Source organism: Amblyomma mixtum, chromosome 5 (assembly GCF_055824585.1).
Source record: "Amblyomma mixtum isolate Tamu chromosome 5, ASM5582458v1, whole genome shotgun sequence".
NCBI classification, from domain to species: Eukaryota; Metazoa; Arthropoda; class Arachnida; order Ixodida; family Ixodidae; genus Amblyomma; species Amblyomma mixtum.
In genome coordinates, this window is record NC_143016.1 from 70,509,768 (window position 1) to 70,653,181 (window position 143,414).

Genomic DNA, 143,414 nt, shown 5'->3' on the forward strand with positions numbered 1-143,414 from the left:
AGCAATAAGTCTGTACAGGTGGTCTTGTGTGTATGAGGCAAAACGCAAAAGATACCCGCGTGCTATCCGGTTTTAGCGCACGTTAAGTACCCCAGGTGGTCTAAATTAAAACGGAGCTTTCCAGTACTGCGTCCCTCATACTCCATATATGTCACTTATGGAAGTTAAACCTCATAATTTCCGAAAGGAAATCAAACAACAGCACAGCCAATTGTACAAATATAAGAATGCATTGTAAACGGCTGTTGTAAACGGCACGGTCTTGCAAGATTTGCAGTGTGACGATGCATTGTTTTGTAGCGAAAGCTACACTGGCCACAAACTTAAGATTTCGCAGTGGCGGTGCTCCGAGGATTGGATTGGAAAACGTTTATTGTCAGCACTGAGTCCTAGTGGGCATTATACTAGGTGGCTTCGAACCCATGACTCTTGGCGACCTTGTGAGCCCACTCAGTGGCCCGGACTTGCGTCAACGGGTCTGAGCTGGCCAGTATAGCACAGAGACCGACCTTGAGCCGTTGCCTAGCAACCGCTGCAGCTGGCGGACGCCGCGCGCTCGCCGCGCCATCTGGCATGACGTCACACCTCTTGCCTCGTCGTTGTGCTCGCCTTAGCTTTCGCTACGTATATCCGGGCATAGCCGAGCTAAGCCATTGCCAATTTTTTTTTTTTTGGTACTATGAGCAGTTTATTCATGCTAGTCATTGCAACTGTAGCCCACACCAAACTGCAACTTGCCGGTTCTGGCAGCCTCAAAAGCACGAACACTGCTCACGCGCCTGTGGCCGCTTTCTCTTTATTGTAGCTCAGAGCGGAGGTCAAGAAGGGCGTGCAGATTCGGCGTGCTCGCCAGCGTGAGAAGTGTCAGCAACGGCAAAATACAGCCGTACGTGAGGCGTAACGCAAAGCCGCAGGACTTCGCGTTTCGCCTCTGGACTAGCCACCCAAACACGTACCTTGAAAATTATTTGCTTTTAGCCAGGGAAGCTGGGAACCAAATTGCTGTACTGCATGATTTTTGGAACCTATCCTTCGGGGAGTCAGAGTAATATATTTAAAGACGCAACACGTAAAGTAAGTACAACAGAGTAAGAAGCAAAGCTTACCGTACATCTGAAACCTCCTCAAAGATCAAAAGATTACAAGGTACACTTCAAATGCAGCAAGTGATGAATTTATTTACCGATAATGCGTCCGAGTTCTCTTCAATACATGGCCAGTCTTCAAATTTGGCGTTATGCACTCGAACCGATATTCAGTTTCATGTCAGTCTTTTAAATATCTCAAAAGAAATTGGTTTGGTTTGGTTTGGTTTGGTTTATGGGGTTTAACGTTCCAAAGCGACTAAGGCTATGAGAGACGCCGTAGTGGAGAGCTCCGGAAATTTCGACCACCTGGGGTTCCTTAACGTGCACTGACATTGCACAGTACACGGGCCTCTAGAATTTCTCCTCCAAAGAAATTCAACCGCCGCGGCCGGGATCGAACCCGCGTCTTTCGGGTCAGCAGCCGAGCACCATAACCACTGAGCCACCGCGGCGGCGTTCAAAAGTAATTGATCACGACTCGTTGACAGCGGGAAGGAAGAGTGCAAGGTAATGTCTTTCAGATGGCTCCCAGCCACAGCAAGTAGTAGTGAAATGCAGCATACTAGGATCCCTTTAGGAGTGAAACATAGCGCAAACCAATACATCAAACAAAAATTGCGCTGCTTACATACGCTATGGCATAGTGCGAAATAAGCTATACGCTTTTGTAATGTGACGCGGCATGCTAATCACGTGGGAAAATCATGGCAATGTAAAAATTGACAATTCACGATTATGCTTCCTGTGAGGCAAATATGTCGCGCAGGAGCTTTTCAGAATAAAAGCGTGGGCTTTACATAATGCAAAAAACGTCACTTAGGCGCGACCATGCAGCGGTTAAGCAGACGACACTTGCTATGATTTTTTATGAATAGTTTCTTTTTAGTTCTGAAAGTTCGCACTCATATGTTTGCTGCGGTTGTAATGACTTGCTGAATATTATCAAATGTGCTAACAAAAGGGCAGCGACCACCATATACAGTGAAGAATGTACAATTGTACCGAAATTTCGGCATTCATGGATTCACAGGCTTTCTTCAGTGCCGGTGCTGCTCATTGGTGCAGTACGCACCTCTTGAGTGGGTTCATAAACGAACCCGGCTTGCATCCGAAGGCCAGCGCAAACTCCGGCATGTTCCTGAGAGGCCCATTGACGCGGAACCAGGCGGGGCTGTGCGGGCCCTGGGCAGCCATCTTGCGCAGAAACCGACGGTTACTGTTCTCGCAGTAGTTGGCAGCGTAGTAGACAAAGAACAGTTGGCTGACGTCCCAGTGCTCGAGAAGCGCCACGCGGTAATCGGGAGCCAGGCGGCGTGCGAACAACAGAAACGCGTCCATCGCCGGTCCCAGCGCAAGGTTGTCCCAGAGATCAGACCACGAGGTACGCGTCGCGTCGAGCTGCACCCTCCGTTCAGCCCAGGCCAAAGCCGCGTACTGGCGCTCGAGGCAAACCCGCAGTTGGTCCAAACTCCACGCCAAGCTTTCACCACCGGACTCCTTGTTGTCATTGCTGCCGTGCTCGAAGTTGAAGGCCCAGTGATAGACAGCCCGAAGCAGTGACCGGTAGACCTTCGGCGCAGCGCGGGCCAGCTGCAATGGGCGCAACGAGGCATCCTCGTTGAGAAATAAATCGAACACGGGAAGTGGTATCTCAAGCCGGTCGTACGGTGGTGCCAGGCGGCTTTCGGCGCTCAGGAAACCCCCCGTCCAGCCCGGGTAGCCTACGGCGCCTCCACGTGGGTTCATGCGCGACATCAGCTTCTTCTCTAAGGTCTTTCGGAACCAGTTGTAAAAAAACTGCGGCGTGGAGACCTTCGGGTTACGTGTGTAGACGCCGTCTATGTACGCATCCCTCACGGCGTCCATATCCAAGGCTGGCGGCCTGAAAGGCTCCCACGAGACGGCGTTCAATCTGTCTCGTAGGTATGCCTCTAATATGCTACTCATAGGACCCAGCCGTGCCCGAAGCGACTCGAGCAGTGACGAACGGAGCGTCGACAACATGTCAGCCACGGCGCTCTCACCGCCCACCAGCGACATTGCGAAGAGACGAGACACGTAGAGCGGCAGATTCGGCTCGAAGCGCTCGACTAAACGTAAGCAGTACTGGGCTTGCGGCAACACCTGAGGGAACTCTGGGTGCCGCGCGTAGTTCACCGAGGCAAGATGGTCGCGCGCAGCTTGGTCATCGAGCAGTGGAGACAGCACGAGTGTAACGCGGAATAGGAGGTAGCCCAGGAGCTCGCTCGTGAAACGCAACAGGTCGCTGCGTGTCAATCGCACGAGGTAGTCTGGCGAGCTGAGCTTGACGTACGTTCTGGCTGTGACTGGCCGCAGACCTTTGCCGAACACACCCTGCAGAAGGCTCGTCCATTCGATATTAGGTAAGAATGGAAGCTCGCGAACTTTGACCATGCTGCCGTTAGTAAGCACTTCTGTGTCAAGCTGGGGGTGGGTGAGCATCAGGGCCAGGCGCTCCTCAAACAGCAGCACATCCGTGTCCGTGTAGTTCTTGAAGAAAGCCAGCAGGGAAGCAAAGGACCTTCGGACCACCTCGTACTCTTTCTTTTCCAATGGTCCCGACAGCAATACCGTGGACGGTTCTCCCAGCCCCACGAAACGTTTGGCTCCTGCGCTATCCGTGGCAACGAAGGGCCTGAAGAGTGCATCGACGCCCAGTTCACGGAACGCGACGGCCAGCTGACGGGACAGCTGTACGGCCGACGGTCTGCGGCGTGAGGTCGTCCGCGTCATCCAGGGCCGCAGCCGGATCGCTTCCAAGAACATGGCATGTAGTGTGGGGAAAAGAGTCGGCTGTGGATGCATGCAGTTGTCGAGAAGGAAGCGGAACGCCGGGAATCTGGTGGCGTTGTCACGCAGCACTGAGGCGAGCAGTTCGGCGTAGCCGTCCACGAGAATAGTGTCCATGGAGAGTCGCTCGGCTCCCGGAGGCAACGGTCGCGTCAGCGCCCAGTCCTCGCACACGTACGCGTAGAAGTCGTCGCAGGGGTCGCGGCTGTTGTTGATCTGACGAAGCAATAACCGCGCTTGATCCATGCACGCCGCCGAGTCGCAGCTGGTGCGGGCGCCCCGCTCGGGTACGGCTTTCAGGAAGCTGCTCCTGTTGGATTGGGACACAGCAGGCGCCGATCGGTTGACCATAGTGGATGGAGGAGGACTGTCGGCGAGTAGAGTGGTCGAAACAAATGCAGTGATCACCACCGACACCAGCAGTAACACCGCGGTGGTGATCGCGAGGCTCCAGACGGCTGCCGCCCAGGAAGCGCGGCGGGCCCGTGCGTTGCGCAGCAAGACCGGTGGGACTCTCGATGCTGCCGACGTCCCCGCAGAGATGATCTGGACGTCCGCTGTGAAGACTTCGGTCATCGCCTGGCCGACCACGCGCGAACGAGGCGCAGTCCGTGCCGATGTTTGAATGCGTTGGCAGCGCGTGCCTGTAGTTGCCCTCTTCTTTTTAATTAACATGTGGCACTTTCTTGAGGAATAGCCAAATTTGGCTTCAGAACAAACGTATCAACCCATGACATCCTCCTCCAGCTAAAAGAGGAAATAACAGATATGCCGAGAAGCAACCAAACCAAAGATATAGTAGCTAGACCACTGCACGAGCCGCATTCTGAGGCCCGAGCCCGGTCCGGGCTCAAGACTCCAAGCCCGTGCGCGGCCCGCGGTTTCTAGCCCTGACTCGGCACGGGCTCGCTACATTATCACTCGACTGAGCCCGGACCCGGCTCGGCAAGCTTGACGTGAGGCCCGACTCGGCCCGCGGGCCCGTTCTCGCAGCAGCTCAAGCGGTAAATTCCCGCGTGCAAGAAGTCTTCTCTTGCACAAGAAGTGGCTGGCGAAGATTCTCACATCGCAATAACATTTGGAAAAAACTGGTATGGTAAACACAAGAAGAAGACAAGATAAGGCGAATCGCGCGCTCGGCTCTTTGAACAGTGATCTTGTCTATGAATAGCCCCGAACAGCGCCTCCTTCAGATCAACTTCTTTTCTTTCTCGACACATTAAGAGCTTTTGCTGACCGCGCCCTGCAGGACGATCAGACCTTGAAAAAGCCTTCACTACATTAGTAGAGCACGCTGTTCCAGCCCTTTGTGCTTCAAAGTTGCTGAAGTGCAAGAGCGATGGCATATCGACGAGCTCATGAACCATATCGGTTCGTTTCCTGATACCGCTTCTCTGCAACTACGCATTCAATGTCAGTGACAAGCATGACGTAGTTAAACATTTCACAAAAAAGCCCCTTTCGCGAAAGTGCGCGAGGCTCTGAGGATGGCGTACGTGTTACTGTCGTGTGGAGGTTAGCCTCCACAATAAATATACTTATTTTTTCGAGTTTGAGTAAGTGTTGACTCACAACGCACTGATATTGAATATATGAACCTCTATATCTGCGCAGGGTTATGTGCAGGCAGATGATGCCGCGTCTCACGTTACATAGCTGGTGGCACTGACAGCAGGGCGCATTTTTCGCGCGTACCATACACGATCAAGTTGAGCGTCAACGATGCGACTCGAGACACCATGCAGTCTTGCAGGAAGTGCGCGGCAGATCAAATGATGAAACCAGTTGGCAAAACTCCACATTTTCTGGCGCCAACTCTGGCTTCGGTGGCGACAATGGTAACTCTCAAAAACTTTACGAAGGAAACGCGGGATCAGGTACCGCTTTACGTGCTACTTACATGAGTAAACAACAGCACGGGACGGAGCTCTTTCAGAGCCCAAGCTTTCAGTATTAGCTCCTGCCAAGCACTGCTTTCAAATAACGACCCTCAGACAAGCGAACTTAAAGGTGACAGAACAATTTTCCACGCAGTGGATTTAAGCAGGCGCGCGCTGTCATATCAGCGCAGCAGACGACGCGCGAGTGCATTGCACAGCAGTAGCAGCGAAAGACACGACTAAAATGGTCCGGTTACCCTTAGCGCAAGTGATTCTGAGCTCCCTTTTAAAAAAGTTTTGATTGTACTTGAAACAACATGAATGCACCCAAAAACTCAACGACAGAACAGCTGCGAACGGTCTGCGTTTCTATGAGCGACGGCGCGGCAGTGATCCTACTCCGGTGGCGGCGCGTGGCGGCGAAAGGCCGTACTAGCCTCGACGGCGGGCTCCCATTGTTCGCCTCTCGTTCTCCCAGGCACTGATCTGACAAGCGTTTGCGGGACGGCAGGCTGGAAACGCTGATTGGTCAAAAAAATATGACGTCATACGCGTGACGTCATAGGTCACGTGATATTTAATGACGTCATGTTTGGTTGGGGACAGGCATGTTTTCCCTAGATTTTCCCCCGCCACCGCTCGTCAGCGGACGGGGCTGCTCGCGAGGAGCCGAGAGGCGAGGAGGCAGCGTGCACTGCAGCGTTGCCTCCTCGGCGTGTCCCCGTCATGTCTTTCGACCCGCCGCGGTGGCTCAGTGGCTATGGCGCTCGGCCGCTGATCCGAAAGACGCGGGTTCGATCCCGGTCGGGGTGGTCGAATTTCGATGGAGGCTAAATTCTAGAGGCCTGTGTACTGTGCGATGTCAGTGCACGTTAAAGAACCCCAGGTGGTCGAAATTTCCGAACCCCTTTCACTACGGCGTCCCTCATAGCCTGACTCGTTTTGCGACGTTAAAACCCCAATAAACCATAAACCCATGTTCTTCAGTGCGCGCGCGAGATTAAAAAGCGCACCTGTCGCGCTGCGCTGTCACACTGCATGCCTGCTTCCGTGCATTTCTTGCGGACTCCTTTCAGTCATACTTAGCTATACTTTGACCAAAAGGCTTCTTAAACAGTTATTTCAAGTTTTATTGCTATGTATAAAGAATATGTTTGTAGCAGGTGCGTGAGCCCGAACAAAAGAAAACTTTTTATTCCCCTTCAGTATTCCTGCTTATCGAGACTTGAGTATTTATATGTTGCAGTACATCTTTTTTCAGGCATCACAACTGATGTTTCGATGTGTTTGGTAATTGACTTCATTGTAGCTTCATACTTGCACCATTTAAACTCTGCACATAGCTCTTTTTTCACAAAAGGAAATGTGATTAGGTTTCTGAATAGAGCTGTGCACGGGCCGCAATTTCGAACCCGCGCCCGGCCCGGGACTTAACCTACCGACAGGAAGCCCGGCCCGACACTGAAGGACCCTGAGCACGCTCGTGCTCGGCCCGACCTGCAAAGCGGCGACGACACAAAAAGAGAATTTCAGGAAAATGAGTTTATTTCAATGACATTCAAATTTTGACCTCGCATTCCAGATCACAGTTTGGGATTATACACAAGACACAACGCATAAAGGTATAGATTTGTCACTCTAAATATGCAAGTTGTTCATTGATGATGGCTTGATCGAAACAAGAGCGGCGCTCTTTCATTACGAATCCTGCGGCGCTGAAATTTTTCTCGCTGCTTGAATTGGTGGCCGCAACGGCTAATACTTCCATAGCAAGAGAAACGCTTGAAGTATGAAGGGGAATGACAGACGTGGTGTCGTAAGCCATGGATGGCGTGCCACAACAGGAAGACTTTTTGACTTGTTAGAGGATAAGCGAGCAAATAAGCGACAGGGCGGCGCTATACTGCGAATGCCGATGTGGCCGCGACGTCCCTGCTTGTACTATTCACGGGAAGGCACGGTGCTGTGTTCACTTTGCTGACAAGCGATTACGGCGAAACGCAGCACTGCGCCAGAATAGTACAAGCTGAGCCGTAGTGGAGGCGCCAGTGACATTCTTCTAATGCTTTTCATGTGGTGCCCCCCCCCCCCCCCCCCCTCCTTCGCTCTCGCCCGCGACTATTGTCCGTCTCCCCGGCCGGAACCTGCCGGGTAGGCGGACAAGAGAGAAGGCTGCCGGCTCTGCGGTGCGCTGCGAGTGGCGAGTGGAAGAATTTAACCTTTTCCCGATGTGCTGCTGCAGCGCTACTCCGTGACCCCGCGACCTCGCGTGCGCCGTACGCAGCCCTGCCTCCGCTTCCCAGAACCATCCTTTCTTCTTACAAGGCGCCCAAAACTGGTTGCTTTGCCCCAACGTTGGTACTTGCTAGAACGAAAAATGCGTTTCTAGCCCCAGCCAGCTTTTTTTTTTTTTTTTTTAGCGTTTGTACTATCTTCCCGTCCTTGTACATGCCCTCCTGGATGGTCTAGACACAAATCACTTCCTGCTGTGCATGCAAGACGCCCAGCGCACCACAGCCATATTCGCACTTCCACATATATGATACATGCTTTGCCCAACTTAGAGCCTTGGGCGTTTGGTTGTGAGTAACACCGTATGGCGCGTAATGCATTCCCATCAGGCAGAATTAAAATATGAGAAAATTCATCGCAAGATATATTTCCTTGTATTCTCCAAGTAAATTACTTCTATACTAACTCCTCCCTTCTGAAGTGACCAAAAGATAAAACAACTCAGCGTGTAAAAAAGGTGAATGCAAAAATACACTACTTTTGTGCAAAATTCACAGGAAGTGCACTTAAATTGCCACAAGTGCATGGCCAATTAAGGAAAAAAAAAACAAGGGCAAAGGACGGAGACGCACAACAGGAACACAGGACGACGCTGTGTTCTGTGTTCCTGTATTCTGTGTTCCGAGTTCTGTGTCCCCGTCTTTTGCGCTGGTTTTCTTTCTACAATCGTGAACCAATTAACTCGCCCAGCTCTCCACTCTACTGGACCAATAAGGCATCAAGCTTCACAGTGCATTAGTGTTATATCTTACGCTACATATTTTCGAATTGTTTTTGCTCGGCATACACGTCTTTCATTTGCTTAGGAAGAAAGCAGCGCAGTCAAGAAAGTTACTCCCTCCTGCCAGCGAAAATTAAAAAAATGCGGTTTTTTCAGCGCCAGTATAAAATCTTTGCATGCTGACGGCATGTTGAAATTTTCGTTAATGCACCGTAATAATTATCTCATGAAGCCCCAGCTCTTGTGGCCCAGGACGAAGAGTACGATGATTTATGGCAATATTTGAGGTGCATTTATGAGCCAAGTTCTTAATGCTCTAACGTTCTCCTAAGCAAATAAAACTGAAAATTGTGATAATTTTGATAATGCTTTATGGAGCTAACACTACCAGGACGTGGTAAACAAACAAAAAATAAATTCTTTGATAAAGGCCTGTACGCTGCACTTGTGCTGCTCATTTATTTCATGCTGTCCATTTTCTCAGTGCAGTGTCTTCTTTGATATGCATATTTCTGGCTCATTACATACTTTGCTTCGGTTCACAATTCTTCTTTTAGCTATATTTCATCCACTTTCCTGCCATAATCTCTATTCAAACGTAATTTGTGTAATTTTGCTTTGTCCGGGCTCCTGCAATGTTCTTTTTATTTTTATTTTATTTAGAACATACTGCAGGCCTACAGTAGGCCCAAGCAGGAGGGGCGAATACATAATATATGCAAAAAAGAACAGGTTTAGCAAAATTGAAAAATGTTAAATACAAGTTGTAACACAAAATACAGCAATAAATACAAGGCTCAGATGCAAAAGTATATATGAATGATGTGAAGACCTGTTTCAAGCTGTTGCACTATAATTCAGTCTAACCTCCTCGATCACGATCACCTAAGCCTTTCCTTATCTGTTGCCATACTTTTTTATGGAAACACTTAAAAACAAAGCACCATGATCTATTTCAGTATTGTTTTATTTGCCGATCTAATTTTTTCGAAGATAACATGGGATACCAACTCCCCTTTAATGTCCCCGTTCTCGTCTCGAAGTCGCGAATTTTTAGATGTGCGCTCAGTATTCTCGTTAGTGCATTTGTGCTCACAAGGGACTATAACAGCCAACGCGGCTAATACGCTAGATTTAATCCTGACAAATCGATCTGACATAGTCTCACCTATTACATACCTGCCAGGCATCAGCGACCACTTGCTAATGCACTATGACATTAATCTAGCCACTCCGAACACTAACAAAAAGAAAAAAAATAATAATACGAGACTACAATGGAGCAAATTTTCAGGCGATAAATAATGAACTATTTTTTTTTATCGATGCTTTCCCATAGCTTTGGTGTCCGCAGCATTCAAACCAACTGGAGCATGTTCACAGCTATAATCACCCAACTCACAGAACAATACACTCCTGAACGCACTGCTACCACCCACTCAATAGCTCCCTAGTGTAATAATCACATTAAACGTTTATCTAACAAAAAGAAAGCCTCTACCGCATCGCAAAGTTCTCGCCAACTAGTGAGCGATCGGACTTCGTATTCAGCGGCTTCCAACATGTATGTTCAGGCGCTCAAAAGCGCTAAAAGCACTTCCACTCACATGTAACCACCAATGTCAAAAATTCTGGCGGGTCATTAATCCTTCCACCGACGATAGTTTTGCGTTATCTGGCCCGTTAGGCGACCTCATCCCTTCCGACGTTCGCGTCACGATTCTTAACCGCGTAATCACTGACAACTTTACACCCATATCTGATGTATACATATGCCTACAACTCACCACTTCAACTATGTTTTCATGCCACCTATAACTGTTGCTCCTACTGGTGTGAATAAGCTTATTGATGGACTCAGTGTTCATTCCGCTCCGGGTTATGACTGCGTTACTTAAAAAGCACTGCAGCTTATTCGCCCATTATACTAACCAAACTTTTCCAGCATTGACCAGTCAACGCTGCTACTGAGTGGAAGATCGGAAAGGTGGTTACAGTCTACAAATCCGGCAGCAAAGCATCCCCTATTAATTATCGTCCCATATCCCTTACCAATACTTGACCCAAAATGTTCAAACATATAATATTCACCAACCTTGTTAACTTCCTTTCATTGAACAACTTTTTATGTCAGCGCAACATTGTTTTCGAAAACTTTACTCTTGCGAAACACAGTTAATATAGTTTACACATGCATTGCATTATATTCTAGACCTATCATCACTAACTGGCTGTATATTTCTGAATTTTTCAAAGGCTTTCGACGATGTATGTCACAACCTTTTGGCTCACAAACTAAAACATCTTAATATTGACTGTAACTTATTGAAATGGATTGAATGTCTACTTAATCGCTCACAATTAGTGGTGAGCGCTTACGGTTATAACACCTGTTTTACAGAGGTGTCTTCCGGAGTTCCACAAGGTTCAGTTCTTGGACCCTAGCTACTGTTCCTGATCTAACATTAATGATCCCCGCTCTCTTATGGATTCTCATATTCACCTATTCGCTGATGTTTGCGTCATTTTTAGAGAAATAACCAACACTAACAACCTTACATTACTTCAGTCAGTGGCGGTCACAGAGAGTGGTTTTAAGGGGAGCGGACAGACTGCTGTATATAAAAAAAGAAAAAATAGAAACAACGATTTTTCATTTTATTTGCATAAAAATTTTTTTGCGCTTTGTTATTGAAAAATAAATGGCGAAAGGTATAGACGTTATACCATTACTCAATCTTTGAATGTTAACGCTTACGCGAGCAATATTCATTTCGATACCAGGCGAAACGAGTCGACGTCTGAGATAATTGCCACGACATGTCCACTAAGGTCAAAGCACCTGCCCGGACATTTCACCAGTGGGGTTAGCGGCCTTCATTTATCAGTTCTGGGAAGTGGCTTAATTTGTTCTGCCCTCAGTCCCCAAGGCGGCTGGTCGGCGCTCCTTGTCAAGCCAGAAAGGGATGGTCCCCTCGCTTGTGTCGCTGTGTCCCTGGTGGGATAAAGACATGAATGGGTGGCTCCCCCCCCCCCCCCCCCCTCCCGCCGACGAGGTTGTTGGCCACCGCAACCGCAGGTAAATGGCACTGCCGTCGCCGCCGCGCCGGCGGCATGGCAAGACAACGGTGGCGGGAACTTGATTACTTTTGTATTTTGTAAATAGTGTACAAAGCTCTCCCCTGTCCTTTCTTGCTGTCGCTCCCCTCTATACTTCTCCTTACTATCCTCTCCCTTTCCCTGTCGTTTCCGCCGGCTGCAGCTCGGGTGCTTAAGATATTAGATAGCAATTGCCGCAGCCGGCAACACTCTTTTGCTTCCTTTTTTTTAAAAAAATAAACCACTACCACCAAGGCAGGAACACGATACCTATCAACGTGTAGAACGTGGAATTGTGTGAAATAAGACAGCCGCTAACAAGGTGAACGTACAAAGCAGGGGACTACTTGACGAGACCGCCACTGACTTCAGTGCGAAGAATGGTGAATGCAGCTATATATGAACAAATGCAAAGTCATGCGTGTATCTAGAAAAACTTCCGTCCCACCTCACTACTACATCGATAACATTTCGTTGGAATCAGCCTCATCATATAAGTGCATCGGCGTCCACATTACTTATTATCTTAACTGGTCTCTTCATACCGAGAACATAATTGAAAATGCTAATCGCATGCTTTGCTACTTACGTCGCAACTTCTTTAACGTTCCTTCCAATTTGAAACTACTGCTTTATCAAACACTAATACGATAAAAACTCGAGCATGCAACACGTGTATGGCACCCTGCTCATGACTTCATTAATGATCTTGAGCTGGTGCAAAATAACTCTGTGCGTTTAATCCTTGTTAACTACAACCGCACAGCTATGAAGTCTAATATCTGCCTCCCATAACTGACATCGCGTAGAAAAGTGTTTCGTATCACCCTGTTCCACAAGCTGTACCATCATCCCGCTCTTCGTGATCACCTCATCCCCCGTACAATTTCTGTATCCCGCCGCATTGATCATGATCACAAAGTTGGAAGTATGTCATGCAACAGAAAATGCTGCTCGCAGTCATTCCTGCCGCGAACCTCATGCGACTGGAACCACCTTACCGCAGAAGTTGCCGGCACTGAAAATTACGAGCAGTTCCGCGTAGCACTAGCTAACATTGTATATTCAGGCGCTGTTTAATGTTCATGTAATCAACTGTATTTTTCTCTCAGTTTTAGTATATTTACCATTCCCCCTGTGTAATGCCACTAGCCCGTTGTGCTCTAAGCGGTGCGGGCCGGGCTCTATTAATAATTTTACTTTCCTTTTAGACAAGCCCACCCTAACATCTGTGTAATGCCACTGGCCTTGAGGGGTAAATAAATAAATAAACAGAGTAATATGCAAGCCTCTCACACAACATTCACTAATATTTCTTTCTTTCTGTAATAACAATTTGTAGACAGCCTAAAGGCTCATATTTCACTGACGTGAAGGTTCATTTTTCAGTCACAGTTCCATACTGTAGAGCGCAGGATAGCGCTTGTGCTGCATAGTTATTCTTCTGTGTGTGTCATTGTAGGCGCTATTGTTTGTTTTCTCAAGTACTATGCACCGTGTATCCCAAACTGAAGTTCTTCTAAATCTTCTTTGATATTAGCAGTTGCAAATTCAAGCCTTCTGCAGGATTTGAAGGAGGCCCAAGGAGACGAGGACTAATATTATGCAAAGGAATAATATTAATGCAAATGTAAACAGCTAATCTATCTGTAATATTGTAACTTGCATTCTTTTTTGCTTTATGTGCTGTTCTTATATTTCGTGCCATAATGCTGAATGTCGTGAATTTTGTATGTATTATAGTGTAAATTGATACTGTATGTCTGCTGTCAAAGTGTTTTCTTTTTCTTTACTGTAAGGCGCGATTGTAATGTTTATCTCTTATATTGTTTGGTGTACTTTCCATGTTCTTTTAAAGTACCAACTTGTTTTTCCTACGTTCAAAACTGTCATCTAATGGTCCCCTGGGCCTTGTCAAGCTGTGTGCACAGCTTTTAGCCCAGGGTGACCAGCGAGATTTTTCTGGTAAATAAAGTGCATTGACTGATTTATTAATTCATTGATATGCAACTTACAAATGATTGGAAATGAGGGGAACATGTGCACAGGGCGGAAAGCGCGTGGTCTGCCAGGAAACACTGAGGTGGCCCCGAGAAGGGCCTTTAGTAAGGACGACATCCGTTTTGTGCCTCTTCACTAAGCAGCGACGACACGGCGTGCGCAGTCCTCGTTTTGCACGAGCTGTCGAAGCAATCCTTGGTAAAAAAAAACACGAGGGAACAAAGTCGTGCTGTGTATGCAGATGCGATCGCCTCGTGGTTCCATTCACGGCGAACAACCATCCGGCAAGCCTGGCTCTTTCGACGGATTCAGGAAACGACTGAAAAGAACAAAAGTAAGGAGCGAAGAAAGGTGCACTGCTTACAGGTTAGAACACAAAAACAAAGCTAGGCGCTGCACTCGGTTAACCCATTCAACGAGGCGTGGCGTGAGCTTTAAATCCGATTTCGACAAGGCGTGAGAAGTCGCTAAAGAAGCAAAGGCACACTGCACTGAATGAATGATATAGATAGACTAAGCGCAAGTCATAACTTCTCTAAAGCCACACTGCACTCGTTTAACCCTGCAACGAGGCCTAGCGCGGGTTCTGATGTCTGGCGCCGATTTCGACAAAGAGAGGGAACACGGCCGCGAGATTGATGCCCGCAATCTTCCAGGAAGCAATGAAGCGGCCCTGAAAAGGGCCGTTTGGAGCAGCTCTTCAACGTCAACCTACAGCGGCGTGGCGGCGAGCAGTAGGCCCAGCGTCCGCGGCGAACAATGACATCGGCTTCCGAGAAGCATATCCAGGGAACGACGCTGCAAAAAAAAAAAAAAAAAAAAGTTTCGTTACAAGCACCGCAATTTGGTGAGTCCTCAATGCACGAGAAAACTTGCGACAATGTAGTTCAGTCCTTACCTCAGGGTTGAGAATGCGCACCCCCGACAAGCGCGTCAGCGTAGCTGTCAAACGGCGGTCCTCAAAGCGCGCCTGATGCGGATCCTTGTAGTGCCGCGGCAAAAACTTTAAATACGAGCACGACACTAGCCACGTGCTCATGGGGAAACGGCGAAAGCCGCAAGCAAAAACTGCACAGAAATTTCAGCTGGCTGTCGCCGCCGAGCGCACCACGCACGAACGCCATAGCTGCACACGCCTCGAAACGAGCGCGCCGAGGATCACGAAACGAATGCCCGCTCACCACGCACGCGCGGCGCGGCGGGTGCACCTAGCGATTCCCCAGGCGCTCTAGGGAGAGGTCGAGAAAGGCGCGCTGACGCCACGTCCGGTTGAGAACGAGGGCGAAGTCAAAAAACGTCACGGAGAAGCGCATCCCATCGACCAATCAGCGTTTCCAGCCTGCCGTCCCGCAAACGCTTCTATCGAGACACCCGCCTCGCGCGACGTATTCTACTCACACAGCGCCTCCTTGCGGCAGCCGCGAGCGGCGGCGGAGCCAGCGCCCGACGGCCTCAGGAGAGCGTTCGCCCAGGCACAGAAAGTATAAAGGAGGCGCTGCTCCGAGAGTAAAATAGAAAGGTTTGCATACACGCACAATAAACTTATACCTAACATAGAAAGGAGTAAAAATGGAGTAAGCTGTCCTCTTGTGCGCTGACTTTCTTTTTACTCCTAACAGGCACATTCGTGTTCAGAGTGCTGCAGTATTAGCTCTGGATCTTCAATCAGTAGCCTTTTAATGTTCTCGAAGCCATAGCAATTTTTTCTTCATCACAATTTCACTTTTTTAATTCACACCCAAAGTGGCCGCGTTTCTATGAATGAGAAGAATAAAGCCTTCATTAAAGCAAGAGGGGGGTGGCTCCGAGACGAAAAGCAAACGTGCCTGTTTATTGCGTAGATTGTGTTTGAAGATCCGAAGAGTCATAAATCAATACACTCTTCTCCAATGGTGTTTCTCGTAGCATATAGATGTGTTTTTGGGAGGAAAAGGCAGACAGTCAAATACCATCTTGGAACATACCACTACTCATCGAGCGATCAAATGAAGGTCCTTCTCTATCAGAATTCAAATCTTATCTTCAAATCTCTTATCTTATCTTGAAATCTTATCAATTCAAATGTCCAGTCTTGAGCAGCAACACAAAACTGAGCAGATGTGGAGTATCTTCTCGTAGATCCAACATAGGCATTACAACACACCACTAAGAATGGCGCTGTAGTGCATCCCGCTGCTAGATTTTGTGCTTCACGCTTCTCTTGCATCGTTCAACACAGCAAGGTACCTGGACATAGCACTATGAGCAAACGCTGATTAAACTCGGTCCATAAATTAGCCTTCTTTCAGTCTGCTTCAACAAAAAGTAGTACTAGTCGTTTATAATACACTACTTGAAATATTTTACGCTGGGATTCCTTCAATTCCAAGATGTTCCAAGCAACAGTAAAAAAGAAAAAAAATGTACTGCTTTTGATTTTTTCGAATGACGAAACCGCAACTACAGCAGATACCAAAAATAAGAAAATTAGCGTTGAGTAGTTTTTTCCTCAGCCAGCGCCATGGCTCTGCTTTGTACATTTCACTGTGAGAATGCCACATGTGTACTTCACCCCGCAATTATGAATCAAAAACCCTACACAGCACCTCTAATGTACGGGTCCAAGCCCGTGCAGTTCTCTCATACTAGCATTAGATCTCAAGAGGGCATGTGATGCTGTTAAGCACAAGACCATACTAAACAACCTACAGAACATGAACTGTACAATTTTAAAAATAGGCTTTTTGAGTTAGAAGAGCATTTTTTTCGGCACAGCATTGTCAGTGGTGCAGCACATCAGAATACAGCTGTGGTGTAGTGCAACAGAATACAGCTAAGAGGTGCTAACTAACAGGATGGTTAACTAATACTGAATAATTATCCTTTTAATTATTACTGTTTGGCTCCTTCATTACTGAGGCGTGTACAGACTGTAATTAATATCCATATCAGTTTCCAGAATTTCGAAAACATGGTTACCTTCAGTGCTGTGGACCAACAAATTTTGGCTATTTCGACGAGTTACATGCGCCAGAGAGGTTGCTTTGCCAGCACGCTTCCCGAAAGCGTATGTATTTTGGCAAGATGTAACCAAAATTTGTTGGGCCACAGCGCCGTTTGCACAGCGTTTTCCACAGCGCTGTTGGTACCACAGCGTTTTCACAATTCTAAAAACTTATACGGATGCTACCTACAGTGGGCTACATGCCTCTCAATAATTAAGGAGCTTAACAGTAATACTTAACAGGTCAACTATACAATATTAGTTAACCAGCCTGCTAGTTAGCATGTCTTAGCTATAGCCACAGCTGGCAAAGGTCAGGATTAATTGCAGAGACATAGGAGAGGCCTTTGCCCTGCAGTGGGCATAGTCAGGCTGATGATGATGATGATGAAAATGAAACACCACTGACAATGTTATTCGAAAACCGCACTCTTCTAACACAAAAAGCCTATTTTTAAGAAGCATGTAAAGTCTTAGGTGAAACACTCTGTATAAAAAACTCCCAGGCCAAACGCACGGCCAATCTTAACATAGGCAAGACCAAAGCAGAATCCGTTAGAACGGATGACAGGGGGACCCCATAAGATGCAGTATTATCCCCAATTCTATTTAAGATAACCATGCTGGGGCACGTCCGAAATGAAGAGTGCGCACAAAAAGCGCACCCGCGTGCCGCTCTCCAGTACGGCCGTGGCAGGGGCTCCCAGAGAAACTCCAAGCCATAGAGGGCATCAAGCATGCCCTCTAGGCTGACACTGCAGTATGAACGAACAATGACAACGAAGGAGAAATACAACACCGACTGCAGGAAGCTGCAAACACACTACGAGCTTATGCAGAAAAATGCGGCCTGAAAGACGCCCCGAACAAATCAGAATTCCTAATATTCAGGAATGGGAAAAACGGCCACCCCATGGAGGTGGGGCTTAACGAAACCAGAATTCAGGCAGTCCCACGGGCCAAAATCCTTGGGCTTTATAATGTTTTCATCATCATCAGATGGATTCGGTGCAATATAAAAAAGGGGGAAAAATATAGCGGCGCACAAAAAGTACACTACCGGAACAGCAGAGCATGAGGCTGGTGTCAAGAACTAATATTATCCAGTTTAAGAACATGAAAAACAGATTAGCAGAAAAGGAACAGGCTAGCAACTCCTGCCAGATGAGGCACAGAACATGCCTGATCTATGTTAACTCTGCTTCCAAAGGGGAAGGGTAAGAGCATAAAAAAAGAGAAAAAAGAAAGACGTGACGCACTGCGCACCTTATCAAGGAAGAACATGTTTCTTTTACATGTTTCGGCCAAAGACACGCGGTATAATCTTCCCTTGAAAACTGTACTACTAAGTGAAAATTAAACCAAATGGTGTTATAGCAGCCAGACCACAAAATGAGATCTCTGCAAAATTTTAGTGCGAACCATGGGTCTAGAATGAAATGAAATTCAGTCAGTGGCAGTACAAATGCGCATATTACCATCTCTCTTAAGGTCACAAGAATGGGGAAATTACTTTGTCCTTAGCAACGTTCGCCTCCCCACAGTTTTATGTTTCTATGTTTGTCCACAGGAATTGACATCATGCATAAAATGGGTTTTGTTTTGCTCAACGGCATTTCAGTGCATGATCAGAGCACATTTCAACAGCCACCCTCCTCAGCCTGCACATGTAATGTCCAAAAAACAGTCCAGTGGCAATGAAAAGCCAGGGAGGGTAATGCGGGTCGAATTCAATTTTGGTTTCTTCAACACCCAATAATGCACAAACGTACAACTCCTGAGGTATCCCTTCGTTTAATGTCACAGAGAAATAGCTAATAAGTGCAGGAACAAGCCAAAAACTACCCAGATAATTACTGGAAAAGGCTCTAGCTGTGTGCCTTTACTATGCACTATCTCAGACATATAAAATCCTAACCCAAGAATTCTGACACAGGTAAAAGGCGGAGGCACTACACCCTTTAGAATTTAAGAAAGATAGCATAACAAAGCATTTCCAGACACATTTCATTTATTACAATTATTACAAAGACATTGTTAAATACAGCTCTCGTACAGTACGGTTAGTCAGAACCCTCTCTCTAGATATATACACACATTTGCACGAGTATACTAAAAGCATCACCTCAGACTTTTGCATGCCAAGGAAGCGCAAACATTAAATGCACTCTCTAGATTGCTCAAAAACAGGCAAAATACCTTTGGCCTTTAGGACTTGAGCGTTCAACCAACCAAACATTGCAGCACCCTGAACCGACTGTAGTACATGTTCTGAGGAACGTTAAACACACCTACCTGCCTGTAAATACATGCCAAGGAAGAGTAGCTCATTGCAAAAAAAAAACAATGTGGCACATCTATCTTTGTTTCACCACCCCTGTGGTGCCAACTGTATTTGCACTTTGCTTTACTTTGGTGTGGTCGCTAAAGCTAGGCAAGGCCACCTTTTTGTATATACAGCGGTTGGCAGATATCATAGATGAAATTGTGCAAGAGGTGCAAGAAAAAACTGAAAAACGGTGCAATACCAACAGCCTTGTCTTCAAAGAGACGCTGAATCACAGTGCTTCTTTGTAAGTGCAACAGAAATGCTTTCACAGGAACATGGCATTGCTCACACAGTACCTCACAGCCCACAAGAGGCAACCCTGCCATAGATTTCAACGGCTCTACTACCGAGCATGCAAAAACCTGTCCCATTAACTGGATTTGTACGCAACATGTGTTCTGCAACAGCTGAGCAAACAGTGCAGGTTACAAAGGAAAGCAGGTGTGAAGCATATATGAGAAACAGTTTTCAAATTATCGAGCTGTTAGATCGGAAAAATTGGAACGCTCCATCACTGAGCTGTACATTTCAATGTCGTGACCACTCCATAGTCATAGCCCGGCAAGCCATTACTTGAAACATCTGCCATGCACTGCCAAAGCTAAGTGGCCACAATATTGACACCTATCAACGCAGAGACGAGAACATAAAAGAGATGCATAAAATGCATCTTGGAGGCTGACAGCAATGCTTCAGATGTGCCACACTCAAGGGAAGGGAATCTTAACTTTAATAATACTGATGAGCAGTTATAACAACTAAGCTTGCATGCTGTACGTATAAGCTTTCATCACTTGCACCTGTTTCCCCAGCTGCAACAGAACATAAACAGACAAAACACAACCACACCTTATTTTGCAACCCTAGTCAGCTTTGCAACCACAATAAGCAACATCCATGACTGGCTCTATGAAAGCATTGCATTGTCGTGTTGCTGCTTTTGCATCATCCACTGGTGTATCACAAATGCATTGCAAGACAACACACTATCAAACTAGCATTCAACGCCTCTGCAGCTATAAAGCCACGAGGTGCAATGGGCTGCAGCTGAAAAAGCTTAATGCGAACATTGTCAAAAGCTTCACAATCAAGCCCTGCATTCTCAAATGAGCTGAACAATGTAGAATAGTGTAACAAGTCCACTGGAAATTTCTACCAGTATTATAACTGCAATGCACGAAAGGAGTACTACCAGGGGCAAATGTTTAGAGTCTACACGAACTGTGCAAAGAATTCACTGTTTTAGAGTGCAGCTCTTAGGCACTCGTTCGTCAATTCCACGTCGTAGTCGTCGTCGGTGTAACATGCCAACTGACAACCATGGTAGGTAGTAGCAGAGCGAAAGGCTCCATGCCATGGCAAGAGTGGAGGAATGGACAACCGGAAACTGGCTGCCACAGGAAGATTTCAGAGGATGGCTGGCAGCATAAAACGCTACCTGGTGGCAGTTAGCATGCGAAGAGCTGTGCTCAAATTTCTCATTACCAACTACCGTAATCGTCTCATTTTTTTCACAGCCCAGGAAACAGCTAGAAGTTGAGGGGGCAAATCGCAGTTTGTACCACGCAAGTGAAGACTATGCCTTTCAACTTCAGACTGTAAGCCAATGATGCAAGACAACACCGTAAAGCCTCAGCCCTGTAATTGGTAAAATTTTATCCCACTGTTAGCAATGAAGCAGTTCAGTTATTGGCATTAAGTACCTTTCTGAATGGCGACAGAAGTCTTGGCAAAGGCTGCATGCATTCTTTCATTTGTCCCGGGACTCATTTCTACACAAACCACAGCAATGACCACCAGAGCCAAATGTAAGCCATTATTACTGCTTTTATCAATACTATATTGAATTCGCGAATACAGATACATTCATGGATACTGCATCGTAAAAATTTTTCACTTTCTTTGAAGATCAGGAAATATGTTTTTGACCATTAGAGCAGAGCAGTACAGTAGAATTCTGTTCGGGAGGTCTAAACCACACTATGCTGCCCCATCCAGGGTGTTGCCAATGTCCGCGATGAGCATAAATAACCGCTCAGTGATGTCTGGTTTGCCCCAGATGTTCCTCCAACCAGCAGTCCTTTGCACGGCCACAAGATGGTCTGCAATGAACCGTGCAATGCTTCGCGAGAGCTCAGCGTCACTGTACATATTAGAGAGAACGAAAGCGTCGGCTGCCCTTTCCACGGTCAGGTTTGACCCCAGGTAGTCTCCACAGAGTGTCTTCAATTCACCCATAGAGTACTTGTCTGCCGCCACATAGAGGTCTTCAGCAACTTTGTCCAGGTTAGGAACCTCTCCCGTGTAAATAAAGAGCAGCATCTCACGCATGGCATCAAAGGACTGGTCTGGCAGATGGATTACCTGTTGAGAGAAAATTTTTTCTTATCCTCACAAAACAAGACAAAGCACACAAAACATCTATAATATGGCCATAAGTAGAGTAAAGGCACTTTTACATCACAAATTAACTTGAAATCAAAAGTCGTTCTCAGCTTAAAATGGCACAAAACAGGAATAAAAGCACCATGTTAAAACTGTTTCTAATCAGCCCCTCTCTTCCAAGTACATACTTCCCACCTAGGCAAATCAAGAAACACACGAACGACATACTCATATGAAATGCACATACTTCATTTTGAGCATGACACTGTAGATCTGCCATGTTATAATTATTTTACTTGTTCTTTTTTCCCTCCTTCGAACTACTGCACACTTACCTTTCGCAAGCTGAATATTTCGTGAACAAAGCTAAAGTTGCAGCTTCAGGATATTTCGAGAGCACTCAACTTCACAAAACGGAGCTGGTGGGCCCGTTAAAGACCCCCCTTTTTCCTGCACGTATGCAAGCTTTCAGACACTGCAAAGGCACGAACACGTCTGAACACTAAATTGTGCCTCTCTCACAGCAGTGACGACAGCAGGAACTAAGTACACATACAGAAAAAGCATATTACAGGCTCTCCTTCACTAAAAGGGAGCATTTTCTGAAGCGATTCAAACATCTGGTGATCTTTGCTGCCTCAACCAAGACCTACTGCATCCATTTTTAATTAACATGGTTCACATGGTGAATACAAAATTTAACTCACAAGAGCCATCAAATGCCCTGGTAGCTTCTGTGCTCATCACTGGCTCCAAATATTTCATGCAGAGAGGGGCTCAATACACAGAGAGAGAAATGAACAAAAAGGAACCTCTACAGTGGGTCAGGAAGATTAACCTTTAAGCACTTCTTCTCAAGCTCTCACTGAATGAATTAGCGAGAAGGAGTGAAGAGAGCCATTTCTAGAAATGAAGGCACACTCTCTCTGGGAAGAGAGCCTACCCGTGGGAGTTACCACCACGGTCCCTGCTTTTAGTGGCAAACAGGAACAAAGTGCTAATTTTAGAGCATCTTCGGTAAACAACACCGGCGTGCACTGGGGCGCCATGTTATGTACGTTAATTGTACTGGTGAGCACAGGGCTCCACTATACTGTGGGCCCCTGCGCATCACATTGGTTTTGGGGCAACTCTGGTGCAAGTTTACTGAAGATGCCATAAGAGACATGTTCTGCGAAATTCAACACCAACATTTTGCCCAATTTATTCACAGGTTGTGTGCAATTCCTGAAAAAAATGCGATACGTAGGTACTTGCAAAAATTGAGTCATTACAGTATGTGCCCTACTATGGTTGTATAGTATGTATGCACCTATGAAAAACACACAAAATATTGTGTACTCGAAGTATTTAAGTGTATGCATTTTGTGCTTTGTTCATCATTTAGTACTTCATTGTGGTGTGATGCCTTAATGTATTCTTACTTATGTAACAATTTTTCAGTAACTGTGCTACCTACTCGCCCTCCCCGCATAACGACGAAATGGGCCCTGAGGGAACCTAAATAAACGTGCACATACATACAAATTTAGCATCAATATATGTCATTATGGCCAGTTAGACTACCTCAAGAGTATTTCACTCACAAATATGTTGCCACTTCACAAATTCTTGATTTTCAAGAGACTTACCTGCTCTTGGGACTCCTTCGTAGGGTGTGAGAACATGGCACCAAACACAGGGGACGACAGCATCAAGACATCGCGATGGGCATACAGGTTTCGCTGCTGCACCGTCAGCTGCACGTTGCCGAAACTCTTGTCCTCCAGTAAGCCCGACAGGTTCTTAAGCAGTGGGCTGACAGGAATGTCACTGCGCTTGATTGGCGTATTGGTGCTGTCCGCCAAGAACTCAACCTCAAAGAGAATGCTGAGAGCGTCGCCATGGATGCAGTGGTTCTCAGGGTTGTAGAGAAATGCTTTGCACAGCTCAATCCCCAAGTAGTTTGTGCTGCCACGGTAGAGCGTATGGAAACCATTGTGCTTGTACCGCTGCACAGGTCGCCCCGCATCTCCCAAGAGAGTCAGTGTGTACACACAGTTGCGACCCTGCATCCCTTGCACAGGCACCACACAGATGGAGGCATAGTCCTTGGTCAGGTCCAGCCGAAGCTTGAGGCGCACCTGCAGACAAGCCATAGTGGTCCAACCGATGATGCCATCAGAAGGAAGTACATGCAGTACGAGAGTGTGTTCCCAAAGGGCATCCATCACAGGCTTCTCATGTATTAACTGCATGCACTTGGGGCTCAGGCAAAACAGAGGCCAAACCTAACTCGATAGCATATGACCAACAAGTTTGTTTGCTAAGAGGACAGACAAATGACAACTAAAAGCAGTGGGGCATCACAGGTTTGCCACAGACGTTTGCAGAATAAGAAGCAGCACGATTTCACAGAATCTGCTGGAATCAAACCTTTAAAAGTATTTATCCTTCACAAAACAAAGGATCCAGGAGATACTGTTATGGAACCAACAAAATTTAATTCCTGTGCAAAAATCAGGGTACTAGGATATGTGAAAAAGCTTCCAATCATGTAGAACAGACACGACAGAGTTGTATTCTCTTTACACTCTAAGCAGCGGTGAAACAAAGTGACATAAACAACCTGCATTCTTCATAAAATGGCATTATCCAGATGTTAGAAGCCTTGTAAGTGCATTCTTTTTCAGAATACATACTGTGACAACAATAACTTTGGCATTTTCTGGTTCAATAGCCATGGCTACATTTTGCCAAGCACAGGGCTCATTTAGAGGACAGAAGAGTCTGAAAATTTAAAATGTGCACAGAAGAATTAAAAAATAATCCAAAAGTCCACTAAGTCACAAAGACTGCAGGCATAAAAAAAAAAATCTGTCAATAAGCATGACTGAGAAACATATCAGTTGAACAGGCTAAATCAATGAAATGCCTAGATGTCAGTCTAAACTGCTTACATTAAAGGAAAGTTTTGAAAATTTGATAGAAAAGCACAGGTTCTCTCCTCATAGAAAAAATGCTCGACAAGGAGACTGATGCTTGAATAATCTGCATAAGTGTGTGTCTTTTAAGTTCACAACTACTTACAAACAATCAAAGTGGCAAATTCATACCCTTATGCACATAAAAGTTACTGTGCCACACATCAATTGCGCTGCAAACAAAGTGCAATATCGCAGCCACTTTTCTGTACCTGAGTAAAGAGGAGTCTGGAATTTTCTCAACCTGAAAACCAAAATACTAAACTCCTTTTCAACCCCTGAAGACATTTAAAAGTTGGAGGGGACACTCCAGCTCCCTCCGCCTTAAGGGTATGATGCAATAGTGTTAGTGCTCATATAGTATGCGGAATCAGCCATTTTCTACTTTAGATTCATAGTTCACTGGAAGTCCTCCTACCACTCCTGGCGCAGTGGTGCAGCGGTTAAGCGATGCGCCACTCACTGAGCCAGCAGGTGGCTGTCTCAAACACACCCATTAGAGGTGTTGTGTGTGGGACGATGACACCGACGCCCGATTTTGTGCAGAACAGGAACCTTAACGCGATGTAATGATCCAGTGTGCTACCCCCCCCCCCCCTCCCCTTTTTCTATGGCTGCTACTGATCAAGAGTTGCGTGTTCTGTTTCAGAACTGCAGGCAACTATGCATGCATCTCATGAGAAGAGGAGACGACAGAGACACCGTGGCGCTGAGGGAGAGTTGGACCACTGGTGCTGTGGTAGCCACCTTCTCTGCAGGTGTGGAAGGGCTTGGTTGTCCTCATCCAGGAGGAGAGGACGTTGTGCTAAGGCGTGTCATTCCCTATGAAAGTGCATTGAGACTTACTCGCATCCACACCACACTGGCCAAAGGGTACCAGATTTAGCAGGCTGCAAGATCGAAAACTGGGCTTGGCCTGCGATGGGAGCAGCGGGGTTTATAGAACTTCCGCCAAGCGCACGCCCCTACAGTAAGCCAGATACTGGGCTGGGGGATACTAGTCAGAGTGTTATAGAATGCCAAAAGCAACTTTTAAGGCATGATCTTTGTAATAGTATCTCTATAGTGGAAGCATTTTTACAACAGCGCTGCCATTACAAAAGGCGTTATGCTGTTACCTTTTTTCCTGCGGACCTGAAAATTTAATATTCAGTTCCACGTGCTGCTTCGACAAGGCCTGTATTGACAAACAAAGGCTTACATCTTCCAGAATTCTGGACGTGACAGTGTAGAACTTTCTACACTCGTTTAATATTTAACTCAGTTCACCACTTAATGCGTTTGTCAAGCAGTGTTTACTGCAGTAAACAAGGATTTACAGCGAATATTTCCTCCCTTCAATTTTTAACACAACCGCATTAAGGACCTCGTATCGCAGAAAATCTGGCGACATCGGCATTGTTGACCGTGAGCGAAAAATCCATGAAAAATCCTTAGAGAAGCAACCTAGGAGACAGGTGGATCACTTAGGTCACGTGACCTTGCAGCGCCATCACAACCTGCCCAACGGATGTGAGCAAACTACCCATCATGGCAGGTGGCAGTCAAGTTAATGGTTGGTCGCTCGGAAAAGCAATCTGGGTCACACAAGGCCCACCGATGGTTAGCACCTGCCATCGCAGGACAGTGGCTTATTGCTTAACCGCTGCACCACTGCGCCAGGAGTGGTATGAGGGCTCCCAGGGATCTATGAATGCAAAGTAGAGAATGACCAATTCTGCATACCTATATGGGAATTAAAACATTAAGCTATTATAGAATACCCTTAAGGCAGAGCTTAAGTGTCCACTCCAAATATTTTTTGACATTTATCTTACTTGGGTAAATCAGGCTTTGGAGCAGGTTTCTAACATGAAAAGAGTTTTTAGGGCAACATAGCCATACATGAGGCCACAGCCATACAGCCATAAAGTGCACCATAGCGGAGGGCTTCGGATTAATTTACACCACCTAGGGGTTCGCCTCCATTGCAATGTAGCTGCCATAACTGGGGTTCAAACCCGCATCCTTGGACTCAGCAGCGAAATGCCATAGACACTAAGGTTTTGCACAACAAATGCAAGTTATAAACTTTTATAACTTTTATAAACTTTTATAACTCGATGAGCTGTATCCTTCATTATAATCTCACAATGGTAGCTGTTCTTTCTTAGACCAGCAGACTGCATTAGCAGCAATGGCAATCCATCTGGCCAGTGCAATTGCTTGCACCTTTTTAGAGAGAATGTGCAACATTTTTGGGACAGTCCATTCTCGTCCACTACAATATTATTACAAAGCAAGCACACTGTCACTGGCTTGTGTCTTTTCAGTCCTCACTGCTGTTGCAACTGCCTTTATCCAATGAACGATGCCTATGTAAAGTTTTCACTGAGCACATGCAGCCTAGGTCATCATCGCTGCTGTCGCTGAGAAAGTATATTTTCTGGCAAAGATGTGCTCATGTCTGTCTGGACTAGTAACAGCTTACAGTACCCATCACTGAAGGAAAACATGATAATTTGCCACCACTGGAAGTTTCAACATACATGATACAACAGAAACTACCTAGGCACTTGAGACTGAGTCGAACCCACAAAGAAGGTTGGTGCTTGAGTTCTGGCACATTCAACAAATGGAAGGAAATGTTAATCGCCCCCTGAAAATTCTTCCTATTGCATATGCACATGGTTTGAGTTCAGTGACCCAAGAATCGCAGAAGTATCGTCGTGTGTGTTTGAAAAATCTAGCTGAACCATGCGTGCAGACACACCTTGATGAAGAACCAAGTAGGCTTTAAAATGTTGGCTTTTCTCATAAGAACTTTGTTGGCATTCTTTAAGTGGCCCAAATACCCATTGTTCTATTGACAAACCAAAATTCAATGAAGTATTTCGCAAAAACAAGAACTATGATGAGAACATAATAGCAACACAGCCTTCTTCAAGGGCACACAAAGTTTTAGCAATTCTTTAAGCCTAAAGTTATACTTAATATGTACAGCGTGTTCCGTATTTATCTGTCCGTGTTAGAAAAAATTCTCCTGCGCAAACTATTGGACTTATATGGGCTGAAACGCCGACTACAAGGTAGCTTATGATAGTCTTCGTCTTTCGATAAGTAATTTAACATCTAAACTTGCCTGCATTTTCTGGAATCGGCGAAAAACTGCATTCGGCTGCGGCAGAACTTTTCGTCCAGGCGAGCAAAGAAGCCACTCTGACAGGCTGCGCCATCTGCCGAGCGGTGAGGCAACCAATGTCACGGCTTGGGGCGGGAATGTTCGAAAGTGTGTGTCGCCAGCTCGTTGAAATTATTACGATCTTGCGCAGCAGCGGGGTTCCCTGAATGTTTCACGCGTCAGCGCACCGTGCTCAGACCTCAAAGTGTCCCCCAGAAGCATCAATGCATTTCTGCAGCCTTTTTTCGTATGCTTTGAAAACTGCAGCCCTCATGCGGTTCGAAATAGCTAGGCAGGCATCTTCAATCCGCTGCCTTAATTGGCTGCAGCTGGGCACACGGCCCCGGCTGTACACTTGCGCCTTTAAAAAGCCCCAGAGGAAGTAGTCACACGGCGTAAGGTCCGGCGAACGTGGCGGCCACGGCATGTTGGGAGAACCTCGTCCCATCCACCGGTTGGGGAAAGTTTGCTCCAGCCAAATTCGGACGCTCGCTGCGTAGTGAGCAGGAGCCCCGTCCTGCTGGAATGTCACATTTTCTTTCTGCATGTGAAGCCCTTCGAGTTCGGGTAAAATCTTGTTTTTCAACATGTCCAGGTAGGAATCGGCCGTCACTGTGTCGTCGAAAAAAAAAGGCCCCACGATACCTTCCCGCCAAATGCCGCACCAAACGACGACGCGTGTGGACTGCACGTTTCTAGTGGTAAAATATTTAGGGTTTTCCTGCGCCCAATACCTTGAATTTTGGCTGCTGACTTGACCGTCCAGGTGGAAAACTGCCTCATCCGTGAAGAGCAAAAACTGCAGATGGCCACGATCCTGCGTAATTCGTTGTTTTTCTTCTCGACAGAATGCGAGCCGGCGCTCCATGTCCTGCTCCGAAAGCTCCTGTGCGGTTTGCAGTTTGTATGGGTAGTATCCCTTACTTGTAAGTGCACGGCTGATCGTTGACGCAGACACCCCGAACAAAAGCGCAGCGCGCCTGCAGGACAAGTGAGGGTCCGATGCAAATGCTCCTTCAACAGCGTTTGCTATGCTGCTGTGCGCCTTGCCTTTGTCGCTCCTCTCCTTCCTTTGCACCGTTCCCTTTTCCTCGAACCTTTTCCGCCACCTTTGCACTGATTTCTCCGAGGGCGGACGACGACAGAACTTCTTCTTGAATTCATGACGGACGAAGTGAATTGACTTAGATTCTGAAAGCCACATTACAGCAGCAGCCTTCTCGTCCGCGGAGTATGACGGCATATCGCTATTTTCCGCACAGCACGAACTCAAACAACAGGGCTAAAACGAAGCTTCCGTAACGTCCGGACCGAACCATCGAAAACAGACGGCATTGAAAGCAAATGGAAAACAGAAGTGACCAGCTATCGTTTATTAGTGTCTTGGGTGTTATTTTAAACATTGTTCTGGGTTATTTTTAGAAAGAAGAATGATATCTCTTTCCGATCGTATTAATTTCAAGGAGCAGACGACACGCACATTCGAAGAAACCGCGCGAGGCGCATTTCGCCCCAAGCCGTGACATTGGTTGCCTCACCGCTCGGCAGATGGCGCAGCCTGTCAGAGTGGCTTCTTTGCTCGCCTGGACGAAAAGTTCTGCCGCAGCCGAATGCAGTTTTTCGCCGATTCCAGAAAATGCAGGCAAGTTTAGATGTTAAATTACTTATCGAAAGACGAAGACTATCATAAGCTACCTTGTAGTCGGCGTTTGAGCCCATATAAGTCCAGTAGTTTGCGCAGGAGAATTTTTTCTAACACGGACAGATAAATACGGAACACGCTGTACAGCAAGAATTTTTTCAAGACAAGTAGTCAAGACGCTCCAGATCTGGTTAGCAGTCACACATGTGCATCCCCTTTCGCTTTACATAGCCTCCTCACAGTGGTTCCATGCATTTTTTTATTAGAAAACACTGCTTGCTAAGAACCTATTGGCATCAAACTTTATGGACAAGTTTGGCACATCACGAATTCACAGCATTTGGTGTTAAAGGTTAAAGGTCATGTGTGCTGGAGTTATCCTCCCCGTGCCAGAATACAACTGTTACTGTCCGGTATAGCACACTGCAAGATCATAACGAGTAATCAATCAGCCTGTAGCCATGCTCTTTAAAGAACGCCTCTGAAGATGTTTTATAAAGTTCACATGCCCCAAAGACACTTTTATGGCAGGTTCTTTCTGTTCTAAGTGAACCGGTCTGAGAGCCAATGACATAAGTGAACATCTTTTCCATGGCACGAGTTCTGGGGCAGATGTACTAGAAGCCAGCGGTCCTTTTACCATAACAAATATCTGCCCAAGCCAACACTATCGGGCATCGAAATAAAAAAAATTCATTTTGCTTCACGCAACATATATTTCAAGATTTAGGAATATAAAGCAACCCTACGCATCAAGCCACCTTAAATATAACTGACTGACAGCAGCAAGCCTGAGGCTGATTTCTAAGTTATTTTTCTTTACCAGTGACGAGTCCTTTGGGAACTCCTCGCTGAAGCAGGTGCCGCTTTGGAAGAACTGGCACTTGCTAAAGTTCTCGATAGTCCAGTGATGCGAAATGCACTCGGTGTTGATGCGGCTGGTCGACGACGTCCGGCAGCTCAGCGACGTTTTTGGGATCACCGCCGCAGCACGATCCTGAGCAGAGCCCTGTCCTGAAATATGCAATGCGAAGACACTGTCAAAACAATGCAAACAAGAATGAGAACACGGCATCGCTTAGGCGTTGCTCAGTGCACTTCTTTCCCGTCGGGTGAGGGCACCCAACGACCCAGTACTTTACGAGCACGTTCGCTACACCGTAATACGCGATTCTTCTTAGCAAAGGCAAGTTTGTTTTGGAACGAGTTCAGATACGCACAGATGCTGCAGTAGCTGCTAGCCGTGCGTATGGCTTGCATGTGTCACATACCTGGTTCCATCGGTTCCAGCAACGTATCAGGCGACAAATACGACGAGTTTTGCAGTCCAATAGTCCACAGTTAGGAATAATATTCACAAGCTGAACAAGAGTCCGATGAGGCCGAGGACCTCCATCGCGCACATCGATAGGATAGAAGAGGCCTCTTGCCAGTAAAAACAGTTCTGGAGAGGATTCTGTGGAGGCAGAGAAGCTCTGAAGCTACACGTGCATAACTCACACGATCGATAAGAACAAGCGAAAAGCTCCGCCGTAAGTGCACAGCAAAAGCAGAGAATATCAACAAAGCAAAGAGAGACAACACAGCGACGAACGACGCCTCACAGCTACTGTCAGATGGATAGCGCTACTAGCGCCACCTCGACGGTGGTGGTCCATTGTGATTCGTTCGTTTCTGGCGCAGCGGCGTAAAAGGTGGTGGAGGAAACGGAGCAACGAGTGTCGGCGCGTGTTCGCGGTGCTGTTGTACCGTGTTGCACACGGACGTAACGAGTGTTCTAAACATGACAATCCAAGTGAACATAAATTTGGATATGCATCCAACATGCGTGGACCTTGTGTTTCCGGATGGCGTTCCTAAAGGGGGAAGCGTGCAGCTTAATTTACTGCGCGCTTCTTCCAGGTTTGCTTTCGTAAACGAACGTGAGTGTGTTCCCGTCGTCAGGCAGAGGGCGAGTGTTCTCGACCAGCGGTACCTCGAAGAAAACATCACGTTGCGTGCGTTTCACGAGGTTGATGGGCATCCGCTGTGTTTTCTGAAAGCAGCGACCCGCGATGCGGGAACTGCGTGTGGGGAGAGCGCTGCCAGTGCTGCTGCGACAGTCGTCGCGCGGGACGGCAAGCCGGCGGTGTCACACCCAACACTACCAGTGATTGTTGAAACGCATCATGTTTCTGACGACGACTCCGCGGACGTCGCTGACGAGGCGGTCCACGCTGATGATGTCGTCCAAGAGGACGTCGTGCTGGAAACTGTTGCGGACACTGAGCCTGAAAAGAGTGAGCCGCGATCTCTGTTACCACCACCGACTACATACGTCTGTGGTGTCTGTACCTTTCAGACAAAAAACGAGGAAGAAGCCCTGCAGCATGTCAGGCGCCACGAAGTCGCTCCCGTCCCTCCCCGTACTCCCGGGAGGGCTCCGCCCGCAAGGAAGAGTGCGGCTACCCGGGACAAAATTGACATACCCAAAGGACCTCGTTCAAAGAAGAAGGCTATGTACAAGTGCACAGAGTGCAGTAAGCAGTTTCCGGCTGACGGTCTTCTTCGGATTCACATACGCATATACCACGGGGGCCCGCTGCAATGCAAGTACTGCTCGTCCAAATTCCGCAGCGAGCAAGATATGGACAAACACATGCAGAGCGACCACCTCGACCGCGCGCCTTACCGGTGCTCGTACTGCGCGAGCGCCTTTTTCAGCGCCGACCTGATGGCAGTGCACGAGATAAAGTGTCCCGTCGCCAGGCAACAGAGGCAGACAGTTGCGTGCCAGCTGTGTGACTTCACCACGTCCGAGGCCAGTAACCTCTGCCAGCACATACAGGAGGCGCACACGGAGAAGGTTATCTACACATGCGAGCCGTGCGGACACCTCTCGCTCGACTTCACTGTGCACCAAGAGCATGTCAAGAGCCATGGACCAGGAGGGAAGGTGGCACCACGAAAACCAGAGCCAGCATCCCGGTCTGGGGAGCCCGTGCAGTGTCCCCTGTGCAAGAAAGACTTCAAGAGCAACCGCACACTCAAGGAGCACATAAAGCGTCACCCAAGGGCTGTGCGGCATGTCTGTGAGCTCTGCGGCGAGGGGATCACTACAAATGTGGCACTTATCAAGCACCTTAACCGGCACAACAGAGAGTCAGCGCGCAAGTATCGCTGCCTGTTTTGCAGCAAGTGCTTCCAAACAACCTTCAGTGTGAGCCGCCACATGAAGAACATTCACTTGTTCGACCATGAGCATGGCTGCGAGCTCTGCCCACACAAATTTGCTACCGTGAAGGAAAAAGCTGACCATATGACCAAGGCTCACGTGGTGACAACACCAAAGGGCAGACGTGTCCACAAGTGCGCGGATTGCAGTTTCGAGACTGAAAGCTTGGGCCGATTTGAGAGGCACCGGGCTTCCCACACGGGTGTTTACCCTTACGAGTGCACAGATTGCCCACGTCGTTTTGCAGCCAAAGAAGAGCTCAGCCGACACATGCACATCATCCACCCTAAGGGCCAGCAGAACTGTCCGCAGTGTCCAAGATTATTCCAGGCAGGGTACCTTTGTGCTTCAGGGTACCTCGGCTTGTTTTGTAGGGCATTTTGGTTTCACATGAGTGGCTTTCTGCTTTGCACCTCTTGTTTGTGTGTAATCGGTGCGGGCCGGGCGCTATTATTTTCCTTTCCTTTTTGACACGCCCACCCTAATTTTTGTTTGTGTGTAATGGGTTATGGAATAGACTATCTTGGCTTAGCACTCACATGTAAAGCATGTTTTGACCGTAAAACCAAATAGCTTGTGAATAGTAGGCCATGTGATATAGCCTAAGTGCATAGATTTATACTATTTTTGCATTTTTTGGGCTTGAACATCCTGCCTATTAAATGTGACATTGTAGGGGCAGTATCAGACTTCATATTTGTATAAAAAGTGCACGTCCATCATGTGCACTTTAGTGAGAAGGTTGTAAAATGGATAGAGAGTAAAGTAGTGAAGGCAAATAGATCGCCTATGACTACAGCGTTACCCGCTTTGCTTCCGGCAATGAAAGAAAAGCCAGTTTTTTCAGTTACATCAAGAGGTAAAACGGCTTGGACACATGGGCTTAACTTTATTGGCTCAGTGATAGAATGATGCCCGACTCTAGTGCCTAAGCTTTTCTTTTTTTTACTTCATATGGAGGGGAAAACATGAGACACTGTGCTCCTTCACTGGTCACAAACAACTGTGGTCTGACACTAACTTGCTCTTTCCTTTCCTCCTTTATCGCATTTCGGACAGCACAATTTCCTCCCGGCATGAATTAGAACCAATATAAATCGAACCAAGGACAGCCATTGTCATCCTGGGGAAATTAAATCTTGTTGAAATATTCACTCCAGATTGAGACCTCAGGGCCACCAGTCTTGTTACCTCTCCTACTTTTTGCAAAGTTTGTGCCTCTTTCATAAAAGACCATGAGGTGAGCTGACAAAAACATGACAGCCTTGACAGCCTATGCTTAATAGTTAATGACGAGCAGACCGGGATATGAAGGATACGTTGCACATTGTCAAGCCATTTGGATGAATGGAGCAGTGCATGGATCCTAAAACGTTTTCTTAATGTGGTAGATATTAAAGCGTGGTGCTGTGTCTGAGAAAACACAGGCATGTTTGGCATTGTTGAATCTCCATTACCTACATGTTCATCATGTGTGAAGACTTCCTGCTATCTGACAGAAAATATAAATCAATGTCTGAGTAATCATTTCCCACACACAAGGCTTTGATTTCTGCTTCCACCAAAACTTTGGGCCACTTACAAGCTTCCATGCAACCCAAACATTTCCTGTCCATAATAGCTGATTTTCCTGCCACTTAATGGAAATAAATTTAGTTTGTGTTAATTTAGATAGGTTACAGAAGTTAGCTGAATTGGTTGCAGGCCTGAAAAATGCAAGAAAACTGTCAGGTGATAATACAGTGTGATGCAACAAATCTGTGTTAGCAGTTTTGAATATACATTTCGCTTTTAGTTTGATCGCTTTCCCATTGCTTCTTTGAATGCCTTCTCCTGGAGAATGGTGGCTAGAGGTATACTATAATGTGTTGAGATGTCTTGGTCGGGGAGGGGGGTGTAGGGCGGGGGAGGCATTGGCGGCAAAACCACAGCTCGTTTCTTTGTTTCCGAAAGGCAGAGTAGTATGTGAAGACAGGACAGGCACGGTAACTCCGCCACACTTAGTAGAAATCTGGGCTGCACCTTGAGGAAAGGGTTGAAAGAGTGGAGAAAAGAGGAAGGTATGTGCTGCCACTTAGTGTAAAGGTGTAGGTGGGTAGATGCTGCTAACTTGTGATCAGAACCATGGTGTCTTAACTCTCCATGCCCTTGCAAGATACAGCAAGTTAGCAGCACTAAGTTTGTGTGTTTTAGGGGCAACTTCAAAACATGCAGTGAGGGGAGAGAATCACTGAAGGATTATTAGAAAGCTTACGAAAGCTTGCGGGCATAAAGCAAGATGTGCATTAGTTCAAGGCATTTGTCACTCTCTTTCAAGGTGCCGTTCTAATCCTGTCACCATAATACATCTCTAGGGTTTCTGGGTACTCGCCAGACGTTCACTGCCCATCTTCAGTTTGTCTCTGCCTGTGTATCATTAGAATGGGTATAACCTACATGGATGTTATAGATATACTTGTTCTCCATTGTTTTGTCCATGTGATGCTGCAGCTTTAGAGGCCTGATGGCACTCAGTGATGCAGAAAGGCATCTGTTGGCTGCAGATGGTGTAGTCTTGCAAAGAATCTGTTCCTTTTGAGAACATTATTTTGTCTGCAGAAAAAGGGTATTTATATCTTGCTAGTTCTGTGGCAGGACTCTTGTCACACACCCATGCTTTCAGTATGCTTGTGAACAAAACAAGTGCTTTCACATCACACTCGACTTATCGTCATCACTACCATCAGCCTGACTATGCCCACTGTAGGACACAGGCCTCACCCATATCTCTCCAGTTAACCCAATCCTGTGCCAGCTGTAGCCACCTCATTCCCGCAGACTTTTTAATCTCATCTGCCCACCTAACTTTCTGCTGCCCCCTGCTATGCTTGCCTTCTCTTGGAATCCAATCTGTTACCCTTAATAACCATTGGTCATCTTGCCTTTGCATTGCATGCTGTGCCCAAACCCATTTCTTCTTGATTTCGTCTAGGATGTCATTAACTGGCATTTGTTCCCCGACGGACTTTCTTTGCCCTTTTCCTGTCTGTTAACATCACTTATAATTTTCCTTTCGTTAGCTATCGGTGTTGTCCTCAATTTAAGTTGAACCTTTTTCATTAGCCCTCCATGTTTCTGCTACACTCCACTGCTCCACACTCGACAATGCGGTTCCAATTCCTTGGATTCCTAGAAGGCCTCTATGAAATGTAAATGTTCTTGATTGGCACTAGCTTCAGATATAATTATATGCTTTTTTTTATTAGAGTACACATTCCACTAATGGGGAATTAGATAAACATGCTTGACGTTGGGCAGTGGATAAGTTTATGCCTACGAATTGCGGATGCAGTTGGCAACAAGTGCACAGAAACATCCGCCCTGTCCCCCTCCTCTCCCACGCAGGACCAGCTGGAGTTTGACACGCATCTGCAGCTGCACCGTACTGGCCAGTCTCATCCGTGCACCGAGTGTGGCCACCACTTTGAGAGTGCCGAGGCCCTGCTCGAGCACAGCAAGAAGAGGCATGCCCCGGAGCTTGCGTACGAGTGCCGCCTCTGCCACCAGCGCTTCTGCAATATTGGCCAGCGGGTGACACATGTTCGCAAGTGAGCACACTGCCACTTCTTGCACCACATCTGTGTTAAGGAAGCGGGATTACGCACCATGGTACAGCCTTTATCAAAGTGGCCAGGCCATATAAGTGGAACTCTTGAGGCATCCTTAAAGGGGCTGTGAAACACTGCTTGGGGGGATACCGGCTATACTTCAGGTGGGTTCTTTATGTCACACAGATGCTGACTTAAAAACAATTATAGGAATCGATGCACAGGAACGGGAGTTATCCAGTGAAGAAATTTTAATATACAAGCAAACAAAACGCTGCCCTCAAATCGATTTTGGCGGGGCTTCCCACTCCTATTTCGCTCTCCCAATGACGGCACCTGGCGCAACCAATCAAAACAGCCAGCCAGAGCACGTCGCGGAAGTTTGTACTCCATGGTTGCCTGCTCTCTGTAACTCGTTCTTGCTGAGACTGGCAGCGTCGTTTCCATGCCAGAGCGCCCCTGGTGGTGTATTTTTATTTCACTTGCTTTGCAGGGCTTTTATCTAAGACAAACAAGTTGTTTTTGTTGATCTAATATAAAACGCAGACAGGTGTCAAAATGTGTCTCTGTTTACTCACACAATTTGCTGTATATTTACTGTTTGTCCGATCATCAAGCTCGCGCCAGGTGATGTCATATCCGCTGCTTAAAACCCGCCACTGTGTGGCGACACCATCAGAGCCATGAAGTTGTTTTTTGGGAGGACATTAAAATATTAAAAAACGGAATATACGCGGTATTACCGACGCTAATAGCACCATTATAACTCACTGTATGCAATCAACAGGCAACACAGTTAACTAAGATTATGTTTCTGGGCCCCTTTAACTTGTGGAACGATGAGGACGAGAGTTCCCCTCACCTTCATGAGATTTGAATCTCTGAGGATGCATAATTAGCCACATAGCTTAAAGCCCAAGCAAACACCTTGGGCTGTCTACTTTTGTCAAAAGCTACACATTCTTCATTTTGAAGGACACTCATTGGGAGAGGGCGACGATCATCGGAGCAGTGTGATGGGACAGGAAGGGAACAGTGTGGGCTAGAGAGCAAGTGCGAATTTATTATATATCCTAGCCAAAGTCAGTGAGGGAAATGGACATGGACACACGTCGCTTAGCCTTTGTAGGACACAGGACGCATATTGTCCCTCTTGCTTCAAGTGCCAGTGAACAGACACCAGTACACCTAGGTACGGTATTTTTATGTGTTGAATACTACTGACCTATCAGACAAACCATTCAGTATGTTTTTATCTTTCTCTAATAGGCCTTCTTGGTGTTCTGCACTTTTACGAGCGCAGGTGTACAGGTATACGCAGCCTATTTTAGCAGAAAAGAAAATCAGTCAACTGTTTCATAATACTTCTTAAAGCATTTTTCAATTCTAATTCAAGTTCTCTTAATACGTCGAATAGACTGTGGTATGGATACGTAACACATTTGACATCTTTTTCAGAGTCATTGTACAAAGTCATTGGTACAAATGTGTATGTCTTTTTTTTGCGAAACGAGGGGTGATATGAAAGTGATGTCATTGAATTCCTAGAGTCATCCTTAGCGTAATTTCACAATTTGTATGCTAGTGAGACATGCATTTACCTTGCACCTTTTAAAGGGTTAAGATGGAGAACAGATTACTAATTGTCTGTCAGAGTAACTTGAGTGGATCTTAAGGGGACATAGCCGAAGGCAGCAGAGACTCAGATGGGGAGCTGATGGGAAATTTGCAATGATGCAGTGGCCACAGCTGGCCCTGTACATGGCTAAGTTGGAGATCAGAGGAGGAGGCCTTTGCATATCATATGAACACAACTGGGCTGGCGATGGTGTCAGGAAAGGTGCATGTCATTCTGCCAGTGTGCTGACACTCCTCCAATTGGGCACTGTTCGCACAGGGCTCCATATCATTCCTCGCCCATTTCTTGCCCTTCCTGGATGGGTGTTGAGACATTTTCTCCGCACATTGAACGAGAACAATTGAAGACATGATCATCTTGACCTCCTCAACTTGTTAGCGAGCGCATCCTGTTATATATCTCTCTGTTTCTGTCAGTATCGACATTAGTTAGCAAGTGCTCTTTTTATTCCTGTATGCTTATTTGCATGATGCCTCCCCACCGTTTTACAACTAGAGAGGCGGGAGTCCTTTTTATTTGAAACGCATGGCGAAGCGCGGACCCGGAAACTGTTCGGTATTTCTTGGAAAGCAAGCCTGTGCACATGTGTACGTCTCTGTGTGTGTTTGTGCATTTCTTCTGTGCAGTTGTCTTTGCTCTCTTTCTATGTTCGGGCTTTCAACAGAGCTGAGAAAAACCAGGACAGTGTAGACCAGATGGAAGAGCTAGAAGCAGCGTGTGTGTGGAGTGGGAAGGCTGTACAATGCGGCACAGCCCACAGAACACGCTGAAGCTTACATGGGACAAGCATGGGGAGCATGAAACGAACTTAAAATTCTTGTGTTTTTTTTTGGGGGGGGGGCTTGTATGTTTGTGTGAAAACGAAAGGCATGGTGGAAAAGTGCACGCACAGTGAGCAGATGACATGACGTATCGGCTGCACCCGCCCTTCATTCGTCAGAACAGCGGACCAGTGCAATGCCTTTCACGAAGATAACATCATCTTCAAGGCTCGAACAATAGCTCAGATGCCAGATGCTTTTCACGCTCCCTGGATGGGAGCAGAGGTTATCTTCAGTGCCTCATGTAAGCACTGAGCTTGTGTGTTTAAAATGTCCAGACCTGATCTGTGGCCCTTAATGGTGTGCTAGTTTTAGCACTGCTGCACACTTTGCTTCTTCCCAGGCATGGTCATCTATGTGTAATTGCGGAAGTCTCAAGAAGCACAGGGTTTTGGCTGGCCAGTATGAAATCTAACCACATGCAGTTTACTAACTGGACTTTCATCCTGTGTACAGGTACCACCCACGAGTGCTGCTCAAGTCTCACGTGTGTGACATATGTGGCTCCGCATTCCGTTACCAAAGCGGCCTGTCAGTGCACAAGCTGGAGAAGCACACTGGACGCACTGAAGGACGCCTTTTTGAGTGTGACTACTGTGGGAAGGTGAGAAGCCGTGGCATGCAGCATTCATTCTCTTCACCAGTCATCATCATCAGCCTGACTAGGTACGCCCACTGCAGGGCAAAGGCCTCTCCCATGTCTCTTCAATTAACCCTGTCCTTCACCAGCCGCGGCCACCGTATTCCCTCAAATTTCTTAATCTCATCCGCCCACCTAATCTTCTGCCACCCCCTGCTACGTTTGCCTTCTCTTGGAATCCACTCCGTTACCCTTAAGGACCAGCGGTTATCTTGCTTCGCATTACATGCCTTGATTTCAACTAGGATATCATTAACCCGCGTTTGTTCTCTCATCCACTCCGCCCGCTTCCGATCTCTTAACGTTACACCTATCATTTTACTTTCCATAGCTAGCTGCGTTGTCCTTAACTTAAGCTGAACCCTCTTTGTTAGCCTCCACATTTCTGCCCCATAGGTGAGTACCGGTAAGATACACCTGTTGTATACTTTTCTCTTCAGGGATATTGGTAAGCTACCATTCGTGATCTGAGAGAACCTGCCATATGTGCTCCACCCCATTCTTATTCTTCTAGTTATTTCCCTCTCATGATCCGGATCTGCGGTCACTACCTGCCCTAAGTAGACATATTCTCTTACTACTTCCAGCACGTCGCTACCAATTGCGAACTGCTGTTCCCTTGCTAGGCTGTTGAACATTACTTTGGTTTTCTGCATGTTAATTCTTAGCCCCACCGTTCTGCTCTGCCTGTCTAACTGATTGATCATGCTTTGCAGTTCTTGTCCTGAGTGGCTTAGCAAAGCAATGTCATCAGCGAATCGCAAATTACTCAGGTATTCTTCATTAACTCTTATCCCCAACTGTTCCCAATCCAGTCCCCAGAATACCTCCTGTAAGCAGGCAGTGAAGAGCTTTGGCGAGATCGTGTCTCCCTGCCTTGCACCCTTCCGTATTGGAATTTTATTGCTGAATTTATGGAGAACTATAGTAGCTGTGCAATCGTTATAAATATCTTCCAATATTTTCACATAACACTCTTCCACACCCTGATTCCGCAATGCCTGCATGACAGCTGAGGTTTCCACCGAGTCAAATGCTTTCTCGTAATCAATGAAGGCAATATATAGGGGTTGGTTATATTCTGCGCATTTCTCTATCACCAGTACCTTGGGAGAACGGCTCTGGCTTAGTGCATTGCATGGAGAATGAGACAGTCAGTGCACAAGCCGGAAATTGTTGCAGTCATTGGGGACACAACAGGTTGCTTAATTTTACAGCTCACTTTTCAGCCATCAGCTGTGATGACCACTCTGCTACTATTGCCTAAATGTGCTGGCACATTTAGGCAGTAGTAGACGAGGGCAAGTGACTGCTGGGCTGACTGGTGATCAATAACAGAACTGAGAACGAAAGAAACGATGGCGGCATTTAGCAGCATTTACCATCCAATTAGGAACATGTTCCTTTAAAAGTACCGTATTTTCCGGTGTATAAGACGCACCTGCCATATATGCAGGCTGTTTTTGAAAAAGTTGGCATATAAGACGCATCCGTGTATAAGACGCACCCCAATTTACCCAGTTAGGCTAGTGAGGCTTAATTAAACATGCTTGTGTGACCATCGTGAAATGCACCGTACCTGTGAGTTCTTAAAGGCCTACTTGACCGAAATTTTTCAAACCGTAAAAAGGTTGTTTTTTCATAGTACACCCCCGTATTATGCTACCCACAAAACATTACGCTCCAGTTTCAAGCAGTTACGGTGAAAAAGGCACGCAAAAATCGGAGTTTTTAATACCGAAACTGGAAAAACGGGCGCCATTGCCGCCCGCCGGAAGTGACGCATGTTTGAGACAGGAGTCCGGACAGGTTCGGAGCGTCTGCTCGTTACGGCCCAAGCAAAGCGCTGGTACCGGTAGCGCGTGCAGCACTTTGTGCGATAAATACTGGTTATATGTGAAAACACACATCTTAAAACGTATGAAAGACCCTAGAAAAAGTTTTAAACGTGTTTTATTTGCTGTAGTATACTTGAAAACTCCTCGCTCAACCTCAGTGAAGATGATCGCGCCGCAATGCTTGTGAGCGCTGTTTGCCTGGCAGTATTCGATTACAGCTTGCGCAAAGTTCGGACATAGCGGAGGAAGGAAGCGTATTCAAATGGAGGCCAAGTAGAAGTGCTTGTATTATAAAGTCGGCTTTTTTGAGCGGGCACGCGCGTGCCAACAGCACATGTGCGCTCTGCTGTGCGTGCAATACGGTTGTTGTCTTGATAAAAAAAAATGACCTGCCTTCTCCTTTTCCTTCTCATTTTTCTCCCCTGTCGAAAGGTATTCCTGCCTGTGCACAAAAATTTGAAACAGGTGCTGTGAACGCCAGTTAAATCAATAAAAACAGATGGATGTGTAAAAAGAGAGCTGAAGAGAATTAAGTGCTGCGTTAAGCGAAAGAATATGCCAGAAGCAAAATTTGTATTGCAAAATAAATATATATTTTTCTCTTCGAGGACCGTGGCATCAGTGCGGTGCCGATGGTGGGCTGGTTCATCTTTGCGCGCCTCGGTCGGGCAAGCCACTGCGCGTTGCGAAATACATGTCGATTCAAATGAACAAAAACTTATGCGTTGCGTTCATTACAGTATTTACCTAGAACCACTTAAAGCCCGTGTACTGCAGGGACGGAAAGGTTTTTCTAATCTTTTCAAACCACACAGCTGGGCAGAACGACGTGGTTGCCGAACCCGAGTCGACCGTATACGCCCACCGCGCAAATTACCGTAGGTGTCTCTAACCACGTATAAATTTGATATTTATATGTTATGGTATTTATATGTTATGGATCACCAACTAGCCTGCACCCTTACCCTACTGAATAAAATCAAAATTCTTTGAAAAGATTATCATTCAACATGCGTGCAGTTCTCTGGGGTCTTGGAGACTCGTCTCGAATGGTAACGCTGAAGCTTCCTGTAATCGACCTCAAGTGTGAATGGCGTGAGGCAGTAAGAAAGTCGACGTTTTCAGTAACGCTTGTGTGGCGTTCCAGGATTCTCAGCCCGGCCTGCTAATCTTCGAGGCAGCAGATACACTCGGCTCACGACGGCATTATTGCGCATTGGCCAGAGCTGTACCTGCAATAAACGGGTGTGCTTATATTGATTCCTTTTCGGACGAAGCAGACCTCTCCTAGACTTCTGCCTGGTGTAAATAACCTGCCGTCAAAAGGCCGTTGCTCGATGAGCAAAGCCGTCCACTTTAACTTTTGGACCGGCTTAGCTAGCTTGTGACAAGCGGTTCCCCCTTCCTCTTTATTCTCCCGATTAGAGACGCCTCGAAGCCTTCGGTTCGTGGCATGCTTTGCCGATCGGGCCAGAAAGACGTAGGTGCTCTGATGCATGATGTAGAACGGGACAGGTCTATTGACAAAGCCCAACCCACAAAAGGGGTTAGCGCGAGGCAGAAGCGTCAGTCACCCACCATTATCTTTTTTGTAGACGAGAGGGGAATTCACGTTAAAACCTGAGCTCCAGACAGCTGACACCAGCTTTCGAGATCGGGGGTGAAGGGCAGTGGCCGAGAGGTATACATGGTGCTTTCCGCATTCCTCGTATTCCCTTCCGCGGCCACGCACTTCGTCTACATGATGCCAGCAGTTTATTTTTCTCGGATACCATCGAGCTTTGCGGTAAAAACAGCCAGAAACGCGCCAGAAGAAGAGCTTAAAGGGGCGCGCACTCACTTCAGAACGCCTGAAACTGGCGAGCAGGCGATGCCGGTGTCTCAAATGTGCGTCATTTCCGGTCAGGTTTGTTAGTTGTTCAGCACACCGCTAGGGGCCTACGTCGTCTGCTACAGAGGTTTTTGAACGCTTCTAACTAAAATTCTAGACGCTTCACAGCCCTAATATTAAATATAAATATTGTTAATAACATGCACACTATATCGAGCGCAAAATTAGCCGAAGTAAAGTTTCGGTCAAGTAGGCCTTTAAGCAACGCTAAGTGATCGATATGGCAACACTCATGCCATACCCGCCCACGTTTTAGCAAAAAAAACGTGAAAGAACTCTCCTTATGTCCATAACATTTTATTTTCACTTAAAACCTTTGAAGTCTTCATCTTCGGATGCGCTATCAAAAAGTTTGCCCCCTTTCTGGAGGCAATGCAGCTGAAACATTCTCTTCGCACAATGCACGTACTACTTACACAGAGCAAACAAAGTTGCAAAGGGAGACTAAAAAAAAATGCCGGCTTGTCTTGACAATGGCGAAAAGCGCGATTGTCGCCATCTTTTTGGCATTTCATATTACTTTTGCTTGGGACCTCCGAAACGGCCGTGTGTTTATGATCCCGGAAGTCATCATCCCCGCCGTTTCATGATAAAGTTCACCTAAAAAAGTTGCGCATGGCGGTCCCCGTATTATAGTCGTGTTACAACCGCGTTATTGGTAGCGATATTTTTCCAGTGAAAAAGGCTTCAACGTGAACCAGAGTAATTTCTGAACTCACAAAAAAAAGCCGAAAAATTCGCATATAAGACGCACCCTTGTAGAGGACGCACCAGCAAGATTTTTGAAAAAAAGCCGCGTCTTATACACCAGAAAATACGGTAGGCATAAATGAAGAAAAATGGAAGAGTGAGCTTGTATGGGCTGCTTGCCTGCTGTGAAATTAAGGGAATACTCTCACGCAGTTAATGTTAGGCACTGTGCTCATCCTCGTCCTCCTTCTCATCATCAGCGTTCAAATTATGTCTGCAGTAAGACAGAGGGCACTGTACTCATGCCTGTCAAATAATTATACACATTGCCAGCCATTATGGCCAGAAGCAATGTTGGCGGATTTGTTGGTTGGTTTATTGGTTTATTTGGGTTTAACGTCCCAAAGCGACTGAGGCTATGAGGGACGCCGTAGTGAAGGGCTCCGGAAATTTCGACCACTTGGGGTTCTTTAAGGGGGGACACTGGTCTTGAAAAGAAAATTTTATTAATTTAGTCATAGTTATTAAATTTTCAGGGCACATGTATTTTTCTTTGCTGATTCTAGATATGGCATTTAATTTCATGTAAAACAATTCCTTGAGCACTTGTGCACTTTTTATGCAAGTATTTTGCGGAGAGTTTTGAGGAAAATTTGCTGCGGGAAACTCTCTGAAATGTATGCCATTGGTTTCTCTTGACACCAAGGAATGCAATAAGGGTAAAATTATCATCCTGGCTCTCATAGAACTTGAGTAATAGGGTACCGAAGCTGCCACTTCAGAAGCAGGAATACACACCTTCCTTCTCATTTCTGAAGTGACAACTTCAAAACTCTATAACTTAAGTTTTATGATAGGCAGGAAGACAATTTCACCCTTATTGTATTCCTTGGTGTCAAGAGAACCCAATGGCATACATTTCAGCGAGTTTCCTACAGCAAATTTTCTTCAAAACTCTCTGCAATATACTAGCATAAAAATTGCATAAGTGCTCAAGGAATTGTTTTACATGAAATTAAATGACATATTTAGAATCAGCACACAAAAATACATATTCCCTGAAGATTTCGTAACTGTGACTTCATTAATAAAAATTTTTTTTTCAAGACCAGTGTCCCCCCTTAACGTGCACTGACATCGCACAGTACACGGATTTGTGTTCAACTAGCAAACGGCACAGCTGAAACAGTTTTGTGTAAGCTCTGTGACCAGCAGAATTAAATGAATAAATTTATTAGGTCCGGACTCATGTGGACAGAATTTTCACACCTGGCACCTCAGGTACCTTACATTACAGGCATTACGATAAATGATACATTCCCGGTTCGTACGGTTAAAATCGCGGACATTGAAATGGGAACCAGATTTTGCACAAGATGCTGCGATTCAAGCAAGCACATTTCAACAGAGACAAAATACGAAACTGCCCATTCACTGAAATTTCAGTGCTTAATAAAGAATGCAGGTAATTGTATTCAATGCAGACTTCTTCATTACAGTATCAATTAAAGTTGCAGTGTAGCTGCTAGATGTACAGATAGGAAACACACTATGTGTTCTTGTTACTTTATGGATGTCTAAATTCATTTTTTAATGAATTGGCAACTTTTCAGTTTCCCTGACGTCCTCTCTTGCCAGTCTGTTTCTTTCATTCTGTTTCTTATTGTCCAAACAATACAAGGAACTCTTTCGATGTCTGTTTTTTATTCCATGAGCTCCAGACCCATCCCGATTTTTCAACACTGCGGCGCACACGTTTGCAGGTGTTCGGGCGGAGCAATGTGCTGGCCATGCATCTGCGCCTGCACACAAATGAGCGCCCTTACCTGTGCCAGCACTGCGGCCTGACCTTCCGCAATCCTACCAACCTCAAGTACCACACCGTCAACATGCACACCAAGAACTATGCCGTCTCCTGTCCCATCTGTTCTCGGGGCTTCGTCGTGCGGAGAAAGCTTGCCAAGCATCTCATGCAGGTTGGTCATGACCTCAGAGTATACCTTTTGTTCTCGTTGCCCTGCATTGTAAGCATTTTATGGTTGCTGGTTGTGAAACAAAATTGATCAAAACTGATGTTAGTGCAGCAAGAGAATTCAAAATCTGTGTCACTAAGGCTGGCAGTGTTGTGCTATAAAGGTGTTCTGAATGGCATTTTGTCTGCCTGCGAACTGTAAACTTACTGTGCATAGTACTAGATGGTCGAGGTATGAACAAAATCAGCCACGGTTGTTCCTAAACAAATATAGAAATTATATTTTTTGCAAAACATTAGGTGGCTCTGAGGTAGCCTTTGAGATCATTTCAAATGCTTTCATTTAGTTCTGTGATAATGGGCTGACAGTTGTTTTTCTGCTCATCGCAGAATTTTCATTTATTGGATTTAAAGTGGTCTCTGAAATGAAATTTTGCTCAACAACAGTCGAATAACGTAAGTCTCAAAAATTAAATTTTGTTAAACAACAGTCAAATAACATTAGCCGGTTACAGTGATGGGGATAAGGCGGCTGCAGCTGGCAGAGAGCAGGGCAAATGAGAGAGATATTGGAGAGGTTTTGTCCTGCAGTGGGCATAGTCAGGCGGATGATGACGACGATGAATTACAGTGATGAAAAGACACCTGGCAGTTGTATGCACTGAATCAGTTAGCAGTACCAATTCCAAACCTTGGTTGGAGCATGTTAAAAAAAGTTACGTTAGCTTTGCTGTCTGTGCATAGTCTCATTTCTGTTCAAGCCACAGTTGAACCCAACCACTGCAGCAAGTTTGTGGAAGTCAAGCTGATTGCTAGTGCTTGTGCTTGCATCTTCTGCAGAAAGTTTTATATCATGGAAGGGCTGCTTTACTGCTCATTTAAAACCTGCTTGCCCAAATTTGCAGCCTGTGCACTGGTGCATAACACAGCTGTCCAGTTGTTCGTGTCGCATGCCCACTGATTTGGCCTAGTACTTGTATGTTTGCACAAGTGCAGTTGTTTGCTAAATAAATTATACGACCAGAATTTGTCAAAATTTTGAATGTAGTAGCCAGGAAATTGTGTTGTTCGGAAATGTATTAACCGGATGAAAAAATGGTGCAATTTTTTGGGATGTTTTACAGTGCTAGCCATTAAAGCAAAGATTCCCGGCAAACGCGATCTACTGTTCATTGCCAAAAAGCGTCTGTGATCAGGTGACCACCATGTGCACATAGCTGGCGTCGTGCGCCTTGCGCTAACTTTTTCGTTGTCAGGTAGCATGCCTGGTTGCCAAAAGACAGTGCTAAACGTCTTGATATGCCACTCAAAGTGACATTCCGCAATCACTACTTGGCATGGCATTCTGCACGCCTGAACTTTAGCAGCCACAGCTGTTATAAAGCCGCCAGTGGTGATGTGGCATATCAGTTGTGTTACGGGAGGGTCGTGGATGAAGCCGAACTAGAGCATCGTGCTCTGAACACCGCATGTATGCGGGAGGCAAGAGCCAGAGACATGCAGTGGATCTAACCATGGACGAATCACGATGCTCAAGTCTGTGCAAACACATTTCTCTCAACATAAGGCACTGGTTGTAACCCTGCCAAAACAAAGACACAGACTTCACCCATTCAAGCATGGCAGCATAATTCAAAGCAAATACAACAATCACAAAAGCACATGGTGGACTAAGAAGGAATGCTACTCCTCATTACCACAGGCATAGACACTATTTAGCCTTTTATTGCCTGTAATTTTGAACATATGAACCAGGAACCTATCAACGATGTTCTTCTGTAGTCATTGATGAGACAGGCTGACAGCTTTACTGACCTTAGCCAGTTGCTGCAGTATGCAGCGAAGTTGCAACTGCTTGTTCTGGTGGTTTGTCAACATTTTTATGTGATAAATACGTGTGTTCAAGCTCTACCTGTTGTTGCATCTCAGTTCAGTGTTTTTATCATATACAGTAGAACCCCGTTCATACGTTTTTCACCGGACCGGGAAAAAAAAACGTAACAGCCGGGAAAACGCAACAGTGAGGAAAGCACCGAAAATTAATGAAAACAGTGTAGCTTTGACTTGAAACAATTTATTTCTGCAAATTGGACTTTAAAATATCGAGAACAGTGGATTGCAGTTTCTTTCGCTCGCTGGAAAGAACAACGCGTTTCTCAATAGCAAAGGCCACATTGCTGTCAGCGTCGCTTTGCGGTGCGGCCACACCGCACGCAGAAGTGCTGTGCAGTTCACGCGCTCACTGCAGTCCACGCTGATGCGTCGTTGTGCACAGCGTCAAGCACTAAAATGTTCGTAGGCTGCTCGCCGCGCTGCTCCGCGTAGGCCGCCCTGACTGCCTGTCAACTGCGTTTAGTACGTCCAGCTTTTCCTCAAGGGGAAGCGCCTTCCGCTTACTCAACGCTATCACGCCATCAAAGCACGATAAAGATGTTGTTGCGACTGAGAGAAGGATGAAAAGGAAATTGCACGGGCCTGCCTACTGGCTCCAGCCGAGCCACCACCGCTGTCACTTGCAGATAGAGGAGAGGTGAAAGATGAGGAAAAGAAAAGAAAAGACGCGCGTCGCAACAACTGCGCCGAAGCGGACGCTGGCTGAGAAAAACAGATAAGCGACCGCAGCCGCGCGCCTCCTCGTCACCACCTCCCACGATAAAGATCGCGGCATTCGGTGTTCGCGAGGCAGATAGCCATCTAGTGGCGGCCTCTCCAACTCGCGTGCGGCTTCCTGCAGCCAGTTCCGTAGCCAAGCCTGGCCAAGACTCGTCAAAAATCAAAATGCCGGTTGGCGCGCATTGCCCCGGCGGGTTCGGGGAGCCCGGTTGCGACGTATCATGCGGGATCGTTTCCTCGGCTACCACGTAACAGCGGGGTTCCCAATACATTGGATCCTATGGAAGCTATGCCGGGACCCGAAGAAAACGACGTAACAGCCGGGAAAACGCAGCAGTGAGGAACGTAACAGCGGGGTTCTACTTAGTTGTCGACAACATTACCTTGAATATATATGTCAGCTTAAGGATCATAAAAGGTTTTGGATTTGTTTGTGTTGCTAAAGTTTACTTTGCTACGACTACTTGCCTCCAGGAATCCCTGTCAGCTGACACCTACACGATGGGATCAGCTGCAGCTCTTTATCTCATTGAAATCCAAACTAGTTTCACTTACCCTGCATCACAGGTTCACTGTTCTGCATGTCTGAAATTGTGCAGGTATACAAAATGGGGCTTGACTTTTGCATTTGTTGCATGAAACTGAATTCTTGTGAACTGAAAATCATTTTCAGGATGTCGGAATTCTCTTTCGCATTTCATATGCTTCACTCCTTGTGAATGACAGCTTTGCAAATAAGATGTGTTTACCGTGCCTTGTACACCTTGTTTAAAGGATTGCCACATCGCTGCAAGTGGGTCTACTTAGCTCACAAGCTGCAGTGGGGTCATTAATAGCAGAGATATGGAATAAGGGGTAATGCAAAGATCTTATTCCGGATTTCCTTTTATTTCATTCCTTTACTGAAAAATAGTTACCTCTAAGCCGTGTTATATAAACTTTCACATTGTGTAACAAGCTATGTTTACTACATTGTCTTGCAGGTGCACAAAGTGGTTGGCATGGTGAATACATCATCACGCAAGGGACGTGCCAAGCCAGTCTACATTGAAAACACCACTGTGCCTGTGGTTTCGGCAGAGACTGGTGATGACATGGTGCTGAATGTGATGCAGATTGTGGACACTGCCGTTCAGGAAATGCCTGCCAGCGAACAAAACCAAGCAGTCGCGAGTCTTGACAGTGCCACCGTGATGACCGATGACGATGCGCATGCCACAATTATGGAAGATTCGTTAGTGGGGAACATTGTGGAGGAGACTGTAGAAATGGTGGACATATCGAATGTTGAGTTTGTTAGCGGGGCAACAGTTGAATGTTATACCATCAGTTGACCTGCCTCAAGACATCCCTCAGCTTGACCTTTGTCCAGAAGGCTCTTGGACAAATGCTTACGGACTCATGTACTTGTTCTCGGTATATGTCTTTTGTTTGAAGCTTACTATTTTCACTTTTTTTTTTTTGCTTGTCCCTAGAAAATGGCATCTCCTTAAAATCGCATAATGGAATAAGCGGCAAACATGCCCTTAGCAAGGGACAATCTTGCACACGCTGTTTAACAGTCTCGTAATGTATATGCTGATATGCAGTAAAAGACACTGCAGTATGCGTAGTTTTTACACTCTTACCTGAACTTTGCGTCATGCCAAAGGTTATTTACACATGCAGTGAACCGCAGCTTCTTGTCTTGCGATGCATATTCGTGACTATCGTTGTCATCATCTGTTGGTTTAAGTTCAGTGTGGGATAAAGGTCTGTTCCAATGATTTTTAATTGCCGCTTGCTTGCAACAAATGCAGCCACCCAATCTCAACATCCTTCAGACCTTATCACTCCACATAAGCCTCTGCCACTCTAAAGAGACCACCATTTATTTGTTGTGTGCACATCACACCTTTCTCAATTCTATTCCCTCTTCCCATTTCCGTGATAATATCATAAACTCACATTTATTCTCTAATCCCTGCTTCTCTGTAGAGCTGCTAACATTGTACCTGTCCTTCTTTCCATTAGCTTCTGCATTGTCCTTAGTCTTATTCTAAGTATCTTCGTTGGCCTCCAAGTTTCAGCTACATAGGTGGATAATGGAGTAGTATATCAGTTACTTCCCTTCTGAGATAATTCCCATTCTTATCCATTAAATCCTTTCTCATGGTAAGGGGCTGCTGTACTTACTCATTATTTGTAGTACATCACTACTTAGGCACTATAAAACTTGTTCCTTTGTCATGTTCTTGAACAATACTTTTTAACCATTTTTCTTTGCCTTTTGAGGCCTGCAATCATGCCGTAATTCATCCCTCGAGTTGCTTAGTTGGAAAACATTATGAGCGAACCAAAGGTAACTGAGGGTTTCCATGTAACTGTTGTTCCTATTTCTTCCAAATGCAATGCCCTAAACAGTTGCCAGCATTATTGTCTCCTTACCTTGCACATCTTGTGATTGGTAGTATGATTGTTTCCTTACCGGGCACTTCTTGTGATTGGTATTTTGGCACTTCTCCTTTTAATGGCTACACTTGCTATTATTTCGTGCTCCCTCAGTACCCTATTTATGTAAGGTCTACAGGACTGCTGGAGTCGCCGTCGAAGCACTTGTTGACACTGGCGCAGCCGTTTCTGTTCTCAGTCACACCCTCTGTCGCAGACTCAAAAAAGTGACGATGCCTCTTCCTGTCGTTTCTCTCCGCACCGCCAGCGCTCAGGACATTTGACCATTAGCCGCCTGCACCGCCCGCCTGCTTATCGAGAACGTCCCCTACACAATAGAGTTCATCGTCCTCGCCAGCTCATCTCACGACGTCATCCTTGGTTGGCACTTCCTTTCCACACATCACGCTGTTATTGACTGCGCCCGTGCTCAGCTTGAGCTATCGCCCTTCAGTGACGCTCCCTTGGACGTACCCGACGCTGCTGCCGCTAGTGTGATCGTCTCAGAGGACACCGACGTTCCGCCTTTTTCTTCAGTGCTGGCGCCTCTTTCTTGTGCTGCTCTCTCCGACGCAACTGTCACATATACGCCCTCTTTACGATACGCTGACCAGAAATCTGTTTTGCTGCCTCATGCCGTGCTGACAATTATTCGTGGCTCCAGCGCTATTTATGTGTCCAGCCCGTTCTCCTGCCTTACCACATTGCTCCGTGGCCAATCGCTTGGTAGTGTTGCCGTGCTCTATCACCCCCTCGCCGATAGCTCGGCCGACCTTCACGTCAGCGCCATTACACCTGTTCCCATCGCCAATCCGTCTCCCATCGATGTTTTTCACCAATCTGTCGACGCCGCCCTGACGCCTACCCAACGGGCCCAACTAGTCGCCGTCCTGCACCGTTTTGAAGCTTCGTTTGACTACCAGCAAACTTCACTGGGCCGCGCAACCACCGTTACCCACTGTATTGATACTGGAACACATGCCCCTTTGCGCCAACGTCCGTACCGCGTGTCAGTCGCTGAGTGCCGCATTATTGACGAACAGGTGACCGACATGCTCAAGCGCCACATGATACAGTCGTCGCAGAGCCCCTGGGCATCGCCGGTGGTTCTTGTTAAGAAAAAAGACTGTTCCATCCGGTTCTGCGTTGACTACCGTCGTCTGAAGATTACACGCAAGGACGTTTACCCTCTCCCTCGTATCGACGACGCTGTCGACTGCCTGCAGGGCGCTGAGTACTTCTCTTCCTTGGACTTGCGCTCTGGTTACTGGCAGGTGCCGATGGCAGAGGCCGATCGCCCAAAAACTGCATTCGTCACACCCGACGGGCTCTATGAATTTAATGTCATGCCCTTCGGCCTCTGCAATGCCCCCGCCACATTCGAGCGCATGATGGACAACCTACTTCGCGGACTTAAATGGCACATATGCCTTTGTTACCTAGATGACGTTATGTTTTCACTGGATTTTTCGTCTCACCTCCAGCACCTTGAGACTGTTCTTCGCTGCCTGGCCGACGCTGGCCTCCAACTCAATTTAAAAAAGTGCCGCTTCGGAGCTCGGCAGCTCACCATTCTCGGACATGTCGTGTCTAAGGATGGCGTTCTCCCGGACCCGGCAAAGTTGCGAGCTGTAGCAGAATTCCCGAAACCCACTTCTGTAAAAGACCTCCGCAGCTTCGTCGGTCTCTGCTTCCACTTCCGCCGCTTTGTCCGCAACTTCGCCACTATCATCGACCGTCTGACCAAGCTCCTTCCCGGCCACGACCTTTCAGCCTGGTCGCCAGCCTGTGATGAAGCCTTTACGACACTCCGTCGCCTCCTGACCACTCCACCAATTCTGCATCATTTCGACCCTTATTCTCTGACGGAACCCCACACCGATGCCAGCGGCGTTGGCCTCGGCGCAGTCCTCGCGCAGCGCAAGCCTGGCTTTAACGAATACGTAGTCGCTTACGCCAGCCGGACATTCACAAAAGTTGAAGCCAACTATTCGGTCACCGAGAAGGAGTGTTTAGCCATACTGTGGCCGATCGCCAAATTCCGCCCTTACTTGTACGGGCGCCCTTTTGACGTTGTCACCAATCACCATGCCCTCTGCTGGTTGTCGTCTTTGAAAGATCCCTCTGGTCGACTGGTGCGCTGGGCTCTGCGGCTTCAAGAGTACGACATCCGTGTGGTCTATCATTCCGACCCTAAACATGCCAATGCTGATGCCCTCTCATGTTCCCCTCTGCCATCTAGGGCAGCGCCTTCTATATCCTCCCTGCATTTTTTGACTCTTGATTCCGCTGATATGGCTTCCGAGCAATGCAGAGACCCATGGATCGCTTGCCTCTTGGATTTCTTATCTGGCCAATTGCCTCGACCTCCTTCCCGTGCTCTGCGTCGTAAGTCCGACCATTTCGCCATCAAAGACGAGCTCCTTTACCGCCGAAACTACCTTCCGGATGGTCGCAAGTGGCTGCTTGTCATTCTGACTCATCTGCGCTCCTTCATTTGCTCTTCCTACCACGATGATCCCCAGTGTGCCCATGCCGGCTTGTTGAAGATCTTCACCCGCCTACGACATCGGTACTACTGGCGTGGCGTGGGATGTACCGTTATGTGCGCAAGTTCATTCAGTCGTGCCCCGCATGCCAGCGCCGAAAAAACCCACCTCACCGACCCGCCGCTCCTTTGCAACCGCTGCCTTGCCTAGCGTAGCCCTTCGAGCGTGTTGGCATCGACCTCTACGGCCCTTTTCCCGGCAGCGTGTTCGCCAAATGCAGCCGGTACAGCCAGCGATGACAGCGCCGCCCACCGGCAGGTAGCAGCCACATTAAGGCTGGTTATAAATATTCATTCAGAACGACGGCTTGACATCGCCGCTATGGCGCAATGGATTAGAGGCACGTGTTGCGTATGGAAGGTCGGCCGTTCGACTCCGCTCTCTGTACTGTAATTTTATTGTTTTTTTTAATTTCATTTTTTTCAATTTTTTCCCTTTTAGGTCGCAAATCGTGATGCTTAGTGGCATATAACGCCGTTTAAGAGGATTTATTATCCCTTTTAGGTAAGCCGTTGTGACAATCTTCAGTCACCGTGATCAATTCACCGTGGTTTCAAGCCTTGTGGCTGTACAGGCTGCAGTTGGCGAATACGCTTCCCGGCACATCAGCCGGCAACCACTGGATCATCGTCGCCATCGATCATCTTACCCGCTACGCCGAAACGTCGCCTTTACTATCTGGTACAGCCCACGACATTGCATCCTTCATCCTCCATTGCATCATTCTTCGCCGTGGTGCTCCCAAAGAGTTGCTCAGTGATAGAGATCCGGCCTTTCTATCTGAAGTTGTAGAAGCTCTCCTTCAGGAATGCAACATCGTCCACCGCACCACCTCCGCCTACCATCCGCAGACAAATGGCCTGGTTGAGCATTTTAACCGCACTCTTGGTGACATGCTGGCCATGTATGTAGCTTCCGATCACTGCAACTGGGACCGCGTTCTACCTTTCGTCACCTATGCTTATAACTCCGCTGCTCAAGCCACCACCGGATTCTCTCCATACTTTCCCGTCTACGGCCATGAGCCTTCTTGCACAATGGACACCATTCTCCCATACCGCCCTGACGCTTCTGAATTTACTACTCTTTCTCAAGCCGCCACTTATGCCAAAGAATGCCGCCAGCTTGCCCGCTCTTTCGCTTCACACGCCCAGCAGCGGCAGAAAAGCACCCGTAATCCCTCTGCACTTCTTCCCACTTATCTTCCTGACTCTTTGGTCTGGCTCTGGGTTCCTTCCTCCAGTCCCGGCCTTTCCTCCAAACTTCTCAGCAAGTACCAGGGCCCCTACCACATTCTTAAGCAGACATCCCCCGTCAACTACCTCATCGAACCCCTTACACCGTCTACTGATCATCGTCCCCAAGGCCGTGAAATTGTCCACATCAACCGCCTCAAACCCTACTATGACCCCGCCGTCGTCACATCACCCTAGGCCGCCAGGATGGCGCCTTTTCGCCTGGGGGGCAGTTGTAAGACAGGCCTTTGGCTCCCAAACTCTCGGCAGCTGGCTTAAGGAAGAAGATGATGAAGACAACGGTGCCGATGCTCGTGCGTGTGCGCTGATCGCTGCCTCTGGACTGAACTGAGCCGGTACAGCTAGCCGTTCGCGACACAGCGCCTTCGAAGACGTCCTACACTACAGTTTGTTTTCTAGCACTTCATGTGCAGCAGTTTTCATGCTTTGATTCACATGCGGCTTTTTCACCATTTGTCACTATTTGGTTTGTATTCAGTCCAAACTGAAGTTCCACATTCTCATATTCATGGTAATAAGTATGGAGCTTATTTTCCTGTTTTGCTGCTGCCAAGCCGTGAAAGTCAAGTGTTGACATACATTTCACATTATTTTTCATTACGCTGCAACGTGCATCACAGTATGAGTGCAAAAATATTGTGTGTGGTTCTTCATTAATGTTCTAAGGCATTTGATAGTTCTCTTTTTGTGTGTGTCTGCGTTTTTTTTTTCATCTTTGTGAATGATGGGCACGGCTAATAAAAAGGGCGAATTTACTCATGAATCATCCTTTCCTAGCACTGCTTCTATGTGCGATTTTGCCTCTGAAATGCTTTAGCCTAAAGATTTACTCCTGTTAAATTTTAACTGTCCACAGCATTAAGAACTTGGCTCGTCCTATGGGACTGCACACAATGGCATGCATTCACTTTGAATACGCTTGTTCCTATGTAATCCTTTGTATGTATCATATCGTAAAAAAAAGGCAATGCGTGTTCATTCTTTAAAAGAGGAATTTGAGCATCAAATTGTACTTTTCATCTACACAAGCAGGTGTGATGCATCCTCCCGTTGTATCATTTAAAGCTGTTTTGCTGTCTCACTGACTTGTGTACATTAGTGCACGACTGCTTCAGAAAGGCTACACGCTCAACTTCCAACACTGTTAGTAGGTGATCTCACAGTGGTTCTGTAGTTTTCTGCCATTGCTTGTGCTGTGCTTGTATTATAATTGCATGGTTCACTTGGCTCGTCTGCGGCCTCACCTTTGTGGACCGTCTGGTATACAGATGAGTAAAAAGTGTTTATTCTGCAATAAAATACACCTTGCTAGGCAAAGAATCGTCCTTCCGATGCAATCGCTGCCCATAGGCAATCTGATGTGGGCTGTCGGATACTCATGGTCTGGTTACAGCCACAGTAGTGGTTCCACAAGCCATGAGTCCGTTGTTGCCGTATACCCGCCAAATTGTCACAGCCGTGACCTGCAGATGACGACAGTGGAGATGTTAATTCTGCTTGCAATGCTCACAACCTGGTGCTTTTTCCTAAGCTGTAGCTGCTACTGCTAGGGCAGCTTGGCCATAACCTATCTGCCTATGTCAGACTGCAGTTGTACGCATCTATTTATTTTATTGCTTAATCATCATTCCAATGAGGCAGCTAAGAATTGCATTGTCATCAGAAGATTTGTTTGCTGCAAGTGCATGCATATAGTACAACAAACACAGGCTTCACAGTTCTTGCGTAACTTTGGCAGCAGCCAGCCTTTAGAGAGGCTGCTAAAATTATATTTGTGCAACCTAAACATAGGCACTCGTTTCAATTTGCAAGTGTGGCTGTAAAGTCACTCAAAAGGAGTAACTGTTTTTTTGCTTTAAGAACGAGCTGACACCATGCGTGTCACCATACAAGCTGTCACCGTATAGACATGCAAGTGAGTCCTGCTTCTATCGTGTTAGCTGCTTTGTTTCTAAGTAAGCTACACCACCTGACCTAATTTAGTGCGCTTGTGCCTGCTAGGAGCCTTGTCATCCCTAACAAGATTTAGTGGGAAAAGGAGAGCGCCCAGGCATTGAGTCTGGCCCGTTCATTCAGTGCGCCTGCGGTTCATTGTGCCGGGGTGTCTGATTAGCTAGTGGTAACATGGTTCACTCTGTCTGTGTGGCACGGTCGTGGTCGTACCGGTGGCACGAAGTTGTACACGTGCACAGGCACGGTGCCGCGAACAAGCTGTTTCTCGGAAATCGGGCAGGTGATGTTGGTGGCCATGAGCTTGCAGGCGTCCCTCTCGACACCTGGGATTGGCAACTCAAGGCCAAGCAGACGCACACGGGGGTCCAGGCGCACGAAAGAGCTGTTCTGGTCTGAAATATATGTGAAACATACAAACGTTTGTTACGTAGCAGCTGATTTTATAATATTAACTGGTGGTTATCTTTAAGAGCAGCAATGACTTTTCATGTTCTTCAGGTTCCACCAATAAAAACCTGATGAAATTTCATCATAACTAGTTTACAATTGATTAATCTCACAGTTAACTCGACGTTAATGTAACTAATCCAGTGACTAGGAATGTTGTTCGATCAGCCGGCGCTCGGCAGACGTGTACGTGTAAGAATTGTCAACGAGCAATAGTGCAGCTGGGTGTATGCTGAGGAACTCAAAGTGGCCAACCAACTCACTGGAGAGTAGCTCAAAGGAAATGTTGATGCTGGAACCGGCCGGCACGACGCACGGGTTGCTGTTGCACGGGCTCACCACAAGGGACCGGATGGCTTCGCCGCCCTCTTTCGATCCGTGGTTGCCCGCCATGCATAGGCGCATGCCAGATTCAGTATCCACGCACTGTGTATCCACGCTCTGCTAAAACTACGCGTGTATATTTCTTCACGTGAGAACCTCCCTCTATTGCATACATGCGTATAAGTCTTAGGACAACACCTTTCTGTGTCCGTTCCTCCCAGTATCGCACGATTTGTCGCGCACACATCATAAACTTGTAAAATTAATATATGCATGTAGCCAGCCCCGCAGTTCGCGCTGATATAAACGATGCAGCGGCAATAATGAGTTTGCGCACATTTCACGAACCTGCGTGGAAAATGTTCCATGCCGATATAGCTATCTTTAGGAAAGATTGATACAAAAGCACTCTTCTGAACGCATACTATTTGTATACGCAGCCGCACCTGTACAGTTGCTGAAGCGGATGTGTTGCTGGGCCACGGTCGGCATGATGCAGATACTCGTGAACAAGAATAAAGCCACTACGCGGCACATTCTGGAACATAAACGCGGACATATAAGCGAACCGATTAAAGCGAAATTAGGTTAAAGCGACCGATACTGTGCGTCTGGCGTAACTAGCAAAACTTCGAACTGTTCCATGCACAGCGCGTGCTTGTGAACGCGCTCGGGTAGGCTGACGATGCGCTCGCGTGTCGCCGAATGTCGAATCGACAGCAGGAAGCGTTCTTAGAAATATTGTGTGGATCACCGGTGAGGCGAATGTGATTTTACTGCCAACTGAGCATTTTCATGTAGTTTGAAGCTGTCCGTTGCCAAATAGTTACCCAAACACACAATGCGCGGTTTTGCACATTCAAATATTCCGGTTTTAAATGTTGACATCGATAGGCTCATGTTCTTATGTCAGCGGTGTTAAAAGTTTTGAAAACAAAAATTATAAATAAATATATATGTTAAACCCAGAAAATCATGTGGTAAAAGAGAATTTACATCGATATTTGAGGATGCTGTTCGTTTCTTTGAGCCAAGACCCGATTGGGCCGTTTGGTCAAGCTAGAGAACCCCGTCGAGCCAAACGCTATATAAAGCGGCACACAGCCGGCTGGAGCAGGCGCTGAAACGCTCCAAAATGGCGGAGCAAAGTGCAAATGTGTGACGCATCGCATTATTTGCCTGTGTTGGTGAAATAATCGTAGTTTGTTGTCGGAATTAGCGGACTACGATGTCGCAGATCGTGACCTCCGACTCGAAGGCTCCCTTGCGGGAGGTGAAAAGGGTGCAGTTCGGCATCCTCAGCCCTGATGAAATAGTACGTAGTTGTGACTTTTCTTTTTAGGAAGTGCCAAGCTTGCTCGCGCGTGTCACACTTACAAAGCGATGGTTGTCTGTCACACTGTGGTCGCGCTTCGATCGAACAATAACAAAACGTAAAGTTGTCAGTGCGCGGAGCGTGCTCAAATGCTGTATGGTATTACAAAGTTGCCTAATCAGGGCTTTGTAGGACGCATTCCAAAGCGTCTTAACAGTTGTCACATGAGACGCTGATCATTGGTTGCACGTTCGGCACCGAAAACTGCCGAATTGACTAATTACTGGAGAAAACAGGCTCAGTGTTGTCACATTACGGGCTAAATGCGCACAATGTGCTCTACCTGCAACAGCTGCTGACGGCACACTTTGGCGAATGCATGAACGCAAGTTCAGCGCTTGCTGTGCGTTGAGACCTTAAAGAACGCATGGTGCTGGCTGTGTTCTATTTTTCATCTAGCGAAGGCAGGACGTTCATTTTACATCTGTGGAGTTATTGACACTACGATACGGTATGCCCGGCCTTGAGGTAATATCCGGTAGCCAACGTCCTTGAACTGGGGAATCAAGTTAAAGCCTCATTTATAACCTGTCGTGAGCTAGTAAACTTTTTTTACTAAAGTTCTAATTAGACTGCTGCGTGTGTTCAGGGCGATCAACACGTAGTTAGGTTTGATAATGTTCAATAAAACAAGTAGGCCTGTTCAGCAAGCGATGTTCGAGAAGTGCTGGCAATATTAATTGATCGTTCGGGTGCATAGTGCTTGTTATCAGGATTTTTAATGGCTTGAACGGGTGTAGTTATGCTTGTTGCAATAAATTCTGCTATGCAACCGTCAAACTACTACATGATGGTTGTGATAAATGGCAAGTCGGTGTTACACATTTACCTGTTGTATACATTAAAATGAATATTGGTGTATAATCATTGTATGGCTCATTCCTGCTTTATGCTTCTGCTTCTGCTTTATGTGTTGTTGTCATTGGTCTATTGACAGTCTATTATAGTTGAGTGGTTATATATAGTTAATGTGAACAAACTTTGCAATTTCGCTTTATTAACGTTTTTTCAGTATCACCAGTATGCCATTGTGATAACTCTTTAAAGCAAATCTGACTGTTGTTAGTCTGCAGTTATTACACACCATAGGACCAAGACTGTTGTGCAAAAAATGCGCTTTGTTCACAGCAATGCACTCCAACGAAAATTGAATAAGACAGGGCTGCGGGGGCGTTACACAAAAATTGAATAAGACAGGGCCGCGGTGGCGTTACACACTCCCCTCTAAAATGCTATGCATTCTAGAGGCTTCCTCGTACATGAGCCAGTGCACCAGGGTAGGTCCACTGCTGGAGGTAGGGTTCCATTGGCATGATTCGACAGGTCAGGGATACCTGGTGTACAGTTGTACTGGCATTGCTCATCAATGTTCCTGGAGGCTCACTCAAAGAGGCCTGAACTGGGGTAGACGCCTCCCGATTCCAAATCTGGTTGATATATCAACGCTGCTGCGCTACAGAAAATTCCTCTGTGACAAAATGGCTACCCGAAGTTGCTGTCATGGTGCTAAGTAACCACCATTTGCCAGATGGGTTGTACTGCATGACCAGGCAAGCATTCCCATCGAGAAAGGCTGTTTAGCAGGGGTCAGGGGTGGTGACTCGATCTCCGCTCTTTGTCCCTTCATCGGAAAGTCGGCCCATAACCTGGTTCAAGGGTTGAAACTGACCTGGGTATAACTCTGTACCACAGCAGGAACATATTGATGCTACCGTGCAGGGTACCAACTTGGATTTTTTTTTTTTCAGCCCTTTGGACTTTGGGTGTTAAGGGGTTGTCCTGAGATGGCGCATGTGGTTCTGCTGTAAGAACCGTGCCATGACTGCACTCCAAAGCTGCGGGCTGTTGTTGGACAGTAGCATAGGGCAAGCCAAATTCCACGAAAATTCCTTGCAGGACTTCAGTTATTTCATCAGTCGCAGACTTCAAATGCACTACCTCAATCTATTTCATTTGTGCATTTGCAAGAAAAAAGATGATGTGTCCTTGAAGAATTAGTTTTGTATTGGTTTATCCTGTGAGTGAATTATTGACACATATAACAGTCTTGGTATCATATTTATGATTGTTGCTGCAGTAACCTTTGCATGAAGGAAGATTGCCGTGTACATGTCAGGCTGGAGTCCTCAACCTCATAACCCCTTGAATTTGTATGAATTAGTATGAAATAGAGCGCTGTTAGCTAAAGGCTTCTGCTAGCTCTTCTAAATTTTGTGTGAATAAACAGTAAGTTTATGATTTAGTTAACATAGGTTGCACAGGGTATCACAGGCATCATGATTGAGCGTAGGACATAGCTTCCACGATTAGGTCAGAGCAGGTGGTGATGTGCAGATGAGAAAAACTCGCAGGTTTTTACAGCACCTCTGGTGTTAAACAGGGCGGCCACTGTGAGATCAGTGCAAGCCAGGTGTATGAAGAGGGATGAAATAACCTGGCATTTAGAGGTCTTGCATGGGAGTTGTGTACATGAGGCAGCTCAGCTCGAAACAGTTTAACAGTTGCTTCATGCTGCTGAATCAGCATCAATATTTTTACACGTGCTATTGTTTTTCACTCATGTGGTCACGTGTTTTCTTCCATCTCCTTGCAGCGGCGTATGTCAGTGACTGAGGGGGGCATCAGGTACCCCGAGATCTATGAGGGCGGCCGTCCCAAGCTGGGGGGACTCATGGATCCCCGGCAGGGGGTCATTGACCGCACCTCCCGCTGCCAGACATGTGCCGGCAACATGACCGAGTGTCCTGGTCACTTTGGACACATCGACCTGGCCAAGCCAGTCTTTCACTGTGGCTTTCTCACCAAGGCCATCAAGATCCTGCGATGTGTCTGCTTCTACTGCTCCAAGCTACTCGTCAGCCCCGTGCGTGCCAATTATTTGCTGTAGCTGTATAGGCAGTATGGTGCATGCAGCTTAGGGCTGTATAAAGTAGAGTTGGAGGTGTTGTAAGGGGCATTAATTCTTGAATATAACTTGGTCTTGCTTGGCCATCTGTTGTGACTGGTTACTAATAATCCCTTGTGAGTAATAGGTGTTGACTTTTTTTCACTGTGCACCATCTCGTGTGTTTCAAAAACTGTCTTCCTCTTTGCTCGATTTAATTGTGGTGGCATATCTGTAAAAAAAAAAAAAATGAGCTGAAGAGAAAAATAGGGCCAGATTTGAGTGTTGTTACAGTCACTGCAAAGTTGAGTAGAAAAATGCCTTCTGTATTTTTGCCAAATTGTTAAGCAGGTTAAACAGTAGCGACTTCTTTCTAAGACTGCGGTTATTATACCTGAAAGTGTTTTTTGTATATAGGTTCATTATTGCCCCATTATTCAGTAGGCATAATTGGGTGAACTTTTTGCTCTATGGAGTTTACTAATTGCTGTTTTCTTTCGAAGATGCACAGATATTTTTTTTCAAGTTCACTTTAGTTTTGTCTGAGAACCAGCATTCCATATTTTTTGTAAGGGTTCTCTCAAATGTCCTTTCCTTTCCTGGGTATGCGTGTTGCTATTCATTAAAAACCATCCAATAATAACTCTTTAAAATCAAGTTATTTTTTGTAATAAGACAGGGCTAAGCTGAAACTTGCCATGGTGCCTATTGCTGGAAAAGTTTCATGTCTAAATTAGACCTTGTCTGCAAGTTCGTTTACTGATTTCTAATCTTAACTTCAATTTCTGGCTCATGTTCTGAAATGGTTTGAAAATAAGGCGTTTTATGTGGGAGGAACTGGAGGAAATAGGGCCTAGCTAAAGCAGGCGTTAAACTGCCTTTTTTCGTTCGGTACTTTATGTTAATTGTTGGTCTCTGTGGTGTTGAAGTGTGGCTACTTTGCGGAAGTTTTTCATCATTCTGCCTCCTGTTCTCACTGCCTGCAGAACAACCCCAAAATCAAGGAGATTATAGGCAAGACAAAGGGGCAGCCGCGGAAGCGTCTGGCGTTTGTCTACGACCTTTGCAAGGGCAAGAACATCTGCGAGGGAGGCGACGAGATCGACACCAAGCTGGGGCCTGACAGTCAGGTCCAGGAGGACACCAACAAAAAGCAGGTTTGTCCCGCTGTCCCCTTTTTCAGGCATTTCCTTTTGGAGCAGCAGAGCTGATACAGTTGCCGACCGCTTTTTCAGACTTGGCGGGACTCAAAAATGGTCCCGACTAATTGGACAGCTCGAAAAATCCATGAAGTTCGGAAGAATCACTTTGTCGAGAAAAATACTGGTTTGAAAAATCTGCAATCTCGCCATTTCTCATGTTACGCTTGCAAGCAGTAAAAAATGACGGAGTTTTTGCCTAAATTCTATCAGCGTGCGAACGCAAAATTACATGAACGTTGGCCTGTCGTGTTGCTTTTTTGTTGGCTTTCTAATTTTGGCTTATCGTGCTGTTTTTCATGTCGTAAATGGTAGGGTTTTAATGTAGTTGAACCGAGTGGGAAGAGTGAAAGCAATTGAGGGAACACTGTTTCAAAGGCAGCCACATGAAAACACACTGCACGAGCAGCTCTTTTTATTGAATAAAATGTTTTTCATCGTCTTCATTATCAGCATGAGCACCAGTGCATCATCCAGCATGTGACACACTTCACCCTGTCACTCACTTAGCTTTTGTTATGTAAGTCACCAGAAGTTTCAGTGGGAATGGGCAGCCACAAATAAAGTCATGGCACAACAGTGAACATGCTGAAATAAAAAAAGTGTCTTTGTAGAGGTCTCTTATGCATCGTCCGGTTTTGATCAGCAACTAAACCAGCTGTACGACGCATCAGTCCTGTTTAACTGAAAAAGTAACACAATAATACTTGCATAAGCTGTGCTGGATATTAAAGTTTGCGAGGTATCAGTTTATCATTAGTTTTCCTCACGGTGTTAATGGGGTCTGACCTGTGTGCATTCCATTCAGGGCCACGGAGGCTGTGGCCGGTATCAGCCAAGCATCCGGCGGAGTGGACTTGACCTGACTGCAGAGTGGAAGCACATCAACGAAGACTCGCAGGAGAAGAAAATTGTGCTCACAGCAGAGCGAGTCTGGGAGATCTTCAAGCACGTGTCCGAGGAGGAGTGCGTGATTCTGGGCATGGACCCTCGCTATGCCAAGCCCGACTGGATGGTGGTCACAGTGCTGCCTGTGCCCCCACTTGCTGTGCGACCCGCCGTCGTCATGTTTGGCTCTGCTCGCAACCAGGTGCATTCCTTTTCTGCTTTGCTGTCACTTTTAAAGGAGGACCCTGGTCTCGAAAAAAAAAATTTTATTAATGAAGTCACAGTTATGAAATTTTCAGGCCACATGTATTTTTCTGTGCTGATTCTAGATATGTCATTTAATTTCGTGTAAAGCAATTCCTTGAGCACTTGTGCAATTTTTATGCCACTATTTTGCGGAAAGTTTTGCAGAAAATTTGCTGCAGGAAACTCACTGAAATGCATGTCATTGGGTTCTCTTGACAACAAGGAATGCAATAAGGGTAAAATTATCATCCTGGCTATCATAGAACCTGAGTTATAGGGTTTTGAAGTTGTCGCTTCAGAAATGAGAAGAAAAGTATGTATTCCTGTTTCTGAATTGGCAGCTTCAGTACCCTATAACTCAAGTTCTATGATAGCCAAGATGATAATTTTACCCTTATTGCATTCCTTGGTGTCAAGAGAATCCAATGGCATGCATTTCAGTGAGTTTCCTGCAGCAAATTTTCTTCAGAACTTTCCGCGAAATACTTGCATAAAAATTGCACAAGTGCTCAAGGAATTGTTTTACATGAAATTAAATGGCATATCTAAAATCAGTGCGCAAAAATACATGTGGCCTGAAAATTTTATAACTATAACTAGATTAATAAAATTTTCTTTTAAAGACCAGGGTCCCCCCTTAATGCAGTGCTGTTTTGCAAAGTACTTTTTTGCTACAGGGCTTCTGCGGTGGAAATTAAGCAAGGAAAGGAGTGGGGGACTGAAATATTGGATTGTTCAGGAAAAGAGGCCACGTTTCCTCCCACTATATTCTGAGTGGGTTTATGAAACTGTGACATTCTTACTTCTCATTTTCAGCATGACATGCATATCAAGCCACACATCTGATGTGAGCACTGTCCATGTTCTCACTAGCCTTATTACAAACTATGCTTATCTTGCACGTGTTACTGAGATCATTGCGCTGAATTCACAGCAGAAACTAAAGGATAACTTTGCAGATCAGCAGTTAAGGCTGGTAGTTAGAGTTGATGTAAGGCTAATATTGTCGTGGAAAACGGGAATTCGAGAAGAGCTGGTGGATATTGAAGGTCTCTAGACAAAATTAGATAATAGTTTGTAAATGTGAGCCTAGTCAAATCTTTCCATTCCATGCCTGCTATTGTTGACCCTTGGTTTGTCAAGACTATGACACTTTTCTTAAAACTCTTAGATAGGAATATGCACGGTTCCGGTCAAAAGTATTTATCGCTACTGGTGGTTCCTGGCTCTGCTCGTCAGGAACTCGTAGTCTGCATTTGTGCGTGCTCTTTAAGAACTTGTGCATTATATATGTATTGCTTCTTTTATTCTTTTAAAACTATGCTCCTGTGTTGTGTTTGAAAACTCAGTCTTTTTGGTATCGGCATGCAGGATGACTTGACACACAAACTTGCTGACATTGTCAAGGCCAACAATGAGCTGATACGCAACGAGCAAAGTGGAGCAGCTGCACACATCATTGCTGAGAACATCAAGATGCTTCAGTTCCATGTTGCGACACTGGTCGACAATGAAATGCCCGGTCTGCCCAGGGTAGGTCTACCTATGGGATCCAACATGACCCTGCTGTTCCTTTCCCCATGGTTGCTTGTTTTCTTGATGTTTTTATGAAGCAGGTACGTTGTTCTTTAAGTGCGAACAGAAGCATCTGTGAAATAATTATGACAAGCTATAGAAAACTGCAGCTGCGGAACAAAAATGGGGCTGTGAAGAGATCCATAAGATGCATAAATGACCAGATGATGCTTTGCTGACTTAAACATTGTGCCGAACAGTGAAGCTTCAGGCGTCTTCATTATTCTTTCAGTGAAGATTGCTTTAGCAAATAAAACTGCTGCCACAAGAGTTGCTTACAAACATACAAAGTCATGGGCATGGGAAAGCATAAAATAGGGCCCTGTAGGTAGATCGGTGTGAATTATTGTTGGGGCACGAAGCTTTGATATTTGCTTCCTTTCGTGCCATCGTTCTTGAAGATCTTGCTGTTGTCTATGATCAACATCTGTGTAGCTTCTCTCGCAGAGGCTTTTTTAGTGATGAGTGCATGCATGTCTGTCTTTCAGGCCATGCAAAAATCTGGCCGTCCACTGAAATCCATCAAGCAGCGACTCAAGAGCAAAGAAGGGCGCATTCGAGGCAACCTTATGGGCAAACGAGTGGACTTCTCGGCCCGTACTGTCATCACGCCGGATCCAAACTTGCGGATCAACGAAGTCGGCGTTCCCCGCTCCATTGCTCAGAATCTTACCTTTCCTGAAATCGTCACACCATTCAACATTGACAAGTAAGTGTAAAAAGTCTAAGCGTGCAGCCCCCCAAAGAAGAAAGAAAGTACCGTATTTACTCAAATATAACGTGATTTTTTTTTTATCGCTGATAAGATAGCTGCAGCAAGGTTCATTACCAGACTCCTGAGCTGCTAGGAGAAGCTGACTTTGCAACAGCCTCAGGGTTACGCAGCGCGCATGGGCAAAGACAGGGGTGGCTAGGAACGTGGAAAGTGAGCGGTGCAAGGCCGTTGAGAAAAAGAAGGCAATAGAAAAGGTGTAGCGTGTAGCGAAAGAAAGAATTGGCGAATGAAAACTGTACCGGGCAGCGTGAAGGTGCGGCACAGCAATGGCAAGGAGTCTGAATGAACCAACGCATCTGAGGCTTCGCTGTGCCTGATGTCGCGTGCATTTCTGAAGTTTTCCTCTCAGATGATACAGGTGTATCCATTGCTTCCATATTTCTGAGCGCTGCCCTCGTTTTTCTTAGTCTTTGGTTGCGGTTCACATGAACAGACTGTGATCGCATTTTATGTATATACCTATACATATATTTTTCATTTTCTCCAGGTCATGAACCCCCCCCCCCCCCCCCCCTTGCATTATATTCATAGTCGTGTTATTTGCGTGTAAATGCGGTAGTTTATAATGCATGGAAGGTCTGAAAACGTGTTTGTTGGACTTGTACAATGCAGCATTCTTCTCGGTTCTTTGCGCATTTGAGTCACATTGTCTTCCTCGCAGCATTGTTTTAGTTCCAGAACACACTTCCATCTTGAACCTGCTCCAATACCGTTCGCATCCAACTTGCGAGGAGAAAAAAACATGAAGTATGAGTTCTGTATTTTACACTGATTTGAAATGGAACTACCAGGCGTGCTTCGTAATTGTCGCAATTGTGTTCGCTGCTCTAGCGCAATGTATTGACAGTGCATAAACCTTGGCTATGCCAAGTGTACTTGAATCTATGGTTAATACTGGTGCCCAAGTCTGCAAAATCTTTTAATAGTCTGCAAATAGGGCTCATGTCAAGCCAAAGTTATCGCAAGTTTGGGTCAAGCTGTGTTGTTTGTATCTCATTGGAAGGAAAATGCAGTAAACCTCAACGTGCTTAGTACCATGCCTGACGAGGTCTAAATTGCTATAGAGCTCCTGCTGTACTGTGCCTGTGTAGTGCGGGCATTGCTTTGGGATGGTCAGAGCCAAATATTTGACAGTTTCTATTCTTGCTGAGGTGTTGTAGGTTTGGGCCTATCTCCTCTTAACCTGGAACATTTGATTTTGCTGTGGCTATTACACATTGTGCAGGACAGGTTTTCTTCCCGATTCCTTATAGCTAAGCTATTTTTGCACGGCTCAGTTATGTGTAAGAAAGGTCAGACATACCAGGCGACTCAAAGCACTGCGTGAATCGCACCGACTCTTTGCAGGATGCATGACTTGGTGAGACGAGGCAACAACCAGTACCCCGGTGCCAAGTACATCATCCGGGACAATGGTGAAAGAATCGACCTCCGGTTTCACCCCAAAGCCAGCGACCTGCATCTCCAGTGCGGCTACCGGGTGAGTCCGACCTCTGATTCTTCCATCTCTTAAAACATTCCATTGCATTGCACTCTTGTGCCTTTGTCTCATCTTCGCTTTGGCCACTTTGCTTTTGCTTGAACCAGGTGGAGCGACATGTTCGAGACGGGGACATCATTGTGTTCAATCGTCAACCAACGCTACACAAAATGTCCATGATGGGGCACAAAATCAAGGTGCTGCCTTGGTCCACGTTTCGAATGAACCTCAGGTGGGTCTCTTGGGCTGGCTCTTTGTTTGGGCTTTGGGCATTTTATGGGTTTCTTCGTGCATGGTATGTTTTTCTTTGTTTTAACTTAGCCGGGTGCTTCGACTGGCAGGGATGAGAAGTGGGGTCCTCAAGTCAACTCCGTTGGCAAACAGACACTGAAATCATTGCAGTGTACATGAGGAAGGGATGCTAGAATGGACCTCGTTGTTAACCATTAGTGTTACTCAAAGTAATGGTGTTGCAAGAGTAGCCACAGGATGGCACGTGCAATCAGAAGCCTATGTATGGTAAATTTTCTTTGGGATAGTGTGGTGTACATGGCAAGCTATGAACCTGCAGTACTAGTGGCAGGCTGATTCTGATTGTAGCCTTGTAGCAAAACTGACGGCCATGGGGGAGAGCTGCAGCTAGATCATGGTGCCATGGCACACAGCTGGAGCGTCTTGAAAATGCCATGAATTTCGGAAACCAAGCAAAACTTATTTCTTTAATATTAGCTAACTTTTGGGGCCATAACTGTGTTGAAATGTTTTTCTTGAAAATTCTACTCTTAATTTTGAGAAATGATAGGATTCTTTGCTCACTTATTCCTTGGTATGTTGACCAAAATTGCGTTTTATTCAGTTTTGGAGGGGTAATGATTCCAGCTCTGTTTGTGCTGTTTTTTTTTTTTTACTATAAAGGTGTACTCATAATTGTTGCAGTAAAACTGATTTCAGTTCAATAATGATGTGATAAAATTTTTAAAATATGTTACTTTTTGTTATGTCAACAGCGGCTTTTTCTCTAGCAAGTTTGGCTAGCTGTAAGTGTGGCAGTATAATTCGCCTGCGAGTTGTTTTGTATGAACTCTTTGTACATTCTAGATCATTTCTGTATGGCCTTATGTTTCGTAATATCGTTTCTTAAAATAATATCTTAAAAGTTTTTTTCCCTGGGAGAAAACCCTGCGGATATTTGGAATGGTATTTTGAAATACATAAGTGGTGCTGGTCTAGTGCAAATATCTACATTAAAAAAATGTTTCAAAGGATGGTTGGTTCTTGATTCTGTTAAGTGAATGTTTTGCATTAAACGATAGACTAACTACAGGTGCTTAGGGTCTCTCCAGCCATGGGATGTTTTCATTGTGCTGCTGACTTCAAGCTGCATTGCCAACAAGTGCATTGAAGCAGAGAGTGTTGTCTTCTGTGGTCTGTCCTTTGTATTAATAGTACTTTGGCTGGACACCTTCCAATCAGGTACCTGCCTGTAGCCGAAGGTAATGCCTCAACATCATCACCATCAGCATATAAAGTCTAATCTTCGTTAAAGCTTCTGTGTGGGCTTGTTGGTACAGTCTTTGTCAAAAGTTTAGAGCCCAAGTGGTTTGCTTCTAAGCCTTGTAGTGGGACTCCTGAAGCACTCGCGGCAGCCCATTGGAGGAGGCAGGACTTACCTTCAGGAAATTTGGAGCACTGGAGATGCATTACGAACCACACAGTGAGGCTCAGAAGCAAACCCCCCTGGGCTCCAAACTTTTGACGAAGGCTGTACATCTCTCAACGCATAAATGTATTAGTACATAACTCTTTCATAGCCCCGCCGAGGTGGCTCAGTGGTTACGGCGCTCGGCTGCTGACCCGAAAGATGCGGGTTCGATCCCGACCGCGGCGGCTGAATTTCGATGAAGGCGAAATTCTAGAGGCCCGTGTGCTGTGCGATGTCAGTGCACGTTAAAGAACCCCAGGTGGTCGAAATTTCCGGAGCCCTCCACTACGGCGTCTCTCATAGCCTGAGTCGCTTTGGGACGTTAAACCCCAATAAACCAAACCAAGCCATAACTCTTTCATAAAAGAAATTTACCTGTGGCCTCAGATAAGGTCGAGAAAGTGCGCCTTATGTAACAGTGAGCCATTAGTTTGCTCACAGGTGTACAACATTTTCTCTTTTCCACCTTCGCGCAGTGTGACAACACCGTACAATGCTGACTTTGATGGGGATGAAATGAACCTGCACGTGCCACAGTCTCTGGAGACGCGTGCCGAGGTGGAGCAGCTGGCCATGGTGCCACGGCAGATCATCACTCCCCAGTCGAACAAGCCTGTCATGGGTATTGTGCAGGACACACTCACTGCTGTCCGGAAGATGACCAAGCGGGACGTCTTTCTCGAAAAGGTTTTTTCTTCCTCTTCTTTTTATCACTGAACACTTCTTTAAAACAAAAAACTGCAATTTCAGAACTGGCAATGTAGAAAATCAGTACTAGCAGTCACACGATAACACAGACATGCCTTTGTCAGGATGAAAGTAAGCCCAAGGTCACCACGTGCACAGGGTTGTCACATGATTCCCCCCCCCCCCCCACGGCAGTGGCACCCTATGTGGGCATTCCCTGCACCCTGGATAGCACACTGCCATTGCTTTTGGACATTGAACATTTGACCTGCCGTAGCCAGCTAGAAAAACTACTGTTTATGACATAGTTATAACAATGTTAAATATTATGTGGCTGAAAGCTTGTCAAGTTGAAATATATTGCAACACACCTCTTGTAGATTACACGCACACGTATACTCTTTAGGATGCATCTTTTTTTCGTTTTATTTTTTTGGGGGGGGGGGGTCACTTCAGTAGCCTGTTGACTTGACTATTGGAGTCAGCAGTGTGACAACACTAGCTTAATACCTTGAAATGCGGCTGTGTTGGGGTCTGCTGCTTAAAAGTTCACTACCATACTGAACAGGTTTATAAGATTTTCCCATGTAGCCTGGCAACCTCTACCAGTATCCTGCTCGCATACCTGCTATTTGTGAGAGTGGAGCGCATTAGTTCAGTAGGTTTAACGTATAGCTGCGTGTCTGTTGATATGACTTCCGGTGTTCGTCTCCTGCCAACACCTGACACACTTGCCTTGCTTTGTCATTTCCTGCGACGTGCAGGACCAGACGATGACAATCCTCATGTTCCTGCCCATCTGGGATGGCAAGATGCCCATGCCGGCCATCCTCAAGCCCAAGCCCCTGTGGACGGGCAAGCAGATATTCTCACTGATCATCCCCGGCAATGTGAACCTCATCCGAACACACAGCACCCACCCGGACGAGGAAGATGATGGGCCCTACAAGTGGATCTCCCCTGGCGACACCAAGGTGAGCTCTGGTTTTTTTCATGAAGCCTACATCAGGGGCTGAATATGTTGCCGCAGTACTGATTGGTAGTGCACTTTCCTCAGTCAGTGATGTGCTTGATGCTTTTTTACTGCTGAGACGTGGAGTATGTTCCATGCTGTCATGAGCTTGTCTTTCAAAAATTGTTGGAGTAGGGCCAACTATTGATGCTGGAGTTTTGTGCCATAGCTAGAGTGGTTTGTAGATCTTGTCTTGAATGGCATTTTATCTATGTGATCCTTTCTGAATCCCAAGCTTACACATTTCTATGGTGAACTTAGAATTCTATCAGCCTGTGTCTTGAAGTGGAAGTCTGCTTAGTGTGCTCAGTGCGTATGCTGTTGCTGTTGCACATCGAAATGGGTGTAGCACCCAGCAAGACAGACAATGCCTAGAGGAGCCACAAGAGCAGCAACATGTCTTATTCCAGTGGTTTACTCACGCAGTTATCCCTCTCCTTTTCTTCTGTTTCTTCACTGTAATGGTTCATGACTTTGTGTTGTGGAATGGGAAACCGGGCGGAATGATGAGTGGGGCTTGCTGGAAGAAGGCACTGTGACACTCTGGAATGACAGCCCTGCCCCGTGTTGAATGTGTGCTGCAGGTGCTGATTGAGCACGGCGAACTGATCAGCGGCATAGTGTGCAAAAAGACAGTGGGTGCCTCGTCGGGCTCCCTGATGCACGTGGTGTTTGCCGAGCTGGGCCACGAGGTGGCGGGCGCCTTCTACGGCCACATTCAGACGGTGGTCAATGCGTGGCTGCTGCTGGAGGGCCACACCATTGGTATTGGTGACACCATCGCCGACAAGCAGACTTTCATTGACATCAAGAACACCATTGAGAAGGCCAAGCATGACGTGATAGACGTCATTGAGAAGGCCCACAACGATGAGCTGGAGCCTTCCCCTGGCAACACTCTCCGACAGACCTTCGAAAACCAGGTGAGGGGCATTGCCCTCATGAGCAAGCGGCATATTCGACTGTTGTGGAATTTCATATCGGCGACTCATTATAATTTGAACTTGAAGGGACTGAGGATTTGTTTGAATAATGCACAGTTCATGTTAAGGGTAGCCTCCTCAATGCACTTGATGTTGAAGGAACTGAAACGTCAGGTTGAATATGCTGAAGTTTGAATTGATGACAGTTCGCTATCATGCTGTATGATGTAGACCTCGCTCACTATAACGGGTGCAGTTTCTTCATTCTTCGATCCCTGTTTTCCTTTGTTTTATTTTAACCTTAGTAATATTGCTGTGCCAAGTTGTGTTTTCGACATCAGAAGTTGAGTGTTTCTATGCAACGCCTTGTAAATGTGACAACAGTTGTCTGTTGATAGAGGCCCCATTCTGTTGCCCTGTGCTTGTTTCGTGCCTTATTTCTGGTTGAATCTTTTCTTCTGTTGTTAATTTCAGAGAGAGTTGATTATAATACAATAGAACCTCGTTGATGCATTCCCAGTTCATAAGATTTTCTGGTTCATACGCTGAAAATCGCTAGTAATAAAAATATCCTCTTGAGGTACGTTATTTTTTCCTCCAGTTAACCCGAATAATTCGATTTCCTAGCTACCGCGTGCAAAATTTTGACAAATTGTATTCATGTACTAAGTTTAGCGATCAAGCATCTATGTGCAAATATACGAGTGGGCTGAACCTGGAGGCACGCAACATGAAAAGCTTGAGTGTAGCTGCACTCACCCGCCCTGGTGGCTTTTCTGCAGTGTCTGGGTGCAAAAGGGAGAAGTATAAAAAAAAATAACATCAGTGCAATTACTTATGAGAGGGCCGTTGCCGTGGAGGTGCAACAAGAGTAAGAACGAAGTGCCTCTCAGTGCCTATGGGCAAGAGAGTGAAGCATCTAGGAACTCCTACGATGCACTTGCATATGAGCGGGCCAGGTCTCGTAAACATAGCACGGAGTGCAAGAACACTCTGTTCTGTGAGCACTAAAACAAAAAAAAAGCACTGTTCTTACCTGGTATACTAAGAAATGCTAGTTGACATTGTTACGAAATGAAATTGTCAATAACTGCATTTTTACCTCATTCGACAGTTTCTCGAAATCAGGTAGTTTGGATCGTACGTTTTCGCGGATAGTACTTCCTTCATTTTTCCCGCATATTTTTTAACAAACAATAACAAGGTTTTACTGTGTACCAACAGTGGTCTGCAGAAAAGATTTGTGCCATAACGACGGTTGTGTTTGTCCAGGTCAACCGCATCTTGAACGATGCTCGTGACAAGACAGGTGCCAGTGCCCAGAAATCCCTGTCTGAATTCAACAACTTCAAGGCTATGGTGGTCTCCGGAGCCAAGGGTTCCAAAATTAACATTTCTCAGGTAAACCCCATTGGTCAAACAAGCTTCTTCTCTTTCTACATTGCTGTGAGAGCCCTCTTGTTGTTCAGGCCACTTCTGTTCAGCCTTTGTCATTGGCTGTTATCGTGGCAAGTGCAAGTCTAGCAGGCTAGATAAGATATGAAGATATATGCATCTCCCAAGGAAGTGTACAGCACCTTTGTGAAGCTAAGCCATCAATTTGTTTGGGTCTAGAGGTTGTAACCACGATAAATCTCAAAAGCCGTGCATGCATAACAATTTCATATATTCATGCAGTAATGTTGTTGAGCAGGATAAGAATTGTGTTTTTACTAGAGTGGCAAACTTAAGCCTGGTTTGTTCTATACTGTTTCTGCCTTTTTCTTTACCATGTCACTGATCAGTCACTACTCGTTCATATTTGTTATTTAGGAGTATTCCTCTCTATTCAGATTACATGTATATAAATAAAATATATTTCTAGCAGACAATTTGCCGCGGGCCTCAGTAACGTATTAAGCCACTCTAGTGCCGTTGTTCCTCTTTCATTACTCACTGTCCTTCATCACGGAATGTTTGGTACTGCAGGTTATTGCTTGTGTGGGTCAGCAAAACGTTGAAGGCAAGCGGATCCCATTCGGCTTCCGCAAACGTACGCTGCCTCACTTCATAAAGGATGACTACGGTCCCGAGAGTCGTGGCTTCGTTGAGAACTCCTACCTGGCCGGCTTGACCCCCTCAGAGTTTTTCTTCCACGCCATGGGAGGAAGAGAGGGTCTCATTGATACAGCTGTCAAGACAGCTGAAACAGGTTAGTTTTCACTGCGGGGTGTGAGAGTGCAAGAGGGGAAATTTTTTTGTGTGGGCTACAAAGAGTTGTTAGCGTGACTCTCTCAGTGATCAGGGACTTGTATGATCTGTGCTCTGCTTTGGGTTCTTTGCCACATAAATTGGAATAACTGTTCAGTTAGAATGTGACCTGGTTCTCTATTTTCGAAAAAGGCAGAAAGCTTGATAAAGACTTAGAGCTATGACTGGTAAATGCGAGGATGGTGGTTTCTGCAATTTTTATTTGGCTGAAGTTTCTGGCTTCCGTGTATGGGCGCGTGTTTAGGTAATAGCGCTTTCGTGGTGCTGTGTCAGCTTCTTAATTCTTGTAAAGAATGGCTTGCTCAAACTGCTTCAATTCACTGTGAACAGTCGGCTGGTCATTTCGAGCTCAGCAACCAAAAGTTCTTCACGTTCAGGCTTAGCTCAATCAGTAACAGAGGTTGAGGTACATCTTCATTTCCATGCGTGTCTTGTTTGCAGGTTACATCCAGCGTCGTCTGATCAAAGCTATGGAGAGTGTGATGATCGCCTATGACGGCACGGTGCGTAACAGCAATGGCCAGGTGATCCAGCTGCGTTACGGAGAGGATGGCCTTGATGGAGGCACTGTCGAGTTCCAGAGCATGCCCACTCTAAAGCCGTCCAACAAGTCCTTCGAGAAGAAGTTCCGCTTTGACACTTGCAATGAGCGGTGAGTTCCCTCGCTTTGCTCATAAATGGTTCAAATCTGGCGTCATTGCCCGTTACCCTTGGAAACATAGCTAGCTGTTGCGCAGTATCATGGCACATCCATCTTAACGTTATGCATATATGTACAGTCGCCGACCGTTTATTCGGACCTCACGGGGACCACGGAAATGTCCGAATAAACAGGTGTCCGAAAAAACAAATTCAGAAAAAAAAAGAGAAAGAAATCGTTTATTTACATGCACTGGCTGATCCCGGGCTGGCGTTGCATATGTCTCCTCGCCCAACGCTGCCTCTCCTCCTCCTCTTCTCCGTTCCTTCTTTCACCACCTCCTCTACTTGCCTCCTCCCCGACATCGTTTCGAGAGCCGTCGGGCCTCATCGCATCTGCACCGCTGCGTGCTACCACGGCGCTCTCGCGGGCTTGCTGCCGCCGGCCTGGCGTTGCATAAGTCAATGCTCACGCGCGCTTCAACGAAACATCTTGATACTGCTACTCGGGGTTCAACAGACCCCTTTCGATGACAAAACGCCGGCTGTAAGCCGCCCTAGGCTAATATCGCATCTCCAGTGCTGCGTGCTACGACGGCGCTCTCGCGGGCTTGCTGCCGGATAAACAAACAAAGCGGCTCCTGGATTGCCTTGAGATGGCTTACTAAGCTGCGGCCGGAACTGGTGTGGCGCGCCACCATGCGGCGCGCTACCGAACCACGCGGAAACGATGATGATGAGCGGGAATTTGCAGTAGCGCCACCTCGCGGGGCAGCAAGGAGGCTCAGTTCAAAACAAAAATGGCGTTGAGCGAAGTGAACCGCGCGTCGGTGAGCGTCGGTGCGGCAAGTGCTGCCGGTCGAGTTGGCTCAAGGAGTGTCCCAAAAATCAAACGAGAGGCTGCAAGATGTCCGAACTTTCGGCAGTTGTTATACATTACGGTCTATGGGGAGAGTGGCGGTGCCACGAAGCAGTCTGAATAATCGAGCATGTCCGAATTTTTGGAGTCCGAAAAATCAGTCGGCGACTGTATTACAGTGCAGCCAGTCTGTGGCATAGATGCCATAATGTTCGGTTTTACTGGGGAAAAAAAAAAACTTAAAAATTATTCTGTCATTGCTCATATCCATGTAATGGTGCTTTAGTGCATCTTTAGAGGCCTGAAGCTATCATTTGTTCATGGCAGCCAGCACAAATGAGCTTTTGGTTTTTCCTTTGGTGCATTGTTGCTCCAAGCCTGACAAATTGTGCTACACGCTGCATTTTGAAAGATACAGTCGACGACCGATTTTTCGGACTCTCTAGGGGCCGCGAAAACGACCGAAAAATCGGGCAGTCCGGAAAATCAAATTTCACCGAAAAAATCACGAACTTATTACCACTATGCCGGAGAAAGCGGCCAATTGTATTGCACACATTCTAAAGCTCCTCATGACTATATTTCGCCGCGCGAAATACCGTATAAACGCGTATAAGGGCCGCACTTTTTTTTTCCAGATTCGAGGGCCAATTTTCGGGGTGCGGCCCATACACGCGATATGCGAAAAAAAAAAAAAATTTGTAAGTAAAAACGCACCAACTAGGGAATGAGCGACATTTATTCTACGTTCAATCGTCACTCGCGAAGTATTTAGACTCCTGAGCTGGTGCTGCGCTCTGGTGCACGCTCATGCCAAAAGAAGCCGCGCAGCATGTCCGCTGTCAACGCGTAGCCGTTGTTCCGAAATTCCATCACACAGAGGAGCAGCTCTTCTTCCAGTTCAGGAAACTCGCACGGCTTGACTCGGAAAGCGCGCTTTTTGCAGCTTGTGTTTCTCTTTTGGTTGCACCATCATCGGACGCACTTCTCGGCCACGTCGAATTTCCCGCCCTTCGCACGCTTACCGACCGCGTTCGAGAGCTAACTCCCAGCCGTGTAGCTTAAGGTGCTTGCCCATCGCGCTAAAACTGTGAAGCTCGGCGGCAGCACGTGCGCAAAAGCCACTATCACGGCGGACGCGCTAACACGCATGCTGACACGCCACGAAAGGCTGGAGCTGGCGATACTGATGCCGATGTGAACAGCGGAAAATCGCGACCGAGAAAAATGTTGATAATTATCATGGCGCCATCCATAGACGGCACTTGGAAGCTCCGGTGCGCGCGCGTGGCCTGTGAACAGCGGAAAATCGCGACCGAGAAAAATGTTGATAATTATCATGGCGCCATCCATAGACGGCACTTGGAAGCTCCGGTGCGCGCGCGTGGCCTCCGCGAACGGCGCGGCGGCGCCGGAGCAGATCGCGGCCGCGATAAGATCCGGCGGCGTGATAAGATCCGGCCGCGCGCCGCGCGCTTCGATCGTGGAGGCCACGGCGTGCGCGTAGCCTCCGCGATCAAGCGCTCCGCGATCGTATTCGCGTTCCGTGTTCGGGACTAAAGACTCGGCACAGATGAGTTCCGTAAACTCAGACTACGGTTCAAGTTCGTGCGGCGGAAGGCATTCAAGGACAGTACGAATTCGAAAACACGCGAGCGCAATGTGCCGACTCGCACAGAATTTCAGCGTCGCAAGTTAAGAGGCTCCCTTTTAGCTTGAATTTCATTTTGTTTGATCAAGTTTTCGATATCTCCTGCAGTCTGAATTAATGAGGTTCCACTGTACACATTATATGGCGGCTTGGGTACTGGCGGCGAGTGCGAACGAGGTCCGAAAAATCGAGTGGTCAGTTGCGGTGCGTCCGAAATTTCAAGCGCTCTTACACATTGGCTCTATGGGCCATGTCGCGGTGCCGCGAAAAAGTCCGAATAATCAAGCATGTCCGAAAAATCAGGCGTCCGAATTTTCGGTCGTCGACTGTAGTCAATATTCTTTGTTACGAACTCCAGCATTGCTTTGTTATATTTTCATAATTGGTCACATGACTGTAGCCTGCTGGTAGCTGTGACCTCATGTTGAAAGGGCATTTGACTGCTGTCTTTTAGGTACCTTCGCAAGGTGTTCACTGAGGACGTGGTGCGTGAGCTGATGGGCAGTGCCACAGCCGTGTCTGAGCTTGAAAAAGAGTGGGAGCGGCTTAGAAAAGACCGTGAGATACTGCGAACCATCTTCCCAACTGGTGACAGCAAGGTGAGCACCTCTTGCATAACTGAAAGGTTGATCAGGGACAAAAAAAGGTGTAGGGGACGCATAGTATGAATTTATGCCTTTACTAGTGCTAAAAGTGCAGCACCTGACACGAGGATGAGTTCTGTCATCATTTTTTTCAGTCTCAAATGCGTTTGTGTTTGGCGATCTTCAGTGCGAGTCAGACTATTGAACTGGAGCATAATAGGCACACTCACATAATAAGCGCACTCGCATAATACGCACACCCCCAGTTTGGTTGCGAAAAAACCAGTTTTTTTATTTCCGCGCATAATAGGCGCACACCGAAATCACACTGTGATCAATACTGTATTCACACGATTGCTAGCAGACGCCTATTATGCGCCTATTATGCGAGTAAATACGGTAAGTAACAGAATGGGGCAATTTCTCTGAGGCAGTCACGTCAGTCCATTGCTGCCTTTCTTCTGTGTTCTCTTGCAAGCGTTGTGGTGTTGCCATTGCAGGTAGTGCTGCCGTGCAACCTTCAGAGAATGCTCTGGAATGCCCAGAAGATTTTCAGGGTGAACCTGCGTGCGCCCACAGACTTGTCACCTCTCAGGGTGGTGCAAGGTGGGGCCCACCTTCACATTCCACTTTTTTTTTCTTCTTTATTTCTTATCCTTTCTTTCTTTGTTATGTTTTTTACACTCTATTTTATTTCACTTCTTTTTTTGTACTTGGTCCTTTATCGTTGTTTTCTTTTTTCTTTGCAATTCAAGAACCGGTCGCCTAGCCACAAACAAGCATGTACATTAGCATTTCTTGGCATGGGCTTCTATGACTGTCCACGTTTTTGTCTAAAATGCAGCCATGCTTGAAAATCCAGCACTTTTAGAGTGCATTGAAACAAAAAGATTGCGCAAAAGAGGCGGGGCGAAAGAGAAAATGCAGACGAAGCACTAACTTACAACTAACTGAATGAAAGCGGATTCCACAAAACTAAAAATTATTAATAGGCAGCAGGTTCTACGACACTGATGGAAACATCGATGGTTGACCAACTGGCCCAACAATGTACACTAATTAGAGTGCATGGTTGTCTTCACATAACAGCAGTAGTGAGTACTACCCCACTGCACCGATCCCAGAGATCATGCAAGAGAAGTGCAGGGTTGCCCTTTCTTCCCTGTTCTACATCGTTGTGTGCCAACATCTCTGCACCAATGCATTGCAGGTGTGGAGGAGCTTGTCAAGAAGCTAGTCATTGTGCCAGGTGAGGACCACCTGAGCATCCAGGCGAATGAGAACGCCACATTCTTGTTCCGTGCTTTACTGCGGGCCACCCTGTGCTCCAAGCGGGTGGCTGAAGAGTTCCGCCTCTCCACCGAGTCCTTCGAGTGGTTGCTGGGCGAGATCGAGACACGTTTCCACCAGTCACAGGTGGGTTGGTGTCACTGCCTTGCCTTTTTTCTTGTGCTTTTCAAGCTATGGCAGGCGCAGTCCAAATGTAACTGTGTTTTACCTCTGGGTCCCATACCCCAGGTGCAGCTTTGCCTTACTCATGTGAATTATAGCATTTCCAAGCTTTAATGATTGCCAATTATATGCAGCCTAAAAAATGTGTATAAACATTTTAGTCTGTGTTTCAGTCAAGCAGAGTGCACTGTTAATACAAAAATTTACGTTGTGCATGCAGAAAATTCACATCATTACTGCTGACTGAAGAATTTTGTCTTTTGCTGAGAGCTCTTGGTGCACTTTGTTGCAGAAAGTGTTAACATAATAGTGATATTAGCACTGATTGTTTACGTTACTCATTCATTTTCAGGTTATTTACATATAGATAGTTAAAGGGAACCTTCTGCACCTGTTTTCGGAAATGAAATTCAGTACACGCATGAGGTGCCATGAAAAGTGTACAAAACCTAGTAGAAATGGAAGGATGTGCCGAAAGCATTAAGCCTTGGGCTGTCCGTGTCCTTCACTGTTTGCAGGGCCAGCCTGGCGAGATGGTGGGTGCCCTGGCTGCGCAGTCTCTGGGTGAGCCAGCCACCCAGATGACCCTGAACACTTTCCACTACGCCGGTGTGTCAGCCAAGAACGTCACACTTGGTGTGCCTCGTCTGAAAGAGATCATCAACATCTCCAAGAAGCCCAAGACACCCTCGCTCACCGTGTTCCTCACAGGTGCTGCTGCACGAGATGCCGAGAAGGCCAAGGTACATTTTCCACCTCCCTGCCTCTTGCTTGAGTGAAATGCTCACAGCTGGGTATTGTGTTTGCATTTTTTTTTGTCACTCTTTCTGGATAGTGTTGATGCACCATGGTGGGTGCATTGGAGTGGTGGCTTGGAGTATAGCTGGTTTCCTCTTTGATGCCACACCCTTCATGTACCACCTAGAGAGCTCAGGCTGTTAGAAGAGTGGTGTTTATTTCTGAAACTCCACAGAAAGAGAGTAGGCACCCCACTGCGCAGCTCTGCCCTTATTTCAGTTGCACATGAAGCAGGCTGGTAACCTTTGAAAACCACTGTATATTGCTTTAAACCTTGTAAATAATGCTACAGGAATGGCAGTAGTTTCCCCACATTGTATTTGTTTGCCAATAGCGCCTTGGCTGTACTTAGTGGCAGTTTCTTGTTAGACTTTCAGTTTTATTTGATTTTTCTCTTGTTCATGAAGCTTTGTCACTGCTGTGTAGCTGAAAAGCTTCTGGAGGCGTTAAATGGAAATGTTTGGCCTTAGAATGCCCTGTTAACAACATGAGTCACTGCAAAGTGCATTTAAGCTTCCGATTGACCTGCATTTTTTGTTGGGCTAACGTGATCTGACCTTGTCTAGGTTTTTGAGAAGGTTGGAGATTTTTAGCTATCGTAAGCCTGTGTTCTTGCCCTCTTCTATGAAAAGCCAGAAGGTGCCTTTAACGTGAAATTCTTGCCCTCCCGTATGTGTGCAGGATGTGCTGTGTCGGTTGGAGCACACGACACTTCGCAAGGTGACCGCCAACACAGCCATCTACTACGACCCTGACCCGCAGAACACGGTCATTGCGGAGGACCAGGAGTTTGTCAACGTCTACTACGAGATGCCTGACTTCGACCCCACTCGCATATCGCCCTGGCTGCTCCGTGTGGAGCTGGACCGGAAGCGTATGACAGACAAGAAACTCACCATGGAGCAGATTGCCGAAAAGATAAATGCAGGGTTTGGCGATGATCTCAACTGCATCTTCAACGATGACAATGCAGAGAAGCTGGTCCTCCGCATACGAATCATGAACAGTGACGATGGCAAGTTCCAAGATGTGAGTTGCCATTTTTTTTTTTTTTCATGCTTCATTGTCACGCACTTTTGTGTGTTGGAATAAAACCTTCATTTGCCCATCATGATTTCAATAATAGCGGATCACGAACTGAGGAATGGGAGCACTACTTGGATATTTCGTATTGATTAGGACTGGCAATGAGTTACAGGTCCAAAGATGTTCTTATTGTCAATAAATACACAATTAGGCGTGACTTAACTTTTTAGGGCCAAATTGAATGCATTCGTCAAATAGCAGTTGGGGTTTTGAGCCTGTGGAGTATAACCACGTGGGGGCATCTCAAGGTGATGGGTTTGTTAGTGTCTGATGATACCTTTAGTAAAGTGTTGATTGTTTAATGGTCACTAGAAGAGCTCAACTACCTGAAACCAGCTGCAAAGCTTGCGTGAAAGGTCAGACCTATCTAGATGCCGAGGGCACCATTGCGTCATTGTAGCAAACAGATTGCCGCTACTGCTGTGCTGATGCCTCTGCTTCTTGCATCTACACTTGTCAGGAGGAAGAGCAGGTGGACAAGATGGAGGATGACGTCTTCCTTCGCTGCATTGAGGCCAACATGCTGAGTGACATGACTCTGCAAGGCATTGAGGCCATTACAAAGGTTAGTCTTCAGGCTGTGCACTTTCACAGTCCTTCATTGCAAGCAGTGGTGCTGCACTCTGCCTTTCTTATTCAGAATTGGCAGCTGCAGTGTGATGTTGAGTTGTCTTGTAACTTGTCACTCTGTACAGGATTCAGATTCATTATTATTTTATTTTTGGATGCTCTGCGAACAGCTACACATGCATGCGAGCACATGCCATGATATGTGGGCTGCACACATTGCCAGAGCTGTGATATGCCAGTCATGTAGTAAGCAGCATCCTTGGTGGTGCATGGCCCGCACATTGCTAACATCGCAATCGCCAGCCATGCAGTGTGCATTGGGCAGTGGCATGTAACCATGAATAAATCTCCATTGGTTGCAAGCAGATTTTTGTGAATGCATTTTTCATGTAGAATTTTTTGTTCTTTTTTACTATTATTGTTCATAAATTTTTTTGCAAGCCCACGAGATTGTTCACTTTTTCTTTGAGGACAGAGCTTGATGCTGGTAGCACTAGCTAGCCTCATGGGTGTGTAGGCAGCTTCCCTGGCCGTTTTTGTTTCCTTTTTAAGAACTGGAGTCTGTGCATTTTTTTAGCTGCCATTTATGTAATGTCCTTTCCTTTGGTTGCAGGTGTACATGCACCTGCCTACCACAGACAACAAGAAGCGAATTGTGCTCACAGAGACTGGAGAGTTCAAGGCCATTGCGGAGTGGCTGCTGGAAACGGACGGTACCAGCCTGATGCGCGTGCTGAGTGAGCGGGACGTAGATCCTGTCCGGACGTATTCCAACGACATTTGTGAGATCTTCGCAGTAAGTTGGTCCAGCTTTGTATGCCTGCTTTTCTTGCAGCAGCCACTACAGTGGTACATATCCAAGAGACGGTAAACATAGCAGTAGGGGAGCGGAGAGTCAGTTGGGCAGATGAGATTAGGAAGTCTGCGATTAAATGTATCAATAGGAGATCAGTTGGAAGGGCCTCTGTCCTGCAGCGGATGCAGCTTGGCTGATAGTGACAGATGGTGACAATAATGGTTGTGATGATGCTGAATGATCCCAGAATTATCAAATGTCAGAGCTCTCTAGTTGTCATTGTCATGATATTGCCATTGCCAGTGCAACTGAGCAGACAGAGTATACCGTTTTCATGGAAGAAGTTTGCGTTCTTGGTGTGTGTCTAAGACGTGACTGATTCTGCGCAGGTGCTGGGTATAGAAGCTGTCCGTAAGGCCGTAGAGAAAGAGATGAACCACGTCATCTCGTTTGACGGTTCATACGTGAACTACCGCCACTTGGCCTTGCTGTGTGACGTGATGACAGCCAAGGGACATCTGATGGCCATCACTCGTCACGGCATCAACCGACAAGACACAGGGGCCCTTATGCGCTGCTCCTTTGAAGAGACCGTAAGTTCAAAAAGCCACTAAGGGCATCTCTGGGGGTTTTTAAGTTACCATATCCTAATTAAACTTGTACTTAAGGTTTTTCTCTCATTCCTGATTAGTTTCACCAAGTTTGGCAGCCATGCCCCATTTCATTCTAGCGCAGATCGATTTTAAAGTTTGCCTGTTCCGTGGCCTCGGTTCAGATGATTTCTGTGGGTAACACTGTAATTTTCAACAGCACAAACATTTTCCACTTGTTGATACCCACTCGATATTTTGAAAAACGGCTTGCTGTGGTGGGGAGAGGGGACTCTAAGGAATGTGATGCCACTGTCAGCTCGGAATGTTCGCAAAACCTCCAGAGTTTCCCTTCAGTGCCAAATATATTCCTTCTAAAGCTTTGGCTAAAGTGTTCATGCTGCAAAGTTCAGTAAGCGTGGCATATTGCAGTAAATTGAAGCAAGCCACTGCAGTGTATGTTTTGAATTGTGCTGCTAGAAACTTAACTGCTTTGGCTGCATTAGCTACACTGCTATTGAACTGTGAAGACAAGTTCTTGCTCATTCAAGGTGATATTGAAGCATTTTTTATGGCAGTTAATGTGTCTGGGCCCAAAAGTGGTATTATACTGCTTATTGTAAAGTATGTGTGTATTTATCTAGCAAGAAAAAGAAAAGTTACATCATTCTTCGATCTGTGATTTTTTCCATTGGGTTTAAATATAGGAAGTAGCTGGATACAAATAAAAGAATCCTGAGTTTCATTTATTAGTTGTAGCATCAAATCTTGTCTGATCAACAGCACTTTGCTTCAGTTCGTGCAATTTTCATTTCCTTAAATGCCTATTTTCAGGGGTTTTACTTAGCGGGCAGTCACAAAGAATGTGTTTACTTGGTAGTCTTGACTGTTCATGTTGTAATAAGTGTTAGTGTTCATCGAAGATACTGACATAATAGGCACTTTCAGTGACCTAGTGCAGCTTCGCATGAAAAATACTCAGCCAGTTTTCTTTGCTTCCTTCATTTAGCATTTAGCAATGGTTTTAGCAACCACATTGCACTTACGGGTTCTCTTACTTCTGAGGCCTATTTGCAGCTACTTGAAATTGCGAAATCAAAAAGTGCCCCACCCTATTTGCTGAGCGCTGTTCTGATGCACAATAATTTATTCTCCAGAATGTCCATTTTTAATTAACGTGGAGCAGATGAACAGTGTATGCATTTAGTACTGTCGGCTAATCTGCTGCTGGCGGAATGGTATCTTGATACACACACAGTGTTCATCCAGAGCAGCGGTGTCTTTGGATGGAAGCTCTGCAAGTTAGCATGTGCTTGTATGCTTGACATGATAATAGGATTGTAACTGTCGGATTGCATTGTATTGGAAGGCCTCCAGCAATGGAAGCCGTATCCACCAGTGCTGTTCTGACATTGTCGCGTGCGTTACCTGTTGTGCAGGTTGATGTGCTCCTGGATGCGGCTTCACATGCTGAGGTTGACTACCTGAAGGGTGTCTCTGAAAACATCATCATGGGACAGCTGGCACGGATGGGCACAGGGGCATTTGACCTGATGCTCGATGCCGAGAAGTGCAAGTACGGCATTGAGATTCCCATGAACCTGCCAGGAATGATGGGATCCCTTTGTGAGTATAGCCCTGCCTGGATCAGTTATCTCTGCTTTTCTGTTCTCAGTTGCAGTTCTAATTCTGTCTGGTCTGATACAGCTATTGCTGTCACTCCTTGCCCAGGTGGATAGTGAAAAATATGGGAGTAGTGAATGCTTTGCATTTGTTAGGCCATCGGCAGTTTCCTACCCTCTCCAGTACCTGTTAAGATGAGTACTGCAAACAAAGCAAGCATGCAACTGAAGAAAAAAGGGTGAAAATAAATGCAGTGCAAGCTGTATGTTTACAAAAGTTCTAAGCTCTTCACTTTTTGCAGTTCTCTTTATGATGTAATTGCAGACTTAATGGTGTATTCACCCTAATATTGAATGGCTAGCACAGTGTAAAGTAGGTACTCGACAAAAATTAGTCTGCAGGTGAATGTAGTGCTGCAGCCTTCAGTATGTTTGACTAATTAATCTGCTTGCCAGTTGTTAACACAAGGAGTGGCTATGCTAGTGTGTCGGCATGTTTATTAGTTGTTGACATGCTCCTGCTCATCCGCCCAACCTATTTTTTTTCTGTTGTGCAGGTGGCCCTGGCGTCTTCTTTGGCAGTGCAGCCACTCCGATGGCTGGCATGTCTCCACAGATGACACCGTGGGCCACTGGTGCCACTCCAGCTTATGGCAGTGGCTGGTCACCTAACGTGGGAAGTGGCATGACACCGGGAGGCGCTGGCTTCTCACCATCTGCATCAAGTGATGCTAGTGGCTTCAGCCCTGGTGCCTGCAGCCCTGCATGGTCACCACAGCCAGGATCGCCAGCCTCGTCACCCGCCTCGCCTTACATACCCAGCCCCAGCTCCCCGAACTACTCGCCTTCATCACCTGCTTATGCACCTTCCTCTCCCTCTCTCACTCCTGCTTCTCCAACTTATTCGCCAACGTCACCTTCCTACTCCCCGACATCGCCCTCTTACTCCCCAACATCGCCAACTTACTCTCCCACTTCACCCAACTACTCACCCACGTCTCCAAGCTATTCTCCGACATCTCCCTCATACTCCCCAACCAGTCCGAGCTACTCTCCAACATCACCCTCCTACTCTCCAACCTCGCCCTCTTACTCTCCCACAAGTCCCAGCTACTCACCTACTTCCCCATCCTATTCTCCAACTTCCCCATCTTACTCCCCTACATCCCCTTCATATTCCCCGACTTCCCCGTCCTACTCTCCAACCAGTCCGAGCTATTCCCCAAGCTCCCCCAATTACACCCCTGCTTCACCGTCTTACTCACCGACCTCACCGTCCTACTCTCCAACCTCGCCGTCCTACTCCCCAACTTCTCCATCCTATTCCCCAACAAGTCCATCCTACTCTCCCAGCTCTCCCAACTACTCGCCCCAGAGCCCGAGCTACTCACCAGGCAGCCCCAGTTACTCTCCAAGCAGTCCGAAGTATTCACCAACTTCGCCGTCCTATTCTCCAACAAGTCCGAGCTATTCTCCTGGCTCACCACAGTACACACCGTCGTCACCGAAGTACTCTCCGACCTCGCCTACCTATTCTCCAACTTCCCCGTCCTATTCTCCATCGAGCCCGAAGTATTCACCAACGAGTCCAAAGTACTCGCCGACAAGTCCTACATACACGCCATCATCTCCGAAGTACAGCCCTACTTCGCCTCAGTACAGTCCAACGTCACCGCAGTACAGCCCTACATCACCGAAGTACTCGCCGACGTCTCCGAAGTATTCACCAACGTCGCCAACATATTCCCCGACATCACCGAAGTACTCTCCTACTTCACCTACTTACTCCCCCACAAGCCCGAAGGGTTCAAGTTACTCCCCAACAAGTCCGGGCTATTCCCCATCATCACCCACTTACAGCCCCACCAGCCCCAACATGGAGGAGGATAGTGACAATGATTAATTTAGCTAGCACTTGGGTCAGAGTTGCTGGTCTCTGTACATAAAAGGGCTCAAGGCCTTATTCCACTTTTTTATGTTTATGACTGCCTAATAATGTCTATGATCAGCCATTGTAAAGGATATATTGGCACCCCTGCTACAAATAAGCAGTCATGGATGAAATGTATCGCAGTCTTGTTTTAAATAAAGGTTGTTTTTGGAAGTGCAAGTGTTCTGTGTGTTACTAACACTACTAGTTATTGTCCCTTATAGCCTGAGCCACTTTCTGATGTTAAACCCCCATAAACCAAACATTACTATTTATTGAAATATAAAGCTGAGTGAATAGTATTTTACATCAGTTTAATGTACAGAATTTAAAGATCACACACTGAGGAGCCATAGTTAATTTGGGAAGGTTACCTTTTTCCTGCTTGGGCAATGACTTTTTGCATCTGTGCCATCCGTCGTGTTAGAAGTACCAAAAAGTCCTGGATGAATGTTTAGGAGGGGAGTAGTTAAAAAGACATCTGCAACCATCTAAACTGCAAGAGTTTCTTGGAAGCGGTGGGAATACTGTGACTACTGTGCCAACCTGCATTACATTAAACCTGCTGCATGCTGCTACAGATTGGTGGTTTTTGATGAATTTGTGCCAAAATAGTATAATTTTTCCATAGCGCGGCCCGTGATCCTCTACCGAGCCTCGTCAGTACACGCGCTGATTAGTCCCGACGTGGTAGGCGGGTCCGCAGCTTGTCGTCTGTAAACGATGGTCACCTAACGTCATGCGGCGCCCTCTGGGTGATCTGCACATGCGCAGTGGCGGCCCGCAGAAGCGGGCCGTGCTATGCTGTGAATCTACTATACCAACCGCCAAAAGCCGTGGCGAATGCGAAGAGGCAGGCTACCGCCTGATGTGCACAGGCGCAACTCGTTCCTTCTGATGTGTCGGTAAAGATGGCGAAATTGAACCCCATCCCGTTTCGCTCTCTAGCCATTTGGCGCGAACTGTTAGCACACAGAGATCGCGAGTAGTTCGATATATCGATCATTCTATATATAAGAAACTACAACAAACTTATACCAGAACAGGCACATGCGGCATAGTGGGCCCTTGCTTGGTCCGACGATCGATGATTAAATTCAAGATGGCGGCTACCGGTAGAAATGGTAGGGTGGGCTTGGTGCTGCGTAGACACCAAAGGACAGTGGAAGAATTCGCACAGTTTATTAGAAGGTGTAAAAAACCGGGTAATTAAATCACGGCTAATCTCGGGGCATTCAATCCGTCTACTGACTCACGTGTCCGACCGGACCTTGGGGTCCAAGCACTCGCCAGGCCGCCATGATCCTCGGGCTCGGATGGCGATTCTCCGTCTTCACTGCCATCCAGGCAAGTGGTAATACCGCAGGCTTTGAAGGATACCTGTATCACACTATCCGGTATTGTTGCCCACGCTCTGGGCAACACCTCCGTCTGCGAAGTGAGCGAACCACGCCAGGCGAGGGCCTCAGTTCAGTCAGTTGGCTTCATCGCATGACAACGATGTGGCTTGGAAATGAGTACGAGAGGCAAAAGGCCACCTTTAAATAAACACCACGTCCACCTCGTCAGCGGTTTCCCAACGCTAGCGCTGCCAGCTGGTGCCCAAGGCCTCGCAGCCGATCCATCTCCGCGCACGAAAAGTTATCGAAGTGCGCCGCGATGAGAAGCGCCATTTGCAGCGGCGCATCGACGCTCCGTTCGGTATACGAGTGACCGGTGAAACTGGAGTTCGATATGCGGCGTGACTTTCCTATACTTTTAGACAGGATCTTCAAGGGGATAACCGCTGTCTTCGATGCAGCCAATAATTCGGAATTTCTTGGTTCGGTTTATGCCTTCTCGGTTATACTATACAGGACTATGTAGACATCTAGTTGCGTGTTTTCTTCTTTCAAATGATGCGTTAGACATCAGAATCCATGATCGCCGCATATGGTATATGGCTGCGACCAATGAATAATTTTTTATTGAATTTTATCTCTCATGTGTTTCGGTTTCATAAACCGAATGCTGGCTGTGACATAGAGTTTCTTACTATTACCTAGAGGGAAAGCTGGCAGCCCGTCTATGGGAGTTTGCATGGCGACCCCTCGAGACCACTTCAGCCACCATGGGCGCGCAAAGCATCATGGGGCGGTGAGCTACTTGTTGCGGAACTGCAACTTTTGGCCCAAAAAATAATAAAAAAATTAAACTGTTTGATAACCACAAACGTCCTAATATTCAATACCTTGTCTAATGATTGCAACAAACGAGCAGAAAAGCATTTAAGTGCAAAGTTTGCCCAAAATAAGAGACGACTCGCACTCCTATTGGCCAAGTAAAGAACACTATAAAAACTAATATTGCGTAATTAACAGTACAACTTTTAAAAGTAAATATGTTTTCAAAAAAATGTTGTTGCTTAGATACTTTAAGAGGTTTTTTAATGGCATTTCGGAACAGTAAAACCTTTTATTGGCGTCGTGTGTCGTCGCGTTTTCACTACTATGGCTTTTGCACACTGCGTTCGCGCGAAAATCGTCTGCGCACACACGAACAGCGTTTTTGGAATGAAAGATCTTAGTAATGACACTCCGTGTTCCTGAAAAACTACGACTGTTCCGCAACAAGTAGCTCACCGCCCCATGATGCTTTGAGCGTCCATGGTGGCTGAAGTGCAGCGCCGCCAGCTTTCCATCTAGGTAATAGTAAGAAACTCTATGGGCTGTGACGTGTAGTAAGTTTGTTTTCAACCAGTTTTCGCCCACACCCCAAAGGATGCCACGTCTTATGAAAAAGGTGGATTGCCACCTTGAATAACTCGTGTGCATCCTACTCGGAGGGAATAAAGTTCAGCAAGTTGCCATAATTGTCCATCAGGTAAGGATCCAATGCGCTCACAGCAATACAAGCTTTGTTCGAGCGGCCGCACGTACGGCAACGCCAGCTGCCTCTTTGTAGTCGAATCGTACGTGGTGATCGCGTATGCTATTATCTAAAGCATCGTTACAAAGAAGAAAATACGCAACCAATGACTTGAACATGATCGAATCTTCAGGTACGTGCTAGATGCTCATGCTCCGCGCGGCCACTGGTTCCACCCTTCAAGAAAGGGGCTAGCCAAGATACACAACGCGTGCTCGCATTGCGCGAGTATATTGAGTGTACGGGTCAGATGGGCACCCGCCTGGCTTCAGGACGAGCACGACGCGGCTATCTGTAAGAGACTGTGGCCGCACTCCTTCACAGAGGAAGTAGTTTACCATCCTGAGCAGATGGTCCTCAAAGATGGAGTAAAAAACAAGCATAAAAATGTGGCAAGGTTTAAACGCAGTTAAACAGAGTAGACGTGAGAAAGCATGTGTGAAGCATTTGGGGGGGGGGGGGGGGGGGGGGGGGCTTGTGCGACCTAGGTTGCTCTTCCGGACCAACCTCTCGTGACCAGCCACCTGCTGCGGTGTGCAGTTTGCTCGCAATCCGGTGGGAAGGTTGTGATAACGCCACAAGGTAACGAGACTTAGGTGGCTTACCTGCCTCCTAGGTTGTTTCTAGCGAGATTTTTCGTGGTATTTCGCACACGGTCAACGATGCCGCCGACGACGCCAGCACTCACAACCCGATGGTCACTAATCTCACCTTGCCAAGCACCTCCACATCCTGCACTATATTCAGTGCAGTGCAGTGTGAATTGCAGTGATAGTCTGTGTGCAGACTCAAAAGCACCCCTTCCAAGCCGTGCAGTGGGGCTCTCTAGCATCATCGGATGGGTGGGGACGAGACAATCTTACCTTGAAGAATTTCGGAAGGCAGAGCGAAACAGTGGATCCCTGAAACAAACCACTTGGGATCTTAACAAAGGGCTCACGTGAACGACAGGCTAGCAGACCGCTCAGCGAGAGCTCCTCTGGACTGCAGCGTGAGTGCACACATCTTTGCACACTCATGCCTAAAGGACACACACACGAAGCGCGGGAAAATGACCTGATCGGTAATGAGCCGCTTTCTTTTCTGTGGCTCGGGTAAGGAACGCAGTAAGGCGCGTTCGTGTCCAAGACCTTGGCGAGCGGGGCCAACCACCGCGTGCATCACGACGAGACAGCGGGGCCCTTGGCGGACGCCACCTGGTACTTGGCTATCTTCAAGATGACGTGCTCCAGCGTCACCTCGCTCATGAGTATGTCGAAGACATACTCGCCGAGGTGGTGCTTCATGTCGGTGAGGATCCGCGCCATATCTCTCCACGGCGGCAGCTTCTGGATCTCGTACTCGACGAAAGCCGTCAGCTGCCCGCTAAAAGTGGCCGCGGGCAGCGCTGACCTCACCGCTCCGTCGATGGCCTTCCAGGCAGCCGGGTTGTTGTAGGCCTCAGGCTTCAGCTGTAAACCACCCGCAGATGTCGCTTTAGCGCCTGAGGGCACTCTCTTGTACAAATAAGACAATCTCACAGCATGCAACTGTGCTGGTAAATAAGTCCTTAATCAGCCATCAAATACGGAGTACTTTGTGAGATTATAAACTGACTTTGCGACGTCTAAACTGCGAAATGAAATGCTATCTGCTGTCGTGAGAAACATCGCCCGCCGTGAGAAAGGCAGGAATATGTCTACTAATTCCGAAGGGAGTAGAGCTGCAAAGTACTTGTGGATCTTTAATGCTGCTTTATGAAGCGGATTTGTACACTTGCCACATAGCGCTAAACAGACAGGGACACAGGGAGACACAGGACGGGCGCTGTGCCTCCCTGTGTCCCTGTCTGTTTAGCGCTATGTGACAAGTGAACCGTCACCAACTCGCCCAAGCTTACACTCTGGATTTGTAGAGCTTGAGCCGCTAAGCTTTGCGGCATTCGCCGCTCCAATGGGCGAAATCGCGTTCACTAATCGTGCGAAAAACGGACTGCGTTTTCCACAGAATTTAGATTCTATGTGGTCTCCCACACAGCCCAAGGCAACGATGTTTCTATGGCTGCGTACGGTTTGTTCCAAAAAACATTAAAAAATTTAAACAATGGGCGCCTGAGAAAACGACGAAAATTTACACGTTTTGAATGACAAAAAAATGACAGGACTGTTACCACTAGTTAACGACGAGATTCAGTGGGTACTTATACTTTACGATGCGCTGTGGTAGGGAATATGACAGCGACCTCATCTGTAGTTCTAGGGCACTCTTTTCGGTTTTCCGCACATAATCGTTCTTGGTCTAGGTCAGCTCTCCAAACCGCCGCTCTAGAAGTGCAGCGCCGCTGATGATCCTCTTCTAGGGCGGCGCATTTCGCAACAGTTGCCACAGATGCATTGTCAGGCTTATGCTGATGCTGCTGATGACATTCCGCCGCTCTCGCCATACACTCCCTCCTCTTTTCACGGCAACCCTCTTACACCTTCTGGGATAACTACTCTTCGGTTGGTTCCCATGGCAACCACGTACCAATTTCGCCTTCTCACGCTCTCGCCAGGCCCTCCTCCTTCCAAAGTATGCGGTTGGGCATTTCTCCACTCTAGCGACACACTCCTCCCTCCGTGATGACCACCTTCGGGACGGTAACCGTTGTAACCATCCTCTTGTTACGCCTTCCGACGCTCTCGCCATAAAGCCTTCTTAAATTGTAACCCTCCTAGTCCTTCCAGGTAACTACTTTCAGGGTGGTTTCCGTGCCAACCAACATCCGGTTGTGCATTCTTACGATCTGGCCGTACCCTCCTCCTTCCATTGTAACCATACTTCGAGTGAGGTAAGGCTCTCCCGATACCTTCATCCTTCTACCGTAAACGACCTGCCTATGATTCCTGTCTTAAACACCCTCCGGTTACTCATTTCTCCGCTCACGTCATGCCTTCCTCCTGGCACGGTAGCCACCTTCCGAGTGGTTCCTATGGCGACGCACCCACCGTTACGCCGACGACTACGACATCTACTACGACGCGAAACACAGGAACGGGCGCTTAACAGCTGGCGCTGTAGAACAGAATTTTAAATTATCTACAGCTACAATAATTTTTGTTGCGAAATCAACATTACTGGAGCCCAGCTCGGCTCGTCGCGTATGCTCGTGGCGGTGCGGCTACTAAACGACCTTGAGTCGCCGTTGCCTAGCAACCGCTTCAGCTGCGCTCCACAGATGGCGCCGCGCCGCTGCCGTCTAAACGCCCTCGCACAGGCGCTGGGTTTCACAGATGATGACAGCGTCGTGCCGGCCGGCACGAGCTAAACCAAACGCTTAACCACAAGCTAACACCACAAGCGTATTGGCAAAAGTGCTCACGCTTTGCCATCGCCGCCACCAAATTTTCTATAATACAGTGTGGCCCGGCAGAGGCCCTCATTGTAACACGGCTAGCAAAACAAAATACATATGTTCGTGTAGCTTTATGAAATGTCCCCAATGTACTGTGCATAGAAGGTTAATTAATAGCGGATTAAATAAATGCATTTTATCATCATCATCAGCCTGACTATGCCCACTGCAGGGCAAAGGCCTCTTTGCAGCACTGACCTTAAGCTTGAGGACGAACCCCCGGCACAGCCTGGACTGCAACTCGGCCAAGGTCCCGATGCTGCGGAACAGGCCGTCCACCAGGATGGCCATGCGGTCAGACATGATGACGGCGTCGCACAAGCTGGTGGTGACCAGCAGCACGGCCGACTTGCTCAGCTGGCGAAGCACGTGCACCGACTTGTAGATGGTGCGCTTCGCGAAAGGGTCGAGGCCGGTCGCCGGATCGTCCAGCAGCAGCACGGGGGGCAAGCCCACGATGGCCACGGCCACCGCCAGCTTGCGCCGGTTGCTTGCGCTGCACCCAAGAACTCGATTAGCTCTTGCTATATATACGTGCCTGAAAGCTGGGTCTATACATGTTCCTTTTTCACGATGACATTACTGCGCTGTCTGAACCGGGTAGACTGTGAGAGAGAACTACCCGGTACAATCTTGTGCAGCCATAATTTCAGAGCACTTGCTAGTTCGGACAGGACCAAGGGTGCGCTTGTTGCTTAGATGCTCGACCTGCCATACTTCACAATGAATGACACTATGTTTTTTTTTTACTTTTATGGTCCTTCATAAGTGTCATTATAAAGATAACCCTTTAAGAAAATCGTTCTGTTCTACTGATAATTTATGTGTATATTTATAACCCCCAATTTCACCAAAATTTCACAAAACAAAGGTGAACCTAGTATGCGTTGCCTTACGACTGGATGCTAATGAGGAGGTGTGTGATTAGAGAGGAAGGGGGAAAATTTAACTTTTGAAAGGTTACAAAAGGGAATAAAAATAAAAAAAACGGTTTCGCATTCAAAGCACGTGAGTCTCTGGCTGTTTGTATTGTTATTTTTTCCCACTCTCTTGCCGTAATGCTTCGGCGCTGCAGGATACGCTGTAAATATATAACATCAATGGCGCAAAAACTATGAATTCACGCATGGCGGACACTAACACGTTCATGATATTTGAGCCCTTTCTTGAAAAAAAAATTACGCCCAATTAACGATTTTATTAATCACCCCAAAAGAAGCCGGTTAGATCCCGGCCGCGGTGGTCCTATTTTAATGGAGGCGAAATGCTAGAGGCCCGTGTAATGTGTGATGTGAGTGCACGTTAAAGAACCCCAGGTGGCCGAAATTATCCGGAGCCCTCTACTACGGCGCCCCTCGTAGCTTCAGTCGCTTTAGGACGTTCAACCCCATAAAACCAACCAACAAATCAATAATTTATTTTAAGCTCAACGTTTCGTGACCAGTTCTGCCGCTTCTTCAGGGTTGACTGATAGGCGAGCCAGCAGCAGGCAGCGGGCTTCGCTTTGGTATAAGTCACCCCTGAAGAAGCGACCGAGTTGGTCTCGAAGATTTCAAACCCAACTGACGGATTTCCATCGAAGAATTTCTCGGTCAGCCAGTGACGCATTTATGTTGTCCTGAAGGGCAGCGCCAGGAATGAAATTCTTGAGACCCACCTGCAGTTGTCGATGGTGTCATCTGCGACGTCGGTCAGGTTGAGCAGCGCGAACAGGTGCTCCACCAGCGTGGCCCGGCTATGATGCTGCACTCCTCGGATGAACGCGTACAGCGTCAGCGTCTGACGTACGGTCAGCCGTCCGAGGAAGGTGTCGTAGTCGGGGCAGAGGCCGGTGCACTTCTCCCAGCGGGCCACGTTTTGGTGGGACACGTCGCCGATGTAGGCGACTCCCCCGCTCGGCGGCTGGATCCCCGAGAGCACGTCCAGGAGGGTGGACTTGCCGCTGCCCAGCATCCCCAGCACGGCAAGCGTCTCGCCGGGGTCCACGTGGAAGCTGACGCCCCGGAGAGCAACTACCCGGTCGTAGCTCTTCTTGAGGTCCAGCGCCAAAAGGGTGGGCTTGCTGAGGTCGTGACGCTCGAGCACCTTGTTGACGTAGTTGCGCTCGGCCATGACGTCAGGGGGCCCGCCCTTGGCGACCGGATCCTCGACCTTTTCGGCAGGCGCAAACCAGTGACGCATAATGGCGTGTTCGACGAGGACGAGCAGCATGAGGCACACGAAGCCCTCGATGAACATCACCGTCAACTCCATCATGGCGCCGTCTCTGTAGAGCAGCAAGCACAATTGAGTGCTGAGCGCGTTAAGTCTCAAACAATCATTATTTTGTGTCTTGTTTTATGGTGCACAAGCGGCTAAGGCTACATGCGCAAAACACAGGGTCGGAAATGTCTGCTCACATCAGTTTACAGGAGCTGTTTCGTAATAATTCACTATAAGTTGCACTCCACACCAAATGCGTGCGGCCGCAATATTAGGCATAGCACCCTGCATGACGGACTTCTAATATGCGAACAAGAGAATGAAGTCAGGGTGGCATAAAGTGCCGTCGTGCAATTACCGTAGAAAAAACTTAGGGGCCTTCAGTTGGATTGATGCGGAGAAAATGCCATAGCATTCTTTTAGTCGCCACGCTATTCCAGTTCTGAATTCATGGTCTTGCACTCCCCAATCTATTCCAAATTTGATTATATTCCAATTATGACTTTGCAGCGGCGCAAAACATGCCACATTTATCGCGGCGAGTCCTCATACCACTAGTAGAGCGTGGCGAAGCGGTTAAACGATGCGCCGTGGCACTGGTAGGTGGCTGTTTGAAACAAAGCTACCGATGGGGCTTGCGAGACCCAGGTTGCTCTTACAGAGCAATGAGACACGGAATAGCCCCTGCAAGCCTCATTTTCGCGCAGATAGTTCTTCGGAAGGCTGTCTACTTAGCACGTAGGACTGCTTTGGCCTAATTCATTTTATTCTCAGTCATATTCATTCTTGTTGACTCATTCTTCGTCCGGCATCACCCACTCTCACCTACAAGCACAGGGGGGAACGATTGAAAAGTGGCAGATGGAGAGAGGGAAATCCCCTTTAACACCACCTGTCATGGATGGCAGATGGGGGCTTCACACAAACGCCGACGCCGCTGCCAGACAGTTTTCGCCTTCGTAGCGCTATCGCATTAAAAGCCGAACCGATGCAGGCATCAGCCACAGGTAGTGGTCTGCTAAAGCCGACTCGCCTATGGAATGAGGTGGTCGACAGCGGTTCCACCGCGGTGCGGTTGCTCTCGTAGTAGGTGGCGCAGCAGTAGCGAAGGCCAGTCATCATGATGGCGGCCTCTTCGGCACTGTTCCGCACGTAGGCGCACACGTCGTAGATGAGGCTCGTGTCAGATGTGTGCGCGCAGTAGGCGTTCTCCCGGGCCAGCTGGATCACCTTGACATGCGCCCACGAGGCGCTGAATGGCGGACAGAGGTAGAGAAGCCAGAGCAACGGATCCCTCGGGTGATCTGTGGTAATCAGGTCCGTGCCTCGCTCGGTCTCTACCATGTACAGTTGGTATCCCAATGTGGACACGACACCTGCATGCGCGAAAGCAGCAAGTTGTATCCCCAGGGCCCGCAAAGATGCATTACTCCTTTCACTTACCACTCGTTCAGCGCGGGCCTCTCTTAAAAAGTGAAGAAGTAATGAGAGCTGTGCTAGTTGGCGTATGACGTGATGAAGGAAACAGTCGCAAAGGCGGACGACAAAAGGATAGGCACACATCACAAAACTGGACTGGGCACTGCGATTAAAGCACGGCTACAGCAACACTTTTACTACACTCTTATTACAGCAACACTAAGTTTAGCATTTGCTGTTGGGCAAGTTGGTGTTACTTGGTCTTTGATGAACCAGCGCAAAGACAACGGGCAAGTAGAAGGACGACGTGGATGGAAGGTTCATCAAAGTTTAGGACAGACAATCCTGCACTTTGGGTGCACACTGAGTGGTACTGAACCGTATGCTAACTGGAGACGCGATGCTTCAGAAAGAAACCAGTGGCAGAGCAGTAGTGGGAAGAAAATGACTGCGCGTTGTCAGTTTTATCAACTTATCAACATAGAGGACAACATATGCGATAGCTTTGCTTGCAGTGATATCGCGATGGTGGGAAAGTGGGTAGTACTATAGGTCTGCCCGCCTTCGGGAACATGTAATAAGTCGAAGGAAATGGGCACACATTGTGACAAAGCAGCGATTCTGTAAATGTAGGCTGCGTTAAAGAGGACGCCTCTCACTTGAGCGCATTTCTGGAGCTTGTACTGCAAATTAACCAAACGAACTAAAAAGGCGTTCTAACATTATTTGTGAATGATACAGGCTTCTTTTCTCTGAGATCTGCCACGACGGCTACTTGGCTTTGGGGTTCTATGCAGACAGCAATGGCCGTATTTAGACGGAGGCGAAGTGCAAAAACGTCCGTGAGTTGCGTGATGAAAGAGCACCTTAAAAAACCCCAGGTTGTCAGTCCATCCGGAGCCCTCCACTGCGGCTTTTCCGAAGACGCAACCTCAGGTGGGCCACCTAGGTTGTGTGACCTTGCGGCGCCATCACAACCTGCCCTCTGGATTGTGAGTACACTGGCTACCGTGGCAGGTGGCAGACTAATGATAAGCCGCGAGAAAACCTAGGTCTCGCAAGCTCGATGGCAGCACCTTCCATACCAAGGAAGTGGCGCATCATTTAACCGCCGCATCACTGCGTCAGGAGTGGATCTATGGATATAGATAGAGACCAGTTCCGTATGCATTAACGCTATCACCTTAGAGTAAAGCTGCAGTGCTTTTTTTATTTTAGAGTACTGGTGTAGCAATGAAACTAGCAGTTAACAATCGAATTTTGTCGAATGACAGAAAACGACATCGCACTACGAAGATTTAACGCTCGTCTGTTGCAAATGAAATATGTCACGAAAGGCACTGGCGAAGTGACAAGATTCTAGAAAGGATTGGTTTGGTTTGGTTTATGGGGTTTAACGTCCCAAAGCGACTAAGGCTATGAGGGACGCCGTAGTGGAGGGCTCCGGAAATTTCGACCACCTGGGGTTCTTTAACGTGCACTGACATCGCACAGTACACGGGCCTCTAGAATTTCTCCTCCAAAGAAATTCCAGCCGCCGCGGTCGGGATCGAACCCGCGTCTTTCGGGTCAGCAGCCGAGCACCGTAACCGCTGAGCCACCGCGGCGGCAGAAAGGATTGCGTTGTGCGACTGAAAACTATGCTTCAAAAGAATCAAGTTCGTAGAAAGTCTTTATACTGCTGATCGACGACTGATACCGCAGTCAAGCGCACAAGTTAAGTGCTCGACGGGAGGTGCGCTCCGGCACCTCGAGTGACACTTTAGGCAGCGCGGTGCCAACCGGAGAAACAGTCACTAGGAGCAAAAATGGCAACGAACAGCGAGCGGAAAAAGCAAGTCTTGAAAATTTATTGTTTGACGCGGGAGCACAAATAAAAGAAACGAATAATTTTTAACGATAAAATTTAACAAATACAAGAAAAGCCAGGACGAGTCAAGACGAGTTCCTATAGCCTATCAAGAATTTTGACAACGCGGCGTGCCGAGGAGTTGCATCAGATCTCGTCCCTTTGTAGGGTTGTTTCGCTTGGAAATATGACGAAGAAACTGTCTTTAAAACGTGTCGCAGAAAGTAAAATAAACTCATACTCGCGTACTCGGCCAACGCACTCTCAGCGGAGTGAACTCCTCTGCGAGCGACGATCCACTTGCATCGTTTAGCTTTGCAAGAGTGCCTTTACGGCGAGTGACACTCCCCGTGAGCCCACGTAGCAAGGGTATTCACGATAATTATGCTAGCGAGAAAATCGAAATGAACCGGGTACTCACCCGTGAAGAATGTCAAGGTGTTCACCACCAGGAAACCGGAAACGATGGAGTCCGTTAAAAATGAGAAGAAGTAGACAAAAGGCAGCATACTGTGCATGTGCATCACGTGGATAGCGATGCTCATGATAGCTGGAACAAATAAGAATAAATTTGACTTTAAGCCCAAGGAAATAAAAATTTTAAAAATTGGAAAATTATAAGTACTGTTGTGCAAATATTGAAAATAGTGGTCCATCCTTCTGATATGTAGCAATAGCTTTCATTTAAAGTGTTTCAATCGAACGCATCGAACAGTTAAGACTGCCATAGAAAACCAATGAGAACGCTTTTGACGATACCAAAAACGTTTAAAGAAAAAAAATGAAAGACTGCCGTTGGTGATCTGCGGATACATTGATTGTTACAGTGAAATCTTACAGTATATAAAAAAAACTGCGTTTATAAAGGGCTTCCCACTTAAAAATGCTTTCGTCCAGAATGGTTGGGTATGGTGCGGGCACTCGTATCATATAGGGACAAAAGCCGTAGAGGCAAAATGTTTTTTTTTTTTTTTTTTTTTTTTTTACAGAATGCCCAAGCCGCCGAGTTCCTGCAAACCAATATCAAGAGTCTCGGTCTCGGTGGCGTAGGGGTGGCGTAGGGGTAGCGAGCGTGCGACTTGGTGTTCGACTCTCAGCTGACCTAAATTTCTCTTTCAGTGCAATTAATTTTTTTTAATTCTTGCGTGTCATAATGACGTTTGAGTCATGTTGCCACTCCATATTCATAATTTATGAGTTGTTTTGTTCACTTTTTAAATGCGCCGCTCCACGTGTGACGTCACTATATTTTCGACCAATCCGCATTTTCTCGCACACCGCCGGGACTGCCGGGTTCTCCTCTAAACGTGAGCATTAACAATATCGCGTTAAAAACGCGACTGTTCGCAACGAGAATTCAAAGGAAATGGGGCAAGCACACTTCACATGATGCGAAGGGAGCCAAGATTATTGGGGCAGATTGGGGCAATGACTCGACGGAAGAAACAAGGTTCTAGCATGTTTAGTGTGGAGACTCGTCCGCTAGTCCACAGTAAATGCCAGGGCCCCTCGATGCGGGCGTGATCAGCGATAGCGCCAGGCGAAACAGATATTACGAAAGCGACTGCCAGTAAAGAGTGACAGAAAATACCGAACAGTGTATCCGATAAAGACGACACTATAGCTATCTTCAACGTAAAGTCGCTTTTTAGTAGTGTTCTTATTAATTTGGCCGTTTTGCAGAACACTCCCGGCAGTATCGCCAGAGAGATAACAAGGGCACGGCCTCTATTTCGGTACCTGTAACCTGCTGCACACTCGATCACACAATCACTTTAAAACCCGTCTGTGGCTGACTTTACATCGATGCCCGCTTGATTATCTAACTTATGTCAGTGACTGCTTCGTCCTATCGGTGCTCTCTCAGTTCTTTTGTGTCGCCTGTAATCCTCCGAAGCAACATAAGTTTCGCTATTCTAAAGGAAGTTGGAGGTTTTCTGTCCGCAGTGAGTGCTGTTTAGAGACGTGTAAATGTTACGAATAGATTATTGTGACCACAATCTATCAAGAACGAATAATCTGCAGCCTACACGAAGACCTTGCGCGTGACATCGGGACGATTCGCATGAACATTCACGGAACGGATACCATGATTCTTCGGCATCAGCGAGACCCTCGCTTGCATTCTTCGAACCTTCGATGAGCACGCCACTAATATTGCAACACGGAAGATGAGGCGCGGATTGGTGCATTTCAAGGACACCACAGAAAAGAAAATTTGGCATTGCCGACATTATTTCCCAACACTGAAGCCACGTGTACATTGTCGAAACATTGAATGACGACTGAAGCAGCGCTTGACTATCGTTGAACGCTCCTTACAGACGGGCCATACTCACGTGGACGTCGAAGGGTACGAACACACTTCGTAGTTACTGAACGTCTACGCTTATCTCGAGTAACGGGCCAGCTAAATCACACACACTTAATTGCCCTCGAGCACGTCGGCTACCTGCAACCTTGTTCTTCACTGCTCATAGGTGACTTCACTTTGTTTTATGCCCGGAGGTTTTTTTTTTAAGGGGCTCTGAAGCATCTGAGGAGGAAACATGAACTCGTTGTCATGAACACCTGGCCCAAATAACACTCCTACTCGCAGCAGAGAGCCCACAATGGCGCCCCAAGGTTATAGAGCCATTTCCGTCGACTTTTCGCACTCGCGCCATTCATTTAACACTCTTGCCTATGTCGGTTTAAGCGATGGCTGTTATAATCTTTCAGCCGTCACGAAGCTACCATGGCCGCGGCTAGTAAGGCGCGTCAGGAAGCTATGCCCCCCCCCCCCCCCCCCCCCCCCCCCCCCCCCCGGGGAATTCCCGTGCGCGTCTGCAGCCGGCGGTGAGGAAGATTGGGACCGAAAAGGGAGCGTCGACCTTTCAAATTGCAAAACGTGACGAAAGGAGATGGAAATAGATATCGAAAATTTTACTGCAGATAATTCAGCGTCAAAAGATCGAATCTGAAGAATTCTTGCTAGAAGACATTCGTTAAGCGGCGTCCTTTAACATCCCAGGCATACTGCGACACTCTTGAATGCCTTTTGAGCCCCTTTAGGTTTTATTTATTTATTTATTTATTTACAATACTGCTGGTCTTATTGCAAGACCATAGCAGGGGCAATTAGTACAGTGCAAAAAGAAAACAAATATAAACATATTATTCAAAGGCAGCAAACATGGCATAAAAGCAAAGGTAGGGAAAAGTGAATTGGCCATAGCAAAAGGTTATACAGAACAGATCTTTGACACTGGTAGGCACAATTTCAGAATGCACTCAAAAACGCGTACATGACAAGTTAGAAGGGGTTGTCTTCTTGCCTAGATTTGCGGTCGCGGTTGCTGCATCGCCACTGTGCATTACGACAAATGCTCTATCTGTGACACGAATGTTGATAAGGATTGAGTGCAGGTGATGTTACGATCCAAGCGATTCCATTCACTAATGGAGAGAGGGAAAAAGGAATGCTTAAACGTGTCATTATGGCACACATACTCGGTTAGTGTGTTCGTATTTTTGTGCCGTGAAGGTGGCGATTGTGAGTACGTTACGTATTTTTGCACATCTATCCTGTACTGCTCGTGCAATAATTGAAACAAAAATTTTAAGCGCGCTTGTTTTGCTCTTGCGGATAGTGTTTGGAGACCGGATGAAGCTGCAAGCAATGTTGGGGAATCTGTGCGCCTGTATTTATTGTGAATTATTCGTAGGGCTTTGCGTTGTATAGCCTCAAGTTTTGTGATGTTAGTTATTGATTGGGGGAACCAGACTGTGTTCGCCTATTCTAAGACTGGCCTTACAGGGGTTTTGTAGGCCAGGAGTTTAGAAGATACTGGTGCGGACCGCAAGCGTCTCCTGATAAAGAGAAGTTTCCGTAAAGCAGTAGACGTGATATTAGCAATGTGAGAGTCCCACCTCAGGTCAGAAGACAGCGTAATACCTAGATACTTATGGTGTTTAGTTTTCGTTAATGGAACGCCGTTTACTGAGTAAGAAAAGCAAAACGGGAATTTTTTTCTTGTTACTGTCATACAAACGGATTTTTTAGTGTTTATTGTCATTTGCCACGTGGTACACCATTCTGTTATTTTTTTTAGAGAACTGTTTAACGACAGATGGTCTTCGCGGTTGTTAATTGTTTTGTAAAGAATGCAGTCATCTGCGAAGAGCTTAATGCTGCAATCAATGTCATTAGTTATGTCATTGATGAAGAGCGGAAATAACAATGGACCAAGGACTGATCACTGAGGAACGCCCGACGTTACTGGAACTGTTTTGGATGAAACATACTCAAAAACCACGAACTGAGACCGATTGTTAAGGTATGTTAATGTTATGTTAATATTATGTTAATATTATGTTATGTTAATGTTAAGTCAATGTATGCTTCCAATCAATCAATCAATCAATCAATCAAAACAAATTCACTCGTAGCGGATGTCCTACTATTATATTCGTGCACGTGCGTGTTTCGTGATAATGTGCCAATTTAACATCTTTTAACAATTTATCAGAGTGCACAAAATTGCACACAAACTTTCATCTCACAGAGAACGTGACAACTTTAAAATAATCAGCACTTGACGGAACAGAGCCATAATACTGCAAAGTAAATCAGCATAGATCTCGATAGTAGGCGGACATAAACCTTCGCAGGAGCGCGCCGATTCCATTATTCTATCCCTCTGTCGAAAGAACTTCCCAAACATGCTAACTTATTATGAGGAGCCAACTTCCAACTAGCTCACCAGCATGTCTTTACCCTTTTGTATTTGTCAAGACACTGCTTCCACCTTGTGTGTCAAGATTGCGGCGTTCGGACATAACCTAAACCGTCTGCCTTAAATTAAAATTAAGATGAGGTAAAGTTCCCGTAACCTAAACTGTATGCCTTAAATTAAAAATGAGAAGAGATAAAATTTACCGTAGCTCCGGAAGTACTCGTAGAAGATGAAGGTCGGGAACAGCATGCACATCAGGCCCACGAGAGCGATGAACATGTCCCAGACGTAGTTGGCCAGCCAGTACATGGCCGGCGACACTCCGGACACGAACTGCATGCGCTTCGAGTTGCTGACGCGGTCGTCGATGGGGAAGAAGATGAAGCTGGCGGTTGCCACCGAAATGGCCGCCGGCAGTAGGATGAAGGTCATGAGTCTCAATGACACCATGTTGCTGAGGTCTTCTGCATACTTCGTGTTCTCCGGGCGCCTTGAACTAATGAGCTTCTTGCCCCCTTTTAATGGCCGAAGCACGGCCAGCACGTTGTCGCTGAGTCTTTTGTTATTTTCTGCATACAGGGCGGTGGAGATGAGATTGATGGACAACGACTGCGTTGTGGAAGGAATCGCCGCTGAACCACGCACGGCTTTTCCCATGTTTGGGTCGTTCTTGTCGGCGACGAACTGAGCCCCGAGAGGTAGTCGCTGTGGCCGCCGCGCTTCCTCTTCTCACGGTCGAGGTATTCCTCCAAGTTCGGCACTTTGTCAACGGCAAAATTTTGGGACTGAATGTATTTCCGGTACCCGGCTTCTGCTATGTCACTTGAACCGGCATCGAAGGCGACGAACGCTTTTTCGGACTTCCGGAAGGTGCTCAAATCGTAGGCAATGTTGTCTGCAGTGAATGGTACTGACACCTGAGGTCCGGTAGTGGTCTCGAACTCACCGCGTAAAGCGAGGATCACTGTGGGCACGATGAAGCAGAACATCGGCAACGCTAGGGTCTGCCAGGTGTAGTGACGCCGCTTGTACATCATTGCACGAACAGCTGTCCTGCGCCGGGCTTCTCCGGTTTGAGGTCGTACACTGCCTTGACATGCTCCTGGATCTCTATGGACGACTCATACTTCTCCCCACCAGCAATTATGCCGCCTTGGTCTTCCGTGAGCACAGTCATGTTGGCCACGCTATAGGCGACATCTTCGGTAATGCCGTATTTCTTGTCGGGACCCCCGGGACCCGCGGGACCCGCAAGACCCCCTGCCATACGAGTCTTGTACTGATAGTCACCGGAGTCCATTTCCAGTATGATGCGAAAGAAAATATCTTCCATTGTGACAAAGCCGATTGTGAAAGATGTGATGCGAAAGCGCCTTGATTAGTTTCTAGCCCTCTCAGCGCAGTCGCCACCGGTGTGTAGTCCTCGTGGTTTCCAAGACCAATGGCCGCGAAGGCTCTCTGGTCTTGCAGGACGCGCGCTTGCGGTATGGTTTGGCGGATATTGGCTAAGACACTTCTGCCGTTGAACTGGGGGCCTTTCATCACTCTTACAGTGTATCCCCAGCCATAGCGCTTCTGGATGAAGTCGGTGGTGCCGTAGCACTTGTGGGCGGCGTAGCCCAAAACAGCAAGCCTGTCAGCTCTTCTGTCAACTTCGTACACGTTCTGCGTTGCTACAATGATGCACATTGTACTTTTCAAAGACATTAGTGCATTCCAAGCTGTCTTTCTTGCCGCTGGAACCATCCTGACCATGACTTCATCCATGACGAGAACTTTCGGGCAGGTCATGAGTGCAATGGCAAGGCTCAGGGTTTTTTGCTCAGACTTGTCCAGTTTGAAGCACACGGTGTTCATAATCGGCCCGAGCTGCAGCATGTCTCGCACCTTAGCCAGTTGGGTATCCAGTACAGCATATGCCTCGTGTCTCATGGAGCCAAAAAAGACGAGGTGTTCGTAAACCGTCAGCTCGAGAAAGAGCACGCTGCGTTGCTGGACGTAGGCGACATGTTGTCGCGCCATGGCGGTCTGAAACGTCATGTCGTATCCAAAGACGGTCACTTGACCAGCGCTCGGGGTCAGAAAGCCCGTGAGAATTTTGCACAGGCTTGTTTTCCCCGCCCCGCTGGGAGCCACAATGCCTAGGATCTCCCCGTTGTATGCCTTGAAGTTCGTGTCCCGCAGAATGTGTCTCTGCTTCCCTTCGTACTCGAGCTGGCTGACGGTGACAACGGCTTCGCCGGGTGGGTACTTCTGGAAGTGGTATCCGTCGGGTATTTTCGGTTCAATAACCTTCACGCTACCCTGCGCGCCCGGTAGCCAGTAGCTAACGGTGAACGGGAACCACGGCTCCAAGGGAACGCCAATGGCATAGGTAAGCACGTTGCCGAAGTACCAGATCATGATGGCGACCAAGATTGTATAGGCCAGCATAACGATCCAAATCTCGGCCATTTTCACATTGTCCAAGCCGAGAACTTCTTCATTCACACTTTCGAAATTGTACTCCTCGCCTGAGAATGAACAAACATGAAAATACAATGTGAGACACGGCTCTTGTGAGACACAGCATTATTCATCAATCATCGTAGTTGTAACCTAGGTGATAACATTTCCATTGATTGCCTAGTTTAGGCTTCGAAAAAGCTTTCGATAATGTTCCTCACAAGCGGCTCTTTTTAAAACTTTCATGTCCTAATCTTCATCCTAGAGTGCAAGAGTGGATTTGTGCCGCTTTACTGACCGATGTACTCTCAGGCGCGCCTCAGGGCACTGTCCTTCGTCCCCTACTTTTTCTAATATACATATAAATGACACTATTTGAAACATTTCCTCTACAATCCGCCTATTTGTTGACGATTGTGTTATTTATCACCTTCTTGACAATAAATCCATTGCTTGTGCTCTCCTATTCGACCTTTTACGCATTCAATCTTGGTGCGAAACGCGGTTAATGCCTTTGAATGTGCGAAAAACTTCGCTAATATTTTCATCGGCTCATTCTTACCGAACGCCTGACTATTAACAATGTGGCGCCGTTATTTCTCCCATATCAGTATTTATCAGTATTAAGATCTTTCTCGATACAGCTATATTACAGGGACTACTAACGAATCTAATCGTGTCCCGGCCTATACTTACGAAGCAATTTACCATTAGCTTCCTCTTCAGTTAAGTCTCTACATAACGTTAATTCGTTCAAAGCTGGAATATGCATGAGTAGTATGGGTCCCTCTCATTGCTTATTTGACGAAAACACTTGAATCAGATTATCCTTATCGTTCTAGTGTCACTGTAATAAAATCTAAAGCTAACTTGCCTGCCTTTGAGACACGACTCATAATCTGCAGACTGAGCCTCTTCCACATGTTTTATCACTTATACCTCTAAGATTTAAATCCAGCTCATCAAATCTCCTTTGATGACATCGCCTAACGACATCGCTGCATGCACTGATCACCAAACATTCCGCGAGAAAGTAAAAATTCACCTCACATAAATCTTGATCACTTCTGCGCTCTTTGTAGCGAGTATTGCTTGACATATCTTTATTAAATGATGTATCACCTGCTGGGAAACCCTGATATGACTGCAACCCCTTTTATGTTTGTTTGTATGTTTGTTCTTTTTATTGTTATGCATGTTCCCATCATCACCGTTGGAAACCAATATGCCCCCCCCCCCCCCCCCCTTATGTAATGCCTTCGGGCCTTTAAGGGATCAATAAATGAAATGAAATGAAATGAAATGAAACAGTCACGTTAATGCCGTTTATCCTCTTCGCGCTCGTGCCACTGTGCATTTGCGATCTTTGTTTGTCCAGACAGCAGTCGACTGGAGTGGCCTGTCTGCCTAAGCCTCACTCCACACCAGCACCGCCCATTTTAAAAGTGCCATCGAAAATATGCTTTAACCCAAGTGTCATTCATTTTCGATTCATTTTGTATATTGTATCGTATTTTCCCTCATGCAATACCCCTATTAGGGGTAGGGGCATTGGAGGTGTACAATAAATGAATAAATAAATTACAATTATTTTTACGTGCAGCACGCGCTGTAAGAAATGGCACAAAACGCTGAGAAAGCTCACCTGTAATGGCCGCACATCCCATGATTCTGAAGCACCAGTGAAGGCCCATGCAGGGCGAGAACGCTGTCAGAAGCTTTGTAGTCCGACCCAGGGTGATATAGTCGGCAGCGTAGCCATCGAAGTTTTCAAAGGCGTACCAAGGTACCAGGTAGGCCGTGAGCCAGTAGCAGAGGGCGAATATCACCGCAGCCGTCGCGTTTCTGAAGAACAGCGACACCAACATGGCCTTGAGGATGTACATCACGGTGAATATGACAAATATGATGAAGACCACGAACTTGTCGATGCCCATCAGGTACGTCTGGCCATGCGCTTCGCTGTCCCAGTTGGGAGCCACCAGCATGTGGGTCAGGTTGCACAAGACGGCAACGAGGCCGACCATCATGGAGGCGATGAAGTGGCCAAGGAAATAGACGGCGCTGTTCAAGCCGACGAAGCGCAGTTTCTCGCGCATGCCGCTGTGGTGCTCCTCGACGAGACGGCCCACCAGTGTGCAGAATGGGATCATGTAGCCAATGCCAGCTCGGAGCGCAGTGAAGCCGTAGCGCGATCTAGAAAAATGCGGACAGCGAGAAGGACAAGGAAATGAGTTCCAAGAAGGTAGTGAACACGACAAAGAGGGGGGGGGGGGGGAGGGGGGGGGCTCTGATAGAAGGTGACTGCGATATGTCATCGCGACAGGGCAGAGACGATCGTTAGTCGATAGTTTAGATCAAGTGAGGAAAATAACTGGCAAAGATTCTTTGGTTAGCACAGTATAGTCCCTGATCTCTCCACGTGTTATCCAGATGAACATGCTGTGCGCTACAGAGGAAAAGCCTTGCAGTTGTATATACTTAGGCCATTTCATTCTCAGGTTTTATATATTTTCCTGCGAATTTCGGGCGGCTCGGGGGGGGGGGGGGGGTGATATATAGACATCCCTTTCTTAGTTCAAAGTTGGGCAGAAATCTGGTCATTGAAAAAAAATAGTCTGGTTTTCTTGGGGCTCTTTTTCAGCAAAAATGTTGCACTATTGGCACTCGATCATTGGTGAGGCAACAGATACGCTATTTATTGCTGAGCATTTTTACACACAACGTTAAAATAGCAGGTTGCGGAAATGATTTAATACTGCCTGCGTGCTGCAAAGGCGAAAGCATGAATGTCTCATCTTAAGTTAATGCCATCGGTTGGAATCCCTGTTGCAAAGTATACCCTCAAACTTGACTAGCCGATGCATGCTATGTGCAACGAGAAATCGCATGACGTCACCAGGAACGCTGTACTACAAACAGCTGCGTCACAGTTGTGAAACTAAAAGTCGGGGAAAGGCATCTCATTAAAAGTAAATATGTCGTTGGTTGGAATCCCTGACGAGAGCTAGCTTGCAAACTTGACCGAGAGACGTACGCTATGTGCAACGAGAAATTGTATGCCATCACCAGGAACGCTGTATGAAGAACGGTTACGTCAATTTCGACCACATGGAGGTCCGCCAGTTACGCCGTGCAAGCAAATGGCGCACCGGAGGCGATGGTTGGGCTGCTAACCCGGAAGACACGAAATCGATCCCGGCCGCGGCGGTCGAATTTCGATGGAAGCGAAATTCTAGAGGCCCGTGTGCTGTGCATGTCAGTGCACGTTCAAGAACCCTAGGTGGCCGAAATTATTTGAAGGCGGCCACTACGGCGTCCCCCATAGCTCGAGTGGCTTTGGGTTGTTAAAAACCAATGCCACTCTTCTAAGCAAAATTTCTTGTTGATGTTAAACTATACCCATAAACCAAACTTCTGTGGTGATGTTAGACTCATCTGTTTGCGTTTGCATGCTGAGAAAACCTTCATTCCTTATGGTAGCGGCAATTTTCACCGTGCAATAGGCTTACAGCAGGATTTTGTTAGCGGCACTACCTAAAACGGCGGAAATATAAGACGTCCAGTCAGTAGCTGCTTTCATTTCTCGCATATAGCACATTGCATATAGCGTCTCCAAGTCCCGTTGTCAGTTAGTTATTCTAGTAACGACTGCCCAATCGCACCCGCCGTACTAATCTTAGTGAATTGGATTCGCGACAGCAGACACGCTTTCCCAGTAATCACTCACCTGACGTCCTTGGGATACGCGCCCTCAGGTACCCTGTTCGTGACGATAGTGTACGGGCGCTCCTGTGAATTCAGTTCCTTGCGCACCATGGTCATGTGCCCCTGCGCTAGCGCCATCTGGAGGAAAGCCATCGACTCGCGCTGCGTCAACGTTGCCGGCAGTGGCTCCAACAGCCTGATGCTTTTCGCGCGCTGCGACAGGTAGCGGAAGTCGTCGTACTGGCCAACGCGGAACTTGAGGTCTCTCGGATAACCGCTGGCCAGGAGCCGCCGATTGGACGGTTCGAAGGACAAGAGCTCGAGTCCCACGATGCGTTGCTCGGGTCCTCGCTTAGGCACAGGCACCACACGTTTGAACACTTCTACCATGCCTGCCATGTTGGAGTAGCCCCTGGTCGTCGGTGGCTCCGAGGGAAACGCAGCCTTCATCAGCTCTTGTGCGTGTTCGGAGTTTGGGGTGTATAGAACCTGCGAAAACATGCGCAGGTATGACATCAATGGCTACACACTCGCGCGCGCGCGCGCGCGCGCACGCACGCACGCACGCACGCACGCACGCACGCACGCACGCACGCACGCACGCACGCACGCACGCACAATAAAAAATCAGGAATCACCTGAACTTAGGTTACAAGAGCGTTCAACTTTAAAATTGACATTTAAATTAAAATTGACAAAAATATCCCTTTCAGGCGTCATTTTTTGCTTCGACTGAAATCGATTATTTTTTCACCTAAGTAGTATATTCAGGCCTCAAGAAAGGGAAGTTGTTAGTTTTCGAACGGGAAAGACCAGCAGGTAAGTTTTTACAACGATGTGCAGAATTCCGTACAAAGTGTCAGATTTGTCAGAAATAGTAACATCGGAATGTTCTCGTGTGTCAGGTAAACACCCCAGGGGTCGTGGAAGCGCTTTGTGTTTCGAAGATTCACGTTACGCTCGAAATTGAGCAAAAACGATCGAAGTTTTCACTCGCGGCAAAATCTGTCCGCACAGGAACAGCGGACAAAATGCTACCTAGCTCACTATTATGCGAAATATTATTTACTGCATTCGCTACATGGTACAAAAAAGCAACTTATTTGTAAGAAGAAGGGTGCTCAGTTTGACGGAAATAATGAAATTACTGTTAAGTGGCCCAGTTTCTCAGAAAAAAGCTTCAAGTTTGCTGCTTACACAATTGTTGGTTGGTTTGGTTGGTTTATGGGGTTTAACGTCCCTAAGCGACTAAGGCTATGAGAGACGCCGTAGTGGAGGGCTCCGGAATTTCGACCACCTGGCGTTCTTTAAGGGCGTACACAATTGTGTACAAAGCGCCTGAAAGGTTGGTTTTGGTTGGTTTTATGGGGTTTAACGTCCCAAAGCGACTAAGGCTATGAGAAACGCCGTAGTGGAGGGCTCCGGAAATTTCGACCACCTGGTGTTCTTTAACGTGCACTGACATCGCACAGTACACGGGCCTCTAGAATTTCTCCTCCAAAGAAATTCAACCGCCGCGGCCGGGATCGAACCCGCGTCTTTCGGGTCAGCAGCCGAGCACCATAACCACTGAGCCACTGCGGCGGCGCGCCTGAAAGGGATATAACGCCAAACGGCTGTCAAATTTGGCGGAGATTATTAGGACAGGGTTCGTGGTTTGTGCACGATTCTCTCACCAGTTGGGGCGCCCGAAAGACGCTCAGGTTCCGCTCATCGTACACACTCGCCGCCGTGAGTCGTAGGGAGCTCTTGTCGGATTCGGGTTTCAAGTAGGGCCGGTCATTCTCGATGCCCGCGAACGAGAGCACCACGAGGAAGACCTCGGCCAGCGCCAGGAAGTAGTGGCGCTTGATGAGTTGCACGAATACGTCCTTCCATATGATGGCGGTGATCTGCGCAAACACTCCCATGGCCCTGCAGAGGGGAGGATTAGTTAGGAGCCTGGTGGAAAGAGGAGAGGCGACGAACATTAATTCACTTGTTGCTAGAGAACAGCCCATTCGAAAAGCAGCAGGAAAGGTTTTGTCGTCACGAAAAACATGGCAAGAGCACAAGTTTTACCCAAGAGCGGATTCTTAGCATTGCAGTCGCCTGTTCTAAAGACAGAACTGGCTGCCGCACCGGCAGAAGCCGTGAAATAAAGTTGAACCTCATTATAAAGAAGTTGAAGGGGCCCGGCGATTACTTCGTTATAGCCGCAACTTCGTTATAGCCCGTCTTAACACAGCCTCCTAAGGGAATCGTCATTCCTTCGTTCCATTATTCAGTCAAAAACCAATTCGTTATAACGAGGTTCGACTGTAGGCATAGCTTCGTATATAGCCCGTTTTGACAGAGCTTTCAGGCGGAATCGTAATTAATTCGTTTTATCCATTATTTCGTTATAACCTGTTTCGTTACAACGGGGTTAGACTGTACTACAGGACGGGTTGTAGTTAACACAAAACCAGAGAATTTTGGCCTATTTCTGGAATAACTCTGTCATTTGTAGCTGGGGGTAAGTGTGTGCCGCACAAACCGTCGACGCAGCAAGGAAAGCCTTTTAGTTAACTGCGAGTTTAATTTGAACAGTAATTAACTCTCCTTCAGCTTCACCCACAGGATGCTTATAGAGATCCTATTATACGGTTTTTGACCAGACATATGGCAGCCACAGCTGACTGCACGGGCCAGCTAGGGGTCAGTAAAATTATCGGTACCATTCGCGACGACACAAGAGGATAGGAATACGGGGCACAGGGAGATGTATGGCACTATATCGCTATTTTTCCGAATTGCGTGTACCTGGAAGAATGAAGTTCGCTTTTACCGATAACCGAATTCATATTTGTCCTGAATTTCAAAATGCGAAAGGTCTGAAAAGCGTTGCGCGAAAAATTTGTGCGAAAAATTAGTAGAGCTCGAGGCAGTAAAAGCACGCGACCACGGTTCAAGATCACAAAAAATTGGAGAGGGACAATTAAGCTCCGCCTTGAGGGTAGGACGCGATAGCGTATTGGGTTACTTCCCATATATGCAGGACATTCGCTACTTTACACTGATATATCCCTGGGAGTCATCATACCCCTCCTGACACAAAGGTGCAGCAGTTAAGCGATGCGCCATGCGAGGTGCTCCCAGCGGTGGGCCTTAACTGTGCGGCCCAGTTTGCCGTTCCCGAGCAACTTCTCGCTACCAATCATTAACTTAACTGCCACCTGCTAGAGTGGTTAGTTTGCTCACAATCCGGTGGGCAGATTGTGATGGCGCCACAAGGTCACATGACCTTTTTATAGGTAGCTCTCAAGGAATTTTTCGTTCGCAAGGCCGACGACGACGACACTGGATTTTCTGCAGAACGGCTGCTTCAGCGATATCGCGTTAAAATTAGCCCTGCCAACAACGCAATCCTATGCTCTCTTCGCGACAACAAGAATTGCGCTAGATGAGTCTAAAGCGCTAAATAAAAGGTATGGTCTATATGCGGGTAAACATACAGGCGCTAACATTGGTTTTCGGAACGCGAGTCATAGGAAACCTATATTTCCTTGCAGCCTTGACGCGTAGAGGCTGAATAATTCTCTCTGGCTGGAGAGAAGTGACGTCATCGAGCATCGACAGCTTCTAATGATAGGTGTCACGTTATGAGACAGGAAAGGGGCAGAGTGGGTCCATTAAACGTGGGTTACGGACATCCTTGTCGAAATCAAGGGGAAGAAATGGGCTTGGGCAGGACATATAATGCGAAGGCAAGATAACCGATGAGTAACGGACTGGATTCCAAGAGAAGGTAAGCGTACCACGGGCGGCAGAATGTCAGGTGGGCGGATGAGATTAAGAAGTTTGCGGGGATAGAGTGGCCGCCGCTGGCACAGGACAGGGCACGGTGGGGCAGCGTTAGTTGGAGAGATATGGGAGAGCCCTTTGCCCTGTAGTGTAGGCACATTTACCAAGGTGCGATGGTGGCGATGGTGGTAGGATCTCAATCGTACGTGCAGTCTGGTCTATTTGTCCACAGCGCAGCAAGAAAGCTGAGAAAGAAAATCGGGGCGCTTTGTCATGTAAAAGGCCTCTCTTATAGTACACAGCTCAGAAGAATAAGGCCGCGTTTCCCGCACACCGTTATGAGATGAACCACGCTTAACTGAGTTCCCAGAATGACGCCCTAAATGTCCAGCCCAGGCTATATTCATGTAAAAGGCTGAGAGAAATTGTAAAAGGGGATATTCATCGAATTGTAAAATGGTTAAGAAAATATCAGAGGGTAAATTAGTTTCTCGCACCACAGCTTTGTAACAAATTTTGCCGCGTGGGACAGGTGTGGGAAGGACAGAAGAAAAGTATTGAAGAAAGAGGCAGCGCCGTGCAGAGGGCGCCCCCCGAAACAGCCACGCTCGGCTTAGGGCGCGGGTAGCGAGGATAGCGGCGTAGCGGGCGGAATTACTGCAAAGTCTCACCGACGGCTAACGCCCTAACGAGGCAAAGCGATGTACTAGAGATCTTAACGGTTGCCAGGGCGAGTGAACATGAGGGAGGCAGCCACCAGATTCGATGGCTTTGCTTAGCGCGCGGGTGAGGGCGGGTAATGGGTCAGCGAGCGAGGCTTGTGTCAGGGGAAAGCGCCTATATATACTGCACACACCTCAATGAGGCACAGCCACGCTCTAAGCAATTAACTAATGACTGGTTACCGGTTTGGGTGAGCCTGCGCCAGCTGTTTACCAGATACAGCTAAGCCGCGCACGGCTTCGGGAACCAGTAAAGGTGGGTCACGGCTCAGCAGGGGAGGTTACAGCCTACGCCCAACGGTTGTAGGATGCTAACGCATTAAACAAGGTTAAAAGCTGAGCCGGGAGGAGCAGGCCACCGGAGAAAGCGGCGGGGCGGACCGCACGGGTAATTGCTCAGAGGGTCGGGTTACGGCTCAGGAATAACGCTCGCAGTCTGAAAACGCCCCAGAACTGAGATGCGAGGGGCTAGCCACTCGCGGCTGGTTGCGGGGGAGGAGGGTACGTGAGCCGAAAAGAGCCGGTTACTAGAGACCACGACTTGGCTTAAGGCACGGGTAAGGAAGGGTAATGCGATAGCGGGCGGGGCTAGGCTAAACTCCAGTACTCTGCTCATGCCCTAGTGAGGCACAGACATGCTCTGGGCACCTTGCGACTCGTTGCCGGGTTGCGTGAGCCCGAGGCGATGGCTGGGAAAAACACAGCCGGTGAAGGCGGGCAACTGCTTACCAGGGGAAGGTAAGGGTTTAGAGCTAACCCCTGCTGAAGCAGCGCGCTGAGCAACTTACGATTCGTCGGAAGCGAGTCCTCCAGCGAGGTCCGGAAAGCGCCGTCAGAACACAGCTGCGGGAGATGATGGCTCTTGCCCCTTGCGTGACCGAAGCCCAGGAACCACGCGCCGCGTGCTTCCCCGGGAAGCTCGAGGGTTGCGCACTCACGTGGCTATTGTTGCCGCATGCCTTTGCTAGAGACAGCACGAAGAAGACGACAACACTTAGAAGAGAGAAGATCACTTTATTTCGACTACTCTTCTGCCTCGGTTTTGAACATGAAAGATGCAGGAGGGTTTTGTGACGACGGAATACTTTGCTGATAACATGCAGGGTCCAGGCCTGAGTAAAGATTTCCGTCGGGCTTCTTGCCTTCTTGCTTCTTATAGGTATGTACCAACATGAGTAGGCAAAGCCTTGTTTGGGTTAAACGAGAATTCTTTAATTTCAGTACCTGCTAAACTCTGAATAAAATCCAGGTCCCAGCTCATCTGGATAGCATGAAGAACACCGCCATCAATTTCGGATATTCTGGACAAACCCTTTTAGTTTGCAAGGTTACCGCCATGTGCCGCATGGCGCCGAAGATTCAAAATCACCCCCAGAATTTACTTCTTTTACTTTCCCTCTCCGCCTTCCCCAGTGTGGAGTAGCAGGCCAGGGTCACCTTACCGCCTGCCGACCTAGCTCTCCACCTTTCCTTTCATTAAATCTCTCCCCCGGAATTTTGAATGGCTGATAGAGAGAGAGAGACTTTAATGATCTGCATTGCTTTGCTATGGGCTTCGTAAGTTGTCAATGTGAGCTGAAGAATCACTTGATATGTCAGATCTTGCAGCAATTAGGGAGAGCAGGATATCACAATAAACTCATTTTCATGGAATCTCGCCGTATGCTATGAAGTTTTTCACACTTACAAGCAAAAATGCCTAATTTGATTTACGCGTCTTTCTCTATAACGGTAACAGTAATGGGTACCCTCACACATAAGTGTCACCGGAAATGAAATGGCGGTCGCCCTCGCTAAAAGTACGCACGGGATACCATCGACGAAGAATAGAATGGTCAAGAAAAAAGAAGTAAAAAGGAGAGAGAATGTTTACAACATTCGTATACAGTGCGAGAGCACCACGTAAGATGGCAGGTGCTGCTACCGGTGGAATTAATTTGCGCGATCCAGGTTGATCTCGGACAGACGGATAAACATAGTTAGACGACTTTGCTCCCGTCAGAACCATCGTTCACACTAATAAAATTGCCCAGCCAATACCACCGAAATATAGTCGACTGAGGCGTTAAAAATGATTTAAAAGAAACAAGCCTCGCCCGCACCACTAATGTATCGCGGGTATAATGCAAATTGTAATATAAAAGATGAGGCCCTTGGGCAATTGGGATTTTGCTACCCGAAGGTAGAAAAAAATAAAAGGGAAAGCTACTTTAGCGACCCACAGCCGGAGGAGCGGGCTGCGGGAGACTTCCCTGATCTCCCCTGGGAAGTAGCGGTTAAGGATGGGATAAACGGATGGGATAGATGGTTGTAAGGAAACGGGTTATGGTAGTTTGGATGGGAATGTGGACAGCGAGTTTTTTGCTCTGATCCTTCGAATATGTCTCGACTTCATTACTGGCCTTTCTGGTCAGGACAGGGAGGGCGTCAGATTGTCCAGTGGCGTGGCCACCACTCTCGGGATGCCCGACCACCCACCAAACGCAACGGGCCCCGACCGCAGGAGACGGGAGAACTTAACACGGGGAACTTACTTGGGATCCCTCCACGACGCTTGGTTCCACAGCCCATTCCATCGACAGTGCACGTGTGATTGTTTGTCGCCATGTGACGCTCCATCATCGCGACATGCGCGCGGCCGCCGGCTGTGCTCCCTCCCGCATCCCGCCTGATCGCTCTCGCCTGCGCGCAGACCTTGTCCTTCTCATCCTGCGCATTGGTAGTGTGTGGAGCGCGGAGCGACGACAACGCCTTAGCGGCGGCCCTAGCCTGCTGTGCGCGCGTTGTGGTGACGTCGAAACTCTTAAACGCATACTTCGTGAGTGTTCACTGCCAGACGCCGAACGCGCCGCCCTACGCGACGGATACCGCCTGATCCACCCTCAAAAACATCCTCTTCCCCCCCAGGCCTGGCTTGTAGAGGCCCCGTGCCATCAGAGTGGTGTTAACCTTTGCGGCGGACACCAACTTCAGCGTGCTGCTCTAACTGCGCGCATCCTGCACCCTTGCTGCACTGATGTGATCTGCCCACCTTGCCCTTGCTCTCTGCTCGCCTCCCTTCCTCCTAACCCCTCTCTAACCCTGTCCTTTAGTTCCATCCCCACTGCGCAGCGCAGTTGCGGTGATTCCTATAGAGGAGGCAGTTACAGCGCTGCGTCCCCCATCCCCACATCTATAATAATCGATACCCCGCCCTATTTAACCGCCGCTAATGATGAACGTCTTGCCCAGACGAAGACAAGTCCTGTTGTCAAAACGTTGGCTAAGCACACTCTCTCATCCCATCAACCTTTGTTCACTTCTATTTGCATTGTCAGGAAAAAATTCTCACTTAAATTGTAAAGGCATTTCTGACAGCTTTTCAAAGCCTGCACTGTAGTCAGAAAAGGTTGGTTGGTTTATGGGGTTTAACGTCCCAAAGCGACTAAGGCTGTGAGAGACGCCGTAGTGGAGGGCTCCGGAAATTTCGACCACCTAGGGTTCTTTAACGTGCGCTGACATCGCACAGTACACGGGCCTCGAATTTCTCCTCCAAAGAAATTCAGCCGCCGCGGCCGGGATAGAACCCACGTCTTTCGGGCCAGCAACCGAGCACCATAGCCACTGAGCCACCACGGCGGCTGTAGTCAGAAAAGGAAAGGCAAACAATTATATTGAGACATGTATGAAATGAAACGACAAGAATGGATTAATGTTGAAAAAACTTGGAGGATGCTTAAGCTTCGCCGGCTTTTCCGCCTCACGAGCATCTGAATGATCCCGCGTTAAATGGGGCAAAGGTAAGCTGCTGAGGGCCCATCTGAACACGGAGTGGGAAAGGCAGAAAAAAAACAAACTTCGCCGCACTAAATTTTTAATTCCCCCTTCCCACCTCGACGCAACAGTAAAAATTCAATGCACATTAAGAAACAATACCGACCAATACATAGAATCGCACCCATCACCATTTTCCACGAAATGCACCACTTTCCAAGGTATATACATAACGAAAACTAGAAATCTACAAAAAAAATTACCGACGATTACGTTACTTCCTAATGCGAAATTTGAGCGCAGCAAATAAGCTGTTTCACCTTTTCGATAGATTGAGGCAAAGAAATCGAGCAACACATGTATGCGCTATCACAGAATTTTTTTTTATTTTTCACACGTATTCGCAATTTCGGTTCGGGCGGTGCACATATACAGATCCGCCGCCACCGATCTGGCTCTCTGATTGCCACCGCACAGGGGTTGCATTGGAGGAGGAGCGAAGAAAGGAATTAAGTTCGAGCCGGCGCTTTGACAACCGGAGACTCGCAGGAAGAGGGGGGAGGGGGGCGGCGTGTACACCCAGCGGCAAACGATGGGGGCAGAAGCGCGCGCAGCAAGCGGACAACACGATAAAGGGAGGAGGGAAGAGATAGCAGCGACTGACTGATGCCGCTGACGCCGATAGCGCTAGGGGGATGAAAGGGGGGCGGAGCTGGTTACGAGGCCGACGCCGACGACGACGCGAAACCCAGGAACGGACGCCAAAGAGCTGCGCTCTAAAAAAGCGTGTGTGCCGTAGGTTAACCAGCAGCCTTCCACTAAGGAATCTTCATTGGCTAAATGTACCTTTTGAAAGTAAAAATTGATTGCCTACTAGCGCGTTCCTTGACAGAGTGTCATTTTTATCAGGCACCGAGCTTATATTACTGAAAAAATTGTCTGTCCTTTTAATGCAGTTTAGTGCATAACTGTCTTTGGAACGGCGGGTCTTAATACGACATATATACATATCTGGTGAGGCGTTGATTTGCGATGTATGGCGGGGATGATATGATTCTTTCTGAATTCCATTTTTTTTCCACGCAAATTTGAAAGGCATTACGGAAAGGACACCAAAGCCCAAACTGCAGTCAGGAACGGTGAGCAAGTGCATTAAGACAAGTATGAAATGAGACAGCAAGAATGAATTAATTTACTAAAAAGGGGCAGCGGAAATTGCAGAAACAAAAAATTGCCGCACTAAATGTTTATTCCCCTCTTTCAAGTGTCACGAAGCAATAAAAACGCTATGCACCGTCACATATATAATATGCACCAATATATGAAATCCCACCCACCACCGCTTTCCGTGAAATGCACCACCTCCCCAGGTATATACAAGTCGGAAACTTAACAAGAGAACATATTTACAAATCAACGCGCCAAACTTTGTAGCGCATGAAACAACATGACACACTTAACATTAGAATTAGACAGTATAGTTTCAAGTATTACTTTATAGTTGCAGTGTTATTGGTTTTTATTTTATTGTTTTATATTTTACAGTTGCAATTATTTTTTACACTATTTCTTTTATTTTGTAGTTAGAGCATTACTATTACTATTGCTTGTATTTTGTAGGAGTATTATCGAATGCTCTATTTCCGCAGTGGTGTTCTACGGAAAGTGTCCCTTTACGTGTACCCGTTTAGTACACGGGCGTTTTCGTACCCATTCTCCAACCTGGGTATCAGCCTCCGAGGCCGGGTTTCTAGCCCGTGCATCCTGCCCAACACAGTCGCGGAACGCCTTAGCCACTGTGCCACCACGAAGGGTATGTACCATGTGCTAAAGGGTGCCTTATATGTGTGTAAGGTCCAGCGATTAACGCTTCGAACTGTGCCGTGTACCGATGGGAGGCATGGAGCCAAGAAAAATTGAAGGGGAAACTCCACCTTAAGTGTATGACGCCATAGAGTTAATGAGCTAATACCCCTATATGCAGAATCGGCCATCCTCAACTTCACATTCTTATGTCCCTGGGAGTCCTCATACAACTCCTTGCGCAATGTTGCAGTGGTTAAGGGATGAGCCACTACCCTGCAATGGAAGGTGCTGCCATCATTGCATCTTGTGCGACCCAGGTTGCTCTTCCCGAGCGACCAATCATTAATTTAACTGTCACCTGCCATAGTGGTTAGTTTGCTCACAACTCGATGGGCAGGTTTTGATGACACCACTAGGTCACATGACCTAGGTGGACCTTCTAGGCTGCTTCTCCGGGGTGGCCGCCTGGCCCACCCTATTTATCACTCACAACGCCTTCAACGACGCCGTCAACGCCGACGACGTCAGATTTTCTACGCAACGGGACCCTTAACGCTATCACGTTAATAGAGAAAGGGAAGGGATGTGCGTTATGAGTGGTTATTGTAAGGGATCGGTAGCGTTCGCGGGGGTCATTGGAACGCGGCTGGGGGCACTCAAAGCGGAGCGTCTCCTTTCTTGGAACGCGGCCGCTCGCGAACGCGCCGGGAAGTACGGGTGTCCACCCGCCCCGCGGAACCGATTCGCGCACGTTCTGGCACGAATGTGTATTTGTGTTTGTTTTTATTTTTATTTTGTGGTGGAGAGAACGTTCTACTCCGCACATGCTGGCACGACCGTGCTCTCGATTAGCCAATGATATGAAGAATGTAGAATGATTGGGTGCTACGGAATGTGGGCCGGGCCTTTAGGGCTTTAAAACTGGGCCCCGGAGCCGGAAGCGGGGCTCTGCGCTAAGGTGAGATGCTGCGCATCTTCGGCTACGCCGAGTAGGGGCCTCCCCTAGTGTTAGCCAGTTCCACCTTTTTGTTGTTCTGTTTGTCTTTTTGCCTTTTAATATGTCTCTAGTGCCTGAACTTGTATCTATTGTAAATTGCTGTAACATAAACTGTACATAAGTATTCCCTTTATCCCTGCATCTCTACTCATCGAGAGGCCGTCTCGGACGGGGCACCCCTGGTGCGAAGATCAAGCTTCAGTCTTCCAGTTGGAACAAACCGTCTCTGGCGGGGCACCCCTGGTGCAAAGAAGAAGAAGAACCTGTGAAACTTTACTGGCGCAGTCGACAGGATCCTGCGGCCATCGGAAGACGGCGCAGGAAGAAGATTGAACGCAGGGAGAAAGGCGACGGTCAGGCAACAGCAGCGTTCGAGAAAGGACCTGCGGAGAGACGGCGGCAAGGACGTAAGGACCACGGCAGTAGTCGAGCGACGCGAGACTGCGTCCGGTCAAGGAAGGCAGCGCGTCGAGAACTCGACGGTCACCGGCGGCGGACCAGCGGCGTGCGACAGCTGATCGCAGCGTCCGGGGAAAGTGGCGGTGGACTCCGACGCCAAGGAGCTGGCAATGCGGATCGACGCATCGAAACCGTGAGTTTCCTTGGTCGCATTGTTCACGTCCCTGTGTTCGAGCCGGTAGGACAGCTGAGGGGTACGGAAGGCGGTATGGAGAGTTATCCAAGCCGGCCGTCAGTTGATGTGAAGTACCGAGTGGAATTGGCGAAGGCGCGCTTAGCTTATTATCAGGCAGAGCTTGCAAAAGTGAATGGAGGAAAGGCGCCGCTATGCGAGGAAAAACCTCCGGATTTGCAGGTATTAGAAGCAAGGCGCCAGCAGCTAGAGCTCGAGCTGGCTAAGCTCAAAGAATCTAGGAGAGCTAGTCAACTAGCCAGGGAGAACTGCTCCGAGTCCCGAGCGGACAGGCCGCCAGTGCTGGAAGGCAAAGGCATATGCCTGTCAAGTACAGGTGAGGAAAACAGCCAGGCAGAAGTAAAAAGTGAGCCCGATTTCTGCGAAGCTGGAGTCGCAGTTCAAGAAAGCAGCCTGATGGAACGCAGCGTCGCGGTGTTAGAGGCGGTGAACGCGCACCCCGACGATCCAGCTGCACAGGTTAGCTCTACCCCAGATAAGACCAGGGACGAGGGCGCGAGTTCCGGAATAAAAACTCGGTCTCAGACAAGCTGCGAAAAAGAGCAGTTGGTTCAGCGTGAAACGATCAGTGAAGACAGACGTCATATCGGCGAGCGAGTGAAAGGAGGAAGTTTAGCGTTGCTGGAACGGCACACTGTGTCGGTCATAGGGCATGAAGGGCCCCGTAGCGTTATTGATGGAAAGAGCGTTCCATCCGAGCCAGATAGCAGATGTAGGCCTGTTGCGCCGACCGGGCAGAGCGTCGCGCAACTGACGAACGCACCCGATGGACGTCCGACCAGGTCCTTCGAGGAGAAGGAAATGCGTGACGACTTGCCAGAAGGCAAGCTCGGGTCAAGCGACGACGAGTCAGCTCGTAGAGCAGACGATGCCACGAGGCCGGCCAGCGCCTATCAAGCAGGGAGCGGCGATTTCAATGCTTGCCCGTGCAGGAACGGGACAAATGGCTCCAAGCGAGGCAGAGTAGCTGGCGGCAGGCGCGTGGCCTTCACGTTGAAAGTCAGCGCGTGGAGCAGTACGTTCCGTGCTGCAGTACACCAAATCCCGTGTGGCAAAAGCAGCCGCACTGATATGATTAGATTGGACAGGGGCTATGCTCTTTACGCAGCACGCGTCTCGTTTTCGCGCGCCGAAGAGAGCGTGCCCTCAAGGGCGTCGCGTGATCATGGATTTGGACCCACCGAGTACCACAACGTTTTCGATCCTGGGGGGGGGGGGGGGGGGGCAGCAATTTTTGAATTCTTGCCCCGCTGTGGCACCGGCCTAATGAGCATAGTAGCCATTGGGCGTTGATCGTGTCGGTTGAGACGCGTGGTGGCTCGAACTCACACAGGGACGCTCGGTGCGACCAAGGAGGCTCACGTGGCCGCTTTCGGACCCCGTATCAGTGCTACTGAACGCTCTAGTTGCGAGTGTCGGTGTGTGTGTGTCGAGCAGGACGCGGGTGTGCATGCTGGTGAACTGCGTACAGCCCATCAACTTGGACGCTGTGTTACGGCGCACGGCAGGCATGCCACTGTGTGTATTTAAGTGTGCATTTTGCGTAATGTTGTGTTGGTGCCCGTGTGCATTTTTTTGTTTTTGGTTTTGTTCGAGGTGTAGCTGCGGCATGTCACCCACAGGGTGGTTTTGTGACCCGTACCGATCCCTTTGTTATAATTCTAAAAGTGGCATTTGAGCCCTTTGTAGAATTTTGGGAAGGGCGTGTAAGGGATCGGTAGCGTTCGCGGGGGTCATTGGAACGCGGCTGGGGGCACACAAAGCGGAGCGTCTCCTTTCTTGGAACGCGGCCGCTCGCGAACGCGCCGGGAAGTACGGGTGTCCACCCGCCCCGCGGAACCGATTCGCGCACGTTCTGGCACGAATGTGTATTTGTGTTTGTTTTTATTTTTATTTTGTGGTGGAGAGAACGTTCTACTCCGCACATGCTGGCACGACCGTACGTTTGTTTTTCTGGAAAGGGTGTTACCCTACGGTAGTTGGAGGGCTGACCATGCTCTCGATTAGCCAATGATATGAAGAATGTAGAATGATTGGGTGCTACGGAATGTGGGCCGGGCCTTTAGGGCTTTAAAACTGGGCCCCGGAGCCGGAAGCGGGATTCTGCGCTAAGGTGAGATGCTACGCATCTTCGGCTACGCCGAGTAGGGGCCTCCCCTAGTGTTAGCCAGTTCCACCCCTTTTGGTTGTTTGTCTTTTTGCCGTTGTATCTAACTTGTATGTTCTGTAAATACTTGTATATAAATCTTCAGTTATTCCCTTTTTTATCCCTGCGTGTCAACACATCTTGAGACCGTCCCTGACGGGGCACCCCTGGTGCGAAGAAATAAGCTTCAGTCTTCGAGTTACCAACCGTCTCTGGCGGGGCACCTCTGGTGCAAAGAAGAAGAAGAAGAACCTGAAATTTACTGTTATATTAGATTATTTTTGGTGGTTAGATTATATTTCGCAATATAATCTGTACTTACTTTCATCATCATCGCAATCAGCCCGACTGCGCCCATTGCAGGGCAAACGCGCCTCCCATGCCTCTCCAATTAACCCTGTCCTTTGCCAGCTGCGGCCACCGTATCCTCGCAAACTTCTTAATCTCATCCGTCCACCTAACTTTCATCCATCCCCTGCTACGCTTGCCTTCTCTTGGAATCCACTCCGTTGATCTTAAGGTCTAAGTGTTATCTTGCCTTTGCGTTACGTGCCTTGCCCAAGCCAATTTCTTCCTCTTGATTTTGAATGGGATGTCACTAACCCGCGTTTGTTCCCTCACCCACTTTGCCTGCTTCCGTTCTCTTAACGTTGCACGTATCATTTTTCTTTTCTTAGCTCGCTTCGTTTCCATTTACTCAAGCTGAACCTTTTCGTTAGCCTAGCGGAGTAGCGGTACAATACAACTGTTGCATACTTTTCTCTTGAGGAAAATTGGTAAACTGCCATTCATGATCTGAGAGAACCTGCCATATGCGCTCCACCCCATTCTTATTCTTCTAGTTATTTCCCTCTTATGATCCGGATCTGCTACCACTACCTGCCCTTAGTCGACGTGTTCCCTAACCACTTTTAGCACCTCGCTATGAACTTACGTTCCCGTGTGAGGGTGTTGAAAATTATTGTGGTTTTCTGCATGTTAATTTTTAGAACGTTAATTTTTAGACCCACCGTTCTGCTCTGCTTGTCTAACTCATATATCATGCTTTGCAGTTCATTTCCTGAGTGACTTATCAAGGCAATGCCACCAGCGAATCGCAGAATTTTCTGGTATTTTTCATTAACTCCTGTCTCAACTGTTCCCAAACCAGGCCTCGGAACACATCCTGCAAACAGGCAGTGAATAGCATTGGCGAGTTCATGTCTTCCTGTCTGACAATTTTCCTTATTCGAATTTTACTGCTTACTTTATGGAGGGCTGTTGTAGCTGTGCAGCAGTTATGAGTATATTCAAGTATTTTCACCTAAGACTCTTCTATACACCTTGATCTCGCATTGCATGCATGGCTGCTCAGGTTGATGATATTCTGGGGATTTTTAACACCCGATTGATAGTGTGAATATGGTCGAGTCTCTTTCACGATGGCCTGCTTATCATTTCGTTGATTGAATTCTAAGGTTTTCCTGACTATCAGGGGTTGCCTTAGTAAGTACCTGGTAGGCAACGGACAGTAAGTTGATATTTTTCAAGTCCTTGACGTCTTCTTTGTTATGAATTAAGATGATGTTAGCGTTCTTCCAAGCTTCTGGTACGCTCGAGGTCATAATGGATTGCGTATACAGGGTGGCTAGTTTTTCTAGCCCAATGTGCCCTCCGTCCTTCAACAAATCTGCTGTTACCTGATCCTCAACAGCTGTTTTCCCTCTTTGCATTGCTCCTAAGGCTTTCTTTACTTTCTCTTTCGTTAGTGGCGGGATGCCCCATATCTGTGCGCTACAGCCTCTCTCATTAACTTTCTGATTAGAATGGCTACCGTCAAGATTTGAGTAAAACTCTTCTGCTACTTTAACTATCTTATCCATATTGATAATGACATTGCCCTCTTACTTTTACTTTATAATCGTCTGATTACTGATCACTATTTCATGCATCTTTCTGCACAGTCCACGTGCACTGACTGCACTGACTAATCTCTCATAGTGTCCCGCCGCGGTGGCTGAGCGGTTATGGTGCTCGGCTGCTGACCCGAAAGACGCGGGTTCGATCCCGGCCGCGGCGGTTGAATTTCTTTGGAGGAGAAATTCTAGAGGCCCGTGTACTGTGCGATGTCAGTGCACGTTAAAGAACCCCAGGTGGTCGAAATTTCCGGAGCCCTCCACTACGGCGTCTCTCATAGCCTTAGTCGCTTTGGGACGTTAAACCCCATAAACCAACCAAACCAACCTAATCTCTCATAGTATTGGAAATAAAATGTGCAAACGTTAACATAGGCCCACCCGGCGTTGGCGCGAATTTTTCTGAATGGTGCATTGGATCAAAAGGGTTGAGAATTGGGCGAGTTGGTACGAATACATACTGCTGTGGCACCACGAGGACAGGGACGGAGACAGAGTGACGACAACACAAGTGCTCACTAACAACTGGCAAATTTATTAAAAGCATAAAATATATAGACAAAACAAACGGTTATAGGCACAGTCAGAACAAGGTTACAAAGGCGCCAGGCAGTAACACACGTTACATCAGGACGAATCTACCTGTTATCATAGTTTAATGCTCTTTGAAGATAATCAACCACGGCGTCCAGCAGCAGCAAGGATGGCGAACTCACGCATTCATCGGCCGACTTCCTTATACGGAAGGCCTCCTTAATCTCCCGGGAAGTCTTATCTTGATGTTTCCAGAAAACGCGCGTTTCTTTGAACAATGGGGCACACTTGTGGCTTTTGACATGCTTGGTCAGGTGCGTCCCCGAACCCCCGTCAAGTGACCTGGCATGCTCCTTGGAGGCGTACACTCAGACAGCGTCCAGTCTGCCCCGTGCAGTGTCGACCGCATGTCAGGGGAATAGAATACACTACACCGCAAGCACATTTGAACACCTTCAAAACATCGACCATTGGCCGGGTGGTGTCACGACATTTCACAAAAACTATACAATCGTCAACATAACGGAAAACTTTCGTAACCATTCCTTCCAAATCACGTTTAAGGCACCTATCAACCGCGCACAGAAAAATATCGCTCAGAACCGGAGCAACTCTTGACCCGATACAGATACCAGATTATTGAATGTACACGTCATTGTTCCAGCCAATAAAAGTCGAGTTCAAATAAACAACCAGAAGCTCAAGGAAACTATCGACCGAAATCCCGCACCGGGAAATAAAGGCAACTTCATCGTTTTGTTACGTTATACAATCCTGACACATTTCAAAAGTTGCACATGCGAAAGTGAGTAAATTAAGTCTTCAACGTCAATACTGAACGCTGGACCACCACGCGGACTATTACGCTTCAAAAACTCAACTACCGTTCCTGAACTGGGAATCAGGAAAGGATCCGCAATGCCGAACGACTTCAGGTGCCTCTGCAGAAAGCCCGACACTTCATGCTGCCAAGTATCGCGTTCTGAAACGATAACCCGGAAGGGGACTTCCGGCTCATGCGTTTTTGCAGTAAAGAAAACGCTGAGCTTACTTTCTCGCGCCCCATTAACGGCCGAAGCTAAACGCCCAAGATTGAGGTCACCGAGCAATTTCAGCGCCTTCTTCTTCACAGAGGTTTTAGCAGAAAGTCGAGTGAAACATTTTTCAACTGACTTGCTGGACTTCTCAAAAAACAGGCCTTTGGGTATAACCACAAAACAACCTTCTTTATCTGAGATCATGGCTCTTAAACCGTTCGTCGAGAAATAAGTCACTAATGAACGTAACCAATTAGGAGTTCTTAAAGCGAAAGCTTTACTACTTGCACTTTCAGCCTTTGCCGTGGCGCGGCGGTGCCACCACCGGCGCCTAACGCCTGCGCTCTCCGCTAGGAGCGCAACAGGTGCTTTGTGACATCACGCCGAAGAGAAGGGCGACCGACTCGCGCCGTCGCAAGCCGCGGCGGTGCCACCACGGCGTGGCCTCCGCGATCGAAGCGCGCTTTTGAGCAACGGCGCGCGCCGCCGCCGGAGCAGATCGCGGCGGCCACGACCACGGGCGCCTAACTCCTGCGCTCTCCGCTAGGAGCGCGATTGTGGCGTTACGCTTAGTTACGCTGAACAGATTTAGGCTCGACTCACGTCGCTAGAAAGCAGTAGCTGTGCCAACCACCAGCGCCTTAACATTGCAGCACCAAGGCATGCAACAAGTTTCACACAAGCACCACAACAGCACGACTATCATGTGAGCGGGGGTGTAGCCATGGGTATTGCTTTCGCGATTTCCCGGCTTAACCAAGTTGAGCCACAGCCATTTTTTTGGCCTACCTTGTGGCTTGGTTACAACTCGAGAACACTCCTTCAGGCACTGTGGCACACTTCCCTCTGGAACAAGACGAGACACAGACCGAGACACAGCCAGTTTTTCTACAGACTTCAGGGAGGGGGGGGGGGGGGGGGGGGGAGGGGTACAAAGCAGTGCTTTGGCCCGAACTGCAAGACCTTGCGGTGGCACTCCGGAACTGAGGAAGACCCCAGAAAAACTGGGTTCTTCAGAGAAACTGGTGGACTGTGCTTGCGGTGTAGTGTATTCCATTCTTCTGACATGTGGTCGACACTACACGGGGCAGACTGGACGCTGTCTGAATGTACAGCCGCCCACAGACTTAACACGAATGACGGAAAGCAAGGCCTGGACTGCCGTCAGCGCCACGAAGCGATAGTCATTGGTGCGAGACAATGCTCTCGGTATGTTTGCGGTGGCTGACGATAGCTGGTGCGCAGCTCGCTTTCACTGCTTTTCCGCTTGTGCCTGATCGCCGCGTCGACAGCGCGCTCGTCACGGGGGCGTTTCAGAGCTTTTTGCTCGCCGATTCGGCCTCCACGGCCCCGGCAACGCTCTTTGCTGTTTTCTTACCGCGGGAGCCAGGAACCGCCCGCTAAGCTGCCGCGGTTCGCACCTTCTATCGTCAGACACCGCAAACATTCCAAGAGCACCCGATGACTATCACTTCGCGGCGCTGACGGCAGTCCAGGCCACGCATTCCGTCATTCGTGTTAAGTGTGTGGGCTGCTGTACGCCTCCAAGGAATATGCCAGGTCACTTGACGGGGGTTCGGGGACGCACCTGACCAAGCATGTCAAAAGCCACAAGTGTGCCCCATTGTTCAAAGAAACGCGCGTTTTCTGGAAGCATCAAGATAAGACTTCCCGGGAGATTAAGGAGGCCTTCCGTATAAGGAAGTCGGCCGATGAATGCGTGAGTTCGCCATCCTTGCTGCTGCTGGACGCCGTGGTTGATTATCTTCAAAGAGCATTAAACTATGATAACAGGTAGATTCGTCCTGATGTAACGTGTGTTACTGCCTGGCACCTTTGTAACCTTGTTCTGACTGTGCCTATAACCGTTTGTTTTGTCTATATATTTTGTGCTTTTAATAAATTTGCCAGTTGTTAGTGAGCACTTGTGTTGTCGTCACTCTTTCTCCGTCCCTGTCCTCGTGGTGACATAGCAGTATGAGTGCATTGGATGTTTATCGCTTCGTGTCGATGTTAACGCATCGAGAGGTAACGCAAAGTTTATTACCGGTGTATCCCCATTTTACTGCCGGGCCCTTCACGTCTTACGCCCAGCAGCGGCAGAAAAGCAGCCGGGGTCAATCTTGCACTTCTTCCAATTTACCTTCCCGACTACTTGGACTGGCTGTGGCTACCTTACTCGAGACCTGGCCTTTCACACAAACCTCTAAGGAAGTACCATAGCCCCTAGCGCATTCTAAAGCCAACATCCCTGGAAAATTACCTCATCGAACACCCTGCGCCATCCACTGATCACCGTCGCCTAGGCCGTGAAATTGTCGACATCTACCGCTTTAAACCTCACTACGTACGACTCCGCCGTCATCACATCCCCATAGGCCGTCAGGATGGCGTCTTTTCCTCAGAGGTAGTTGTAAGACATATCTTCGGCTCCGGAACCTCCAGGGGCTGGCGCTCAAGGGATTCGGCCATTAGCTGAACGCTTCGCCGCTCGTGATTGCTTTTGGGAACTCTGCTGATACTAGGCGTTCCGCCAGAAGATTTCGACATAGCGCCCTGTCGGCCACCTTCACTATGTGAATAAGTTCTCGTGTTAAGTTCTTGTTATGCGCATGCAGGGAGTTTTCTTACATCGTTATTTTAAACCCTGCAAGAGATACGTCGGTGCGGTCTGCTGGATTGTACATTAACTAAATTTAACCAATCAACTTTTTTACTTCATATTTTAAGGGCGATCATTATACTAAGAAATTTAAGGGCGTCAACATAAAAACTGAGTGCGGTATTTAAAGTGCAACTGCATAGGTTTTAGAAATCGGCGAGCTTAAAAGGGTGGAACGTGTGGAACTTGCAGGTAAAGCTTGCGAACACCTTTTGGTCTAGCATTTGAAATGGCGACCAAATCGCTGATTAAAATCGCGATGGTCCTCAAGCTTCTCCGCAGCGCACAACGCCAAGTCGAGGCTGCATGATGACGTCATCAAAGGTATCAGTACATTTCCAACGCATAAGCGCCTACTTTGAAGGAAAAAAATCAACGCCACCGAAGGCAAAGCCCGCTTGTTGGATGTTTGGGAACATCCAACGAGGCACGGCAGAGTGTGGCTTACGGCAGCGATAATTCGAAATCATACCTTCTGTGACGTCACACTGAACTTCCCCGCACTCCTATGGTGTTCCGCGGAGAAGCGCAAAATGCAATCTTCATTACGTGACTATTTTAAATGCTAGTGCAAAAACACTTGGCATGCTTTACCTACAGCCTGTATAGACTTGAATCCTTCAATATCGCAAAATTCTCAAAAAGTGGAGCAGTTGCTCTTTAACTTTTCTTTATCTGCAAAACAGTTCGAAATATTTTGTCGAAAATACGCATATTATAGCTCGTAAAGTTGGCTTCCGGCAATGCACATTTTAAAAATGGCGTAGCTCGAAATTCTAATACAGCAAATACGGAAGCCGTTGGTCTGCTTTATGCCATAGACACAGTTAACTGGATTTCCGTGAAAATACTACGCCCAGTGATGCCATTTTAGAAATGGGCATTGCGGGAAGCCAACTTAACGAGCCAAAAAGTATGTATTTTTGACGTTAAATATTTCCAAATACATTGCCGATAAAGAAAATTTAAAAAACTGAATTCAGCTTCCATGTTGACAGCCTTCAATTTTTTAATATATTATCGACCCTTGAAATCAAAAGTAAAAAAGTTGATTAGTGAATTTCAGATTTTAATTTTTTAAACTATAAGACATACTTCGGTGCGGTCATTGCAGCAGGATTGTACAGAAAGGTAGGTACTAGGTATGTGGTAGAGCTATATAATTAGACGAGTAAATAAATACAATTAAATAATCAACATTTTTATTTTTATTTTACGAGGAAAGATTGTATTTCGAAATGGAAGGCCGCTAACATAGATGAGTGAAATTTTAAATTTTATTAGCAGCAATTCGGTTCGAAATATCAAACGTCAAAATTACAAGTTTCAATGTTCCTTCAACTGGCTTTCCCACATTGCATATTTATAAATTGGAGTCGCTGAGCCTAGCACTGTCTCGGCAATCGCGGTAACTGCTTCTGCGACATGAATACGAGAATGGCCTCTGTATTTTCCGGATTAGAAACGCAAGCGACACAATTCCATCAATAAGTAACGCGGGAAAGCAAACTCAACAAGCCATTAAAGAAAAGCCAATAAAGAAAATTTAGAAACTGAGCTAACCTTCGATGTTGTGGGAATTTCATTCTGCCACTATATCTCACGAAGGCGGGAGGAACTTAAGTCCTCAACACTACCAAGCTTAGGACTGTCAAACATGCTTGAGAGCCCCGCTACACTGCTTGGAAGCAAACCTCTTGGGCTACATATATTTGGCACGCACTGTACATAACAACAGTCTTGCAGTACAGTCCACTTGCACTAACGTATTTCTCACAGTTTTCGAAGATAAAAATGTGTGGAGGGTGAAAAAATTACCCGGTGTTGGTGTGCATTGTTTGTTATAGTGCACTGAATTGTTATTGTTACGTGTAAGTGCGGCATAGATTTTTTTTTTTACGCTGTAGCGTTAAGGTCGTGTCGCGCGGATGACCCCGCGTCGTCGTCGCCGGCAGGGTCGGCGGCGTGAGCGAAAAATCCCTAGAGAAGCAACCTAGGTTGTCGTCTAGGTCACGTGACCATGTGACGTCACTATAACCTGCCCACCGTGGCAGGTGGCAATTTAATCAATGACTGGTCGCGAGAGGTTGCTTGTAAAGAGCAACCTGGGTCTCACAATCCCCAGAGGTAGCTGTGTTTAAAACCGCCACCTGACGGGGTAGTAGCGCATAGCTTAACTACTCATTTCTTTTTCTTTCGGGGTGGGGGGAGGGAACAACCCATGCCGCACCTCCTCCCCCAATTCTGGGATGTCTGCCTCCCACCGGCATACAAGGAGCAGCAAAGAATTTTTCGCTGGACCTTACAGACATATGAGGCGCCCTTACCCCCATGGTACTTACCCTTCGGGGTAGCACAGTGGCTAAGGCGTTGCGCGACTGTGTTGGGCAGGATGCACGGGCTAGAAACCCGGCCTCGGAGGCTGATACCCAGGTTGGAGAGTGGGTACGAAAACGCCCGTGTACTAAACGGGTACACGTAAAGAGACACTTTCCGTAGAACTCCACTGCGGAAATAGAGCGTTCAATAGTACTACTACAGAATACAAGTAACAATAATAGTAATGCTCTAACTACAAAGTAAAAGAACTAGTGCAAAATAAATAAATAACTGTAACTAAAATATAAAGCAATTTAAACTTAAAAATAATAACACTGAAACTGTAAAACAATAAATACTTTAAACTATACTGTCTAATAATATAATTAAATGTGGCATGTTGTTTCATGCTCTACAAAGTTTGTCTGATTGATATGTGAATATGTTCTCGTGTTAAGTTTCCGACATGTATATACCTGGGGAGGTGGTACATTTCGTGGAAAGTGGTGGTGGGTGGGATTTTATATTTTGGTGCGCATTGTTTGTTATTGCGCACTTAATTTTTACTCTTACATGGCAGTAGGACGAGGGAAATAAACATTTAGTGGGGCATTTTTTTTTTCTGCAAGTTTGGCTGAGTATTCGGATCGGCCGGCAGTAGCTTACATTTTCCCCTTTTTTGTACCTCAAATCATTCTTCCAATCTCATTTCATACTTGTCCCAATGCAATTCCTTACCGTTCCTTTTCTGACTGCAGTTCGGGCTGTGATCTGCTTTCGGTATTGCCTCTGCAATTTCCATGCAAATGATGTTGGAATTGAGACGGAATCACATTATCTCTGCCATGGACCACAAATTACCACATCACCTGAAAGTTATGTCGTAATAAGACCTGCCATTACAGTGACAATTATGCAGAAAACTATTCGCACTCGAAGTATGCCCGTTAGGCACCTAAGAAGCCAACCAGACATTGGCATACGGACACACGGGCCTGAGCATCTAGCCCTGTTAGCATTGAATAATGAATCACGCCTGTGCCTTTCCCTTCTTCTCAATCTATGGGGCGAATTTGCGCGATTGGAGAAAAGCCATCTACCACAGAGGTAGTGAGGAGGCATGGAGAACATGAGTTTCTAACCCTATCGCAGAAAGCGTCCGGTATACGACAGCTCCGCGAACTTAAAGGGGATAAGGCGGGCAAATATAAAAGAAAAAGGAAATGTCATTAGGTCAAACTCGGGTATGTGCGCTAGCATGATGTGTTTCGGTGCTGCACTGCTCTACTAGGTTAAGGAATGGTTGGTGTGCGTGTTCTTTCATGCAAAAGTTAAAAGGTGGAGATGGCAACACCTGCCATAGCATCTGCCTTGTGCCACTGCGCCTCAGCTAACCTACCCACCGGCTACACCTTTGCAGGTGAATCACCCGGTCGGTAGGTGAGCAGTGGCACGAGGCAGGTACTACGGCAGGTGTTGCCATCGTTGGGAGTTTGGTTGCTTTTGTTGGATTGCGACCCAGGTTGCTCTTCCCGAGCAGCCTTTCACAATTAAATGGGCTGCCTCCTGCACCTGGGCAGGCTGACCAACACCCAGTGTGCAGGTGAGCAGCCTGCCACTAAACCAGCTTCATTCATTCATTCATTCATTCATTCATTCATTCATTCATTCATTCATTCATTCATTCATTCATTCATTCATTCATTCATTCATTCATTCATTCATTCATTCATTCAGACAGACAGACAGACAGACAGACAGACAGACAGACAGACAGACAGACAGACATGAAGTAGTTCGAGACAAAATACATGAATACAGAGCGATGATTTTGCCGCGTCTAGGCTTAAGAGGATCGTTGGTTTGTTGTCGAAAATGGTCCACATCCTAGCAACCAGATGGCGCCACTAGCCTGATTATATCGTTGCATCTCTGTTTACAAACAAGTAAAACTGCGAATGTAAGAGATGGTGTAACGCGCCGCAAAATACCTGCGTTTAGCGTACGTTAGCGTGCATACGCCTATGATACGTAGACAGCATCTATTTTTTCTTACCATATCTGCGCGCGCCGCGAGCTGACGACGTGCAGACGTCCAGCGGCGACATGGTGGCCTGGAAGCGTACTGAAAAGAACATATCCCATAGGCGCTGTGGAGCATACACCACCGGAGTGTGCGATCACGTGACCTCACGTCACCTCCGTCGACAGCAAAAATGTCTGCTACCGCGGCGGCCGCGGTATGTTCTCGCCGTTGTTAAAGTTGTAAAGAAGTGCTTTCAAGGGTCTATGCAAGCCGCCTTGTTGAATCCTGGATACCTGCCTCTGAATGCTTAAAGTGCGTCGATTCCAAGGAGTTATGCATGCCAGCGCAATAGACTAGCCAAATACACAAGGCTAAATTCGGGGAATGGCCACTCTAACTGCTAGCCCGCTCGAAAAAAAAAATGATGCCCTAAATGCTTTTTTCCTCCATCCAACCGCCACGAAGCAACAAGAATCCAATGCACCATAACAAAGAGTACACAAAAATATATTAAATCCCACCCACCACCACTTTCCACGAAATGTACCACCTCCCCAGGTATATACATGTCGGAAACTGAACACGAGAACATATTTACATATCAACGCTTGAAATGCCGCACTTAATTATAGAATTAACATGTTTTATTTTAGTATTATTTTGCAGTTACAGTGATATTACTTTTTATTTTAAATTGATGTATATTTTACAGTTGTAGCGTTATTACTTTTTATTTAGCACTAAGTCTTTTATTTTATAGTTAGAGCATTACTATTACGTTTACTTGTAGTATTATTGAATGCTCTATTTCCGTAGTGGAGTTCTACGGAAAGTGTCCCTTTACGTGTACCCGTTTAGTACACGGGCGTTTTCGTACCCACTCTCCAACCTGGGTATCAGCCTCCGAGGCCGGGTTCCTAACCCGTGCATCCTGCCCAACACAGTCGCGGAACACCATAGCCACTGTGCCACCACGAAAGGTATGTGCCATGTGCTAAAGGGCGCCTTATATATATGTAAGGCCCAGCGATTAACGCTTCGAAGGGCGTCGTATGCCGATGGGAGGAATGGAGCCAAAAAAAATTGGCGGGGACTCTCCTCCCTAAGTGTATGACGCAATAGCTTCAATCAGTTAATGCACGTAAATGCGGAATTGGCCATTGTAAACTTTACATTCACATATCCCTGGGAGTCCTCATACAACTCCTTGCGCAAAGTTGCAGTGGTTAAGGGATGTGCCACTGCACTGCAATGGCAGGTGCTCCATCGATTGGTCTTGTGCGACCCAGGTTGCTCTCCCCGAGCACCCTCTCGCGATCAATCATTAATTTAACTGACACCTGCCACGGTGGTAAGTTTGGTCACAATTCGGCGGGCAGGTTTTGATGACACCACGAGGTCACATGACCTAAGTAGACGACCGAGGTTTGCTTCTCTGTGGGTGGCCGCCTGGGCCACCCTATTAATGGCTCACAACGCCTTCGACGACACCGACGACGTCGGATTTTCTGCGCAACGGGACCCTTAACGCTATCACGTTAATAGAGAAGGGAAGGGATGTGCGGCATGAGTGGTTTAGATTAGATTACTTCTGGTGGTTAGATTATAATTCGCAATATAATATTGTCCTCTGAAGCTAAAAAAAAATATTAACACGACAGCGTTAAGGCTCTCATTATGCAGAAAACCTGGCGTCGGCGTTGAGAGCGAAAAAGCAAGTGGCCCACGTGACCTTGTGACGTCACCACTACCTGTCCACCGTGGAAAGCGGCAACCAGCCCATCGGACTGCGAGTAAATCCCCACCGTGGCAGGTGTGAGTGAATGAATGGTCGCGAGAGGCTCCTCTAGGAGAGCAACCTGGGTCTCACAAGCTCCACCGGTGGCTGTGTTGGAAATAGTCACCTGCAGGTGAAGCGGTGCATTGCTTAACCGCTGCACTATTTAGCCAGGAGTGGTGCGGGGACATCATTTTATAAATATCGAACGCGCGAAGGACAACTCACCGACCTTTGACACGCGCGTATTTGACGTTCCATAAATGCGAACTACATTACCGATAAAGAAAATACAAAAATCGGATAAGCTTCAATGTTACCGGCCTTCTAGTTCGCAACATAATCTTGTTTCCTAAAAATAAAAATAAGAACTTCATTAGGTATATTTACTTTCACGATCATCGCAACCAGTCTGACTGCGCCCATTACAGGTCAAAGGCCTTTCCCATGTCTCTTAAATTAACCCTGTCTTTTGCCAGCTGCGGCCACCGTATCGTCGCAAACTTCTTAACCTAATCCGGTCACCTAACTTTCTTCCGCCCCCTGCTGCACCTGCCTTCTCATTACGTGCCCTGCTCAAGCCCATTTCTTCTTCTTGATTTTGACTGGGATGTCATTAATCTGTGCTTGTTCCCTCACCCACTCTGCCCGCTTCTGTTCTTTTAACTTAGCGAGTATCATTTTTCTTTCCACAGCTCGCTGCGTTTCCATTTACTCAAGCTGACCCCTTTTCGTTAGCCTCCACTTTTCTGCCCCATAGGTTTACTATGCAGCTGTTGTATTCTTTTCACTTCAGGGATATTGGTAAACTCCCATTCATGATCAGAGAGAACCTGCCATATGCGCTCCACCCCATTCTTATTCTTCTAGTTATTTCCCTCTTATGATCCGGATCAGCTGCCCATAGCTGCCCTAAGTAGACGTATTCCCTTACCACTTCTAGCACCTCGCTACCAATTGTGAACTGACGTTCCCTTGCGAGACGGTTGAACATTACTTTGGTTTCCTGCATGCTAATGTTTAGACCCGCCCCAACGTGGTGGTTCAGTGGTTACGGCGCTTGGCTGCTGACCGAAAGACGCGGATTCGATCCCGGCCCCTTCGTTCGAATTTTCACGGAGGTGACATTCTAGAGGCCCGTATATTGTGCGTTGTCTGTGTACCATAAAGAACTCCAGGCGGTCGAAATTTCCGGAGCCCTTCACTACGGCGTCCTTGATAGCCTGAGTCGCTTTGGGACGTTAAACCCCCATAAACCAAATCAAACAAATTTTTAGACCCACCGCTCTGCTCTGCCTGTCTAACTCATATATCATCTTTGCAATTCATCTCCTGGGTGACTTAGCAATGGAATGTCATCAGCGAATGGCAGATTACTTGGGTATTCTCCATTAACTCCTATCCAAAATAGTTCTCAATCCATGCGTCCGAACACTCCTGTAAACAGGCGGTGAAGAGCATTGGCGAGATCCCTGTCCGACAACTTTCCTTATTCGAAATTTATTGCTTACTTTATGGAGGACTGTGGTAGCTGCGCAGTAGTTATCTTCCAGTATTTTCACCAAAGTCTCTTCTATACACCCTGATTCCGCAATGCCTGCATGACTGCTGAGGTTTCCGCCAATTAGTCAAACACTTTCTCGTAATCAACGAAGGCTACACATAGGGGTTAACTTGTAGCAACATAGCATAGTGGGCGAGTTGGTATTGCATCTTTAAGGAACGAAACAGCGAAACTAAAACGAAGGACCAAGAAAAAGAGAGACACGAACACGCGCTGACTTACAACTGACTGTTTTTAATCGGAAAACCACATATAAATAATCTCTAATCGCTGCGTCACAGCCTCACGTCGTCATCGCAAACTACTAACATAAAAAGAAAGGAAAAACCATTGGCGAAAGGTAAGCACCTACAGGCTCGCACGCTTTTCCAACAGATATATCTCGCGCTTTTTCCTTTCTTTTTATGTTAGTAGTTTGCGATGACGACGTGAGGCTGTGACGCAGCGATTAGAAATTATTTATATGTGGTTTTCCGATTAAAACAGTCAGTTGTAAGTCAGCGCGTGTTCGTGTCTCTCTTTTTCTTGGTCCTTCGTTTTAGTTGCGCTATTTCGTTCCTTAAACATAGGGGTTGATGATATTTTGTGGATTTCTTTATGAACTCAATGAGAGTGTGAATATGGCATATTGTCGAGTATCGTTCACGAAAACCTGCTTGATCATTTCGTTGATTGAAGTCTAAGGTTGTCGTGACTCTATTAGCGATTACCTTAGTAAATACCTGGTAGGCAACGAACTTTAAGTTGACTGGTCTCTAATTTTTCAAGTCGTCGACGTCTCCTTTGTTATAAATTAAGGTAATGGTAACGTTCTTCCAAGCTTCTGGTACGCTCGAGGTCATGAGACATTGCGTATAGAGGGTGGCTAGTTTTTCTCGCATAATCACCCCTCCGTCCTTCACGGGATCTGCTGTTGAAACGACCTAATCAGCGATTAAAATAGCGACGACCCTCAAGCTTTTCTGCAGTGCACAACGCCAAGTCGAGGCCGTATCATGACGTCATCAAAGGTATGGTTACATTTCCAACGCATGAACGCCTGCTTTGAAGGGGGAAAAAAAAACCAACGCCACCAAAGGCAAAGTCCGGCGAGCGTTGTTTGGACACATCCAACGAGGTACGGCTAGGGTGTGGCTGTCGGCAGCGGTAATTCGAAATAATACCTTCTGTGACGTCACACTGCCCTTCCCCGCAATTCTCTGGTGCTCTGTGGAGAAGCGCAAAATTCAATCTTCATTGTTTGACTGTTTTAAATGCTAGTGCAAAAGCACTTGACATGCTTTACCTACGGCCTATATGGATTTGAATCCTTGACTATCGCAAAATTCTCAAAAAGTGGTGCAGTTGCCCTTTAACTTTTCTTTATCTGCAATGCAGTTCGAAAGGTTTAACGTCAAAAATGCGCATTTTTAAGCTCGTAAAGTTGGCATCTCATGATTCCCATTTTTAAAATGGCGTAGCTCGCATTTTTAATACAGCAAATACGAAAAAATTTGTCTCTTTTATACCATAGAAGCAGTTGACTGGATTTCTGTGAGAATACTACGCCCAACGACGCAATTTAAAAAACGTGCATTGCGGAAAGCAAACTTTACGAGCTAAAAAATCTGTATTTTTGACGCTAAATATTTCGAAATGCATTGCCGATAAACAAAATTCAAAACTGTATTCAGCTTGTACGTTTCCAGCCTTCAATTTCTCAATATCATATATATCCTTGAAATCAAAAGCAAAAAAGTTGATTAGGTAATTTCAGTTAACTAATCATTTGATCACTGAGCTCTACAACGTACTACATAATGTCCGCCTTGCTGTAAAATCCACCTGCACAGGTCGGACAGACGTATCGCTCGCAGGCATTAAAATAGCTATCTGTAAACAGTTAAAAGAAAACGCCCGGTATACCCGGGGACGTGCTGCATTTTATGGAAAGTGGTGGTGGTAGCGGTTTGATAGAAAAGGTGATTTTTTTTTAACTTTCAAAGATTTTCATTTTTACAGCTATGCGACATACTTCAGTGCGGACTTTGCAGCGGGACTGTACAGAAAGGTAGATACCAGGTGTGTAGTGGAGCTGTGTAATTAGACTGTTAAAAAAATCAAAATAACTAATCAACATTTTTTTTTTATTTTACGAGGAAAGATCATATTTCGCAACGGAAGGCCGCTAACATCGAAAGTGAGTGGAGTTTTAAATTTTCTTTAGCGGCAATGCGGTTCCAAATATTGAACGTTAAAAATTACTCGTCCGAAGGTTGTTTCAATTGCCTTTCCCGCATTGCATATTGATAAAGTGGCGCCTCTGCGCCTGGCATTCTCGCGTAAATCGCGGTAACTGCTTTTCCGACGTGAATACGACAATGGCCTCTGTATTTGCTGCATTAGAAATACAAGCGACAGAATTCGATCAGTAAGTAAAGCGGGAAAGCAAACTCAACAACCCATATTGCCGACAAAGAAACTTTAGAAACTGGGCTATCCTTCGATGCTGAGGGCCTTTAATTTCGCCACTTAATCTTGCACTCTGAAAGGAAAAAAAAGTCCGTTACTTAGTTTTTACTTAATTCATCGTCTTTTAGCTAAGCTCCATGATGTGCAGTCTTTGTCAAATTTACCCAGCCCAAGGGGTCTGCTTCTCAGCCCTGAAGTGCGGCTCCTCCCGCATACTCAGGGGCCTTAATCTCACGAATGCGGGAGCAACTTAAGTTCCCAACCCTCTCATGCTTAGGACTGTCATATATGCTTGAGAGCACCGCTACACGGCTTGGAATCGAACCCCTTGGGCTACATATATTTGGCACAGACCGTACATAACGACCGTCGTGCAACACAGTTCACTTGCGCAAACGTATTTCTCACAGTTCTCGAACATAAAAATCTGTGAAGGTTGAAAAATTCAACCGGTGTTGTGCATTGTCTGTTATAGTGCAGTGGATTTTTATTGTTACGTGGGGATGAGAAGGAGGAAGTAAATTTTAAGTGCGGCGCAGATTTTTTTTTTCTACGCTAAAGTTTTAAGTTCCTGTCGCGCGGATAACCCCGCGTCGTCGTCGGTGGCAGGGGTGGTGGCGTGCGCGAAAAATCCCCAGAGAAGCAACCTAGGGGGTTATCTAGGTCACGTGACCTTCTCACGCCACCGTAACCTGCCCACCGTGGCAGGTGGCAATTAAATGAACGACTGGTCTCGAGAGGTTGCTCGTGAAGAGCAACCTGGGTCTCACAATCCCCAAAGGTAGCTGTGTTTAAAACAGCCACATGACGGGGTGATGGCGCATAGATTAACTACTTATTTTTTTTTTCGGGGTGGAGGGAGGGGACCACCCGTGCCGCACCTCCTCCCCGCAATTCTCGGATGTCTGCCTCCCACCGGCATACAAGGAGCAGCAAAGAATTTTTCGCTGGACCTTAAAGACATATAGGCCCTCTTAAGCCTATGGTACTTACCCTCCGGGGTAGCACAGTGGCTAAGGCGTTCCGCGACTGTGTTGGGCAGGATGCACGGGCTAGGAACCCGGCCTCGGAGGCTGATACCCGGGTTGGAGAGTGGGTACGAAAACGCCCGTGTACTAAACGGGTACACGTAAAGGGACACTTTCCGTAGAACTCCACTGCGGAAATAGAGCGTTCAATAGTACTACTACAGAATACAAGTAACAATAATAGTAATGCTCTAGATACAAAATAAAAGAAATAGTGTGATAAATAACTGCAACTGTTAAATATAAAGCAATTTGAAATAAAAACTAATAACACTGTAACTGTAAAATGATACTTGAATTGTGGCATGTTGTTTCATGCGCTACAAAGTTTGTCTGGTTGGTATGTAAATGTGTTCTCGTGTTAAGTTTCCGACATGTATATGCCTGGGGATGTGGTGCATTTCGTGGAAAGTGGTGGTGGGCGGGATTTTATATATTGGTGCGTATTGTTTGTTATTGCGCATTTAAATTTTACTGTTACGTGGCAGTGGAAAAAAGGGAAATAAGCATTTAGTGCGGCAATTTTTTTTTTCGGCGGTTCCGGTTGTGTGCTCAGATTGGCCGGCAGTAGCTTACATTTTCCCCTTTTTCGTACATCAAATCATTCTTGCTGTCTCACTTCATACTTGTCTCAATGCAATTGCTTACCGTTCCTTCTCTGACTGCAGTTCGGGCTGTGATCTGCTTTAGGCATTGCCTCTGCAATTTCCAAGCAAATGATATTGTAACTGAGACGGAATCACATTATCGCCGCCATGGACCGCAAATCACCACATCACCAGAAAGTCATGTCGTAATAAGACCTGCCATTACGGTGACAACTATGCAGAAAACAGCTCGCGCTCGAAATATGGTCATTAGACATCCAAGATGTCCACCAGACATTCCCACCAGGACACAGGGGCCTGAGCGTCGAGCCCTGTTAGCATTCAATAATGAAACCAGCCTGTGCATTTCCCTTCTTCTTATTCCCTTCTTCTTATTCCTTGTATCACTGCACCGCTGCTAACCTACCCACCGGCTACACCTTGCCAAGCAAGCCACGCGGCGGGTAGGTGAGCAGTGGTGAAGTGGCATGGGCAGGTTCTATGGCAGGTGTTGCCATCGTTGGGACTTGGGTTGTTTGGGTTGGATTGTGACCCAGGTTGCTCTTCCCGAGCAGTTAAATGGGCTGCCTCCCATTCGTGACAGACAGGCAGACAGTCTCAGGCAGGCTCAGGTAGGCAGGCTCAGGTAGGCAGGCTCAGGCAGTCAGGCAGGCTCAGGCAGGCAGGCAGGCTCAGGCAGGCTCAGGCAGGCTCAGGCAGGCTCAGGCAGGCTCAGGAAGGCAGGCAGACTCAGGCAGGCAGGCTCAGGCAGGCAGGCTCAGGCAGGCAGGCTCAGGCAGGCTCAGGCAGGCTCAGGTAGGCAGGCTTAGGCAGGCTCAGGCAGGCTCAGGAAGGCAGTCTCAGGCATGACATAGCATGACACTAACTTTAGACAGTCGACGCCACGAAGGCCCTTCCTGCACAGCAAATAAAACATACGCGCGATTGTTCGTAGTTGGTTTCGCTTCAGCGATGTAACCCGTGCAGCCCATACCCTCCTACTCTTCTGTCCTAAGCTATTCTAGCTGTGCATTGCCACCCCGTCACTCGTTGAGATCAAAATTCTCGGCCACAAGAAGCGTGATGTTTTGGGCCATAGACACGCAGGAACGTCGCACCATTTCTGGGGCGTTACGCGCATTGTTGGCGCGCTATGCTCTCTGTATAGCTAATTGCTGCTGTTCCTTAGTTTGGCTGACGCATCGCGCTTTCGACTTTGCCGCCGCTGCAGCTCTCCTTTCCTTAGTTTGCTGCGCGCATCGAATAGCCGATTTGTTGCTCTGCTGGCCCGGCTCGAGAATTGAACACTCGTTGGCACGGCTTCTCAACTGCGGTTCCCTACTTTGCCCTCACTCTACGCACCTATGCATGCGAAGAAAGACTGAGCGGCGACCCGCCTCCTAAACGCTTAGGTCAAGGCTGGTAAAGGCCGACAAAGCCGAGAACACTACGGCCACCCCTCTTCAGTGTTACCAGTGCTTTCTCCCCGGGAACATTTGCTGTTTTTTTTTTTCTCTTCAATCTGCCCGCCTCGTCTCCCTACAGGTTCCCGGAGCCCACAATACAAAGTAGCCCCCGTGCTCAACCTTTTATGCGAATGCGTTTGAACCTCATGTTCTCCATGCCTCCTCATTCCCTCTGTGGTTGATGACTTTTCTTTTATCGCAAAAATTCGGCTTCGTAAAGAAAAAGGTACTGGCGTTTCATTGCTGAATCCTAACAGGGCTCTATGCTGAGGCCCATCTGTCCGGATGCGAATGTCTGATGGGCACCTTTCGTGACTAACGGGCGCATTTTGAGACCGAAGTTTAGTGCATAATTGTCTTTGGAATGGCGGGTCTTAATACGACATACATTTCTGGTGATGTGTTAATTTGTGATCCATGGCAGGGATGATATGATTGCGCCTGAATTCCATTTCTTTTACACCCAAATTTCAGAGGCACTACCGAAAGGACATCAAAGCCCGAGCTGCAGTGAGGAACAGTGAGCAATTGCATTAAGACAAGTATGAAATGAGGCAGCAATAATGAATTAATTTACTAAAAAGAGACAGTCGAAATTGCAGAAACAAAAAATTGCCGCACTAAATGTTTATTTCCCTCTTGCCACTGCCACGTAACAGTAAAAATTAAATGCTCAATAAAAAACAATACGCACCGATATATAAAATCCCACCCACCACCACTTTCCACGAAACGCACCACCTCCCCAGGTATATACATGTCGGAAACTTAACACGAGAACACATTCACATATCAATCCGCCAATCTTTGTAGCG

At 47.2% G+C, this 143,414-nt stretch overlaps 5 protein-coding genes and 1 pseudogene across 6 annotated transcripts; 2 read left to right on the forward strand and 4 right to left on the reverse strand.

The window, feature by feature from the left end:
• Positions 1-2,141: 2,141 nt before the first annotated feature.
• On the reverse strand, positions 2,142-4,475 carry LOC149342587 (neprilysin-1-like). The gene has a single exon (XM_089546818.1). It carries the CDS (start codon positions 4,473-4,475, stop codon positions 2,142-2,144), a length of 2,334 nt encoding a protein of 777 aa, XP_089402944.1.
• A 14,393-nt stretch (positions 4,476-18,868) lies between these two features.
• Positions 18,869-31,006, reverse strand: LOC149342588 (speckle-type POZ protein-like). The gene is made up of 4 exons (XM_089544950.1): positions 30,626-31,006; positions 30,178-30,368; positions 23,221-23,712; positions 18,869-21,568 (listed from the first exon to the last, which is right to left on the reverse strand). The coding sequence occupies exons 1-4, from the start codon at positions 30,633-30,635 to the stop codon at positions 21,185-21,187; spliced, it is 1,077 nt and encodes a 358-aa protein (XP_089401076.1). The 5' UTR covers positions 30,636-31,006; the 3' UTR covers positions 18,869-21,184.
• Positions 31,007-31,045: 39 nt separating this feature from the next.
• LOC149342589 (uncharacterized) lies at positions 31,046-49,699 on the forward strand. Its single transcript, XM_089544949.1, has 5 exons — positions 31,046-32,898; positions 35,953-36,155; positions 39,072-39,219; positions 45,438-45,650; positions 49,243-49,699. Exons 1-5 carry the CDS (start codon positions 31,138-31,140, stop codon positions 49,591-49,593), a joined length of 2,676 nt encoding a protein of 891 aa, XP_089401075.1. The 5' UTR covers positions 31,046-31,137; the 3' UTR covers positions 49,594-49,699.
• A 6,102-nt stretch (positions 49,700-55,801) lies between these two features.
• On the reverse strand, positions 55,802-58,048 carry LOC149342590 (mite group 2 allergen-like Ixo r 2). Its single transcript, XM_089544951.1, has 4 exons — positions 57,665-58,048; positions 57,158-57,262; positions 56,658-56,839; positions 55,802-55,957 (listed from the first exon to the last, which is right to left on the reverse strand). Exons 1-4 carry the CDS (start codon positions 57,753-57,755, stop codon positions 55,871-55,873), a joined length of 465 nt encoding a protein of 154 aa, XP_089401077.1. The 5' UTR covers positions 57,756-58,048; the 3' UTR covers positions 55,802-55,870.
• Positions 58,049-58,315: 267 nt separating this feature from the next.
• Positions 58,316-86,965, forward strand: Polr2A (RNA polymerase II subunit RpII215). The gene is made up of 24 exons (XM_089544948.1): positions 58,316-58,533; positions 61,187-61,456; positions 62,464-62,634; positions 63,485-63,766; positions 65,182-65,343; positions 65,874-66,094; positions 67,508-67,640; positions 67,748-67,872; positions 69,819-70,029; positions 70,794-71,003; positions 71,626-71,964; positions 73,237-73,365; positions 73,933-74,155; positions 74,656-74,866; positions 77,818-77,962; positions 78,448-78,553; positions 79,158-79,363; positions 79,918-80,142; positions 80,879-81,226; positions 81,744-81,848; positions 82,467-82,649; positions 83,039-83,242; positions 84,679-84,865; positions 85,419-86,965. The coding sequence occupies exons 1-24, from the start codon at positions 58,447-58,449 to the stop codon at positions 86,762-86,764; spliced, it is 5,829 nt and encodes a 1,942-aa protein (XP_089401074.1). The 5' UTR covers positions 58,316-58,446; the 3' UTR covers positions 86,765-86,965.
• A 3,893-nt stretch (positions 86,966-90,858) lies between these two features.
• On the reverse strand, positions 90,859-114,812 carry LOC149342592 (phospholipid-transporting ATPase ABCA3-like; annotated as a pseudogene). The gene is made up of 10 exons (XR_016282672.1): positions 114,688-114,812; positions 111,089-111,326; positions 109,435-109,901; positions 107,350-107,900; positions 103,463-105,772; positions 98,963-99,091; positions 96,307-96,649; positions 94,729-95,337; positions 93,270-93,567; positions 90,859-91,149 (listed from the first exon to the last, which is right to left on the reverse strand). The product of XR_016282672.1 is annotated as a phospholipid-transporting ATPase ABCA3-like (transcript).
• Positions 114,813-143,414: the final 28,602 nt, after the last annotated feature.

What these genes read in the sequence shown, in the direction of transcription:
- LOC149342587 (XM_089546818.1), bottom strand. Translation starts at nt 4,475, where the DNA reads ATGACCGAAGTCTTCACAGCGGACGTCCAGATCATCTCTGCGGGGACG.
- LOC149342588 (XM_089544950.1), bottom strand. An exon ending in TCCCAAAGGACTCGTCACTG is followed by an intron (nt 23,713 to 30,177) that starts GTAAAGAAAAAT and finishes GCTTGTCTGCAG; the next exon opens with GTGCGCCTCAAGCTTCGGCT. An exon ending in CGAAGGAGTCCCAAGAGCAG is followed by an intron (nt 21,569 to 23,220) that starts GTAAGTCTCTTG and finishes TTCTCTCAACAG; the next exon opens with GTAATCCATCTGCCAGACCA.
- LOC149342589 (XM_089544949.1), top strand. Translation starts at nt 31,138, where the DNA reads ATGACAATCCAAGTGAACATAAATTTGGATATGCATCCAACATGCGTG. An exon ending in AGTGTGACTACTGTGGGAAG is followed by an intron (nt 39,220 to 45,437) that starts GTGAGAAGCCGT and finishes ACACGTTTGCAG; the next exon opens with GTGTTCGGGCGGAGCAATGT. An exon ending in TTGCCAAGCATCTCATGCAG is followed by an intron (nt 45,651 to 49,242) that starts GTTGGTCATGAC and finishes ATTGTCTTGCAG; the next exon opens with GTGCACAAAGTGGTTGGCAT.
- LOC149342590 (XM_089544951.1), bottom strand. Translation starts at nt 57,755, where the DNA reads ATGTGCCGCGTAGTGGCTTTATTCTTGTTCACGAGTATCTGCATCATG. An exon ending in TTCCTTTGAGCTACTCTCCA is followed by an intron (nt 56,840 to 57,157) that starts GTGAGTTGGTTG and finishes CATATATTTCAG; the next exon opens with ACCAGAACAGCTCTTTCGTG. An exon ending in TGTACAACTTCGTGCCACCG is followed by an intron (nt 55,958 to 56,657) that starts GTACGACCACGA and finishes CGTCATCTGCAG; the next exon opens with GTCACGGCTGTGACAATTTG.
- Polr2A (XM_089544948.1), top strand. Translation starts at nt 58,447, where the DNA reads ATGTCGCAGATCGTGACCTCCGACTCGAAGGCTCCCTTGCGGGAGGTG. An exon ending in GAGATGCCGAGAAGGCCAAG is followed by an intron (nt 80,143 to 80,878) that starts GTACATTTTCCA and finishes GTATGTGTGCAG; the next exon opens with GATGTGCTGTGTCGGTTGGA. An exon ending in ACGATGGCAAGTTCCAAGAT is followed by an intron (nt 81,227 to 81,743) that starts GTGAGTTGCCAT and finishes TACACTTGTCAG; the next exon opens with GAGGAAGAGCAGGTGGACAA.